This window comes from Erpetoichthys calabaricus, chromosome 13, assembly GCF_900747795.2.
Source record: "Erpetoichthys calabaricus chromosome 13, fErpCal1.3, whole genome shotgun sequence".
Lineage (NCBI taxonomy): Eukaryota > Metazoa > Chordata > Cladistia > Polypteriformes > Polypteridae > Erpetoichthys > Erpetoichthys calabaricus.
The window spans coordinates 90,408,477-90,552,655 of record NC_041406.2 but is presented as its reverse complement, the minus strand read 5'-3'; the positions used below and the strand labels follow the sequence as shown (position 1 = coordinate 90,552,655).

The following is a 144,179-nucleotide window of genomic DNA, read 5'->3' as shown; positions in this document are numbered from 1 at the left end:
CTGTGGAGTCACACAATCCCGTGGCATTCGAGTGGACAGAGTCAAGTACTTCTTGGTAAACAATGTTCTGTGTGAAGTATTTATTAGTATCTTGTAATAATTTCCCTTGACTTTTGCAAGGCAATATTTTGACTTTCACTTTTGGAAAACGTTTTCCTCTGGAGAAGGTGACATAGAGCTGGCCATGTGTGAAGACAGGCTCCGGTAGGAATATACCTACAAGATGTAGTGTTTGACCCTGCGCCTTATTTATTGTAATAGCGTATGCCAATCGGAATGGGAATTGCCTTCTGTGCATGTCAAAAGGCAGGTCAGAGTCATCCATAGAATCGAGACCTATCGTGGGGATGAAGACGTGTTGACCACAGTGTTTACCAGTGATTATGTTTGCTTCAAGTAAGTGGTCATGCGTAATGTGTCCTCTCTCTCTCTGTAGGAGTTTGTCTATTACGGTTGTTTTGCAATCGTAAGGACCTCTCGTCGGGTGTCTCATTGGCACGCTTTTGCCTCTTTCTTTCGCGATCACGGCGTAATCTGTCTTCTGTCTCTGTAGGGGTTTCAGTTGCCTTTTTTGTGCAGCAGAGACGCGTCGTTGAGCTAATCTGTGTGAATGCTGACTGTCCGTTTCTTGCGAGCGACTGGCACGCCTTTGCCTCTTTGCTTCGTGATGACGCTGTAATGTGTCCTCTCTCGCAGCAGCAGGTTCAGTTGCCTTTCGTTTCGGCATTGTTCCGTAAGGTCTCCTCCGTACAAGTGCACATGGGTATCTGAAGACGGAAAGGCATAGTGGGCCGGAAAGGAGAAAATAGAAAATCGCGGCTTGAAACACACGAATTGGTGACCAGGGGAACCATCCGACTCCGACGCGGGGCTCGAAATACTCACGTGCACAAAGGGGAAAGAACGGAGGGGGGTAAGCAGGAATTCTGAGAGGGGAAGGACTGGGGCTTTTCTACGGGGGCGGCTATACAGCCAAAAGGAACCCGGACGCCGCGCTGGGCTTTTATTATATAGATAAGCTTGATGGTATCAAAAACATGAAAATTTCTTGGCGTGTCCAGACTTTTGAACAGTACTGTAAGCATTTTGGATGGAAGATGCAACTCATTCCGTGAACTTGTATTGGGATAAGCAGGTTTAAAAAATTAACAGATAGTAACCATTCAATTCCAAGCAACTGATACAAACCTTTTTATCGTAATGGCCATTGGGGCCCTGGTACGTGATGCAGTAAACTGAATGTGAAGAAGAGTTAGGTTTCTTTTCAAAAGGAAGCGGACTGAATCCGCACATGAGAATTGTTCCATATAAATAGTGTATATTTTGAAGAATCTGACAGTCTTTTTAAAAAATAGATTAAGATGAAATTAGCCTTTCAATTGCTCTATCTCTTCTGTCTCTTTTCTGTCAAAATGCCTTGCAGATGTCCTTCACCACAACCGTATGGATGTCCAGATAAATGTCACCAGTGCTCCCTCCAACGAGCTAGAGGAATCGTCATCGCAGCTGAACATTAAGGGTGTCTTCCTCCATCTCCTTGCGGATGCCTTGAGCTCTTGCGTTGTTGTGGTAAACGCTCTGATCTTCTATTTTGTGTGGAACCCTTGTCCTGACGATGAACCTTGTATCAATCCTTGCGTGAACAGCCCATGCAGTGCCCAAGTCAATCTCACCCACATTGTGTCCACAGCTGGGCCCTGTTGGGTCCTCTACTTGGACCCAAGTCTCACTGTCATCGTGGTGAGTATCTTGCTGTACACTACGTCTCCTCTGTTGATAGAGTCTGCACTCATCTTGTTGCAGACTGTGCCAATGAAGATAGACATGCATCAGATAAATGAAAAGCTGCGTACTTTGGATGGGGTTTTGGCAGTTCATGAACTTCATGTCTGGCAGCTTGCTGGAAGTCGCATCATCGCCACTGCTCATATCAAATGCCGTGATCCCTCTTCCTACATGAATGTAGCAAAGCAAATAAAAAAACTCTTCCATGATGCAGGCATCCATGCGACCACAATCCAGCCTGAATTTGCCAGCATTCACTCCGAGTCCGGCTTTAACCTTTGTGAGCTCCCCTGCCAGACTCTGTGTGCCCCCAAACTTTGCTGCAGCAATGGAAAAAACATGAACGTGGAGAGAAACAGCATGGAGGACAGTGAAATCTAAAGGTGAAGATCAGGTCTACACTTGGAAACCTAAGCGGTTATGAACCTCAAAAATGAGATGTTATGCTGACCCATTCCTTTTGTTCTACTGGTACTTAATTTTATTCAGCTATATGATACTACACAAACATTTTAGACATTGATATATGGATCTTGTGTTGTTTTCATGGAATGTATGGTTTTCCTTTAAGGCAAGATACACAGTGTAATGACTGAAATAATTTAATTTTCCAGGTGGCTTACTAAGCATAAACAACTAACACAGGCACAATATTCTGCAAGTGACAAACGCAGCTGTCAAATGAGGACAAGAAGCATGGAACTAAAAGGAAACACGATCTAAAATGGCACAAGAGCAAGAGGGTGGTTCAGGAACTGTAAATGTGTCAATATTTACAAACAATATTTACAAATATTTACAAAATTTATTTATAAACAGTGGTGCTGTACGAATTATGTTTCTGGACTTTTCTAGCGCCTTCAACACCATCCAACCTCTGCTCCTTAGGGACAAGCTGACAGAGATGGGAGTAGATTCATACCTGGTGACATGGATTGTGGACTATCTTACAAACAGACCTCAGTATGTGCGTCTTGGGAACTGCACATCTGACATTGTGGTCAGCAACACAGGAGCGCCGCAGGGGACTGTACTTTCTCCGGTCCTGTTCAGCCTATATACATCAGACTTCCAACACAACTCGGAGTCCTGCCACGTGCAAAAGTTCACTGACGACACTGCTATCGTGTGCTGCATCAGGAGTGGGCAGGAGGAGGAGTATAGGAACCTCATCAATGACTTTGTTAAATGGTGCGACTCAAACCACCTACACCTGAACACCAGCAAAACCAAAGAGCTGGTGGTGGATTTTAGGAGGCCCAGACCCCTCATGGACCCTGTGATCATCAGACATGACTGTGTACAGAGGGTGCAGACCTATAAATACCTGGGAGTGCAGCTGGATGATAAATTGGACTAGACTGCCAATACTGATGCGCTGTGTAAGAGAGGACAGAGCCGACTATACTTCCTTAGAAGACTGGTGTCCTTCAACATCTACAATAAGATGCTGCAGATGTTCTATCAGACGGTTGTAGCGAGCGCCCTCTTCTACGTGGTGGTGTGCTGGGGAGGCAGCATTAAGAGGAAAGACGCCTCACGCCTGGACAAACTGGTGAGGAAGGCAGGCTCTATTGTAGGTATGGAGCTGGACAGTTTGACATCTGTGGCAGAGCGACGGGCGCTGAGCAGACTCCTATCAATCATGGAGAATCCACCACATCCACTAAACAGGATCATCTCCAGACAGAAGAGCAGCTTCAGCGACAGACTGCTGTCACCATCCTGCTCCACTGACAGACTGAGGAGATCGTTCCTCCCCCACACTATGCGACTCATCTATTCCACCCGGGGGGGTAAACGTTAACATTATACAAAGTTATTGTCTGTTATACCTGCATTGTTATCAATCTTTAATTTAATATTGTCTTTATCAGTATGCTGCTGCTGAAGAATGAGAATTTCCCCATGGGATTAATAAAGTATTTATCTATCTATCTATCTATCTATCTATCTATCTATCTATCTATCTATCTATCTATCTAGCATAAGAACAAAAGAGGTTTGACAGACGAGAGGAGACCATTTAGTCTGTGAGATCCATATGCTCATTAAAAATTGTCGAGGATTTGGCTTCAACTGCCATAACTCCATAGCTTGCTCCACATTCTTACAATTCTTTATTTGAAGAAGAAAAAAAAAGAAAAAACGCTAATGGTGTCTTTGTGGATGTGATTTTTATAACACCAAGGCCAGTGATAGAATCTGAGACTTGAAGTGTTGTAAACACAATAAAGTGCACAAGGCAACACAGAAATCTGAGTGGAGCCACTGGTTAAAAGCTCCGTTTTTTTTTTTGTTTTTTGGACTTGTTCAAAATGTCTTTTCTTGAATGATCAAAGAATGAAATCTCGGCGCAGCTGTCCTCGACACTGAAAGTGGTGCCTGGAGTTTTACTTCACAATACTACTGCACATCGATAGGTGACGTCAAAAAGCTAACTAAAGGTTATGGACTGCAACAATGTTCAAGCTTCCTTACACTCCAGATCCTCCACTTTGTCTCTGGTCACTCTTCACCCCAGCAGTTTGCTGTTAGCACCATAACTCCATGCTCAATGTTCATAGCAGAAGATGTCCATTTATAATACCAGTAAAAAGTCTGGATAATCCCAGAAATGTTCAAACTTGATGCATTTTTTTTATCAAGATATAGTTAAATTGATGTAAAAATGCAAACAAGATAGTACTAGTGTAGCTAATGGCTATTACTGCTTGCTTTTTAATTTAATACTCACATGACTGCAATGCCTCATTTTCTGTAACCACTCTTTCAGTGATCTAATGCTCACATGCCTCGATTTACCCTTAATTAGACACTTTAAATGGTAATTGGTTATTAGAGAAACCTTTGTATTTGCATTAGCACCACTGAAGGGCTGCGTGCTTAGTCCACTGCTGACTCACGACTGAACAGCCACGCACAACACCAACCACATCATCAGGTTTGCGGATGATATGATGGTGCTGGGACTGATCAGCAGGGATGATGAAACAGCATACAGAGATGAGGTGGAATGGCCGTCTGCATGGTGTGAAGACAACAATCTATCTCTCAATGTCAACAAAAGAGATAACTGTGGACTTCAGAAAATCACGTCCTGCCCACATCCCACTCAGCATCAACGGTTTAGATGTGGAGACTGTTAGGAGTACCAAGTTCCTCGGTGTGCACATAACTGAGGAACTTACGTGGACACATAACACCTCATCACTAAACAAGAAAGCCCAGCAGAGACTACACTTCCTGAGGTGACTGAAGCGAGCAAGTCTTCCCCCTTCCATCCTCACCATGTTCTACAGAGGCACCATTGAGAGTGTTCTGTCCAGCTGCATCACTGTCTGGTATGGCAACTGCAACATATCCAAAGGATAGTGAAGACAGCAGAGAACATTATTAGGGTGCCTCTCCCTTCACTGCTGGACATATTTTACAAACCCAGTGTCCTCAAGGTCTGCAGCATTGTGCAGGACCCCTTACACCCCTCACATGGACTTTTCACACTTCTGCCATCCAAGAGAAGATACTGCAGCATCAGAGCCTATTCTGCCAGGCTGCAGGAGAGTTTTTATCCCCAAGCTGTTAAGACTCCTTAACAGCAGGCTGCCCCCTGAGACCTTCCACACGTCCTCAACCTCCTCTAAAAGCAGAACTTTTATACATGTGAGCCGCTGTCCTGCAAAGACGAGTGTGCAGGTAGAGAAGAACTGAAAAAAATCTCCTACTGACCTTTAAGTATTTTGACACTCTTGTCATCCTTCTGCTGTGAAACATTCTGACCTGTCATTGTTTACACGTCTTAAACAACTATTAGCATACACTGATAATTTCTGTATTATCTATATCTATTATTTATTTATTACATATCTTACACATCAATATTGCTGCTACTTCTTTGTCTTGTCTTTGCACAATGTCTCGTCTTGTTTGTGTTTTAATTTAAATTTTAATTCTATTTTTAAATTATTATTTGCACGTCATGTTGTTACATTGTGGACCCTGAGCTTCACAATTTCGTCTATCTGTATACTTGTACTGCGGTGGGTTGGCACCCTGCCCGGGATTGGTTCCTGCCTTGTGCCCTGTGTTGGCTGGGATTGGCTCCAGCAGACCCCCGTGACCCTGTGTTCGGATTCAGTGGGTTGGAAAATGGATGGATGGATGTATACTTGTATATGGTTGAGGTGACAATAAAGTTCACTTTGACTTTGAAATCTGTTATTCTGTTCTCTTGGGTTGTTCATGTTTGGGTTCAAAAATGGCCAAAATTAAACAGCATTCTCAAGAAACATGTCTTTTTTTTTGTTTTGCAAAATGATGGTTATGCAATTTTACAGATTGCCAAGAAACTCAAGATTTCACACAAAGGTGCGAAAAGAAGAGAGAAAAGGACAAACTGGATCTTGAATCGAAACACAATACACTCAAGAGCGGTCGATAAGTGAAATGCAATATGTTTGCTTTTAGTTACCACATGCAATCTATGGACATGAATTAAAATACAAACCGCTCTTGTATTGCATTTTAAACTGACATGAGAATTGTGGTTGATATGTTTTTAATTATGACACAATAAAAATGTGCCAAAATCATATGCAGCAAATGCATATGTATTTGCAGTGCAATATAGACAACATGTTGGATTGCATTTAAATAATCTATACATTTCAAATTGTTCAAAAGGGAATACAGTAAAAAGGAAATTTAAACAGTGGCTTGGGGTAAGTTTGATCAAAGTAGGTAAGACCCATTAATGCAAGGACTGAGTACACCAATTGTGAATTTCCCCTTGGGATTAATAAAGTATCTATCTATATATCTATCTATCTATCTACCAGCTTTTAGTTTATACCTATGTGTACTCATCTACCATGAAACCAAACTTTTAAGAAGTGACTTGTGTAACACAGGGCTACACTTACAAATATTTATCACTCTGTTGTGATGGGAGATTTTGCATACAAGTTGATAAATATTTTGCATGTCTTTATTTGTAACTTAGGCAAAGCAATGTAATATTAGTGTTACATTATGTGAGAAGCAATTATGTTTACAACAAACGGGTCTCTTTGAATTCAACAGAATTGGGGGGGGGGGGGGAATTGGACGGGGGAGTGCCTTAAACCAGTTTGGCGAGTGTTTCTGCGCTAAAGTCTTTCAGCCCCCGCAAGAAAGCCAGGCTGCCTAACTGCCAAGCCTTACCTTAACATATGGTCTTGGGGGTGGGGGGCCTTGGTGGGGGTGGCAGGTGTTAAGATGTTCTATTCCCCCATTGGTCTGAAGTATGGCTGTTTGGAATTGGCTTGGATCAAAAGCTTTTAAGTACCATGACATCCTATTGTACTGTATTTGTGAATTTCCCCTTGGGATTAATAAAGTATCTATCTATCGGCTCTAGGGGTTGGACAGAGAACCTATACATTTACTTGCTTAACCTCACACTCTCTCTCTTACTAACATCTGATGAAGGAGCATCTCTCGCATACCAAACCGATGAACTGAAAGGACGACACAATGGAGAACACAACTCGGTAGCCATATTGAGACAGGCATGCAGCCTGTTCTGAAGAAAGCTGAGCACCAATGATGCTTTAACTAAAGACATTTTAATTAACTAACAAGTCTGTGTGCCGCCTGAAACTACACATCACCATTTAATCAGGTTGTGTGGTTGCCAATATTCAAATGTACTTTGCATAGTTATTATTTATGAATATTACCAATAATACATTGTTTAAATTGTAATTTAACTCCTGCTTGCCTTTTACTACACCTAATTGCCTGAGGTTATAGATATAGAAGGGAAGGTGGGAAGAAGCTATATACTATAATACCTTATAAACAGTGGTAAGTCTGTGGGATTTGAGGCGTTCTGACAGAGGCTACATCTTAATAATACAAAGGGGAAAGTAGAGCAGCATATTAGTCTACCAAGACAAAACACACTCTAAGGGTAATCCACATGAGGAAAGAATATTTAATACCCAAGTGCAAGATTCATTTATGATCCAGGAATCAAAACACACAATATCCATCCATCCATCCATTTTCTAACCCGCTGAATCCGAATACAGGGTCACGGGGGTCGGCTGGAGCCAATCCCAGCCAACACAGGGCACAAGGCAGGAAACAATCCTGGGCAGGGTGCCAACCCATCGCAGGACACACACAAACACACCCACACACCAAGCACACACTAGGGCCAATTTAGAATCGCCAATCCACCTAACCTGCATGTCTTTGGACTGTGGGAGGAAACCGGAGCGCCTGGAGGAAACCCACGCAGACACGGGGAGAACATGCAAACTCCATGCAGGGAGGACCCATGAAGCGAACCCGGGTCTCCTAACTGCGAGGCAGTAGCGCTACCACTGCGCCACCGTGCCGCCCAAACACACAATATACTTCCCTTAAATCGCTACCTGAAATGCCAACACCATTGCCCTTTTATTAAGTCAGAAGAATACAGGGGTTTTGAATGCAACCACATTAAGTATAGATTAACATTACTCTTTAATAAGAAAATTTAAGTTACTTAAAAAATGTGAAAAGCATGGGGTCCTGGACACTTCTAGTCAGAGAAGCACAACCCTGTCACAGCACCACTAGAAATGGAAAAGGAGAGGGAAAACTTAAGAGATCAAGGGCTTTAATTTTAGATGCAATGTTTTGAATACTCCTGTAATTTTATTTTAAACTGAGTAAAAGAGAGACTAGCGTACTGCTCTGCACACCAACAATCTACCTGTATGCATATAAAAGCATCCTTCACAGCAAGCCAAGCGAGCAATGAGTACAAGTGTTGAATCAGCAAGAGCTCAGAAGTTGACAGCTGCTATGAGTATCTTGTATGTAAACGTCTACGTGTGGAAGTGTGTGTGTGTCTGTCTGTCTGGCCCGGAACTGCGAGGTTACAGCATGAAGCTCAAAGAAAGCGACTCAGTCACCAAAGTGAAACTGCAGAGAAAAAAGAAACTCACTTAGCCGCTAATACACAAGCAAGGCGAGCACATCTGCAAAACGAAACCTCCAAAGAGAGAAACTTGTTTAGCCGCTGATAAGACAACGGAGGTGAGCACGTCCACAAAACGAAACCACTGATGAAAAAGAACCTCGCTTAACCTCTAATGCACAACCGATGCGATCGATTGATTGAAGTGCCAGAATCCACGGTATCTAGAAGCAGCACGGGCTTACATAGCTAATAGGATTATAAACATTGTTTTTTTGTACTTGCAGTATTGTGTTCTGAATCCAGGAAACTTAAGACACTGTTTTTAGTCTGTGCAGTATCTCAATCTCAAGCTTTCTCCCGTTTGCTCTCCGCCGGATTATAACCTCACCGTTCCTTCCATGCTTGCATCACAAAATAAGTGTGGAAACACTGGATTTAGAAGTTCTCCTTGTGTGTGTCATCAGACCATACAAAATGTACGAGGACTGACTAGAAAGGGTTCCACATCCCAGTTTATTTACCTGGTCTGTTAGAGGTGGTGTAGCTTTTTACAGCGGGGGAAATAAGTATGGAACATATCAATATTTTTTTTCAATAATTATACAGTAATCCCTCGCTATATCGCGCTTCAACTGTCGTGGCTTCACTCTATCGCAGATTTTATATGTAAGCATATCTAAATATATAACGCAAATTTTTCGCTGCTTCGCGGGTTTCTGCGGACAATGGGTCTTTTTACTTCTGATACTTGCTTCCTCAGTTGGTTTGCCCAGTTGATTTCATACAAGAGATGCTATTGGCGGATGGCTGAGAAGCTACCCAATCAGAGCACGCAGTTAAGTTCCTGTGTGCTGCTGATTGGCTCAGCAACGGAGTGCTGCATTAACCAGGAAGTCTCATCTCAATCATTCAGCATTAACGTGCTACTGCTTCAGGGGCCGTGTCCAAGCGCCAACAGAAGATGCTGATTGCAGAAAAGGTAAAAGTTTTAGATATGTTGAAGGAAGGGAACAGCTACACCACTGCAGGACACCATTACAGCATCAATGAGTCCATGATTCTTTTTATTTAAAAAGGAGGAAAAGCATATAAGATCTACGGCTGCAGTGTCCTTTAACCAGGGCGCAAAACAAGTTGCAAGTGGACGTGATGAGGCAGTAGTCTGGATGGAATCTGCTTTAGGGATTTGGACTGAAGAGTGATGGAAGAAGAACAACGGCGGTGCTAAACAGTCGCCTGAAGAGGCTCCTTTAGAAGAGCTGTAACGCTATCCTTTGTTGTGCAGTAAAATTAAACTCATCGTTATCGGACAAGTCGTCGTGAAATTGTTGGTGAGTAACGATAATTAATTATCTACGTACAGTACTTATTACATGTACATAGTTTAGTGTCACTGTACACACATTTTACTGTATACAATTTTTCTTGCATTGTACGTATTTATTGCTGGTGGCCTGCCTGTCGTAATGGCTGTAACATATGTGATATCGGAGACGCTTGATATCTTTAAAATAATATTTAGGTTTTACTGTATATAAACTGTGTTTACATACATAATTTCAACGAATCTTACCTAATATCTAAGAGAATACAAAGGGTTTATGCTGTATAATTGTGCGTGAAATGTTTATAATAGTGTGGGAGAGTTTATAAGGGCTTAAAATATATAAAAATAACCATATGAACATATGGTTTCTACTTCGCAGATTTTTACCTTTCGCTGGGGGTTCTGGAACGCAACCCCCGCGATGGAGGAGGGATTACTGTATTACCAATGAGACTATTCGTGTGAAATTCTCACCAGACATTGGTATTAACCCAAGAAATCCACAAATATAAAAAATTCACAACATTAAAGGCCATAAATATGTGTAATAAAGAGGAATGACACAGGGAAAAAGTATTGAACACACTTCAGAAAAAAAGCAGTATACCAAAAAACCTTGATGCGTTCAATACTTATTTCTCCCACTGTGTAATACATGACTTCATTCAGGTGTGCAAACGTGACTAACAGTATTGCTATACACTTTGAAAAGCATGCTATGTTAAAACTTTTTTCTCTCTAAAGAGCATTACAATGGTGAGAAGGGAGAGACTGTGGCTGAAGTGCTACCAGTTCTGTAATTTCCTACATCATCTTCAACTCAGCTGAAAGTTTAAAGAGTTTTATTAACATCTCTAACATTCATCTGGAGTGTCACTCGGTGAAGCATCTCACAGACTGCTATTTCTGAAGAAAGCTAACCAAGAACGAGGGAGGCTGGCATTTTACCCAAACTCTGGCTACTTGTGTTGTTTCCTACCACATCACATATCAACAGAAAGACTCACAGAGCTATATAAACAGGATTAACACCTTAATTACACTCTGTGGATAAAAATGTTTGCACAATGAACTAGAGGAATGGATTACTCACAAGAAAACTGCAGTCTTAGTCAATAAAAGAGCAGAAGGCAAATAAAGATTACAAATACAGCGTAATTGTGCAGTTTACAATGACAATCAGTATTTCTGACATCTCTAAAAGTAAGTACTTTAATCTTGAGAACAACAAACCATTACCCACCCCTTTGGCAATCAAATATAACATGATCACTTCCTAAAAAAAAAAACAGATCATGCTAGAAGGTGTTTTTTTTTTTTTTACAAAAATGGAACAAGAAAAAATGGACTACTATTTAATTAAGCACATGTGATTTAGGGAATTTAAGCAGTAAGTCTAAGGTCACATTTATAAACTAATTACAAGCCTGTATACAATTAACACCTATCTTTGCATGAGCCCAAACTTCAAAGACTGACATTGCTGGCTGAAGCATGTTGAATTCACAGTGCATAATTTATATGTTACAGTAAAATGTTTTACAACCTTTAATATGTTTATTTATAATATACCCATTGAATCACTCAGCATTGTAGTTTGTACCCAAGATGGATTTTTCCACTTTCTTAAACTTCTGTAACTCAACCTGTAGTTCCCAATATTTCAAGTACAGCCACATTAGTCTTCCATTTTTGCGTTTGTCAGTGTTTAAGATGTCAGCACAATGGTTATCATGCTTAAAAATTGTTTTCAGATCAGATTCCATGTTCAAATCAACAGCAACTGGCTCTGTAGCAGCTTTCACAAGTAAACTTTTTTCGATTTCATATCTTTTATCTCGATGAAGGAGAAAACTGCAAAATGCATTCTGTCTTTCAACCAGGACCTTTTCAAACTCTTTTATCACTAACATGGCTTTACTTTGCCAATTGGTTTCCCTTTCCACGAGGTTGTTGTAAAGTGCCGCTGCTGCCCCTGAACGTAGCAGCTGTTGTTTCTCTCTATCAATACTCTCACGATCCTCCTGCAACCGCTTCCGTTCTTCAATTAGCTGGCGGCTCTGAGACACGAGAGCATCACGATATCCTTTAACACGGCTCCGCTCCTTCTCTAGTTCAAGCTCCAAGTGGGCAACAGTCCGCCGGGTCTCTGTGACAGTGCTCAAGTACTTCATTTCAAGTTCCTTTTTTATTAATTTTGCATCTTCCTCATACTTAATTTTTGCTGCCAGCACCTCTTTCTGGGATTCTCTACTCCATATCCATCCTGCAAAAAAAAAGTATTTTAAAAATATCACTTAACTAAAAACTTGTGTTCGTGCCAAAGGAAGTTTCTGTCATAGGTTAATTTTCAGCGCATATAAGCCTATAGAAGTTGAACAGGTATGAAAATGAGTGTTTGACTGTTGTGCTATTTAAAAAAATAAAGAAATAAAAAAAGGCCTCCTTTGAAGCCACCTGCCTGACCTGCAGTTGTATTTAAACAGTTTGGCAAGAAATATAAAAATGGTCATTTGAAACACAATCATTTTTGTACAAACAATAGTGGCATCTATATTGTATGTAACCATGTTTTGTTTGACTTGCTATGATGTAGAAATTATGGTTTTAGGCCTTCTTTTATATTTTCCTTATAGTAGTATAATTTTACAAATATTTCTTGAGTCACTTTTATTTGCAATACCTAAAACAGTTTTACCACTAGATGCCTAAAGCTTTTTCTTTACCACAACACTTTCCTGAAAACAGGAAAAGCCATTAAAATCAACAACGAGTGACTAATAAGTATTCTGAATTACCAATTATTTTAAAATACAACTATGCCAAAAAGATACAACATTCGGCATCTCTGTTTACCATTACAACTGTGAAACATAGAACTTAATGTCATACAGGGCTAAAAAGCCTCAAATTAATTTAGAGAATTTAACCAGTAAGTTAGTAAGACATGAACTAAAAACTAAAGATGTATCCTATATCAGGAATTCTTGGTTTTGCCAACAAAAAAAAAAAACTGCCTTTTAGGCTCAGAAACAAATCAAAATTGCTTTGCATTTAAAGCACTTTACACATGCTGGTTGGACATACAAATGTGACAATGCTACTATTAATATTACCAGTCTTATTTATTGCACCAATGAAACAGAACTTTCAGTTTAGTACACAGACCGTGAGCATATGGTAGTAAGGCTGATTCAAACACTGTGCTATTCACTTTTCTTTTACAGAATGATGCACATTAGGCTATCAAGAAAGTAAAAAAAAAATACTTACTAAAAGCAGCCAGTCCTAACATCGGAACCAAGAAAGCATAATTCCATTTGTTGCCACCACCATCATCTCCCTGTTGATCAGGCTGAATATTCCATCTTGGAGGATCGTTAAGATTGTTCATGAGGCCACACTACTTAATAATGCAGAAAAATGTAAATAAATTAGTAATTTAATAAGTTTAAACTACACCAAATGTGAATTAAAAAAATGAATTCAACAATTTTTAAACCAATCAATTATTTAAAAAATTTCTTTCATTTAAATATATTGAGATTTGATTCCAGGTTTTCCTAGAAGATAAAATAAAAAAATGACAGGAAAAAATATTTCCATTCATTCATCATAAACGTGAACCTCTGCTAAACTGAAGGCAGGATTTGAAATAGTTTATAACAACATATCATATTTGTGATCACTAATCTCAAAATCGCATAAAATGACATTCCACATGCCTATATTACCAATCAACATTTTCTATAATTGTTGTGAAAAGAAGTAACTTTGACCCCCTCGTATCCCATTCGGGGGTGATCTCCTGGGGTCAGCTGATGTGGTATGATCAACTTCAAGTCCTTCTGAACATTTTTGGATGAAGACACCTATTGGTTTACTCTTTATCATAAGGGTTTCATTTGCAAGCACAAAATATGGCCCACAAATGGCCTAAAAATGAGGGGTTTTAATATCGCCAGAGATAGCACCAAAAATAGGGGGAAACCCCTAAAAGCTTGACATCTTGCATTACTAGACTTCAAGATGAGTTAAATGGTATATCATGCAAGGGTTTTCTCATACTGGTTAGTCAGGAGGATACAGAGAAAAAAAATGAACTAATTTCAGAGGTTTCATACGTAATGATTAAGATGTAATTAAGTTGTAAAATTAAATTAAATTGTAAAATTAAATTGTAATTAAGATGATTAAACATTAAGATGTAATGAATCACTATGAATGTCAATAACATTGATACATTATACTCAACATACAATTAAGTACTAAGCAAATATTCTTAGCTTTACAAAACTCAATGTGCATGTTTAATCGATTGGAGAAGACTGTACATTTACATTTACTTATTTGGCTGACACCTTTATCCAAGGCATCTTACAATATTTATGATACAACTGGTTACATTTCTTTTGGTTTTCCAATTGGAGCCCAGGCAGGTCAAGTGACTTGCTCCTGGTCACACAGTGTCAGTAGTGGAATTTTAATCCACAAGCTCAGGGCTTGAAGCCTTACCAAGTACACCAAGCTGCCTTTAACATTGCAGTGTTCAAGTATGACAGCTCTCAAATATAAAGTTCACATTTACAGCCTACTCTAAAATGTGATTGTAAGTTGCATGTCTACAACACAGTAGTGACAGCAGTATGGCAGTAACTAAAACTGTTAGATAACATACCCGCCAAAACTTAAAAGATCAGATAGAATTAAAGTCGGTTAAAGGAAGCTGAATGATTATGTTAATGATCGACTGTTTAGTACTTCATTACCTTGGCTAATGCCTGAACGAGGGCGTGAGAATGTGGACTGTGCTGGACGTCCTTCTAAAACTAAATATGCATTCCAGTAGTACTGTATTCTGAGCAGACCTCGCCACTCCCTGAAGAACTCTGCAGCTATGAGCTGAACAGGTGTGGCACCAGAACGCTAAACTGCCAGCAAGGGTGGAGTCCATCTTGCCCCGTTGGACTTGTTGAGTTAGCACAGATGAAGATACCCGGGTGATCCTAAATTGTCTCAGGACATCGTAAAACAATAAAAAGGCATTATAGAAAATGACGCATTGGTTAATATTAAGGTAAGAGTTAAGTTCTAGCAGGAACTGCACACTCGACTTGGCCGCCAGTCCATCGCGAGGTACATTCGATCCTACAAATCGCTGGCTTGAAGTCATCAGAGTATATGGCAACTCCAAGTTACAACATAGTTATAATATTCATGACATTTATCGAAAATGCAGTGCAGAATAAGGAAACGGTGTCTAATAACCCTTCGTACCGGGCTGAATACTTGTACTACGTTTATTTACATAAAGGTAACGAATAAGTTTGAATAGTCGGATTTCTTACAGAAAACGTTTGATTTAATTCTACAATATACAGTTAGTAACAATTATATCCGAGAGTCAACACAAATTTCGTTTGTAAACTGAATGCCAACCTCTCACCTTTAATAAGCCCTTACCTCGGCTTGATTCCAGTCTTTTCACTTTCAACTGAAAAAATTAAACAAACTCGCTTCGCCATGAAAGATGTGCCAATACTCCAGGGGGGATTCATTATTATTTGTACTATTTTAAGTGTTACTCTTAGCGCTACCTAATCGTTTTAGTAAAATAAACTAATCTTAAAATAAGTACTACATGTTATAACGTTAATTTATTTCCTGTTCGAAAATATATTATTTTGTTACAGGTAATTGTTAACACAGCCACTCTAAGTCACAGTATGGTACATTCCAGACAGAACAGTGAATTCATGCTCTTTGCTACACATGCGCAACACTCAACTTGGGAATCATGGCGGCCGTCTGCAGAGCGTCTCGGATCTTTACGAAGAGACTGTTGTCGACCAAAACTGTTAGTATTGCTCATTTTGCGGCTGTTGAATGGCTTTGATGACATAAGTGGTGATGTTGAAGTTAAAACGGATTGTAGATCTACGTTAAAGTACTTTTTATGTTACATGATAGTATTTCAATGTTTCCATAGGCCTAATTTAATAAAAACATTATATACATTTATATTTGCAGATTTGTCTGGACAAATACCGGATGGTTTTTAATAATTCTCAGCTTGCGTCTACGGAATAGGCTTGGTGACATCAGTTATGATGTTGCAGTTAAAACTGATTCTAGGCACAAGTTTAAAGTACGTACTATGTTGCATAACAATATGCTCAATATTTTCATAGGCCTAATTTAATAAGATTTTATTAAATGCGTGCAGTTATATTAACTGACCTGTCTGAACAAATAGATGATAGTCCGTGAGGTAAATAATAAAACTTACCAGATTACTGGAAAGAAAGTTTTTAGTTGTTCAAATAACGAACTTGACTAATGAAGGTCATGATGGTTGGTGTATGAATGGCGAGTTCCTGTTATGATACGGCTGCACAGCCGCCGCAGGTAATTGGGCGCTTATTGGCATTTGACGAATAGAATGCTAGATCGGCGCGGATGCGACAGTCTCAGAGACCACGCCTAGGCCTCTTTGAGAGCAATACGAAGTGCGCATCGTCGTGGAGGCATATTTGAAAATTGTTAAACATTAAGTAATGCGTCGTCATTCAACTTATGTTGGCGGTGCTTTGCTTACTGCAAATATATTAATTGTATTCTGTAATGTTGTTGCGCTTTAATCTCATCTGGCAAAGACGGGGCTGATTCTAATCTATACATGTTACAACTGAACGCGCTAAATGTGTGAAGTTTTTGCACAGTTTGATTCTGTAAATCTAATATATGACGCTATGAAATGAATGAATTGATTTGTCACACTGTACCATTTATTTTAACCGTGAGATAAGCAAACTCGATTTTCAGGGTTTTGTTTTAAGTTGTACTACACAATTTACTTCTAGTGGTAACTAACAAATGAGAGAATTGAAAAATTATGTCTCTAGTTCAGGTAACTTTAAAAAATCTTAATTTTTATTTCACCAAAAATTATTTAAATCTAATAATGTAAACATCCTAAAAGATGTTTAGCAAAATAATGAAAATGGTTGTCATACCTTTTGAAGGGAGCAATGGATGTGATCTTCTGTTGTCAGACTAATGCAGGAGAAGCATCAGGCAAATTGATAAAAGCTGCATTAGATAGATAGATAGATCATTATGAATGTGTATCTGGAAAAAGCAACTGACAGGGTGCCACAAGAGGTGATGAGGTGGGCATTAAGAAAGTTGTATATCAACTGATGATTAGTGCCTGTGGTCATGACAATATATGAGGAAGGGTGCATGGTAGGACAGCAGGAAGGGATGGTGAAAGTTTTGACGTAAAGGTACCTATGTGTGAAAGATCTTTCCTGAATCTATTGTTTGTTTGATTTTTAATAGAGATGGTGAGAAGTGCATGAAGGATTACCATGGGAGTTTTTGTCTTTATCACAAACAAGCTCTAAATGATGTGTTCTTTCTATATTGGTTATGTTTCATTATTATCCACTGTGCAAATGCCTAATTTTGTCATCTTATTTGATATTCACCTATGCAGAGAGCCTCAATTTTTCATCATTCCAGTGCTTTTGACCTTCATATGCAATCTTCTTCACATGTAACATTTCTATAGAAAAAAAGTGCCTGTCTCACAAAAGAAAACATTAACAAAGAAAAGATAGTGTGGCCAGAATGGTAGAACAGTGGTTAGTGCTAATGTATCACAGAGTCGGCACCTTGGTTTGAACCCTGAACACATTTACCTTTGTCAAGTTTCTGCATTTCCCCCATTGTCCATGTGGTTTTCCTAGCATACCCCCTAGGACAGTGGATCTCAGCCTTTGGGCTGTCATTGTCAACTGTTGCTATTGTTTATAATGGTAGTGGGTTGCACTTGATTCCAAATCCCACCATTTGATTGTTGCACTCCATTCATCAAGGGGTAATCTGTGCTGCTTCATTCCCCAAGTGGGACCCTCACTCTATCACACTTAATTCACAAACGAGGGTGAACGCTGACGATTGCATTCGATTCAGCAAGGGGAAACACTTACTCAAAGACTGGTGTAATGGGGAAGAGGGCGGGGGGGATGTTGGGGTTGTAGTTATTGCTTCAAGTTCAACATGAGTGTGACCTCACACCTATCAAGAGGGATGCAGTACATAGTGTGGTGCAGTGGTGTGACACTCTGAGGAGGCAGGAGGAGTTACACGGGATGAGTTTCATTACACTGGTGCTGAGGTCTGAAAGCTGGTATCAACACCAAACTCAAAATTTTAGTAATGATCCCACACTACCTAAGGTATGAAAACGGCCTCAAACTGATACTGTAACAAATAAATTGTCAAAACTTCATGTCTGTAATTGTTAATCTGAAATGGCCACGGCCATCCATTTTACCCAAGGTAGCATTGGTCCACAGTCCTCACAGGTAGCACAGTGGTAGTGCTGCTGCTTTGCAGTAAGGAGACTGTGGAAGATTGTGGGTTCGCTTCCCGGTTCCTCCCTGTGTGGATAGCGCTTTGAGTACTGAGAAAAGCGCTATATAAATGTAATGAATTATTATTATTATTATTACCTCGGATTATTGGGGTTCTACTGTATATGTAAGGTCTACTGTCTAGCTTAACACTTAAGGCTGTTGTCTACAAAAATTGAGGTCCGGGGGGCTGACACCATTGCTACCCATTGACAGAAGATGCCTAGAGTGTATTGTTTGATTTTGTCCACCAGAAGGTAGCATGGACCATGAGATGGCCTGAGTTTAAACACTTCACGCCTCCATTTTTTGTTATCATACAGCATCAAACACCAAACATTCCTACTATTACTAGAAATAGTCAGAAAAGAGATCATTGTTGGTAGCAGAGATGCAGCATAATAAACACCCATAGTGTATGATTTCATGCCATGAGGCATACATAACCACTTGTACTGACATCCATTGTTGTTTTATCTTGGGCTAATGACAAATACAGTCATATGAAAAAGTTTGGAACCCCTCTCAGCCTGCATAATAATTGACTCTACTTTGAACAAAAAAGATACCAGTGGTATGTCTTTCATTTCCTGGGAACATCTGAGTACTGCGGTGTTTTCCAAACAAAGATTTTTAGTGAAGCAGTATTTAATTGTATGAAATTAAATCAAATGTGAAAAACTGGCTGTGTAAAAATCTGGGTCCCCTTGTAATTTTTCTGATTTGAATGCCTGTCACTGTCTCAATGCTGATTACTAGCAACACCAAATTGGTTGGATGAGCTCGTTAAGCCTTGAACTTCATAAACAGGTGTGTCCAATCATGAGATATAAAGGTATTTAAGGTGGTCAATCGCAAGTTATGCTTCCTTCCCTTTGACTTTCCTCTGAAGAGTGACAGCATGGGATCCTCAAAGCAACTCTCAAAAGATCTGAAAACAAAGATAGTTGAGTCTCCTGGTTTAGAGGAAGGCTACTAAAAGCTATCTCAGAGGTTTAAACTGTCGGTTTCAACTGTAAGGAATGGAATCAGGAAATGGAAGGCTACAGGCACAGTTGCTGTTACACCCAGCATGTCTGGCAGGCCAAGAAAAATACAGGAGCGGCATATGTGCAGGATCGTGAGAATGGTTACAGACCACCCACAGATCACCTCCAAAGACCTGCAAGAACATCTTACTGCAGATGGTGTATCTGTACATCGTTCTACAATTCAGCGCAATTTACGCAAAGAACATCTGTATGGCAGGGTGATGAGAAAGAAGCCCTTTCTGCACTCACACCACAAACACAGTCGCTTGTTGTATGCAAATGCTCATTTAGACAAGCCAGATTCAATTTGGAACAAAGTGTTTTGGACTGATGAGACAAAAATTGAGTTATTTGGTGAGAACAAAAAGCTCTTTGCATGGCGGAAGAAGAACACCGCATTCCAAGAAAAACACCTGCTACCTACTGTCAAATTTGGTGGAGGTTCCATCATGCTGTGTGGCTAGTTCAGGGACTAAGACCCTTGTTAAAGTCGAGGGTCTGATGAATTCAACCCAATATCAACATATTCTTCAGGATAATGTTCAAGCATCAGTCACAAAGTTGTAGTTACGCAGGGGTTGGACATTCCAACAAGATAATGACCCAAAACATAGTTGGAAATCTGCAAAGGCATTCATGCAGAGGGAGAAGTACAACGTTCTGCAATGGCCGTCACAGTCCCCTGACTTGAATATCATCGAAAATCTAGGGGATGATTTGAAGCAGGCTGTCCATGCTCGGCAGACATCAAATTTAACTGAACTGGAGAGATGTTTTATGGAAGAATGGTCAGAAATACCTCCATCCAGAATCCAGACACTCATCAAAGGCTATAGGAGGACAGCGTCTAGAGGCTGTTAGATTTACAAAAGGAGGCTCAGCTAAGTATTAATGTCATATCTCTGTTGGGGTGCCCAAATGTATGCACCTGTCTAATTTTGTTATGATGCATATTGCATATTTTCTGTTGATCCAATAAACTTAATGTCACTGCTGACATACTACTGTCTCCATAAGGCATGTCAGATATTAAAAGGAAGTTACTACTTTGAAAGCTCAGCCAATAATAAACAAAAATCCAAAGAATTAAGAGGGGTTCCCAAACTTTTTCACATGACTGTATTGCATTTGTCATTTGGTTTGCAGTGAGTTATTGCTTTTGTGTCACTTGTTTAGTAAGTAGGTTTTGATGTAAGTGGGACCACTGCTTCTGATTGCAAGTATATTTTTTACAGAATGAATTGTCTTTAAATGACACATTTTTTAATTCAAAAATAATCTGTCCTGGTTAAAATGGAGTTCATTCGGATTCATGTAACAACCAACTATATTTAAAGGAGTTGAGTTGTAGAATATTTTTGTTCAAGATCTTTAATATGCACCCAGAAGCATTCCAAAAATTATTTGATATTCTGTCAGATCGGAGTTTTAAAAAAATATAATTTGCTAGCCCCCTGCAACAGTTAGAAACTTAGCTTTGGTAAAAGACGGTCAAAACATCAATAATTTTGGTGCAAATCAGTTATTAAAAGGTTTTTAAATTTTTTTTTTTGCTTGTCCTTTAATTCTCATATAACACTAAAAACAATTTTTTGTTCTAGTATTACATTTTTTCCTTCTATTTATTCTCACAGATTCCGGCAGCCTGCCAAGGAGGCTCTCGACAGCTTCACTTTACTATTAGTGGAAAGAAGGAGAAGTCAGCCAGTGTATCAAATTCAGTAAGTGAATCAGTTGTAAGCAAAATTTGAATGTGAATTATTTAAGGAGCAAATAGGAAAAAAGACTGTGCATAATAGAAGCCTGCTGAATTGTGTTTTATTATAAGTATATATACTGTTTGAGGTTCTGTATTTGATTACATATTATTTTGTAAATGGGTTAACTGAACATTCTATAGGTTCCTAGAGTATGTAACCTAATGGTAGGTTAAAATTTTACAGCACGATTCTCTATTTCTAAAACTCCTGACAGCAATGTATATGGTGTTGACACTTTCTGAAATTTTCCCTGAACACTCCAGTTGTCTCAGCTTTACATTTGATCATTCATATATATTTAGACAGCAATTGTAAATGTAAATAACCTTCTCTTTTGAAGTGTGATACATAATACAAGAAGACGCCTCAAAACGTCCAATGAAAAGCTTAGGTTAAGCTTTTATTTACTGGCATTAGTCTAATAAACTTACCAAGATACATGCATAAACAACAATGTGTTAGTGTAATAAGATTACCAAGATACATGCATAAACAACAATGTGTTAGTCTAATAAGATTACCAAAATACATGCATAAACAACAACTACAATAATGCAGGTGGTCTCGTGCTAATGTGTGTAGAATTTCTATCTGAAACATTGTGTTATATCTCAAAGCTATTTTTCATTTACTTTTATTGTTATATTGATTGTCTTTTGCAGATTTCTACCCAGTACCCAGTCGTTGACCATGAGTTTGATGCAATTGTTGTGGGGGCTGGTGGTGCCGGCTTAAGAGCAGCCTTTGGCTTGTCCGAGGCCGGTTTCAACACAGCATGTATCACAAAACTGTTTCCCACCAGGTCCCACACAGTGGCTGCACAGGTAAGGCAAAGAAAGGTGGAGAAAAACTTTACCTGAACACAGTTTGAATCACAGTGCTTACATTGTTCTTTTTATTCTTTTAAAGCATTACCAGTCTCACACAGCGTATGGGTCCAAATGTTTGATAACCTGCATTCCTACAATGTACCTTACTCACTGTATATGTGAATGAATGGCCTCCTTCAGTTGAATCACATAATATTCTTTGTGTATTTAGTTATGTTAGTCCAAGACTCTAATAAAATTTAAACTAGGCTTAGCTGCGCCTGTCTTGCCCCTTGTATTGGACAGTTTGTTTTTTTTTTTGACCCTGAATGGTATACAGCTGAGCTATAGCTTTAAGGTTTATGGGGTCATTATTGTCACATGTACAGAGTGGCATTAGAATCCTTATTTATATCCTTCTGTGAATTTCAGTAAGTTTCATTCCCTCTTCTCAAAGAAATCTCACCATGGTGCATTGTTCAACAGTGGTGCAATCCTGCAGCAGCATAGTATCCATCTTCAGTCGACGTTGGCTTCAACTAGATGAATAGCAGAGTGTTGCGCTTTGTGTGTTTGAACTACCCATAAGCCATTGTGAATGTTTTGTACAACTTGTATCTGTTACAGTTACCGCGTCATTTTCAAATTGTCTTTACTTTTTGATTCACCTTCCTATTATGCAGGTAGCTCTGTGCTTTCTACACATTCTTTTTGTGAATTTGTAGTAGCGCAATATATTAATGTTTCTCTGTTATCCATTAACTTCAAATACCCAGTTGATCAATCTGCTTTATTTGCTGCAGGACAGAATGGAACTACATCCTGTTTTGGCAACAACTGATGCGGTTCATTACCAGTACTACGCAAGATTATAAGAAAACAAGTCACTTATGCTACAACTATATTAATTTGTAACCTAACTCCATTCCTTTGAGCTTTGAAAAGAAAAAGATTTCCAGAGGAAATGTATGAAAACCTAGGGAGAGATTGCATAATAGACCCAAAAAGCTTCTCAGTGTGACGATGCGGGTTTGCTCCACACTCCCATCTTCCTTCTGCGAGCTCTTGAACCTGACACCGTCGGTAATGTCACTGATGAGCCTAGGCAGTGAGGCACAACAATGAAGCAAAGGGATGGTGCAAAAAGTGCTAAGTGCTTTTATTAAAAACAGCAAACAAAACAAAGTTTCCAAATTAAATAAAGTGCAGTGTATCAAACGTCTTCATTAAATAAATAATCCATTCAAACGAGTGAAAGGTGGAGGTTAAAATCCAATAGACAAAAATCTTTTAAAAACAACAAGGTTAAAACAATGGCTGGAAGCTGTTCTATTAAAATCAGCCTGGTGCCTTTCTACTGGTGACTCCCCTGCTTCTCCTGTCCAGGCTATGCACCAGGGGAGCCACCCTACCTGCAGCTGACCTTCATACTACCTTCTGATCTGGAGGCTTCCCGATCCCTGACTTCGGTTTGGCTCTCTCCAGACTGAGACTTGGCTTCCCCCAACAGCCAGGACGCTCACGCTGGGGAATCCACCTCCCAAGCCTCCCGACTCCTGCTGTCTTCAGCGGCAAGCCATCGTTCTTCCAGTCATTCCCGCTCCTCACAATGCTCAGCGGGAGCGACCACTACCAACTGCCCTAGATGTCGGTCAAACACCCCGCTAGGGCTCACTGTCCAGCTCGCTCTCTTGCACCGGCTATCCTCTTCCTGCCTTCTTCTCCTACAATATTCGTTTGTCTTTTCTTTCTCTCATTCATCTTCCCTGCTAGCCACCTCGTGCTTCTATTTATCATGGGGACGTGGATCAGCTGTGGCAATCAGAAGCTCCTGGGAATGATTACGGATGGTGATGACTCCTCACCTGTGCACTTAAGTGAGGATCGCCCGCATCATGAATTCCCTCGGGAACCGCTCGGCCACACACACACACTCCGCCCCCTCACTAAGCCGCGATTATTTTAAAAAGTGGCCTTTTTGACGTGAGCTGTGGACCCGCTACACCACACTCAGCAATTAATTATATCAGAGTCCAAGCACCATGAGTCATGTTCAACTACATTTTGCACCACAGGGCTGCATGAAAACACATTTCTTTTTAATGCAATTGTTCTGTGCCTTTAAACATACTATACACAGAACTTGTAAAAAAAAAAAAAAAAAACAAAAGTCTAAGTAATTTTGAATATAAAATTGAGCAGTTATTATTTATTACATGATTTCAAACATTGAAATTAACACCACAAATACAAAGATAAAATAGGAATGGAGAGTGATGTGAGGTGAGGTGTGTCAGTGTTTTCAAAGTCTTATATTATATTTATGTATAATATACAACAACAACATTTATTTATATAGCACATTTTCATACAAAAAGTAGCTCAAAGTGCTTTACATAATGAAGAAAAGAAGAATAAAAGACAAATAAGAAATTAAAATAAGACAACCTTAGTTAACATAAAAAGGAGTAAGGTCCGATGGCCAGGGTGGACAGAAAAAACAAAAAAAAACTCCAGAAGGCTGGAGAAAAAAATAAAATCTGTAGGGGTTCCAGGCCACGAGACCGCCCAGTCCCCTTTGGGCATTCTACCTAACATAAATGAAATAGTCCTCTTTGTAGTTAGGGTTCTCACGGAGTCACTTGATGCTGATGGTTATACAGACTTCTGGCTTTTAATCCATCCATCATTGTGCATTGTATAACTGCATTGTTATCACTCTTTAACTTAATATTGTTCTTTATCAGTATGCTGCTGCTGGAGTATGTGAATTTCCCCTTGGGATTAATAAAGTATCTATCTATCTGTCATATGGTGCCTATCTATCTGTCTATCTGTCTATCTACTGTATATTGACATATGCATTCAGTTACTAATTTCTTCTTGATGAATCAATTTGGCTATAACAGAGTTTTATTACATTTCCTTATACAGGGTGGAATAAATGCTGCTTTGGGAAATATGGAGAATGATGATTGGAGGTGGCACTTTTATGACACAGTTAAAGGTTCAGATTGGTTAGGAGATCAAGATGCAATCCACTACATGACTGAGCAGGCACCTGCTGCTGTTATTGAGGTGAGAAGAAAAAAAAATCTTTCTTTTATAGCGCCTTAGTTTTGGTGGGTTCAATGCAGGCCAAACCCAAAAAAGAGTATCCTGTGTTAGCTCAACCCGGCCGGGATGCTCAAAGAATGAAAGGATAGAGGAAGGCAGTTACTTTGGGCCAGTTATAAGTTATTGCCACACATCAGTGAACAACTATTTTCAAGCCAATGATTCTTGCTAGTTTTTCTCTGCAAACTTATTTGCAATAGCTATTAAAACCACCTGTATGTATGCTGTTTTTATTTCATTTCAGTTAGAGAATTATGGGATGCCCTTTAGCAGAACAGAAGATGGTAAAATCTATCAACGTGCTTTTGGTGGACAGTCTCTCAAGTTTGGAAAAGGAGGTCAGGCACACAGATGCTGCTGCGTGGCTGATCGAACAGGACATTCCTTACTGCACACTCTGTACGGCCGTGTAAGAAACAGTTACCTTTTTTTGTTTATTTATATTTACGTGTTTGTGTGTGTGTGTGTGTTTGGTTTGTATATATATCTTCATAGTATTATCAAAAGGTGTCTGGTATAAGTATTCCAGGTAATGTGTGACATTTGAGGCACTACTGGTTAATGTAAACAGATTTTTACTGGCGTCTTAATATTTTAATAGTGGGATCCATTAACATTTTTAGTTTGTGTAATTTTAATCCATTTGTTTGCTGACAGTCTGCTGTCTTGTATACTTTAAAATAATTATTGTTAAAGAATAGCACTTCACAAAAGCAGACAGTAAAATAGGTATATCTTTAAAAGGAGTCACACATTCATTGTGATTTGCAATTGAGTATTTATCCTCATTTGGAAGCTTAAAATTGTGTATCTGAAACAAGTAAGAATAAAAGAAAGCACTTGAGTCAATCAAGTCTATTCCTAGTGTCCCAGACGGCTGGGGACCCTACCCAGCTGGGACGCCTGGACGGTCCTCGAGATGGACGATACCTCCCCTGGGCCACGAGAGGGCAGCCGCCCGGGTCTGCTTGTGGACCACTGGAACGGAGCTGGGTCGCTCACCCTTACAGGAGGACATGGCCTCCGCCAGGGGGCGCCCGGACGGTTATGAAATCCTGGATGGCAGCACTTCCGCCACACCAGGAAGTGCTGCCAGAAGAAATCCCAGGGTCACCTGGAGTGCTTCCAGGTGCTCCCCTGACACTTCCGTCACACCAGGAAGTGTCGTCAGGTGGAGCACCTGGAGCTCATCCGGGTCATTATAAAAGGGGCCGCCTCCCTCCAGTAGAGGAGCTGGAGTTGGGAGGAAGGAGACGGAGCTTGTGAGGAGGGGAGTGGAGGTCAGAAGAAGAGAAAGAGAGAAAGGAAGAGAATTGTTGGAGGAAGGCATTGTGGTGCTGTACAGAAATAAAGAAGTGTGTTTTGGACATTCTGGTGTCTGTCCGTGTCCGGGGGTATGCATGCCACACTGTTTTTAAAACATACAGATCTTCTTTAATAACTTCAGATGAACACTGGACTTTTGGATTTCTTTTGAAAATGGAGAAAACCCAATGATTTTTAGTCTGGCAGAAGACAGGTGTAGCCATATATTTGTGTGTGTGTTGGGGGGGGGGGGGGGGAAATGGTTTTGGGTGAGCACACTAGTAGGTGCTATATCAGGCAAGATTGACACTTCACTTAGTGTAGAGCAAAGAAATTACAACAAGCTTCTCTTCCTCCCTCTCAGTCTTTAAGGTATGATACCAGCTACTTTGTTGAATATTTTGCTCTGGATCTTCTAATGGAAAATGGTGAATGTAAAGGAGTTATTGCACTTTGCATGGAAGATGGATCCATCCACCGTTTTAGAGCCAAAAGCACTGTTATTGCCACAGGGTAAGCATGTTTTATAAATTATTTTGTCAGGTAGTTATTCAGAATTAATCGATAAGATATTGTGAATAATTTTTGTAACTTGGCTTCATATTGATATTAACAATTTTAGAATTAACAGTACTGTAATTACATTGTAAACATGGTAAAAAAAAAATTACACTTTCCAGGATTACTTTCAGATATTGGGTATAAATTAGCACAGTAGGAGATTCTGCTCTTTAATTATTGTGTGCTTTTTGTTTATTGGAAATACATTTTCAGGAACATGCTTAAAAATTAATGAAATACAAGTCAATACAATCATTCTAATCATTCTCTACATGCTGGCCTACGCATGCATATGTCAATAAAAGTTTAGATTGCTAGACAGCAGTGTTACCAGTCATCACATCATAATGTATTCAATTGTTGCAATCTATTTCCTTGCAGTGGCTATGGTCGCACATACTTCAGCTGTACATCAGCCCACACCATAACTGGGGATGGTGCAGCAATGGTTACAAGAGCTGGCCTACCCCTTCAAGATCTGGAGTTTATACAGTTCCATCCCACAGGTGCTAAGACATTGAGAACATTATTTTTCACCTGCTTTACTACTAACTATTGTCTTCCAAGATTTCTGTCCACGAGTTACAAATTATGCAGTATAGATGTGAATTGCTTCAGTTAATTCAGTTTTAAGTTACAGCAATGCTTTAGTGCTTAGATGTGTTTATCAAAGCACATTTTTATATTGTTCACCAGAAAATGTGCACTACCTTAAAGTGCTTTGCAGCACAATGTTAGAAGTACTAGGATGTTGTACCGTGTTGGCCATTATGAATGTAGTGAGAAGTCAAGGAAAATGACACCTTTCATTGGCTAACTAAAAAGATTACAATATGCAAGCTTCCAAGGCAACTCAAGCCCATCTTACCTGAAGAAAGGGGCCTGAGTTGCCTCAAAAGCCTGCATATTGTAATCTCTTTAGTTAGCCAACAAAAGGTGTCATTTTCCTTGACTTCTCACTACAGCACAATGCATGTAAACAATGACAATGTTTGACCTGTGACTTTCTAGATGGGGTCTTTTTTGTTTGGTTAAATGTTGAGTGGCAATATTAATAGGTTTGGAACACTCCTTACAGTAATGTTTATCTTTAGCTGTTGCTAACATAAAGATGGAGTGCTTGGGTAATTCCAGGCAACATTTAAGGAAAACAACAAGAATGACAATAAATATTTCATAATTAAAAAATGCACCTCATTTAATTAAATTAACTTTTTAGTATTACACCTCAGCTATGAGCTGTAAAATATTTTGAATCATTTATTTTTAAGATCTTAGATTTTGTAGTTTGATGAAATTATGCTCCTTGGAAATCTGTAAGTTGAGTTCACATAGTTAATGTGGCCCACTGCATTGCATGTAAAATATTTTTTGTGCCTTGCCAGCTTGGACATGCACAGAGTTACTATTTATTTTTTTTAAAAGGTATACACTTTACTATTGTGGTGAGTCTCCTTTACCCATCAGAACGGAATTAATTTGTCTGGACATGAATTCTACATGATACTGGATGTGTTGTTTAGGAATGCTCTCACATGCACAAATGATTCTGTTGGGCATGTGTGGCAAATTAGACAGCTTCACAGTCTTGCTCTCATCTTCTGTGGAAGAAAATTATGAATACAGACACACACACACCCCCAACAAGCCCCCCCCCCCCCATTTGAATGCCCCGATTTAAGCAATAAAACACAGGCAAGAGAAAGTGTCAATCGTTATTCTTTATCTAATACTTGTAGGAAGAGGCAAAAAGCATCCTATCAGTGTTTTTGCAAAGGAAAAAGTATCCTCTGCGCTATATTTATACAATCCATTGATTAGTTCACCATTCGTTAAAAGGAATTCATTACTAATTCGGAAAACTTTTAACATGATTGGTTATACCTAATTGCTAACAGGACATGGCAGATTTTGATACCTTAGATCAGTGGTTCCCAAAGTAGGGGTCGTGAGACATTGGGGGGGGGGGGGGGGGGTCGCGAGATGATTTCCAAGAAATCAAATACTTTTTTAAAACTTTTTAGAAATTAATTAATTTAATTTTTTAGAAATAACATTTTATCCATAACTAACAAAAGATAAAAACTAGTAGTTAATAGTTACATTTAAAAAAAACATGCAAATTAAAAAGCCATCAGCCTTTCAAATTTCTTTCCGTTCGATCGCGACCCCTGAGGTGATTACGACAGTTTAACGACACATCAATGGCGTCAGTTGCAGCAGATCAATTTACAGCACCATGTTAAACATTCCGACATGTGCACGTAACGTGTAGGTAATTTTCATCGCTTTATGCTTAGGATATTATTTTTGTTGAAATGAAACGTTGGTTAATATCGACCAATGACAACGCAGATAGGCCAGCGGAGGAAAGCGGAGAAGCACCACCGTCAGAAAGCCCATCGTCCTCAGGTACGGAAAGACACCGGAGTGTGCATAAAGAGGACATCCATAAACAGTCGGCTCAGCCTTACTCCAAGAGTCGAAATTATCGAGAGGAATTTATCCAGTATGGATTCACATGCATCATCGTCAATAACGTACAGCAAAAATAAATACAGGTCACGACTGAACTTGGAGGATGATCTCCGAGTCGCGGTCTCCAAAATTAACCCAAGAATGGACTTGCTATGCTCCAAGCATTGTGCCCACCCATCTCATTAGGTGAGGTGTTTTGTTGAAATTAAACGAATGAGTAAATAACAATTTTTTAAAAAGTTATATGGTTGTTAGAGCGTTATGTTCTTTTTTTGTTGTCTTGCTCTTGTTTGGATAGGATATTTTGTTGAAATTAAACAAATGAGTAAATTACTATTAAAAAAAATTATATGGTTGTTAGACCATTGTGTTCTTTCGTGTTGTCATGCTCATGTTTGGATAGGCCTATTGGCGCATGTGCACCGTTGCGCGCAACATTTGTATATTTTAACCACTTCCGAGGATAGTGGGGGTCACGAGTCACTGGCACGGTTATTTTGGGGGTCGTGAGCTGAAAAGTTTGGGAACCCCTGCCTTAGATGACCACAATTTGATTGATAGTCCTGTTTGTTTAGGATGTACATGACTTTTTGAATGTATATTTTTCATTTTTATTTTGAGGAGCTGTGTGAATTTCAAGAAGAGAAAAGAACAATGGCCTAGATATATTATGATCCAGCTGGGTACAAAACAGGAAAAAGTATTATAGAAGAAATTTAGCACTTCTCTTAAGGGGTTATATAAAAAACAAGAAATATATTTTATCATAGTGAATAATAAAATAACAGCGTCAGCTTTTAAGCATATGCTCAGAAGGATATGAGACTCGGACACATGCCAGGTGCACATTGGACCAGGGCTCAAATTTAACTCTTACAGTTCTCTGCACCATTTGGTAACAATGCATGTTTTGTGGTATGCATTATCACACTGGAAATGTCCAAATTAAATAAACTGTAACCATGATGAGATAAACTTGATCAGCAGCAATGTTCTGGTATGCCTTTTTTTGTTCATAAGTTTTTAGGGGGTATCTGGCACTGTAATATACACCTGGAAAACACTCCCCACACTGTCCCATTGCCGCCATCAGTCTATGCAAATACAGACACCAAACAGGATGGCTTATTAAATTCATGCTGCTTGTGCCAAATTCTTATCCTTCCATCAGTGTAATGGAAAAGGAATCTTGATTTGTCCAACTAAGCAACATTTTTCCAGTCCTCGGTGGTCCAGTTTCAATGCATCTGTGCCCACGGAAGTAGTGGTTCCTTGTTTTCACTCCATAGATGTCTGCATTAAACATGGTCTTAAGCTGTTGTAGGCCATTCAAGACAAATGCAATAAGCAGTGTGTTCTGAGATGACATTTTGCACAACAGTATGGAACCCAGGTGTGATTTGCCGAGTTGAGGCCTTTGTTGGTTTATACAATTCTCAGTGTCCTCCTTTGACCTCACTTATCTGCAAATTGTTTTCATCCACAAGATTGCCTACCACTGGAAGTTTCTTAACTTTTAGACCATTCTCTGTAGACCTTTGAAGTGGTCGTTAGTGAAAAGTTTACAATCTCAGCTGTTGGGAGTTTCTAAACGGAAACATCCAGCACCTACGTTCATGCCATGTTCAAAGTCATTAAGATCAGCAATTTTGCCCTTTCCAGTGTTGAAATTATGGTCTGCTTGAGTAAACCACACACCACTTATCATGTTTTGTATGATGTGCTGAAATGTAGAATTTATGTGAAGGGATGGTGTATCTAATAAGCTGGCACTTCATTCTATGCCTTTTAAAATTCAGTTTATTTTATTCTCTCAAATGGGTTGCTGTGCACATTTGCAAAGATGTTTGAAAGAACATAATAAACATTATATTTATACAGGTATACACAACTTGAGACTGTTAACCATTTAATTACCATATTTATATATTAATGTTTAAATTGCGAACAGTGTACTTTTACATTGTAAAGAATTGTATTTGCTTTTTTAAAGGTACTTCTCAACTAATGCAAACTAATTCTTGCCATATAGTATGGTTTTAAATCATTTGCTTAGCAGAAGGTGTAGCATGTAATAATATAAGTTAAATGCTAGTTTTGTAATAAATGTTCTAGAGAAATCCTACTTTCACTGTTTTAATTTTTTAAAGTATTCTTTCTTTAAAATGCATTTCAGGGATCTATGGTGCAGGCTGTTTAATTACAGAAGGCTGCCGTGGTGAAGGAGGCATTCTTATTAACAGTGAAGGAGAGCGATTTATGGAGCGATATGCACCAGTGGCAAAAGATTTAGCCTCCAGAGATATTGTATCTCGTTCAATGACTATTGAGCTTCGAGAAGGAAGGTGTTTCTATTTTTCATTTTTTTAACCTTGCCCAATATTTAATATTTTAGTTGTTTTCCTTTAACCACATGGCTAATTAATTCTAATGTTAAACTCTGTGCTGTGTGACACACTTTTTGCACAGTGCCTTATGAAAGATGCACTTCATTGTACTTATTCTGTCAGATTTTTGAGGGCTTAAATTAAATTCGTAATAGTCTATTTCAATTCTCCCCATAACATTTTTCACACTTTAAACTTAAAATGTAATTCATTTCAGCAGTGTTGGGCACTAAACACTCTCTGGCAGCAGCGACAAACCCTGACTGGTGCAGCATTCCATGTTGGATCACTGTACAGGGCATGCCTTACAAAACTGAGTTCTTTATGAAAATATTTTTTTAGAAAGAATGCTTTTTTTGTATCTGTGTATTCTAGACTCTCTTTGCTAATTACAGAGGCTGTGGACCTGAAAAGGATCATGTACATCTGCAGTTACATCACCTCCCACCACAACAGCTTGCAACACAACTACCAGGCATCTCTGAGACAGCCATGATATTTGCTGGTGTTGATGTGACAAAGGAACCCATCCCTGTGCTCCCAACAGTTCATTACAATATGGGTGGCATTCCAACAAATTTTAAAGGACAGGTGGGTTTCTGTTTGCTACATTATGTACTGAAGAAATTTCACCCAGTTTATTTATGCTTCTTTGATATTACAAATCTGTTTGCAAATCTAGGCAATCACTCATGTAAATGGTCAAGACAAAGTTGTCCCTGGTCTTTATTCTTGTGGTGAAGCAGCCTGTGCTTCTGTTCATGGAGCCAACCGCCTTGGTGCAAACTCGCTTCTTGATCTGGTTGTGTTTGGTCGTGCTTGTGCACTCACAATTGCTGAAACCTGCAAACCTGGTAAGAAGCTTTTAACAGACCTTTTAGCTAATGTAATTAAACAATTGTTAGACTAACTAAAAAGATTACAATATGCAAGCTTTCGAGGTTTGCATATTGTAATCTTTTTAGTTAGCCAATAAAAGGTGTCATTTTGCTTGGCTTTTCTCTACATTCATAATGGCTAACACGGTACAACACCCTAGTACTACAATTGTTGGAGAAATTTAAAGAGTGATTGTAATATTCTGTGTTTTCCACAAAAATCCGATATAGCAGCAAGGGCATGATTCTTACTGTTTTTCATCTTGGGTCTCTGGCCTCTTCCTATTCTACTAGGATTGCTGTTTCTTAATTATGTGTGTGTGTGTGTGTGTGTGTGGACACGCATGTGCGTACCCCCCTTGCTTTACCCTCCTATTCAATTTAAAGTAGGCTTCTGCCTTGTGCTCATTGCTACTTGACATACGAGCAAAATACGTGGCTGAGACAGCATAGTTAATGGAATATGTGGTATTAAAATTCTGAAAGTCTCCCATTTTGTTTGGACATTTGAATGTGTTTTATATGTTCACACGCATTCTGTTTCTTGTTTATATATTTGCATTTAAATAAAAAATGCCACCTGGTTAGGTAAAGTTGCTCTCTGTTTCTCACATAGCATATTGCTTTCTTTTGTTTTCAGTTCTGTTTTTACTGAGTAGCTTTCAGCTGTTAATAAACTGGCAAAGCCATTTTAAATACTACACCTGAACAACCGCACCAGTGAACTAGTGTCAAGTGTCTTAAGGATACAGCACATCTTTTCCTTTTCTGTGCCTTAAAAATCTTTTTGCTGTTACTTCTTTTTTCACATTGTTTCCTGCGTTCTTGACATTGCACTAAAACACCAATAGTTTCATTTTTTTTTTTTTAGAAATAATTATACAACAATATTGTTCTTGTAGGTTTCTGTTTGTATAATTATGAATGAATTTCTTTATCTACCCGTTCAGAACTAAAAATCAGTAGATGTCGAAAATATTGCTCTAATGGATCATGATTGGTATCCATGGGTTTTCTTATTAAGGGTCTGTTTTGCATAAATTGGCAATTTCTAAGACATCTAATAAATAAGCAAGAAAGTTTGTCTGTCCTGATATTCATCACAACGCAATCACCAAGTGAGAGGAAGAGTAAATATTCAAAAGCTACAGTTTTGGTGATTAACAAAAAAAAATTTAAATGTGTGAACATGACTCAAAAAATTAAGGAAAACCCTAAAACAGTAAATTCTAATTTAATTTGGAGAAAAAAAAATAAAATGTCAAGGTAGTGAGAAATGTGGCAACACTGTCACGTCATTCACGCGTGATCAAGGCTACTATTCTAATTGGAATCAAGGGAGAGGATGTTTTCATTCCACGTATACCTATAATTTCCAATGAACTCCCTTTTGAAGTCAAATGACTTGCGTTTCCAGTATGTCTTGTATTTGCAATGTCCATAAATAAATCACAAAGGTAACCACTTAAAGTTACTGGAGTTTACCTCAAAGGACTGTGCTGTTCACAGAGCCAGCATTATGGCACCTATTCTAAAGTAGGATCAGGAAACAATTTATATGTTCTTGCTCTTAATGGCGAATACAAAAAACCTGCATCATAAACCACTCTTAATCCATTATTCATCAATAATGACAGTTTGACTTTTTTGAACAATTTTCAAATAATAAATTAATTGCCAGATAATAGATGGAAACTGTTTTCACTTCTTTCCACCTCAAGCAACAGCCGGGCATCCTTTGCTAGTGTTTAAATAGATGGCTGCTGTTATCATTGCATCAAGCAAGTTGAAGAGCAAAATTTCGAACAATCCAAACTTGTAACTAATACATTAGAATACCAGGCCTACTTATCTAATTATCCATATTACTAACCGAGAATGCTAAACCGGATGATGGACGCAGGCACATCCGGCAATGGGCCGTAGCTGCAAAAAGACGTACTGCGCAGGCGCAAAAAGAGTCCGCGAGGGTCGGCTGAGGAGCCGAGAAAGGCGGATAGAAGAGGGCGAGAGAGGCGGATGAGGGGCCGCGAGAGGCGGACAAGACCACAGAAAAAAGGAGTGAGCACAGAAAAAATTGAGAAATGAGGCGCAAACAGCACCGAAAAAAGGAAACGGCACATAAAAAAGTATTCAAACGCAAGCAAAGCACGAAACACATTGCACACGAAACTAGACCCAAAAAAAAAAGAGGCTCGCGCACAACAGCAAGGCACCCCCCCCCTACAGGCACCGGACGGGACACACACCAAGAGGGGGATTCAACAAGCCCATGGAACACAAAAAAAAGAACACAAAACCACCCCACAGACCCTACAAGCAAGGGACGGGACACACACAAAGAGGGGGATTCAACAAGACACAGGAACACAAAAAGAAAGAAGACGCTCGCGCGACAACAATCCTCAACACCCCCCCACCCCCCCACACACACACATCCATAAGAAGTGACACCCAAAGCCACATATTCTAAAGTGAACATCAACACCTTCACACTAGACAGCATAGGTGTCAGCATTGGTGGATCTCCTTACAATAAAGCACTATTAACCGTTCAACTGCAGAAAAAGAAACATATTAACAGTGACTGCGATCCTTCTTATTACTTATCCATATTTCGCATGCTGAGAAAGAAACAAGTCATGAATACACGGTCACGGGTACAAAACGAAAAGGAAAGGATAACAGGAACAAACACACGAAAACGAAAGAAACAACAAAATAGACGGCTATGCAGCATAGGTGGATCTCATTACAATAAGGCACTATTAACCGTTCAACCGCAGAAAAGGCTCCGTATTAACAGTGAGTGCAATTCTCCTTATTACTTATCCATATTTCTAAAAGAAAAAATGTCTCGACTCCAAAAACGCAAAGCTCAACTAAAGCTTCTAACTAACGATGTACCTAAAAGTAAAAACTTTATGAACTGCGTTAGATCCTACAATAGTTCATTTGCTTTTAGTAAATATCAGGCCACCAAAAGGCAATGGCCCATACTGCTTTCGCATATGTGCACAAATACTGCATCGCATTGGAACAGTGCACCCTGAAACAAATCAACAACGCAAATATGCACAAATCTACATCCTAGATCCACATGACGCAAACTATCAATCAAAGTGCTGCATCGCAACAGGCACGGATTCAAAACGAAACACCTCCCGTCTCAGACATACGTTAATGGCAGCGAAGGCTACAACAGGCTTCTCACACAGCACAGGCAAATCGATTACAGCTCCAAAACAACACGTCCCAAATACTACACATGCAACAACGCGCCTCTCAAACGGCACAAGAAAAACATACACCAGTAAAATTCATTCGGATTAATGAATGTCATTTGCAATCATTGTCATTCAGTTCACTTCCCTGAAGAAACAACTGGAAATACAAGTTATACATTTACACGTTGTTGTCAAAAGGGTCAAATTAGACTGCCTCCTTTACATTCATATACTGAATATCTACAAAAGCTTCTAACTAACGATGTACCTGAAAGTTAAATCTTTATCAACTGCATTAGATCCTACAAATCGGTATCCACTATGAACATTAACGGTGGCACTGCACGTGACATCCGTCTTGAAAAAATGTTGTTTATTGATGAATGTTCAATGGCATGAAGTCACTTACTCAACACCATTCATAAACTTCTACAAACGTTTATGAATAATAATATTCGATTTGAAGGAAAGGTACTTTTATGAGGAGGAGATTTTAGACAGTGCTTAGCTATTCTTCCAGATGCCATGCACTCAGCTATTGTTCAGTGCACCTTAAAATACGCAGACAATTGGCATTGCTTTCAAAAGATACAGTTAGTAAAAAAGATACGATGTCCAGAACCAGATCATAACAATTGCTTATTACAACTGAGAGATGGTGCACTCACCAATACAGATGGACTTCAGCCACAGATTATTACAATTCCTCAAGCCTTTATCTGCGACGACTTAGTTACAGAGACATTTCGAACAGCAATCTCATTAGACCAAATGCCCCTTTTAACACAACGCACTATATTATGTCCAAAAAATATTAATATGGAAAACATTAATACCCAAGTCATTCCATTACTTCCTGGAGAGACACAACTCTTTCTAAGCTCTGACAGACTTGACTCTGATCACAACAATAACCATCTTAAATGACCTTACAAGTTCTGAGCTGGAATTACCTTTTACACTTAAACGGCGTGTACAAAGAAATTTTCAAATAAACCTTTACACTGTGCCACACACTTTATTGTTTGCTTTCTATTTGCATCATCTACACCGTCACACTATTCTATATCTCATTCATAAATCACGCTCTTTGTCATTCCCAACACCAGGGGTTGGCGAGCGAAGCGAGCAGGGGGCGGAGCCCCCTAGTTATGACAGAAGTTAAAAGGTGATATTTTGTTAATTTGTTTCTGAATATTTAAGTTGTATTTCTTAACCTTGTGTGGCTCTATAAACTACATACTCATTTCTTTGTAATTCTAAACTTTTTTTTTTCTGCAGGTGAGCCCGTTCCTTCTATTAAATCTAATGCTGGGGAGGAATCAGTGGCAAACTTGGATAAATTGAGGTTTGCCAATGGCAGCACAAGAACATCAGAAATTAGACTTCAGATGCAAAAGGTGAGCTAGTGAAGAATGTTGGCTTACTGATTTGGTTGTTCTTCATTTTTCTGACTTGCATTCTCATTGCAGAATCATTTCAGACCAACATACATAACAAAAAATGTAAGGGTAATCATTAAACTATGCCACAGCAGCACATTGTAGAACTTTAGCGGTTAATTGCTTTACCTGATTTTTCACAATACATGATATGATTTATTGGTGTTGATCATTTAAATTATTACACTGGCCCTTTCAGCATTTACTCAGATTTCATTAATGTCTGAATTATTTCTGACAGTGGTCATTTTTTAATGGGAGACATTTTATAGCGTTTCCAGATTTCTGAAGAGAGAGAACAGTGTATACACTGGTCAACTTTTTTGGTAACTACAGTGTTTCCCCGAAAATAAGACCTACACCAAAAATAAGCCCTAGCATGATTTTTCAGGATGCTCGTAATATAAGCCCTACTCCGAAAATAAATATGTACGATCATGGAGGGTGGGAGCGTCCTGGGAAAGTTTTCATTTAATGAAAGAAATATATTTGTAGTACAGCGGTTTCGTTTTGGAGCCATGACTCGTTTGGTTCTGGTGTTTCAGAAGCGCGTTGTAGGCGCCTTCGTTCATTGTTTTTATCCATGCAGTGTCTTTTTTGTTTTTCTATGGGTGTGTTGTTAGCTAGACGTCGTTTGCTGTTAGGAATTATAATTGAACTGCTGACCGCAGGCACTGTGGAGTAGCTGACTGCTGGCACTGTCAGTAGTCACCACTACCTCAAGTTTAAATACATACACATATACAGATAAACGCCGCATTCACTGTGTTTCCTAGTAGACACGATACGTCAGCCCGCCTATAAGATACCTGAGCTGTTTCTTTTTGGAGCCGTGCCTCCTTTGCTTCTGGTGTTTCAGAAGCGCGTTGTAGGCGCCTTCGTTCATGATTTCTGTTAGTTGAGGTCTTTCTTTTTGGAGCCGTGACTGAGCCTTTGTTTATTGTTTTTATCATTGTGGGCTCGTTTTTGTATTTCCAATCGTTGGGCTCAAGGAGCATTTGTTTATTGTTTTTATCCATCTGGTCTCGTTTTTGTGTTTTCTGTGGCTGTACTGTTAATACTGAATTACTGTAATGTGATTCGAATATGCTGTAGTATATTGTACTCTGGATTGGCAGACCGGGGTGGTGGTCCCCCTCTTTAAGAAGGGGGATCGGAGGGTGTGTTCCAACTACAGAGGGATCACACTCCTCAGCCTCCCTGGAAAAGTCTATTCAGGGGTTCTGGAGAGGAGGGTCCGTCGGATAGTCGAGCCTCGGATTCAGGAGGAACAGTGTGGTTTTCGTCCTGGTCGCGGAACAGTGGACCAGCTCTATACCCTTAGCAGGGTCCTGGAGGGTGCATGGGAGTTTGCCCAACCAGTCTACATGTGTTTTGTGGACTTGGAAAAGGCATTCGACCGTGTCCCTCTGGGAATCCTGTGGGGGGTACTCCGAGAGTATGGGGTACCGAACCCCCTGATAAGGGCTGTTCGGTCCCTGTACGATCGGTGCCAGAGCTTGGTCCGCATTGCCGGCAGTAAATCGAACCCGTTTCCAGTGAGAGTTGGACTCCGCCAGGGCTGCCCTTTGTCACCGATTCTGTTCATAACTTTTATGGACAGAATTTCTAGGTGCAGCCAGGGCGTTGAGGGGGTCCGGTTTGGTGGGCTCAGGATTGGGTCACTGCTTTTTGCAGATGATGTTGTCCTGTTTGCTTCATCAGGCCGTGATCTTCAGCTCTCTCTGGATCAGTTCGCAGCCGAGTGTGAAGCGGCTGGGATGAGAATTAGCACCTCCAAATCCGAGACCATGGTCCTCAGCCGGAAAAAGGTGGAGTGCCCTCTCAGGGTTGGTAGCGAGATCCTGCCCCAAGTGGAGGAGTTCAAGTATCTCGGGGTCTTGTTCACGAGTGAGGGAAGAATGGAGCGTGAGATCGACAGGCGGATCGGTGCGGCATCCGCAGTAATGCGGGCGCTGCATCGGTCTGTCGTGGTGAAAAAGGAGCTGAGCCACAAGGCAAAGCTCTCAATTTACCAGTCGATCTATGTTCCTACCCTCACCTATGGTCATGAGCTATGGGTAGTGACTGAAAGAACGAGATCGCGAATACAAGCGGCTGAAATGAGTTTCCTCCGCAGGGTGTCTGGGCTCTCCCTTAAAGATAGGGTGAGAAGCTCAGTCATCCGGGAGGGGCTCAGAGTAGAGCCGCTGCTCCTCCGCATCAAGAGGAGTCAGATGAGGTGGCTCGGGCATCTGATCAGGATGCCTCCTGGACGCCTCCCTGGTGAGGTGTTCCGGGCACGTCTAACCGGGAGGAGGCCCCGGGGAAGACCCAGGACACGCTGGAGGGACTATGTATCTCGACTGGCCTGGGAACGCCTTGGGATTCTCCCGGAAGAGCTAGAAGAAGTGGCCGGGGAGAGGGAAGTCTGGGCATCTCTGCTCAAGCTGCTGCCCCCGCGACCCGACCTCGGATAAGCAGGAGACAATGGATGGATGGATATTGTAGTCTGGACCTTTGGGGATTCCGTAGTAATACGGAATTATGGGTATTGGGGAGCTGTGTAACGTGTACTCTGGAAAATGATCTTAGTAAAGGACCTGTTAAAGTTTATTACTTATAGCCTGTCTCGTCTTCCTCTCGGGCAGCGGTTGTATTGTGACGTAACTTGGGGAGCTGTGTAACGTGTACTCTGGAAGATGATCTTAGTAAAGGTGTATTGTGACGTAACGTTTAGTTTACAGGTTGTGTTGTGTTGCTTGGGCGCTACCTACTGAACTCTGGGGCGCTGAGTCGCAGTGTGTGTGTGCGCTTCGATGCTGGGTTTGACTCTGGGGCGCTGAGTCGCAGTGCGCGTGCGCTTCGATGCGTCCGTGACCGTGTGCCCGTAGTCCGTACATCCGGTTTACAACCTTCGGTTAGTAATATGGATCCTGCGGCTGTGTGTCTTGCTCTCTTTACTTTTAAGTATTACAGTGATCCCTCGCTATATCGCGCTTCGCCTTTCGCGGCTTCACTCCATCGCGGATTTTATATGTAAGCATATTTAAATATATATCGCGGATTTTTTGCTGGTTCACGGATTTCTGCGGACAATGGGTCTTTTAATTTCTGGTACATGCTTCCTCAGTTGGTTTACCCAGTTGATTTCATACAAGGGACGCTATTGGCAGATGGCTGAGAAGCTACCCAGCTTACTTTTCTCTCTCTCTCTCTCTCTCTCTCTCTCTCTCTCTCGCGCTGACTTTTTCTGATCCTGACGTAGGGGGATTGAGCAGGGGGGCTGTTCGCACACCTAGACGATACGGACGCTCGTCTAAAAATGCTGAAAGATTATCTTCACGTTGGCTACCTTCTGTGCAGCTGCTTCGTGAAGCGACATGCAGCACGGTGCTTCACATACTTAAAAGCACGAAGGGCACGTATTGATTTTTTTTATCTGTCTCTCTCTCTGCTCCTGATGGAGGGGGTGTGAGCTGCTGCCTTCAACAGCTTTGTGCCGCGGTGCTTCGCATACTTAAAAGCAAACAGCCCTATTGATTTGTTTGCTCCTTTGAAGAGGAAGATATGTTTGCATTCTTTTAATTGTGAGACTGAACTGTCATCTCTGTCTTGTCATGGAGCACAGTTTAAACTTTTGAAAAAGAGACAAATGTTTGTTTGCAGTGTTTGAATAACGTTCCTGTCTCTCTACAATCTCCTGTGTTTCTGCGCAAATCTGTGACCCAAGCATGACAATATAAAAATAACCATATAAACATATGGTTTCTACTTCGCGGATTTTCTTATTTCGCGGGTGGCTCTGGAACGCAACCCCCGCGATGGAGGAGGGATTACTGTATTAGTATACTATATCACTTATCTGCTGTATTTATATTTAAAACAAAAAGTACACGTATACTGGAGCTGCTCCACTGTTTAGTACGGTGATTATTTTTTACATGTTCCATAACCTCAATGTTCTCCATTTTTTCCCACAACACAGACCATGCAGAGCAATGCTGCTGTTTTCCGAACAGGGTCAGTACTGAAAGAAGGGTGTGACAAGATCAGTGCAATATACAATTCAATGGATGATATAAAGACATTTGACAGAGGTAAGCTACTGCTTAATCATGCCAACCATTACATTTGCACATACATTTTTTTTTTTCCCAAAAATATTGATTTTATTTAAATTTGTAGTGGCATTAGATCTAATTCTAAGATTAGATTACCTTAGAAATTACATGATTGTGTTCATCAGGAATGATAGTCCTGTTACTTTTTAGGAAATTGGTTGGTGTGATTGTTTTAAATAATACTTTATCAAATTATAATTTAAATAAAATTATGATTGACACTTTTTGTCCCTCTTTTAATAAATTAATAATTACTTAAATAAACTACTGCAGCAGCATTTTACAGTTCCTCAGTTTTGAGGCAGTGACTGTGAACCATGTATTTAATTGGTGAATATTACTTTTTGGTTATCTCATTACAACATCCTGTTGTCATAATTATTATGGTTATTTGTACAGTATTTAACGTGCTGTACTTGGACCGACTTGTCTTTCCTTCTATTTTCTAATATGCCTTTTATATGTTTAAATGAACACATTAAATAGAAATACATCTGTAAAATATGTTTGCACATTTACAAAATAATAAAGAATGAGACAGTGACAAATACAGTATGTTATACTGAACATCAGTCTGTAGGTTTTGTTCATGTATTGTACTAAGATTTTTGGGCTCCAATAAGTCGAGGGATATCAAATAATAATGTGCATGCCATTATTTTGCTGGAAAGCTTGATAATAGGGATATACCGCCTTATAGCTATTGCAGTCTGGTTTGATTCTTGGATAGATACTTTATCAATCCCAAGGGGAAATTCACATACTCCAGCAGCAGCATACTGATAAAAAACAATAAGTTAAAGAGTGATAAAATTGCAGGTATAACAGACAATAACTTTGTATAATGTTAATGTTTACCCCCCAGGTGGAATTGAAGAGTCGCATAGTGTGGGGGAGGAACGATCTCCTCAGTCTGTCAGTGGAGCAGGGCAGTGACAGCAGTCTTTACTGAGGTGCTGCCTTTATAGAGTTAAACATATAATTACATGCTTATTTGAGTTTACTGTCCAGTTCAGAAGCCTTGCTAGAAGTTTGATTTCCAGCTTTGAATTGGCCTATTTTAGGACACGTATGAATGTGTGTCTACCTTCCACAGTGTTGCAGTTAAAATACTGTAAGCAATGTAGGAGGCCTATGGCTGGTTTTGTGCTACTGTCTCCTCCCTAGAAATAAACTAATCCAGTATAGACTGATTGACTCTAGTGTAATTCAGTTCTTTTGATGAAGACTGTTTGCAACATATCATGTGTAATGACTTTGTTTTCTTATAACTTTGCTTCAGGCATTGTGTGGAACACTGACCTTATTGAAACACTTGAACTGCAGAATTTGATGCTGTGTGCATTGCAAACAATCTATGGTGCTGAAGCCCGAAAGGAGAGCCGTGGAGCACACGCAAGGGAAGACTTTAAAGTAGGTTTGGATTCTACTGGCTAACGCTAGATATTTTTTTTATTTGCAGCATTAACAGTTTTTTCAGTATTCATTCCATCAAGTATATTTAAGAGATTGCATCTGTTTTTCTCATGTACCAGAACATTGCCAAAATCTGATACTGTCTTCTTGTTCAGAGGTGGACATTTTCAGTTTAACAGATACATAGCACACACTTTTTTTTTTTCTTCATCCTCATTCATCAGCTTCTAAGTATGTTTAAATAACCAAATGCTTATCACTATAGATAGGACTCTGACTGTAGAACACTACTGAACATGACCTACACAAAGCATATACATTACCATAGCATTATCAAACCTGACAATCCAGTTTAGGGTCATGGTGGACAGAGCAGATTCTGACAATATTGAGTGCACAATAGAAACTAGTGTTGGACAGGGCACCTTTCCATCACAGGGAAATAGGCAATTTTTTTTTTTCTGCATTGCATCTCAACAGCGATATTAGCACATTTATTTACTAGTGCTGCAATTTGCTGACTGAAAAACTTAACTGCTTCCCAAAGCAACTTGCACAGATATGGAAAAAGAACAAAGGAGACAATCACTAGAAATTTCTTTATCCAGAGCCTTTTTTCTATCAAATGTTTTATTATTATTATTGATTTATACACTGCCTGGCCAAAAAAAAAGTCGCCACCAAAAAAAAAAGGTCACACAAGGTCAATATTTCGTTTGACCACCTTTAGCTTTGATTACGGCACGCATTCACTGTGGCATTGTTTCAATAAGCTTCTGCAATGTCACAAGATTTAGTTCCATCCAGTGTTGTATTAATTTTTCACCAAGATCACAGTCTACAGTAGGCACTAGGCATGATGGGTGCATCACTTCATCTGCCTCTATTCTTACCCTGATGCGCCCATCACTCTGGAACAGGGTAAATCTGGACTCATCAGACCACATGACCTTCTTCCATTGCTCCAGAGTCTAATCTTTATGCTCCCTAGCAAATTGAGGCCTTTTTTTGCGGTTTGCCTCACTGATTAGTGGTTTTCTTACGGCTACACAGCTGTTCGGTCCCAATCCCTTGAGTTCCCTTCGCATTGTGCGTGTGGAAATGCTCTTACTTTCACTATTAAACATAGACCTGAGTTCTACTGTTGTTTTTCTTTGATTTGATTTCACCAAACGTTTAAGTGATCGCCAATCACGATCATTCAGGATTTTTTTCCGGCCACATTTCTTCCTCGAAGACGATGGGTCCCCACTATCCTTCCAGTTTTTAATAATGCGTTGGACAGTTCTTAAGCCAATTTTAGTAGTTTCTGCAATCTCCTTAGATGTTTTCTCTGCTTGATGCATGCCAATGATTTGACCCTTCTCAAACAGACTACAGTAATCCCTCCTCCATCGCGGGGGTTGCGTTCCAGAGCCACCCGCGAAATAAGAAAATCCGCGAAGTAGAAACCATATGTTTATATGGTTATTTTAAGCCCTTATAAACTCTCCCACACTATTATAAACATTTCAGGCACAATTACACAGCATAAACCCTTTGTATTCTCTTAGATATTAGGTAAGATTCGTTGAAATTATGTATGTAAACACAGTTTACATACAGTAAAACCTAAATATTATTTTAAAGATATCGAGCATCTCCGATAACACATATGTTACAGCCATTACGACAGACAGGCCACCAGCAATAAATACGTACAATGCAAGAAAAATTGTATACAGTAAAATGTGTGTACAGTGACACTAAACTATGTACATGTAATAAGTACTGTACGTAAATAATTAACTATGGTTACTCACCAACAATGACACAACGACTTGTCCGATAACGATGAGTTTAATTTTACTGCACAACAAAGGCTTCTAAAGGAGCCTCTTCAGGCGACTGTTTAGTACCGCCGTTGTTCTTCTTCCATCACTCTTCAATCCAAATCCCTAAAGAAGATTCCATCCAGACAACTGCCTTATCACGTCCACTTGCAACTCGTTTTGCGCCCTGGTTAAAGGACACTGCGGCCGTAGATCTTATATGCTTTTCCTCCTTTTTAAATAAAAAGAATCATGGACTCATTGATGCTGTAATGGTGTCCTGCAGCGGTGTAGCTGTTTCCTTCCTTCAACATATCCAAAGCTTTTACCTTTTCTGCAATCATTTGCATCTTCTGTTGGCGCTTGGACACGGCTCCTGAAGCAGTAGCAGGGGCACTCATTGAGTGAGATTAGACTTCCTGGTTAATGCAGCACTCCGTCGCTGAGCCAATCAGCAGCACACAGGAAGTTAACCGCGTGCTCTGATTGGGTAGCTTCTCAGCCATCCGCCAATAGCGTCCCTTGTTTGAATTCAAATGCGTCCCTTGTTTGAATTCAAATGGGCAAATCAACTGAGGAAGCACACGTACTGTAGACCGCAGACATCCGCGAAGCAGTGAAAAATCTGCGATATATATTCAGATATGCTTACATTTAAAATCCGCGATGGAGTGAAGCCGCGAAAGACGAAGCGCGATATAGCGAGGGATCACTGTAACATCTTTTCCACGACCACGAGATGTGTCTTTCGACATGGTTGTTTAAGAAATGAGAAGCAACTCATTGCACCAGTTGGGGTTAAATAATTTGTTGCCAGTTGAAAGATAATCGCCCATGCAGTAATTATCCAATAGAAGGCTCGTACCTTTTTGCTTAGTTAAATCCAGGTGGCGACTTTTTTTTTGGCCAGGCAGTGTATTTTTAACTTTGATAACAGAAGCAATTTTGTTAGCAACTCGGAGAGTATAAAAGAAGACTTAGATATAAAGATAAATATATATGAACAACAGCAATAGAGTTGACTGTTAGCTACCTCTTTTTACTACAAGAAAATTATGATTTTAAGAAGAAGAAAAAAAAAAAGCTAGGTGTATTAGATTGGATTGTACAAAAACTGCTGGGCGTTAATAGTGAATTAATCTGAGTGGTTTTACTTGATTCTCTCGCTAGAGATTCAATGAGCTGAAAACGACTCTAAGACAAATTTTAAATTTGCCAGAGTATTAGTTTAGGCAGTTATTGGGCACATTAATGGGTTGTTTGGTTTATTCCTTACAGTCTAAAGACAGGCAGGTTAGGTGGGCTGGCAACACTAAATTGGAACTAGTGGGCGTGTGGTATGCTTGTGTGTGTGTGAGTGTGTTCTCCTGTGATGGACTGGCCCCCTGTCCAGGGGTTTGTTCCTGCCTTGTGGCCTATACCTACTGAGACAGGCTCTAGCCGCCCTGTGACCCTGCTCAGGATTAAGTGGGCTTAGGAAATGGTACGGTAAATTGCCCATATAAGTGAAAAGGTATCTCTGTATTATATGTTGACACACTAATTCACTGCTAGATACCTTGTTTAGTTTGAATCTGAGCATCTTGTATCCTTCTGTTCATTTTCAAAGCCCCTTAATCCACTTCAGGCTTGCAAAGGGTGTGATCCTATCCCAGCAGCACAGGGTGCATACAGTCCTAGAAAACATGCCAGTACACTTATTGACCTGACATACACAGTGTTGGCATGTTGGGAGACACTAACCAGAGAAAACTCCACACAGACATAAGATGAAAATGCAACCTTGACATAAATAATGACTTGGCCAAGATTCAGATACAGTTTGTGGGAGCTATGGGGTAGGAATGCTTTCCGCTGTGCTTTAATGCCACCAAAATTGCAGTTTTGATCAAATAAAATATTTCATTCTGTATTTCATACTACAGTTTTTTTACATTTTAAGTAGCAGAATTTTAGTTTGTAAAGGAATTTGTAATTTGTAATCTGTATTAGGTGTTATTAGGTGAATTAGGTGTGATTATGATTTGAGTTTTGCAAAATATGTACTCATGCATAGTTTTAAAAATGGGAATTGAACCCTTTAATAACTACTGATGTAATGTACACAACATCCTAAAATTGTTTTTTAGGTAAGAACAGATGAATATGATTATTCGAAACCCCTCCAAGGACAGCAAAAACGACCATTTAATGAACACTGGAGAAAGCATACGCTCTCTTATGTGGATTCCAAAGGCAAGGTAAGAAACCTTAGTAATGGTTGCTGTAACAAGACGAGCATTTGTGAATTATTAAGATAGCATAATTATGTGTGTGTGTGGTGTGGCGCCTTTTTTTTAATTTTCTTTATGAATCCTGGGGGGAAAAAATAAAGTCAAGTTTTCATATCGTGTGTGTACAGTACAATAAGATTTATCTTTCATACTTTGTACAGACTAGTAATAGTTGCATAATACAAAAGACGATAATATTGTCTGCCTTTCTGCAGCAGCACATGTTATGCATTTCACAAACCAGACTAGCAGACAAAAGGACCACAGCGTAAAATGACTTATCTGGGCAACACTCGGTGCTGCCGCTAGTTTTTAATAAAATAAAGAAGTGAGTACCCTTACCTCAAGCCATAACTGAGAATTCTCATGTGAGAACCAATCTGACTTTGAATCAGGAAGCTATTTGGTTCTGATTTGGTGTTCAACACTAGTAGCATTATTTAACTGAAGATTGTATTGACACCAGAAGTAGCTTTAATTGTGTATTTTGGTTTTTTTTTTTTTGTATTTTTTTCCTGGCATAAGCTGGACTGCTTAAAAGCCAAAAATACAAGTTTCATGTAATAGCTCTGCACATTTAATTTCCATTTTAACACATGTCCCTATCTCAGTCCTAGTTAGAAACTGGGTCTTCTTATGTTTTTGTATCAATCAGTTCCTACTATTAAGATAGTTCAAGTTCTTACTGTGGCATGGAAAAGTTTGGGTACCCTTTTTAAAGTGTCTGTTACTGTGAATAGTTGATTGAGCAGAAAATGAACTGATCGCCAAAAAGCATAAAGTTAAAGATGACACATTTGTTTTCAGCTTTTTATTCAAGATTAGTACAGTGGAACCTCGAGATACGAACAGCTCTGTATACGAGAAATTCAAGATACGAGGAAAGTATGAGCGAAAAATTCAGATCTAAATACGAGCATTGGCTCGCGTAACGAGCCAGGCTGTGGGTATAGCTCGCGGCTTAGCGAGGGGGCGTGGTAGCTGTAGCGAGCCGCAGGGAGATCTGCAGTGTGGGCGTTTCTCACCTAAGTGCACAGGTGGGAAACTGCCCACATCCATGATTGTTCCTGTGGCTGATGGGCTGCAGCTGCCATGTCCTCCCCGCATATATAGAGAAGCGTGAGCCGGTTAAGGGGGAGAAGAAGTAAAAGAAAAGAGAGGAGAGAGAACGGAGGTTGCAGGAGGAGGAGGAGGAGGAGGCAGGCAGGAAGCAGCAGCAGCAGTAGTAGGAGAAAGTCGGTGCAGGAGAGCGAGCGAGTGCAGGCTCGCGTGTAGCTGAACAGGCGAGCCAAACAGCTGAAGCAGGACGGTGTAGAGAAGGTCAGCTGCATTAAGAGTGTCTCGCCTGTTGCAGAGCCCGCATGGGAGAAGCAGGTGAGACGCTGACGCTAACAAAGAAGAAGCACCAGGGATTGTCGTCCGTTTTTTAAAGACTGCTTCCTGTTGACGTTTTAACCTCGTGTTAAAGGATTGTTATTCTTGTGTATTTTAAACCTCCACTTCACAACTGTTTTAAGGATTATTTATTTAAAGATTTATTGAATGCTCTACTGCACTTTGGACACCTGTTTTGATTCTTTTAATAATCAGTTAAAATTATTTACCAGTGTTATTTATTAAAGGTAGACTACAGTATATATTATTTATCAGTGTTATTTGTTAGGAAAATTGATTTTTATGTTAATATTTTTGGGGTGCGGAACGGATTAACTGGATTTCCATTATTTTCAATGGGGAAGTTTGTTCTAGATACGAGAAATTCGCTATACGAGCTCAGTGCTGGAATGAATTAAACTCGTATCTCGAGGTTCCACTGTATATTGTTTTTGTTTTGTACAATTGTACAGTGAACAAAGGAATGGAGCACCATGCAAACATTTGGGCACCCCAAGATATATGAGGTCTCAAATTAACTTTTCCTAAGGTCTCATCCCTTAATTGGCTTCTTAGGGCTCTGGCTTGGTCACAGTCATCGTTAGGAAAGCCCAGGTGATGCAAATTGCAAAGCTCTATAAATTCCCTGACCATTCAGACCTTGACTGAACAATCAGCAGCCATGGGCTCCTCTAAATAACAGCCTAGCCATTAAAAAAATAAAATAACTGATGCTCACAGAGTAGGAGAAGGCTACAAGAAGATAGCAAAGCGTTTTCAGGTATCGTATATACTCGCGTTTAAGTTCTCCCACGGATAAGTCGGGACTTGATTTTACCATATAATTTCCGGTATTCTATAATGTCGGTCGTATAAAGTCGAATGTGGAAAACTCAAGCTATTGGTCCAAGAGATTTTGATATGCTAACGCCCACCTGAGAGAGTAGCCATGGAGCATACGGCCTTTTTTTTTTTTCTTAAGTATTGTGCCTACGTGACCACACGGTAATACCCAAACTATTCCGAAGTGACGTTTGCGCTGTTTTGTGTTTTTTTTTTTTTTTTTTTTTTTGTATCTCACCCCCTCATACACCTTTATCGTGAGAACATCCCTTATCTACGATGGAGTGTTCGATCAGAAGAAAATATGAAGCTGGTTTTAAATGAAAAGTCATTGATGTGGCCAAAGAAATTGGTAACTGCGCTGCTGCAACAAAATTGGATGTGTCTGAGAAACTGGTGCGAGATTGGAGGAGGAAGGAAGATGTAAAAGAAAAAAAAAATTAAATATCGTATTTTTGAACGGGCATATAAGTCGGGGTCTGATTTTATGATCGATTTTTTCAGGTTTCAAGACCCGACTTATATGCGAATATATACGGTAACTGCTTCCTCAGTTTGTAATGTTATTAAGAAATGGCGGTTAACAGGAACGGTGGAGGTCAGCTTGTGGGCTGGAAGACCAAGAAAACTATCTGAAAGAACTGCTGATTGGATTGCTAAAAATGCAAATTAAAAAAAAAAAAAAAAAAAACCACAAAGCCCTGTTTGACTACAAAAGACCTTCAGGAAGGTCTGGAGTGGTGGCGCACTATTTTACTATGCAGCAACACCGGAACAAATATGACCTTCATGGTTCGGTCAGCAGAAGAAAACCATTCCTACATCCTTGCCACAAAATTTAGCACTTGAAGTTTGCAAATGAATATCTAAACAAGCTTGATGTATTTTCAAAACAAGTTGCGTGGATTGATGAAGTCAAAATAGATTTTGTGTGGCCACAATGTGCACATTGTGTATGTTTGGAGAGAAAAGAGTGCCAAGTTCCAGGAACAGAACATGTCTCCCAGCTGTTAAGCACGGGGGGGGGGGGGGGGGTAGGGGAATCGAACAAGCTTTAGGCTTGTGTTGCAGCAAGTGGCACAGGGAACATGTCATTGGTAGAGTGGAAGAATACATAACAGCAAATTCTGGAAGCAAACATCACTCCAGCTGTAAAAATGTTGGTTTAAAAGAGTATGGGTCCTACAGCAAGATAATGATGCGAATCACACGTTAAAATCTACAATGGAATACCTTAACTCTTTGAGGGCTGAAAAGCACCCAAAGCAAGGGGCTCACACACAAATCAACCTAAAAGATCAGTGGCTGGATGTGCTGTGACCACCAGTTCAGTCTCTTGTGGCTCGAGATGTTCACAGGCGGCATGACGGCTGGCAGGAATGGCTGGGGGGCAGCGAGGATGGTCACAGTGCGACGCCCTCTGCCCAAATGTCTTCAGCACCACGATTGGCTGGAGATCGATCAGCTGATGCCGGTACCGCACTTTCGTTTTCGATCTCGCTCTCCAGATCACTTGTATCAGAATTGGAGTCGGACAGGTCAGCAGTCCAATTCAGTGATAAAATGCAAAACGTCATCCACGGAGTAGTTTGCTTTGCGCATTCTCTTCGATCCCTCGCCAGATGTCAATGCCGTTTTTGTCGTTTGCTCTTCACTACTCCCGCAAGCGCAGGGAATCTCAGTCAAACCAACAAAACTAACTTTCCTCCTGGCAAAGAGAGTTGAACTAAAACGTAATGGCGGGTTTTGTCACCGTTTGCAGTTGCTTACTGCTCTCAACCCCTCCTGCTGACAAAACGTCGACATCCGCCCTGAAAGGGTTAAGAGGTGCAGGATGACTGTTTTGCCATGGCCCTCACAGTCCCCCAACCTAAACATCATTGAAAATCTGTGGACAGATCTCAAAAGAGCCATGCAGGCAAGATGGCCCAGGAATCTTGCAGAATCTATATATATAAAATCCCTGTGTGCGTCCAGGTGTCCGTGTGTGGGTGTCTTCTGGTGAAGTGCGCATGCGCGGGGCACGGTGCGACTCGCGATATTACTGTCAGAGAAAGTTAGAGGCGTTTTACGGAAATACAAACCAGTATTACTGCGAGAGGAAATTTAAAGGCACACAATACAGTGACGCATATTACAGCCACATACAAGCCAGTATTACTGTCAGAGGAGATTAAAGGCATATTACCGACGCGCACGCCTGTATTACCGCCAGAGAAAATTAAAGGTATATTACGGACGTACAAGCCAGCGGACGTACAAGACGGTATCCTTCAATAAGGGTGCGCACGGGCATCCTTCAATAACGGTGCGCACAAAAAGGCGAGCCTCAAAAGGGCGACCTCAATTGGGCGCAGCAAATAAAGGTGCGCGTAAATAAAGATCTGCTCCTTTGTTGCTCTTCATATATTCCAGAGCCATTTGAACTAAATTATCTACGAACGCCTTTATTCGCCGCGCTCAATTGAGGTCGCCCTTTTGAAGCTCGCCTTTTTGTGTGCGCCCTTATTGAATAGAGCCGTACAAGACAGTATTACTGTCACAGAAAATTGAAGACACACAATACACGGCGGCAGCCCACAAAGAACGGTCAGCTCAGCAAGTAAACATCAACAAAAGAAAGGCAGAAAGAAAGAAAAATACGACCAACAAAAAGAATGAGGTCAAAGTCCCTTGTCATTTAATATAGACTGTTCCTACTAATGTTTATGCACTACTATTCTAGCGCCCGTTATTGTAACGGGCTAAATGACTAGTTAGAATAATAATAATTCTTTGGAGCCTTTTGCAAGGATGAATGTGCGAAACATTACAAGTTGTCATACTTAAAAAAGGGGCTGTTACTAAGTACTGACCATGTCAGGTGCCCCAATGTATTCTTCAGGCCCTTTTCACTTTTGGATGTTTTGTACCTGTGAATGATGGACATAAAAACATAATCTTGCTTAAAATATTAAAGAAATGTTTCATCTTTATCTTTATGCCTTTTGGTGATCAGTTCATCTTCTGCTCATATAACTATTTACTGTGACAGACATTTTAAGCAAGTGGACCCAAACATTTGCATGCCACTGTATTTATTTAGCCACCTGCTTTAATTCTGCAAGGACCTAACTTTAAAATCTGACAGATGCAGATTGGTATGCTGGTGTTTAATCAGCAAGTGTATATTCTGTTGAATACCAGTATGTTAAAAATGACCCAGGATATGTACTTGCAAATTTGGCACAGATGTTTGCTTGTCATTTAAGATTGCGTGTATTTGTGGGTGAGCGCATATATATATATATATATATATATATATATATATATATATATATATATAATATGTGTGTGTGTGGGCAGAAGAAGCTCACTGGACACCTGGAGTCCTTCCGGGCACTCTATAAAGGGAGCCAGTCACCACCACTCAATGGCCGCAGTCCGGTGGAGTAGGACAAAGCCTGAGGGGGAGTGGAGGCCGATAGACTGGCGGCAAGAAGGAACTGTATGGTGATTTGTGCACTGTCTGTGAAACTGTAAATAAACCATGTGCTGGGTGCAAAACACGTCTCTCTGCCTGTCTATGTCGGGGATAGGGCGACTGTTCGCACCCGGGCTTCACATTGGCATCCCAGATGGGATTCTTGGCTGTCTGCTGGCAGAAGCCCCTTTAATTATTGTGGCCCAAATCCGGCACAGCAGTGCAAAGGCGCACAGTGGCACGCGCACACACACAGCTAGAAGCTACGCTCGAAGAAAAGAGAGCCACAAAAGCTCACAGAAGCACTGCTCCCTCCCGATGGGGAAGATGAAGCCCAAGTGAGGGCTGAAAGCAGTGGGCAGTGTGTGTGTGTGTGTGTGTGTGTATATATATATATATATATATATATATATATATATATATATATATATATATACACATACATATTATATATATATATATATATATAATATGTATGTGTATGTGTATGTATATACTATTTCAACCATTCTATGATCTGCTTCTCACAACTGAGGGCATCGTGGCGGATGTTAGCTGACTTGCTGACCGTCCACAAGCGTTACCTGGTAGGTAACCACCCATACAATCAGATTGTGACACAGACTACGAATGCCGTGAATGTGATTACCCTGATCTACATGCTGTCAAATAAACAAACCACACGCCGTGGCGCAACGTTAGGGGCTTCGCCTCTAGCGCTGACGTCCGAGGTTCGATTCCTGTAAGGGAGTGCAGTGAGTGTGTACGCCTGATGAGCCCAGAATGAGGGCAAAAAACGTGTTGCGTACTCTTTGCATTATTTGATAGTAAACTATTTCAACCATATATATATATGTATATAATGTATTTTTGTGCGTTCACACTGTTCTGCAAGAAACTTCATAAAATATTTTAATGGGAACTAAAAGTATGTATATCTAATAAAAAAAATATATATTTTTGCAGGTGACATTAGACTACAGACCTGTGATTGATACCACTCTACAAGAAGAACAATGTGCCGCCATTCCACCTGCCATTCGTTCCTATTAATACTGACATTGGGTATCGTGCAGTGTTTAGCATATTTGCTGTAGTCTACAAATCAAAAAGAGGCGCATTTTGTTTTCTGTGACTTTATTTACAGTGCTTCAGTATTTTATGGTAATCAGCTACTGGATTGCATATTTGAAACATAAAGCTTTTCTCCCTGATGACCAATCTGTGACTTCCGATTACGTTTTTTAATTTTTTTGGGCTCCTTCTTCTGGTATTGTGCTGGTTGGTTCATCTCAAGCCTGCTGTAGTTAGCCAGAATGAAAAAGTCTGAAAAAAATCGTCAAATGCACTGCTAAATTAATTGAACAGTCTTGAAACACACTCCTTTGTAAAAGTAGAAGTACAAATACTATTGATGTATTGATGATGCTTTATTTGAAGTTAATTGTGCACAAACTGTGTACTCTGGGCATTGCTAACAGAACATGAACTGCTAATTTTATCAATTGGGATGTCACTTGTTTCTTATCCTGTATAACTTAATTCATGTGGTGTACAAAATAAACATCTTCTTGGATTCGTGACTTGTCAACTTTTGTGTGCCAAAAGAAAAATATGCAGATGAGGAAAAATTAATTCTTTTGAGTTTTTTTTTTTTCTTTCTTTCTATTTATGCATACAAATTAGCCATGCAGTGTTGTGCTGCCAGTGCACAAGGACGAGTGTTGTATCTCCTGTGGCAGTACCTGTAATATTCATATTAAAGTCTACTAATGTACCAAACAAACAAGTTTTTTTTTCTCTCTTATTATATAAAAAAAAATCCTGCGATGCAACAAGACGAGACTTTGGCCTTGAGATGTTTTTCAAGTCCGCCCTCCTCTCAATCATTTTCAGCAACCCCCCGGTCTTCTCACATCTCATTCGTGTGAATGCATGTGACAGACACAGTTTCTGCTCTCTCGGCTCTTATAAATTTTAATGTTTTCCTCACTTTAAGTTCCCAGTTAAAGAAAACGTATTATATCCAAATCTTATTGAAGAATTTCATCCCAAAGGGTTATCAACAGTAAAAGTGAGTGCACCAGCAATCCTAGCAACGAGAAACGATGAAGTCAAACGAATTAATGTGAAAAATGTCAATCGGTTACACTGCAAAATGGTTAAATGCATAACAATAGACTCCGCTGAAACAGTTGGTGGTGATGTTGCAGAAGGTGAAAACATCAACTTACAATATCACAAAGAATATCTACAACCATTAACACTGTCTGGCCTTCCACCGGACAAATTACTGTAGAAAGAAGGATGTATCCAAAAAAGGTAATGTAGTACATCTTCGGGGGATAACATTAGACAACAAAGGAGATCTTGATATGCCATTTGTATTAAAATGTTAACAGTTTCCCGTTAGAATAGCTTTTGCAAAGACAACTGACAAATCTCAGAGCCAAACATTCGAAAAAGTCATTTTATTTAATCGAAAGAAACGAAATTCAATCACGGGCGGTTATACGTTGCGTTGTCACGATGAAAGTCCAAACACAGAATCAAAATGCAATGTGATATTGACGAAAAGTTAATTCAAAAAATTGTTTTTACTGAAGTTCTACAGTAAAAGTTTCAATTTCAAAGCCAAACAGAACGAAATCGTACAACGCAACGAATACCTCTTAACGCAACATGAAACAATTTACTTTCAGATTATTACGGTTTACTATTTTTAATATAGTTAATTACTCTGTATTGTAAGATAGTTAGTAAATTGTACAACCGCATCCCCATGTGCAAGTGGCAGAACCGCAACGAGGCTGGGGCGTAGCGCAGCCAGCAGGGAGCCCCTAGTTTTAAAAAAAAAAAAAATAAATAATCATGAACAACTGATTGGGTTGTGACACCCTGCATGGCCAAAGGAGCTTGGCAACAATTTTCCAGTACACATACAATGAAAGTTTTGCACATGGCTGCTACATCATGGGGTAAAAATGTTTGTCTAAGCTACAGGACAACTGTGAGGGACAGTTGCACGTTACTGTGCCGATTGTACACTTGCTGGCCTAATTCTTCGGTTAGAAAGAACCGCAACTACACCAGAGAGTAGATAACACCCTTTTCCAGCTCGCTTCAAGTACTTTAATAGATTTGTATACAGTACAGTGCATCCGGAAAGTATTCACAGCGCATCACTTTTTCCACATTTTGTTATGTTACAGCCTTATTCCAAAATGGATTCAATTCATTTTTTTCCTCAGAATTCTACACACAACACCCCATAATGACAACGTGAAAAAAGTTTACTTGAGGTTTTTGCAAATTTATTAAAAATAAACAAACTGAGAAATCCCATGTACATAAGTATTCACAGCCTTTGCTCAATACTTTGTCGATGCACCTTTGGCAGCAATTCCAGCCTCAAGTTTTGTTGAATATGATGCCACAAGCTTGGCACACCTATCCTTGGCCAGTTTCGCCCATTCCTCTTTGCAGCACCTCTCAGGCTCCATCAGGTTGGATGGGAAGCGTCGGTGCACAGCCATTTTAAGATCTCTCCAGAGATGTTCAATCGGATTCAAGTCTGGGCTCTGGCTGGGCCACTCAAGGACATTCACAGAGTTGTCCTGAAGCCACTCCTTTGATATCTTGGCTGTGTGCTTAGGGTCGTTGTCCTGCTGAAAGATGAACCGTCACCCCAGTCTGAGGTCAAGAGTGCTCTGGAGCAGGTTTTCATCCAGGATGTCTCTCTACATTGCTGCAGTCATCTTTCCCTTTATCCTGACTAGTCTCCCAGTCCCTGCTGCTAAAAAACATCCCCACAGCATGATGCTGCCACCACCATGCTTCACTGTAGGGATGGTATTGGCCTGGTGATGAGCGGTGCCTGGTTTCCTCCAAACGTGACGCCTGGCATTCACACCAAAGAGCTCAATCTTTGTCTCATCAGACCAGAGAATTTTCTTTCTCATGGTCTGAGAGTCCTTCATGTGCCTTTTGGCAAACTCCAAGGCGGGCTGCCATGTGCCTTTTACTAAGGAGTGGCTTCCGTCTGGCCACTCTACCATACAGGCCTGATTAGTGGATTGCTGCAGAGATGGCTGTCCTTCTGGAAGGTTCTCCTCTCTCCACAGAGGACCTCTGGAGCTCTGACAGAGTGACCATCAGGTTCTTGGTCACCTCCCTGACTAAGGCCTTTCTCCCCCAATCGCTCAGTTTAGATGGCCGGCCAGCTCTAGGAAGAGTCCTGGTGGTTTCGAACTTCTTCCACTTACGGATGATGGAGGCCACTGTGCTCATTGGGTTCTTCAAAGCAACAGAAATTTTTCTGTAACCTTCCCCAGATTTGTGCCTCGAGACAATCCTGTCTCAGAGGTCTACAGACAATTCCTTTGACTTCATGCTTGGTTTGTGCTGTGACATGAACTGTCAACTGTGGGACCTTATATAGACAGGCGTGTGCCTTTCCAAATCATGTCCAGTCAACTGAATTGACCACAGGTGGACTCCAATGAAGCTGCAGAAACATCTCAAGGATGATCAAGGGAAACAGGATGCACCTGAGCTCAATTTTGAGCTTCATGGCAAAGGCTGTGAATACTTATGTACATGTGATTTCTCAGTTTTTTTATTTTTAATAAATTTGCAAAAACCTCAAGTAAACTTTTTTCACGTTGTCATTATGGGGTGTTGTGTGTAGAATTCTGAGGAAAAATATTGAATTTAATCCATTTTGGAATAAGGTTGTAACACAACAAAATGTTGAAAAAGTGATGCGCTGTGAATACTTTCTGGATGCACTGTACGTAAGTGTATGTGTGGTATTTAAACAAAAATAAATGAATACAATAAGTGCACAAATACAAATGAAATACATATACGCACGTAACTAATTAAATGTCAAAGTTACACAGTACTGTATTCAGAAAGAGCCGTTAAACATCAATTACTCAACATTACGCATTGTTTAATCCAACCAGGAGGTGGCACTATTTACTAGAATAAAAGGTACAGCGAAACGCCGGCCCTAGACCCTTCTCGAAACGCCCAACACGGCATTCTAAACGTCACTCAACGCCACGTATTGTTTAATCCAACCAGTAGGTGGCACTATTTACTAGAATATAAGGTGCAGCGAAACGCCCAAGACGGCATTCGTTTACAAAGAAAACCTTTACGTTTCATACTGCAACAATCAACACATTTTAACGTCCTGGAGCGAAGTAAAGTACAGCGCATCTCTCCCCAAAGGTCAACAGTGCACAGACTTAACAATATGTTCATTTGCAAACAGCAAGCATAGCCATAATAGTGCTTTTGCATACTTGCAATGACCGTCAACATAAGTTGCAACTTTAACTAAGATATTAAGTTACAGTGAACGCTGCAAAAAAGGAAATGACTTACTTTGTCCAACACACAGTTACAAAAAGTAACAGCAAACTGTAACTTGGAAAAACGCAAACAAAGCAGGTAGAGACTGTGCGCACGTTACAATTCAGGAACAAAAACGCTGTGCATGCGCAATAGTCTTGTGGGGCGTGTCTTGCCTAGGTTCAGCATAAAGCTGGGAATTTTGTACAACAACAAGAGTGTTTATTGCAGATGAGGGGGGTATTTTTCGTACGTGGATTACTCCCTTAGCCGGATGTCATTGTTGACGATTTGGCCTGATCCTGGATCTGTCGGTTTTTTGAAACTCTTGTTGGAAGTGTTGTCATAGCAACACATCCAAATCCGCAAACCGTTCTGCGTAAACAAGGATTAGTTTACACACGTGATCAGTGACGGTGCGTGGAAGTCATCCAGTCAGGGCTTCGCCGTTCATGAATGAGCGACCAATTGATATCGGTACGCAAATTATACGAAGAGAATTTCATATAGAGAGGGTTTTGCGCGATCGGCAAGATCCTTTATTGTTCCCGGAGGAAATTCTTTTCGAAAGATACCGCTTTAGCCGAGGGGGAATATTGTACCTCAAAGATTTATTAGCACCTTATATTCGAAGTCAAACTCGGCGAAGTCGGGCTCTCACAAACACACAGACGGTATGCATTGCTTTGAGTTTTTTTTTACAAGCGGCACTTTTTTATATACTGTAGGCGATGCGGAAAATCTATCGAAAAGTGCAGTTTGCCAGGCAATTCATAAAGTCTGTTTGGCTCTGAAACATTTCCTTCGGGTTTTCATTGTGTTTCCTGGACACCTGCGTGTGCAGACAATAAAAGAGGCGTTTCATGCCATTGCAGGTAGGTAATACACAGGCTAAAACACACACAGTTCCATAAAGAATCTCACAATCAGCCTAATATTCTCATTACCAGGATTTCCAAATGTGATTGGGACACATGGGACTGATCAGAGTGGAGTTTGATCAAACATTATTTGCAAAATGTACCTCTCCTCCTGATCAATAATCAGACACCGTCCTTTACCTGAAATGAAGTGACCACTGCATCCTGCCACTGGTTCTGAGGAGGAGCTTCCCCCTGGAATGCCCTCAGAAACAGGGCGATGGGCATTTTGCTGGAGAGCCAACTCTTCTGCAGGGGTTAGGTCTGGACCGCGTGGACCTCCACCTGTTTTTTGCTTGTCTGCCTCCTTATCAGCTTTGAAATTAATGTTTTTTATATTATATATGATTCTTTATGTCAACAATTCTTTAAATAGTTATATACCAATATTTACCAGTTTGAAGTATATTCTTGTACTTCACTTTAACCTGTTCCCGTGTTCTCCTTGTGCTCACGTTTGATCTGGAATTATGACATATTAAATAATAATTAATCTGACACATAGGAAATGAAACGCTGCATTCAGTAAGTACAATGCACACTACTTAGCGTTTAATTTGACGGCCACTTTTTGCCAGCCGTCTTTTCTGGTTTGGGCTGCTTTTGCAGTGTTACCGCTTGTGCATATTAAATCTTGAAATTCTTCATGTCCTTCGAATAAAAGGTCTTGCGCCGTGTGTGTGAAAAAAAAAATGCGCCCGTTCTTTCGTCATTTTGTTACAGCCTATCAAAGACTTGCTGATCATGTTTTCTAGACTCAATATATATGGGCTTTTCACTCAGCGCGGGCGGGCGCATTCATCTCGTATGATTAGATCCAGCTCGACTAATCTAATACACGGCTGCGTTTGAAAAACCGACTTATCTGGATGAGTTTCACTGGCATTAACTCATCCAAGATGAGGCACCTGATGTCGGATGGTTTAAGCGACGTACGAAAAATACCCCCCAGGTCTGAGGATTAGGATGTGCTGCTATGACAACACTTCCAGCAAGAGTTTCGAAAAACCGACAGATCCAGGATCAGGCCAAATCGTCAACAATTACATCCGGCTAAACGACTAATCCATGTACAAAAAATACCCCCGAGGTCTGTCATGTAACGGCCTAAAATCACGCAACACCCACAATGTCAGTCACATAACGCCCGGTTACACTGCGGTTAAGATTGGGTTTGTGGAGGGTTATCTGACTCAGAGGGTGTTTGTGACTGACGTCGTGGGCTGCAGTTAGACCCGTATCAAATACTGTAGTCGGTAAACACAGGATATTCGCTGCAAAAACGGCTTTGGTGAATTTCGCCAATCAGCATTACTTGTAATGTATGCCAGTCTATCAGTGAACACTGTGCCCGTCGATGCATCAGCCTGCACCCCTGCGGAGCCAAAGCCAGTTTAGAGATGCAAGTCAAGCAATCCTAAACACTTTGTGCCAGCAGCATTCATGTGGACAGCGTTAACAGCACCAGACAAATATGTGCACTTGGTAAGTTGGCTTGTGAAACTAAAATTAGTTAGGAAGATTTGTTTGTTTGTTTTGGTCTGTCTTTACATTAACAATATGTGGTGCAGGAATATGACAGTAAAAGTGCGCATCTGCACACAGAATACTGAACTACACACTGTCAGACTTCGCCCATACTATCTACCACGGGAGTTTCATCAATTATTTGTGACAATCGTTTACATGCCGCCGCATGCTGATTTGGGAGCTGCAGCTCAAACGATTCTTGAAACTGCTCATAAACTGGAAACCAAATCACCAGGGGGCTCATGTATAAACGGTGCGTACGCACAGAAATGTTGCATAAGAATGTTTCCACATTCAAATCACGATGTATAAAACCTAAACTTGACGTAAAGCCACGCACATTTCCACAGTACGTCATACCCTGGCGTACGCAATTTCTCCGCTCGGTTTTGCAGACTGGCGGCACCCAGCGTCAACGCAGTGCTACTGTTCCTGTGTGGTTTCCTTTTCTTTTTCAGATCCACGTCCCTATAAATACACTGAAATTAACCGCACATTGTTTATTAGTTCAATGCATCTGATTGTAATTAACCAGTAACAATATAATGGTCCACGGAATGGTCAGACTATTCCAAATGCCATAACTGCTTTAACGTTGTTACTCTCACTGCATCTTCTTCTTCTTCTTTCAGCTGCTCCTGTTAGGGGTTGCCACAGCAGATCATCTTTTTCCATATTACTCTCACTGCACCACTCGGAGCAGCTGATCGGAAAGACAATTATCGGTATACAGCATCAAGCACATGCTGCCTTAGCCATGCTTCCTATTTGAACTGCTTCTCACGCGGCAAACGCTTCAAACCTTTCCTGTATGGACCTCGCGATTCAAAAAGAGTTTCATCCCAAGAGCTCTAAACGCAATCAATCAGTTCATCAGGTGCTCCTTGTAGAACTGTTTGGACTTATTAGTACAATTACCTCACTGTAAACTTGCACTACAGTTATAATATTGCACAACCTGAGCCACTTTATAAAACGCGTATTTACATATGATGACGATATCATTTTTAAGATGAAATGCATGTTTATTATACAGATAAAAGCACTGTATGCTTCACTGGGACAGGCGTGAACGATAGAATAATTAAACATGTACAGTACTACAAAGATATTTCAATGTTCCCTAAAAGTTTTGAAGAATCGGCGTTCTAAGCTTACAGATGGTTTAACGTCTATTACAGAGCTGATTGTGTGGCGATTGGGTATTTGGAGAAAGAAAAGTAAGGACAGGAATTGGAGGTTAGTACGTTTGAAAGAGACAGTACTGCTGTGATAAATTATTTCATCGAAGGTCGCGCATGGTGCAGCAAGCCTCTTGTGTGAGATATGAACAATCACTGCGCCACCGTGTTCCCATGTTTAATAACATGCTTTCATTCCTATCATCATGAAAAAGATATCACGTATACATCTCAGTATTTTAATTATTCAGAGAGCTGTAATATCACGAATGTAATGGATTCTGTGTCCTGTCGGAGAAAGAGAAAGAACGGAAGCACGTAGTGATTCACACACATAGAGCACATAGAAGATCAACTACAGAACAAAGCATTTAACGTCCTACTTTAGTTACGATGGGATTTGAGAAACTAGTAAAATAAACGATTTTAAGATGAAGTTTATGATGTTTTACTTTAATGACAAAATAAACTACGTGATTAAAGTGGAAATTTCCAGATTAAAGTTGACATTTTGTGCTTTTTTCCCCACCGTGTACCTATTTTTTTGTCTGTACCCTAATAAGCTTTCATATGACACTCAGACGGTCCGCTACGAGTCGCCTTTTCACGCTGACTTTGATATGTGACAACTTCTTTTTTATTTCGGGCACTGTGCGACTTTGTGAACTTGAGCTTTCGAGTTTCTCCGACACTCTGTCACTCGATCAACTTTCTTTTGTTGATTATACCACTGTTTACACCAACAAATAGTACGTTTTTCCTTTGCCTCCACTTGGTATTCGCTGAAATTCTTATATTTTCCCCCGTACTTTTCCCATTGTCTTTTCACAGAAGGCTATTTATATTGATTTGCATATTAAAAGAGGCATAATTCTGGGAGGAGTTGGGGCGGGACAGAAGGCGCGTGCACGTGCGTTACTTTTCATGCTGATCGGGATTTATGTAGTGGAAGAACGTGAAAGTTTGCGTACGTACAGATTCCTGCATCTGGATTTTTCTGTGCGTACGCACATTCCCGCTTTTGTGCTTACGCCATGTTATAGTGTGAGTTCTACGCACGGCGTTATACATGAGGCCGCAGGTGTCGTTGAAATAAAAGACAAAGAGTAGAACACAAAGTAAAACGTCATAAAGAGGTTAAAAAACAAGGGGGCCAAACACATGGAGAGCAGGTTATAGAAAATGAAAACAGTGGAATTCAAAAGACTCAAAAAAAAATGTAGGCGCGAAACACATGCAGAGCAAGATACAGAATATGAAAGCAGAAAAAAATGAAAGTGTCAAAACAAAGACAGTAAACATCACATTAGCGCAAACAAAGAGAAATTATTACTCAGAGAAATAACGAAAAGGCGAATAGAGATCGAATATATGGACACAGGTGATATGTCAGAAGTATGTAAATATTTTAAGGCTTTGAAGTTTAAGTCAGAGAATTTCAAAAACGGGTTTACCTCACATGCATTTATTGGTTACTTTGCAAAAAAACAATTAACTGCTGATGACGTCAATCGTTTTGTCTGTGCTGAAATTCCAAACAGAGAAACCTATCCTGAATTATGGAACAAAGTCATTAAACACATGTCTCATGGACCTCATTTAAAAGATTCAACATATTGGGACTCCAAAGATTCCAAATATTGTTTTTACCGAAGTTCTGAAATAAAAGTGAAACTAATGAAATAGCAACAATTCAAAGAAAAAAAAAAAACTTAAAAGTGTCCATCCTCCATCCATCCTCTTCCGCTTATCCGAGGTCGGGTCGCGGGGGCAGCAGCTTGAGCAGAGATGCCCAGACTTCCCTCTCCCCAGCCACTTCTTCTAGCTCTTCCGGGAGAATCCCGAGGCGTTCCCAGGCCAGCCGGGAGACATAGACCCTCCAGCGTGTCCTGGGTCTTCCCCGGGGCCTCCTCCTGGTTGGACGTGCCCAGAACACCTAACCAGGGAGGCGTCCAGGAGGCATCCTGATCAGATGCCCGAGCCACCTCATCTGACTCCTCTCGATGCGGAGGAGCAGCGGCTCTACTCTGAGCCCCTCCCGGATGACTGAGCTTCTCACCCTATCTTTAAGGGAAAGCCCAGACACCCTGCGGAGGAAACTCATTTCAGCTGCTTGTATTCGTGATCTCGTTCTTTCGGTCACTACCCACAGCTCATGACCATAGGTGAGGGTAGGAACATAGATCGACTGGTAAATTGAGAGCTTTGCCTTACGGGTCCTTTTTCACCACGACAGACCGATGCAGAGCCCGCATCACTGCGGACACCGCACCGATCCGCCTGTCGATCTCACGCTCCATTCTTCCCTCACTCGTGAACAAGACCCCGAGATACTTGAACTCCTCCACTTGAGGCAGGATCTCGCTCCCAACCCTGAGAGGGCACTCCACCCTTTTCCGGCTGAGGACCATGGTCTCGGATTTGGAGGTGCTGATTCCCATCCCAGCCGCTTCACACTCAGCTGTGAACCGATTCAGAGAGAGCTGAAGATCACGGCCTGATGAAGCAAACAGGACAACATCATCTGCAAAAAGCAGTGCAACCAGCGCTTATTTCTCCTCCATAAACTCAAACTATTTAAAGTAGTCAAGGACCTAATGTTGTCCTCTTATCGCAGTCCGATCCAGTCTGTCATCACTTTCAGTTTCATTGCCTGGTTTAATAGTCTGACAAACCAAAATGTAAAAAAACTCCAGCAGATTATGAAGTATGCAGCTAAAGTTATTGTGGCTGATGGAGACGATGTGACTCGTGTGAGTGTGTGTGTGTCAGAGGGCAATGTTAGAGAAACTGATGACAGACATCCATTACATGTAGAACTAAACTTCAGTAAATCAGGAAGGAGAGTCGCTTTGAAAACCCACACAAATCGCTCCAGAAACTCCTTCCTTCCTTGTGCCATTCGACTTATAATAAGAAATATGAGATAATGATTAAGGTTTTGATGTATATCCTGTAACCTTTTTTTTAAAATATGCATTATCTAAATGCCTTACCTTAACCTGGCTTGTTTCTATTTGTCTGTTTTATTTTATTCTGTCTGTTATTAGAAGCAACTGAGATAGATAGATAGATAGATAGATAGATAGATAGATAGATAGATAGATAGATAGATAGATAGATAGATAGATAGATAGATACTTTATTAATCCCAAGGGGAAATTCACATACTCCAGCAGCAGCATACTGATAAAAAACAATATTAAATTAAAGAGTGATAACAATAACTTTGTATAATGTTAACGTTTACCCCCCCCCCCCCCCCCCCGGGTGGAATTGAAGAGTCGCATAGTGTGGTGGAAGAACGATCTCCTCAGTCTGTCAGTGGAGCAGGACGGTGACAGCAGTCTGTCGCTGAAGCTGCTCCTCTGTCTGGAGATGACACCGTTCAGTGGATGCAGTGGATTCTCCATGATTGACAGGAGTCTGCTCAGCGCCCGTCGCTCTGCCACAGATGTCAAACTGTCCAGCTCCATACCTACAATAGAGCCTGCCTTCCTCACCAGTTTGTCCAGGTGTGAGGCATCTCTCTTCTTTATGCAAAAAGAAGAGCATCAGTATTGGCAGTCCAGTCCAGTTTATCATCCAGCTGCACTCCCAGGTATTTATAGGTCTGTACCCTCTGCACACAGTCACCTCTGATGATCACGAGGTCCATGAGGGGTCTGGGCCTCCTAAAATCCACCACCAGCTCCTTGATTTTGCTGGTGTTCAGGTGTAGGTGGTTTGAGTCGCACCATTTAACAAAGTCCTTGATTAGGTCCCTATACTCCTCCTCCTGCCCACTCCTGATGCAACCCACAATAGCAGTGTCGTCAACAAACTTTTGCACGTGGCAGGACTCTGAGTTGTATTGGAAGTCCGATGTATATAGGCTGAACAGGACCGGAGAAAGTACAGTCCCCTGCGGCGCTCCTGTGCTGCTGACCACAATGTCAGACCTGTAGTTCTCGAGACGCACGTACGCATGTGTTGTGAACTTCTTGATTATGTTGCGCACAGTGGACAAAGGAACATGAAGATCTCCTGAGATGGACTTGTAGCCTTGAGATTGTTGGTATTTTTCCACAATTTTTGTTCTCAAGTCCTCAGACAATTCTCTGCTCTTCTTTCTGTACTCCGTGCTTAGTGTGGCACATTCAGACACACAACAGAAAGGTTGAGTCAACTTTTCTCCATTTTAACTGGCTTCAGGTGTGATTGCTGTATTGCCAGCACCTGTTTCTTGCCACAGGTGAGTTCAAACGAGCATCACATGCTTGAAATAAAACGATTTACCCACAATTTTGAAAAGGTGCCAAAAATTTTGTCCGACCCATTTTTGGAGTTCTGTGTGACATGACGTCAGATTTGGCTTTTTTTCTCTGTTTTTTTTTGTGGTGTTCCAATGCACATAAAGAAAATAAATATGTGTATACCAAAACATTTGTAATTGCAACAATTTTCTGGGAGAAAAGGTGCATTTTCTGGGAAAATTCCAGCGGTGCCGATAATTTCGGCCATGACTGTAAAATAAATGTGTCCACTGGTCTGTACTATAAATTTGTTTTCTCTGTGATTCCAATAATTTTGATCATTTTAATAGTCAAAATCGCTGGCTCTGTGTATGTCTGGCTCATATCTTTAATGAATGTGTATGACATTTTTAGTCTTGCTGATCGGAAATAAAACTGCAGTGAGAAGGCACAAGGTGAGTGAGGCTGACAGTACCGTGCCGCCCTGAAGGGGGCGCATGTGAGCCCAACAGGTGCTGCCTTTCTTATGCAGAGGCTTCAATAAGTTAGCGATATCAGAAAGTCAAGTCCGCTGCCCTTTATTTTTTATTTTTGGTTTCCACTGACTGCCAAAATGGAAGATCAAGACTTTTAAAACTAAAGGAAAATAAGGAGGACTTTTACATGAAAGTGACGAAGATTTTTGTGGAGAAGGATTGGCACATGGACTCCATTTACAAATAAAGGTAAGACCATAAACGGTTTTCAATTTTATAAAAATTAAAAAGCAATCTTAAACAATCCAATTTTAAAAAACTAAATTTTGACCTTAGATAAAATATTCTTTTGTTTTTCTTGTTATCCTTTTGTTGAACAGTCGGTATTAAAATTGTTTAAAGCGTCAGAATTAAAACCTTTTAAAAACAACTAAATGTTTCAATTAAGGTCAAAATTGAAATCCGTTTTTTTGTACACCACTCAATACTTTCATTTGTATTGAATGAGAATGAATTGTGAAATTGCAATGGCAAATTCAGAACACTTGGAGGGTGCACAGCAAAGGCGCCCTCTCCGCGCTCTCTCTCGCCTTTATAAATGTAACGTTCTTTTTAAATATGAATCTTACCTATGTGTGTGTAAAGAATGCTGATGAGATATGAAACATAACCAGTAGTCAATGTGCAGGCTGCCAGTTGAATAGTGAATAAGCATTCATGTATTTGTAAATCTGACTCTGAAGGAGTCACCAGCCACGAACCTCACCGCACTTTACTGTGCAGGGGCACCCTTAGCTCCTAACCCCCATAGACCCATCGCGAGACACTTGGCACACCGTGTGCAACACTAACCAATTAAATACAACGGGGAGTCGCGAGACTCAAAAGGCGGCTACACGCGACCCGCACTTTGCTTGTAAAGGATTAAACTTTTTATGGTGGTCATTACGATCAGGCCACCCTCATCTTTTTAGTAATATTCTACTTGATAACTAGTTCTTGTCCTTTTCTTTTAAACACGCTATATATTACGTTTTCCCCGTAACGTAACACGGCTTCGTCCTTCCATAAATCAGGCCAGCCTCAGGCGACTCGCAGGGGGGACAACTCTCTCGGCTCAGCGCCGGCCACCTGGCAGGAGTAGACACGCACAATCCCACATACCTTTAGCGTTTCTTTTTACCTTCTGAATCCAGTTTTAAATAAGAAAAGGGAGAATACCACGCGACCTTGCCAATGGTAAGTGGGCCTATCTCGGCGTTCTTTAATCGTACCTGACATTTCAATCGTGTTTTGTGCGCTTGTTTTCAGATGTTTTATTTTCTTTTTTTTATCCGTCGAAGCAAAGTTGTTCCTTAACACTTGCTCAGAGGAGAGATATCAGCCGGATTAAAACGAGTGCAAAATGACAGCAAATAAGTTTTGGGGATCATACGAATGTTAAACATTTGCTTTTGTTTTATTTTTTTTACATTGTGCGCGGTGAGCTTTTCATATAGCGATTACGAGAGCGCGTATCCTCCTTCCATGTGTGCGCGCGCGACCTTGAGATTTTAAATATATGCGGGCGCGCTGCCTCCTGGAACCCGCGTCCTCCAGTCCCAGCCACTCTGTGTGCAGTGCGCATGTTCTCTCGGTGTTATCGCGCGTTTTTCCTCCCAGACCTCAACAGTGCGTGTTTGTGTCCAGTTAACTGGCAGCAGTCAGTTGACTTCAACTGCTTGTGAGTGCGTGCGCTATTGCAATCTGCGGTGGACACATGCAAAGGGGGGTTCGCCATTCATGCTTGATGCTGCCAACGCTCGTATAAGTGCTTATTATAATATGAGGAGGTTAGGAGCATGCACTGAATAATATATAAGAGAAAATTAAAAAATGGCTATTGCTATTAAACGGTACGTGATAGAAAACTGTTTTATATCACCAAGCCAAAATCCGTAAAATATTTCCAACAGTTTTTAGGAACCAAAATCATCCATTGATCAAGTAACCCAGATTTAGAGACCTGCTGCCAGAATGGCCACACATCTCCAGCGTGAGCAGAAGACTCGCAACTCGCATTTCTAGTATGTGACATGAAGATTACAAGTTAAAAAATTGCAATGGCATAATAGAGTCTGACACTTCAGAAAAGTTACATGGAAGAGCTGATCACGAATAAGAAATGGGCGTGTGCCGTCTTGTTGAAGCCGAGATTACAAATTTCTACCTGTCAGACTTACTTACATTATGTCAACTTTGCAAAAGCAATTAACCAGTAAACCGCCCTTCTCTTAACCCTTCAAACTCAGCCTCTCTCGTTTTTTTTTGTCCGTTTCTGCTACTCTGATTTAACTGGCTATAACATTATCCTACTTCACTCCATATTCATGTTCTACCCCTCAAAATAAAGATCTGCCGTTTCTCTTTCAGAATTTTTAGTTCTGTTGTAAATGTATGGGGCAGCACGGTGGCACAGTGGGTATCGCTGTCTCCTGCGTGGAGTTTGCATGTTCTCCCCGTGTTTGCATGGGTTTCCTCCGGGTTCTCCGGTTTCCTCCCACAGTGCAAAGACATGCTTAGGTGCATTGGCGATCCTAAATTGTCCCTAGTGTGTGCTTGGTGTGTGGGTGTATGTGTGTGTGTCCTACGGTGGGCTGGCGCCCTGCCCTGGTTTGTTCCTGCCTTGCACCCTGTGTTGGCTGGGATTGGCTCCAGTTGATCCCCGTGACTGGCTGACTGTAAATGTAGGTTGCATGTTTTATAATGGTTTTTACCAAAAAATGGCACTTTGAATTTTGTTTTTATTTCCATAGGTGTTGAGATACCAACAATACCAAAAAAAAATTTCCAAACGCTATAAAAGTCGCACTGAATGTTCCAGGAACACCCAGAAAAAATTATGAAATATCTACAAGTAATATGTCCAGTTTTACTGTTCTAAAGTCATAAGAAAAACAAAAGGATTCTTTTTCTCCGCCTTTACTGTTTTCACATAAGTATCCATAGGCTACATACGGTATGCGTTATTGAAGACCCCTGGCCTATGTATCATTTTGAAGGGCAGATCTTCAGTTGGTAAAAAAAATTATATTGTGTATACAACACCAATAACTGAATGTTTCAAAACAAAAAACATTCTGAAATATAAAAACTGGAATGCAGTGTCATTTGAAAGTTCAAACACCGCTCTCATTTAGCAGATGATGGTCCGTCGGTCAAACTGCACGCCATTGAATCAGGATGTTCAAGCAAGCCATGGGCGCAGATGTCGCTTTGAAACAGCAATTCAGCCATCTTTGAGGAAAGGATTGCAAAATAGTATTGGGGTTGTGACCTCTAGGAGGCACCACTGAGCCCCCAAACCCTACACACAACCACACTAAGACATTCCTGGGTGCAAATAAACATTTTTGTATTCACAGTATAGCTCTTTCACAGTCCATTCTTCTCCTTCTGCTTCTGGTTCTCCTTCTCCTCCATCTTCTTCTTCTCCTGCTCTGACTCAGCTGGAGGAGGCTAAACCAGCTTCCTTTTATGTCGGACCCAGGAGTACTTCCCATGCCAGGGCATAGTCCGATGGAAGCACTTCAGGGTCAAGCAGAACCCAAAAAAAACAGAGAGCCCTTCTCACTGCAGCGTCCTCTGGCAGCACCCAAGGAGCTCATCAAGGTTGTCCCTCATGGGAGCTCTTCTGGACTTGAGTCTTTGTCGCAAGTGAGATGCCACGTTTTGGGGTCATCTCTTTTTTTTATGGTGTCCTGATTTGGGGGGGGGGGGGGGTTTCTCAGAGCATCAGGGGTGTAGCTGAGTTCCCTCATTGGGTGTCTTTTCAGGGCTGTTGGGTAAAGAGGACATACTGTTAGTGACAGCGCCCCCTCTGGCCCAGGAGAGGTATTACTTACTTCAGTACAGCATTGAAGAGGCCCCCCGGTCACACATGTTGGCAGTAAAATCTCTGTGCCTTGGCAGAAATCAAGACTCAACAGACTAAGCCACGCTTTTCAAGTCGCCGACTGTCCTTTAAGGTGGTTTTGTGCCCACTGCAGCCTCAGGTTTCTGTTCTTGAGGAACAGGAGCAGCAGAATCTGAAGTGGTCTTCTGCTGTTCTATGCCTTGTGTCAGGGGTCCATGCTGGTGGTGGTGGCAGTGTAATTATATCAGGTATGTTTTCTTGGCACACTTCTGCCCATTAATGCCAATCAATCATCTCTTGAATGCCACAGCCTATCCGAGTATTGTTGCTGACTATGTGCATCCCCCTCATGACCACAGTTTACCCATCTTCTAATGGCTACTTCCAGCATGATAATGCACCATGTCATAAAGCAAAGGGCATCTCCAGCTGGTTTCACAAACAGTTCAGTGATCTTCAGTAGCCCACCCACCTCAAGGTATGACGAGTTGTGCGTTCTGCCGCAGTTGTTCAGAGTGGTTATCTCAGTTATTGTAGCCTTTCTGTCAGCTCGAGCCTGTCTGGCCATCTCTTCTAACCCTTTCATCAACAAGGCATTTGTCTCTTCAGGACTGCCGTTCAGTGGATGTTTTTGTTTTTCACTCCATTCTGTGTAATCTTGAGGGACAGTTGTGTGTGAAAATCCCAGGAGATCAGCAGTTATAGGAACACTCAGACCAGCCTGTTTGGCATCAACAATCATGCCATAGTTCAAATCACGTTTTTTTTCTCCATTCTGGAGTTTGATGTGACCGTTAACTGAAGCTCCTGACCTGTACCTGCATGATTTTTTGCACTGCACTGCTGTGATGTGATTGGCTGATTAGATGGCTACCTGGATAAGCAGGTGTACAGACAGGCGTTCCTCATCATGTTCAGTGAGTGTACATGTCCACAGTTTCCAAACTGCATTTAGTGCTCCACGTATCTGCACCACTGAGTAAGAAAACTGATTTCTGATAACCTACAGCAGAAATGACAAAAAGGAACAGAGAAGCGTTTATGAAAGGAAAAAACTCTCTTAACTGTTTACTGTCAAACGTTTAATCTCTTGCAGAAATCACCTTGACTCTGTTGAATCCAACAGAATACCCAGGATGAACTCTGTGCTAACGATAATCGTCTTGCTGTGCTTGCCAGTGCAGATCTCAGCACAAAAAGTGACCAGTGCAGGACAACTTGGTAAGACACCATTTCCAGTGCTAAGCCAACTAGCACTTTTTAAATGTAAATCCAAATGTTCAAACATGTTTGGAATAATAAATAATAACTAATCATTTTTAGAAGAAAATTAACAGTTGTGCTAAGACACAGTAAGTACATAATCAACATTTGCAGTGCACCATAAACACAGCCATGCATTGCATTTGTCATTCCAACAGATGGTGCATCACAAACATTGACATTGCTTTTACGAATCCCATGCCAAATTACATATAACAAAGACATATGCCTTGCATTTGTCGTTCCAACAGGTGGCACATCACAAATGTATTTTATTACTACAAATGTTTGTGAGGCACCATCTGTTGGAATGCATTACAAAATATATTCCAGTAGATGGTGCACTGCAAATGTTTCAAGCCATCTTAGGCAGGTTGCACAGCCATTTTGTAGTAATAAAATGCATTTCTGCAAATATCTGTGAGGCACCATCTGTTGGAATGACAAATGCACTTTTGTGATGCATCATCTGTTAGAATGCCTTTCTTGTTAATTTATCTAAATTTTTAATCTTGCCTACTACACTATCTATCTATCTATCTATCTATCTATCTATCTATCTATCTATCTATCTATCTATCTATCTATCTATCTATCTATCTATCTACATAGTGCACAGGTGTCAAACTCCAGGCCTGGAGGGCCGCAGTGACTGCAGGTTTTCATTCTAACCCTTTTCCTAATCAGTGACCAGTTTTCACTGCTAATTCACTTTTTTCCCTTTTTATTTTAACAGCCATGTTAGAAGGATTCAGTCCTCTGAATTGATTTGTTTCCTCATTAAATGACAGCCAAACAGATATGAGATGTGAAAGAGCCAGCAGATGACCAGCTTAAACTGGGGCTTCAAACTCCAACCAGTTTCTTTAATGAGAAGCCAATGCTTGCTTGCTGTTAATTAAATCCGTTGTTTAATTCCACGGCTTGTTGCTGCTCTCGTTCTGCAACAGCAGACATTTCCAAAACTGTTGATTTTCTGTTTTTTATAAGAACATCATCAAAGTGTTTTGAGATATTAACCTTACTGAGACCATCACCTTTCTTTATTTTCAAATATTGTGTGATGTGGCCGCTTGTTTTGTTTCATTATTGTTTGGCTGGCAATTAAGGAAAAAAACTAAAGGGCCTAAGTCAAGTTAATTAAAAGAAGTAATTAGCAGCAAAAATTGGTCACTAATTAAGAAGATGGTTAGAATGAAAACCTGCAGCCACTGCGGCCCTTCAGGACTGGAGTTCGACACCCATGATATAGTGCCTTTCTATCTATCTATTATATAGTGCCTTTCTATCTATCTATCTATCTATCTATCTATCTATCTATCTATCTATCTATCTATCTATCTATCTATCTATCTATCTATCTATCATATAGTGCCTTTCTATCTATCTATCTATCTATCTATCTATCTATCTATCTATCTATCTATCTATCTATCTATTATATAGTGCATTTCTATCTATCTATTATATAGTGCCTTTCTATCTATCTATCTATCTATCTATCTATCTATCTATCTATCTATCTATCTATCTATCTATCTATCTATCTATCTATCTATCTATCTATCTATCTATCTATTAGAGTTTATGAAAATAAATTCTTGTTTTTGCATTTGTCTTTAGGACAAACTGACTGCTCCGTCACACTCTACTTTGTAGTGGATACGTCCGAGAGTGTTGCCCTTTATGAATTTCCTTCAGGATTTCTTGTGGAGGAACTTAAAACTTTCCTAAAGCTACTGATCCAGCAACTGCAAAGCACAGTCGTCCAGGCCAGAAGAATCAAATGGTCGTATGGTGGGGCCCATTTTTCCGACAGAGTTGAACCTTTCAGTTCGGTCACCAGAGATGCGATGCAGTTCCTTCAGAGTGTAAACTCCATCAGTTATATTGGCCGGGGGACTTTCCTCGACTGCGCTTTGAGGAACATGACAGAGCAGGTGAAGATGGCAGCCTCTGATCGCCCTCTGCTGCAGTTTGCCGTGGTTGTAACAGACGGCCACATTACTGGAAGTCCATGTGGGGGAGTGCAGCAGGCGGCGGAAAATGCGAAAGCCGCTGGAATAAAAGTGTTTTCCGTAGCCACAGGGTTTGAAAACATGGAGGAGGAACTGCTGCAGGTGGCGAGCACTCCTGTTGAACTCTATCGCAAGAATTACACCGCACACCCAAACGGAAACAGACAATTTACCATCAACAGGATCACTGACATTATTGTAAGTGTTTTTGTTTTTTTCTTATCTTGTTAAGCTCAGATTTGGAGGTCCAATACCCCAAAAACTGGAACGTTAGATCGATTAGTAGCTTAAATTGTCTTGGTGTCACTGAGAGTCAGCTTGCGCCTGAGTGGACCCTGACACGATGTCCAGAGATGGTTCCTGCCCTACAAGTGATGCTGCTAGGAAAGGTCCCTGCTCCCCAAGACTCCAAACTGAATTAAACAGGATTATAATGGATGGACGAATGACTGAATTCACAGAGTGAAAGTTGTGCATAAAATGTAACATGAAGAGAGCACACCTAAGGCAGCTCAGTGGCACAGTGCTTAGTTAGCACTGCCGTCTCATGGCTCCAGCATTCTAGGTGTGAATCCTGGGCTTTTGTCCCACATGTCCAATGGTGGAAAGTTTAGGCTGTGAGTTGGAGACTTCTAGATTGACCGTGTGTGTGTGTTGTGTGTGTGTGTGTCCTTGGCTGAGCCTTGTTGCTGGACTGGCGTTCAGCCTAGCGTGCCATGATTCAGCCACAGCCCTGAACTGCATTAAGCCAATCTAATCATGGTAAGTGTTACTCTGCACAACACATATTGTAAGAGAGTTAGGCAGAGAACTTGTGGTACAGGATGTCTTCTGGTGTCACCTGTCCCAGCTGAGGAGGTTTGTATTGCATTTGTCATTCCAACAGATGGCACATTACAAACATGTGTAGTAATAAAGTGCATTGAATTTGTCATTCCAATAGATGGCACATCACAAAACATTAACACTGCTGTTACGAATCCCAAACCAAATGGCATATAAGAAATACATATGCCTTGCATTTGTATTTCCAACAGATGATGCATTACAAATGTTAACACTGCTTTTATAAATCCCATACCAAATGACATATTAACAGAGACATTTGCATTGCATTTGTCATTCCAACAAATGACACATTACAAACATTTGTAGTAATAAAGTGCATTGCATTTGTCATTCTAACAGATGGTGCATCACAAAACATTAACACTGCTTTTACAAATCCCAAACCAAATGGCATATAACAAATATATATGCCTCGTATTTGTATTTCTAACAGATGGTGCATTACAAACATTAACACTGCTTTTACGAATCCCAAACCAAATGAAATATAACAGAAACATTTGCATTGCATTTGTCATTACAACAGATGGCAACATTACCATTACCGGGGGTGTAAACGTTAACATTTAACATTATACAAAGTTATCATTATTGTCTGTTTTTCACCTGCATTATTATCCATCCATCCATCCATCCATTTTCCAACCCGCTGAATCCGAACACAGGGTCACGGGGGTCTGCTGGAGCCAATCCCAGCCAACACAGGGCACAAGGCAGGGAACCAATCCAGGGCAGGGTGCCAACCCACCGCAGGACACACACAAACACACCCACACACCAAGCACACACTAGGGACAATTTAGAATCGCCAATCCACCTAACCTGCATGTCTTTGGACTGTGGGAGGAAACCGGAGCGCCCGGAGGAAACCCACGCAGACACGGGGAGAACATGCAAACTCCACACAGGGAGGACCCGGGAAGCGAACCCGGGTCCCCAGGTCTCCCAACTGCGAGGCAGCAGCGCTACCCACTGCGCCACCGTGCTGCCCTGCATTATTATCATTCTTTAATTTAATATTATTTATTGTATCATTATGCTGCTGCTGGAGAATGTGAATTTCCCATTGGGATTAATAAAGTATCTATCTATCTATCTATCTATCTATCTATCTATCTATCTATCTATCTATCTATCTATCTATCTATCTATCTATCTATCTATCTAATAACATGCATTGCATTTGTCATTCTAACAGATGGTTAGTCATAAACGTTAACACTGCTATTACGAATCCCATACACAAATGACATATAACAGAGACATATGCCTTGCATTTATAGTTCCAACAGATGGCACATCACAAATGCATTTTATTACCACACGTTTGTTGGACATCATCTGTTGGAATGACAAATGCAGTCCATTTTATTACTTCACACATTACGAAATGCATTCCAGCAGATGGTGCACTGCAAGCGTTTAATGCTGAGGTCTATGTTGATTACTTAGATTTCAAGCCATCTCAGGCAGGATGCACAGCTATTTTGTGGTAGTAAATTGCATTACTACATATGAGAGTGAGGTGCCATCTGTTGGAATGACAAATGCAATTTTGTGATGCATCATCTGTTGGAATAATTGAGACATGGCAACTGGACAGACATACAAACACATAGACAGACAGACACTTGTCCTTTTATTAAGGTGATTCATTATATTTGTTTGATATAGCATTTTTTTCTAAATAGTTCTTGTTAACGTCAGATGCCGATGTAATTAACTCCTTTTTTTTTTTGAGTGTACATTCAGAAAGAATGTTTGCTTTGTTTTCTTTTACAGTAATGATTTTTTGTGTTTTAAAAATGTCAGTCCAGTCTATGTGGGTTTTCTCCTAAATTGGTTTGGTGGTGTGTGCCAGTTCAGGCCTTGAACCCGCAGCTGCTGGTGTAACCACCACTTTGCCATCCCCCTGATGGAGCGTAGCATCTTGTCTTGTCCTCTTCCCACGTCTGCTATGTCATAGTCTTGTGTGCATTATTATTTAATAATATATTAGGTTTTTCTGTTTTCTTCTAAAGAATCATACTGTAAAGCTCTAGGTGGGGAAAAAACATCTTGTTGAGAAATATTGTATCGCTATCACATATGAAAAATAATGGTAGTCCGGGAGGAGCATATGTTTTTATTAATACATTGTATCAAACTCTTATTTTATTTCCATTTCAGAACAAAGACGTGGAGCATGAGGTAAGAAGGTTTATTTGGACTCTTTCTAACTGCTGCATGTTAATAGAAACAAGCTGAGCTAAATCTGTTCAGTGTGTCCGCACACTTGTCATGGTTGATGAGCGGTCACCTCTGGCTTTCCTTGCTCAGTGTAGCCTCTCCGATCATGCCAGCTTGTGCAGTGCTAACCCTCACCCGGTGATTAACACGCATCTCGGGGGCGATGGCATGCTGACTGTCTGGGATTACGGGTGCTGGTGGAGTGTATGGACCTGCGGGTAGAGAGCGGTGGTGGAATGGGTCTTGGTTGTCCGTTCTGCGTAAATGTAAAAGAAGGGGCTGCTCAAGTTCAGTCCTGGTGGGCTGCAAGTTTTTGTTGAGAATTTTAGAACTTGTTATTCAATGTAATGGTAATGGTGTTATGACTGGGAGTCCCAAAGTACCCACATCCCAAACTGCATTTCCTGAAATGCCCACTAGAGGGCTCTGGAGGGGCACAAAAAGGGCCTTGCAGAATCCCAATAAAATAAAAAGGTTTATTCTTAAAGAAAATGCTTTGACATAACATAAGCACAAAGACTTAAAAGAGTTGCCCAAACAGAAAGGCAGTCCAAAGTGAACAGCGCCCCAAATACACCATCTAAGTCAAAAAAAACCAAATCACAATAAGCACAGAAATCACAGTAACTCACCACACGCAAGCACCATGGAAATGAACCGCCAGGAACGGTGGGAGACCCTCTGGATTTATAGGGCCAAAAGGTCAGTACCTGGTGGTGATTGGCAGGCGGGCCTGCCCCTTTGGGTAGACCACCCACAAAGCACAAGGCATAGTGAACAAAGCACATAATCAATGACAGTGGCATTAATATAAAACAGCCCAGGGGAGCAACACAGGCTAAAATCTACAGCTCAGAAAAAATGAAGGGAACACTTAAATCAGGGTGGCATGGTGGCGCAGTGGGTAGCGCTGCTGCCGAAGCAGTTAGGAGACCTGGGTTTGTTTCCTGGGTCCTCCCTGCGTGGAGTTTGCATGTTCTCCCCGTGTCTGTGTGGGTTTCCTCCCACAGTCCAAAGACATGCAGGTTAGGTGCATTGGTGATTCTAAATTGTCCCTAGTGTGTGCTTGGTGTGTGAGTGTGTGTGGGCTGGCGCCCTGCCCGGGGTTTGTTTCCTGCCTTGTGCCTTGTGTTGGCTGGGATTGGCTCCAGCAGACCCCCATAACCCTGTAGTTAGGATAAAGCGGGTTGGATAATGGATGGATGGATGGACACCTCAGATCTCGGTGAGTGAAATATTCAAGTGTCTGAGTAATCCTGAGAACAAAATGATGTAACAACGGTCAGTGGAAACCAAAATCACCAACCCATTGAGAGCCAATTCAACGTCAAAACGAAAATCAAAATCAGAATCTGAAATCCCAGGCTGATCCAACTTGTGTGAATTTCATCATGCCAACTCCTAATGTGACTCAGTGTTGTGTATGGCCCCCCTCCCCCTCGTGCCTGTATGTACTACCGACAATATCTGGGCATCCCCTTCATGAGATGGCAGATAGTGTTCTGGGGGATCAGGGCATCAGTGAGCTCCTCAGCAGTGTGTGGCATCGGATACACCGATACAAAACGTCCCAGAGGTTCTTAATTGGATTCGGGTCTGGGAACATGCGGGGCAGTCAATGGCATCGATGCCTTTATCATCCACTTCAGCCACTTGAGGCCGGGCATTGTCCTGCACCAGGAGGAACAGCCGAAGGTCTGACAATAGCCCTGAGGTGTTCATCTTGGTACCTAACAGCAGTCAGCGGTACCCTGTGTGACCCTCCAAGCATATGCCTCCCCAGAACCACCACTGACCCACCGTCAAACCGGTCAGGCTGCATAACGTTCACCACGCCGTCTCCAGACTCTTTCACGTCTGTCCCATTTGCTCTCATCTGTGAAGAGAATGGGGCACCGATGGCGGAGCTGCCAATTGTGGTATTCTCTGCCAATCAAGCTGCACGGTGATGGGCTGTGAGCACCCACTAGAGGGTGTTGGGCCCTCATGCCACCCTCATGGAGTCGGTTTGTGACAGTTTGGTCCAAAACGTGCACACCAGTAGCCAGCTGGAGCTCTGGCACAAAGGAGCGGATACCAGTCCTGCTGCTGGATTGATGCGCTTCTACGGCCCTGCCCAGCTCTCCCCGTGTAACGGCCCATATCTCCTGCTCTCTCCTCCATCATGCTCTTGAGACTGTGCTGGCAAAATGTTTGTGATGCCCTACCTATTGCAATGACAGAGACACAGCAACCGGACGGACACACAGACACTCGTCCTTCTAGTAAGGTGGATGTTAGAACGTAATCATTGCTAGACGTACTCGTCCGTTTGTGGCACGGACTCTTCCATTTGTCTCTGTTTCTCTACTTGCACAGTGTGCTGAACCAGAGTGTCTGCAAACGAAAGGCTTACCAGGACCCAAAGGATTTAAAGGCGTGAAGGTAACAGTCATTCTTGTTTTAATTTTTTTATTCTTGTAATGTTTGTTGCAGCTTTCAGGTAATTAATATTCATGTGTTTTAATATTTTTAGGGTTCTAAGGGTAATGTTGGTCAGATGGGTGAGCCCGGAAGTCCAGGACCGAGGGTAAGTTGTCAGCTTTCATAGACTGAGCATGTGGCTGGCATTATTTAGTCTTAAAATTGAAAACATGTGGCACAGCAAAACCACCACTTTAATACTTACACTGTATGCAGTTTTGGAAAACAATCTTACTATCAACATTTATAAGGATTTTTGTCAGGGAAGGAGCCTTGGTGGGCTGCAGATTCATCTTTTATATCTCATTTCTGATTCTTTACTGAATGTTGCTTATGTGCATTATTCTTTCTTTTGGATTTTGTTTATGTGTGTTATGTTCCATGTGTTTTGTGGGTGGTCCCCCCCAAGATTGGTCACCTGCCAAGCACCACCAGGAATGGCCCAGTAAATCCAAAAGGCTCTTCCATAGTTCCAGGTGGTTCATTTCAAATGCTCAGAGGAGTGGGGAGTCCTTGTGCTTTTGGGAGTTTTATAAGGTCGGTCTGTGATTCTTTGGACTTGTAACCTTCTGTGACGATGTGGGCTCCACTTCACACTCCCATCTCCTGTTTAGGAGCTCTTGAACCTGACACCGTCGGTAATGTAACCAGATGAGCTGGACAGTGAAGACATCACGAAGCAAGGGGATGGTGCAAAAAGGTGCAAAGTGTTTTTATTAAAACAATCCAACAAAACGGTGCCCAAATGAATAGTGCAGTGCAATCAAAAGGTTATTAAATAAATACAGTCATATGAAAAAGTGTGTGAACCCCTCTCAGCCTGCATAATAATTGACTCTCCTTTCAACAAAAAAGATAACAGTGATATTTCTTTCATTTCCTAGGAACATCTGAGTACTGCGGTGTTTTCTGAACAAAGATTTTTAGTGAAGCAGTATTTAGTTGTATGAAATTAAATCAAATGTGAAAAACTGGCTGTGCACAAATGTGGGTCCCCTTGTCATTTTGCTGATTTGAATGCCTGTCACTGCTCAATGCTGATTACTTGTAACACCAAATTGGTGTGATGAGCTCGTTAAGCCTTGAACTTCATAGACAGGTGTGTCCAATCAGGAGATATAAAGGTATTTAAGGTGGTCAATCGCAAGTTGTGCTTCCCTTTGACTCTCCTCTGAAGAGTGACAGCATGGGATCCTCAAAGCAACTCTCCAAAGATCTGAAAACAAAGATTGTTGAGTCTCATGGTTTAGGGGAAGGCTACAAAAAGCCATCTCAGAGGTTTAAACTGTCAGTTTCAACTGTAAGGAATGGAATCAGCAAATGGAAGGCCACAGGCACAGTTGCTGTTAAACCCAGCAGGTCTGGCTGGCCAAGAAAAATACAGGAGCGGCATATGAGCAATTTTAACAAAGAACATCAATATGGCAGGGTGATGAGAAAGAAGCCCTTTCTGCACTCACGCCACAAACAGTCGCTTGTTGTATGCCAATGCTCATTTAGACAAGCCAGATTCATTTTGGAACAAAGTGCTTTGGACTGATGAGACAAAAATGGAGTTATTTGGTCAGAACAAAAAGCACTTTGCATGGTGGAAGAAGAACACCGCATTCCAAGAAAAACACCTGCTACCTACCGTCAAATTTGGTGGAGGTTCCATCATGCTGTGGGGCTGTGTGGCTAGTTCAGGGACTGGGGCCCTTGTTAAAGTCGAGGGTCTGATGAATTCAACCCAATATCAACAAATTCTTCAGGATAATGTTCAAGCATCAGTTACAAAGTTGAAGTTACACAGGGGTTGGATATTCCAACAAGACAATGATCCAAAACACAGTTCGAAATCTACAAAGGCATCCATGCAGAGGGAGAAGTACAATGTTCTGGAATGGCCATCACAGTCCCCTGACTTGAATATCATCGAAAATCTATGGGATGATTTGAAGCAGGCTGTCCATGCTCGGCAGCCATCAAATTGGACTGAACTGGAGAGATTTTGTATGAAGAATAGTCAGAAATACCTCCATCCAGAATCCAGACACTCATCAAAGGCTATAGGAGGACAGTGTCTAGAGGCTGTTGGATTTACAAAAGGAGGCTCAACTAAGTATTGATGTCATATCTCTGTTGGGGTGCCCACATTTATGCACCTGTCTAATTTAGTTATGATGCATATTGCATATTTTCTGTTAGTCCAATAAACTTAATGTCACTACTGAAATACTACTGTCTCCATAAGGCATGTCATATACTAAAAGGAAGTTGCTACTTTGAAAGCTCAGCCAATGAGAAACAAAAATCCAAAGAATTAAGAGGGGTTCTCAAACTTTTTCATATGACTGTAAATTATCCAATAAAAAGGTAAGAATCCCAGGCATTAAAACAAGGCTAAAATGAGACAAATCCTGCAGCAGCATTGGGGTCACACCAGCCAAGCTCTGTTCCTTCCCAGTCTCTCCAGCTGTTTCAGGTTATGCTCAGCGGGCGAGACTTCAGCCACCGCAGTTCTCACGTTACTGAGACCCCCACGTTACTGGCTGGCGTCTTCCCGACCGCTCGGGGTCGGTTGTCCTCCCGTCTTCCTTCTCGCACTCGAAGTCGTCCCTCGGATCCCTAGGGCGGACTTGTTCCCGATCGTACCCACTCTTCTGTTAACTCAGTGGGCACAATCCTGTCCCATATGCTCCATCTGGGACCCCTGACTGCACTGACCTTTCTCTTTCTCAGCTGGCTGGGTCATCCACTCTCTCCCCTCCCGCCCAATGCTGCTCTCTCGCTCTCTGCCTCTTCCTATCTTTTACTGTTCCCCCTCTCCACCTCGCACTTCTCCTATTTATCCTGGGGACGTGGCTCAGGTGTGGCGATTAGCAGCCCCCAGCTTCAATTACGGATGCGGACGATTCCTCAACTGTGCACATAAACGAGGAAATATCCGCCTCATGTAGCATCTGAGAACCTCTCCGGCCTCACTACCACGGCCCCTCTTTAAGCCACCAGTGCGGCGATTATCCATCCATCCATCCATTTTCCAACCCGCTGAATCCGAACACAGGGTCACGGGGGTCTGCTGGAGCCAATCCCAGCCAACACAGGGCACAAGGCAGGAAACAATCCTGGGCAGGGTGCCAACCCACTGCAGGACACACACAAACACACACACACACCAAGCACACACTAGGGCCAATTTAGAATCACCAATCCACCTAACCTGCAGGTCTTTGGACTGTGGGAGAAAACCGAAGCGCCCGGAGGAAACCCACGCAGACATGGGGAGGACATGCAAACTCCACGCAGGGAGGACCCGGGAAGCGAACCCAGGTCCCCAGGTCTCCCAACTGCGAGGCAGCAGCGCTACCCACTGCACTACCGTGCCCCCCAGTGCGGCGATTATTTATTTCAAAAGTGGGCTTTTATTCTGAGCCATGGACCCGCTATATCACTCCTTCACTCTGGTTTTTTTTGGCTATTCTTTAAATTTCTGTACTGGGACCAGTTTGCGCTGGATTGCCTTATTGCTTCTGACAAATCCTGTGCCTTTCGTACTCTACGGAGCTTGCTTTTGTTTCAGCACATTTTTGTAAAAATGGTGACGCAGTGGTTGCACTGCTGCCTCACAGTAAGGAGACCCGTATATGCATTCCTGGGACATCCCTGTGTTGAATTTCCATGTTCTCCCTGTGTCTGCATGGGTTTCCTTCAGGTGGTCTGGTTTCCTCCCACCATCCAAAGACATGCAGGTTCAGTGGATTGGAGATTCTAAACTGTCCCGTGTGTGTGTGTGTGTGTGTGTGTGTGTGTGCTTGCCCTGTGATAGACTGGCGTCCTGTCCATGGTGTGTTCCTGCTTTGCGCCCTGTGCTAGCTGGTATAGGCTTCAGCAGACCCTCAAGACCCTGTTCAGGACTAAATGGTTTACAAAATGACTGACTTTGCATTCACTGCTAGCTGGGATTTGATGGTATATCCCCCTATAGTGGGCATTTTTGGAATTGAACTATATGGAGGAAGGAAGAAGTGTAGGTGTACCACCCCAGTAATAACTCAGTTTAATTGTAACTAAAAATAACAGCAAAATTGCTGTATAACTCTCAACTGAAAAGATGCCAACACAAATATCAGCCAGCTGCGCCCTCAATGATTTCTTCTTTCTTAGTTTTGTAGCTTTAATGGACTCGGGTCCTGGTTGGCTACCAGACACCACATTCAAGGGCCGCCAACTTTATATGGCAGAATGACCAGAAGGGGTGGGGCTTGCTGGGTGGATGTGCCCTCTCTAGGCTGTGGAGAAAGGAAAGAATACTCTCCCTGGGGTGGTATTGCTCACCTCAGTCAAACCTGAAAGAGGATCCCAAGTCACACAGAAGCGACAGCATTTTTAAACTTGGTGGATCTGTTTGATTCCAGGGACGAAGCCTGTCCATGTAGCATCTGGCACAAAGCTCGAACCAGTCCTAGAGAGGGCTGCTGTTGGCACTAAAATCTGACTTTACCATCCGTGTGCCTCGGCAGAAATCAAGACTCGACAGACCAAGCCATCAGCTGTCCTTTATGGTGATCCTGTGCCCACTGCAGCCTCTGCTTTCTGTTCTTGAGGGGCAGTCCTGGGCCAGTTGACAGATTCATGATGCTGCCTGGCACTAAAATCCAACTTTACCATCTGTGTGTGCCTCAGCAGTAATTGAGACTTATCAGACTCAGGCGGAGTGGTGGCTCTGAGGCTAGGGATCTGCACTGGCAATCGGAAGGTTGCCGGTTCGAATCCCATAATTTGCCAATAGGGACTCTGCTCTGTTGGGCCCTTGAGCAAGGCCCTTAACCTGCAATTGCTGAGCGCTTTGAGTAGTGAGAAAAGCGCTATATAAATGCAAAGAATTATTATTATTATCAGACCAGGCTACATTTTTCTAGTCTTCAACTGACCATTTTTGGTGAGCCCATGCGTGATAATATATACACTAAGGAATAACAAGAATTACATAAAGCAAACAAAATCTTTCAGATGTTTCCCTTTGAAATAAACTGAAAAGTAGAGTGGAACTGCCAACTTAGACATACTAGGACATACCAATGTTTCTGTGGATGTGGATCATACCTATGTAGGATGGGGGGGATTATAAGATCCAATCCACGTCCAAATTCTGTAACCTTTTGAGGACACTTTCAAGTGTCATAACAAAAGAGTTGGGAGCACGTCACCTGTGGATTGGAGCAGTGCAGGGGACACTGATTGAGAGTTTGCACCTTGATAAGGGTGTCTTCATTATGAACATCAATGTGTTAAGGGGGTGATAAGCAGACATACATGTCAATGAAGGTCTACATTCGCGTCTTCAGGTGGGACGTGGTAACGTGGGAGGAGCAGCTCCAGCGCGGGGTGTGGGAGTGGACTGCCCTGCACATCGTGCACCCATGCTGATCGCCCTCAACCCTAATTAGCGCTGGAGCTAAAAGGGAAGCGTGAGTGCAGGAGCGGAGAAGGAGAGCAGATCGGAAGGAACAGACTGGGTCAAAGAACAGGAGAGATAGAAGACGAAGGTTAAAGAAGATTGGGAAAAGCGAAATTAAAGATAGGGTAGAGAGCAGGAGCAGCTGGTGTAAGAGAGGGGGAGAGCAGCAGGCAGACGGGTGTGTGAGCCCCCAGGTGAAGGAGTGAGATGATCAGCACTTGATGGGTGCCGAGTCACTCCTGTTGAGCAATCTCCGGTAGCAGGAGCGACAATGCAGCTCTCAGTGTGCTTTCGCCAGGAGGAGTCACGAGTCGGCAGAAGTGGGAGGACAGAGCAGCATCCAGAGTGGGCGCCCCATGGTCGAACTCTGGGGACCCGTCTAGCTGCAGGCAGGATGGGGAGGTGGAGTGATGTCTGGATTGGGAGCCCCAAGATGACCCATGGCCAGAGAAGAAGGACATCTCCAGCTGCTGGTGGACTTCTCCTCGGTCTGCAAGGTGCAAATGGTAGTGATGTGGGGTGAAAGAACAAACTTGTTCTTTTGTACTCATCTTGGTCTCTGAGCGAACGTGCTGGTTCAATGACATGGAAGAACAAATCTTTTTGAAGCATGCGCAGTGCGTGCTACGTCTTATATCACATTCCACAACAGTCAGGAGCCATCATCTTAATTTCACTTAAATAGCTGCTATCGTCAGGAAATAGCCAATCAATAAACTGTTTCAGGAAAACGGTCATGACAAGCTAGCCAATGACTGACTTGGTAGATGATGCCAAGTACCGCCCATTGCTCAGTTCACTCTGACTGAGTGACTATGACCGTCTCAGTACAGTCTTATATTAAAAAAGAAACTAATGTGGATGTTATTTTTCAAGACATAGATATTATGTTAAACTACAACCCCACTGTAAACAACGCAAAAATGCCATATGTAATTAATAATAACTATTATATTGGCACGCTATTACATACACAAAAAAAAGTAATTTGAAATTAATCCTACATTTGAACATTTTAAAATGGATGTTGGGGTATGTCTACAAACTATTTCAAATTATAAAAATATGAAAGCAATACGGACTTTATCCCTATTCAAATAATTTAAACTTTTATTCATAATCTGTACCTATTATATTTCTAGTCTGTACCCCTGGCAATATTGTATATGAAGTTGACCTGTGATATGTACTCTTGCTTGTGTTGTATTTGTTATTAATCTCTATTTATATAATATCCAACGCCTGTCTGTCTGTCTGTCTATTTTTCACGAGAGAACTACTTAACGGATTTAGATCGGGTGTTTTTCTATAATTTGCTTGAACATTCCGGTTGATTTTGTGACTTCTCTCATCGTGCTGAGTATCATAGTTTGCTTGCGGTGAATTCGGTTTATTTGTGCGAATCTGAGAGAGACGCAGCGGACTGATGGGAAGGGGAAGGGCCCTCCTCACTCACATGTCTGCCTCGGGGCGTACCTTACATCTGCTTAGCTAGCAAACGAGAGAACTACTTAATGGATTTAGATATCGGGCTTTTTTTCTATAATTTGCTTGAACATTCTGGTTGATTTTGCGATTTCTCTCATTGTGCTAAGTATCACAGTTCGGTTGTGGCACCGATTTATTTGCACGAATCCGAGAGAGACGCAGCAGGCTGAGGGGTGGGGGGCAGGCCCTCCTCATTCACAGGGATGTAAGCCTCGAGATGTACCTTACATCTGCTTAGCTAGCGAACGAGAGAACTACTTAACAGATTTAGATCGGGTGTTTTTCTATAATTTGCTTGAACATTCCGGTTGACTTTGTGACCTCTCTCATCGCGCTAAGTATCATAGTTTGCTTGCGGTGAATTTGGTTTATTTGCTTGAATCTGAGAGAGACGCAGCGGACCGAGGGGAGGGGGAAGGGCCCTCCACACTCACATGTCTACCTCGGGGCGTACCTTACCTCTGTTTAGCTAGCGAACGAGAGAACTACTTAACAGATTTAGATATCGGGCTTTTTTTCTATAATTTGCTTGAACATTCCGGTTGATTTTGCGACTTCTGTCATTGCGCTAAAAGTCATAGTTCACTTGCGGTATCGATTTATTTGCGTGAATCCGAGACAGAGGCTGTGGGCCAAGTAGAGGGGGAAGCGTGACAACAGGAGTGGGGAGCCAGGCAGGGCCCTCCTCACTGTTCTGTTTCACTGCTACATGGGCGGAGCTGCGGGGGGACGGCTAGTGATTAATAAAAACCTTAAAAAAAGAAAAAACTATGACCGTCTCAGTACACTGACTGACTGATTGAATGAATCCAGCATTGCAAGTTCGTTCACAAAGTGCAGACAAGAGACTCGCAGTACATTGAGTCGCAGTCCACTTGACTGATGATATACTGTATGTGTGTCAGATTGCATCAAAAAGGACAGGATAAAAAAGAAGGAAGAGATTCATCCAAAACCGGGAATAATTTTATTTAGTCTTATTTCAGTGTTCTCACAGTTTTATCGTGATGTGTGCACTATTCGAAGGTTCTATTTGTACGTTTTTTTTTGATAAATTTTATTTATTGTCAAAATGCAATAACGAGGATTATTACATGTAAAGTAATTATTTTAATGCTTGTATTGTTTGGTGGTTAAAGTTGTTACACAGTGATGATACTGTTCTAGATTTTAAACTAGAATATAGCTTGTTGCTGTTTTTGAAGTGAACAAATCGGTGATTCAGAGATTCGAGTCATTTTGGTGAACTGAACGAATCGAATCACCAAAAAGAATCGTCTTACACATCACTACCGAATAGGGCAAGCCGAGGAGTCGTCAGATTTTTCAAGCTCAGTGTTTTTTTAAAGACAACATTTTGTGAATATTTATCAATGATGGACTATTTTAACCTCCACAACTCACTTTTTATGGATTATTTATGCATTGAATCTCTGAATGGCACTGTTATACTTTGGACACTTTTGCTTTCATCTTAGTTGCTAATAAAAGCACTTGTCACTTTTGTAAACCCATCCCCTTGTTGACTGTGTAGGCGTCCTCACTTGCCAGGGCCCATCCACAGGTTACGTTGTCGACGGTGGCGGGTTCAAGAAGCTCCTGATCTGAAGTGGGAGTGTGGAGCTACCCCGCACCGTCACACTCAATTGGCAAAAGGAAAGTAGCTATCTATGTCTGAATTTGCCATCTTCCTTGACTTGCTGCATGTGCTTTCATTTTAGGGAGATCCAGGAATTGAAGGACCAATTGGACTACCAGGTGTCAAGGTATAGTGAAGCTTTTCATTTCGTAGCCAGAAAGCAGGGTAAGTATTCAAGTGGGACCGCTCTAAGCTTTTCGTGATCCGTTTTGTCCACTTTGGCTGCTGTTGCTAAGTGTGATCATGACTGATGACCATCCACAAACCCGCCGTGTGCCACACGATCGCAGGCTGTATGTTCACAGCAGAATCACTCAAAGTCGAGGTGACTGTGTACATGTACAGTACATAGTGAGACGAGACAACATATCTCCACGAGCCTCAGTGCAACATACAGCAAAGTGCAAGTTGTGACAGAAGCAATACAATAAATCTCTTGTGGTAGCCAGCCCGGACACAGATAGGACACGTTGACGTCACCCACAACACGTTTATTATACATTTTACAAAGTTAAGTGCACCACAAAATCCCCAAAAATCCCCAAAGTCCTGGCCAGCACAATGCCTTATCTCCTTACTTCAGGCCGCCTCCTTGCCTTCTCCAGAGACCTCGTCCTCTTCCACCCGACTCTAGCCCACGTATGAAGGGAGGCGGCCCATTTTATATTCCCCCGGATGTGCTCCAGGTGTGTTCCGGCAATCTTCCACCGACACGCCCCAGTGTGGCGTAAGTGTTGGCTGCATCCCCGGAAGCACTCCGGGTGTCCTTGCTTCTCTTCCCACCAGGGCTCCCAAGGCATCTGAGAACCCCCTGGCGGTGACCACGGGCCCCTACAGGGATGAGTTTCCATGCTCTGTACCCGTGGCCCCCAATGAAACCAGGGCGGTCGCCCCCACGTGGTCTGAGGAGGGCGTAAGCCCTCTTCCGGTCCTCCTGGGCGTCCCAGCCGGGTCGCCCCCCCCAGCCATCTGCGACACTCTCTATTATAAAAAAAAAATCTTGGGACGAGACGAGACTTTTTTTCCTGCGACGAGACGTGATCTTGTGAAGAGAGACAGAGAGACACTTTCACGTCCCGTGAGACGCCCTCCTTACAACAATTTTCAAACAAGACCACGGTTATCCAAACTCTCAGTTGCTGGAATGCTTTTAGCAGACACACTTCCTGTGCTCTCAGCTCTTAAAAATTTTATACATTCTAGATGACACGTCAACAACTAAGCGAAGAAGAAAGTGCAGCGTGTCGAAAACAGAACCAAAATGCGTTGGAGAGAAAAGAATGTAAGAAAGAACAAAAATAATCAATGTGCAAATTCTGAAAATAAGGAAAGTAATAATCAGCCCGTCCCGCGAGACTAGACTTTGTGCCAAGAGATTTAACCAGGCCCGGGGGCCGGAAAAAGACAAAGTAGAACGTCGTAAAGAAATCAAAAACGTTGGCGCGATACACATGCAGAGCAGGTTAGAGATAATGGAAGTAGGAAAATTCGAAAGTCTCAAAAAAATTATAGTAAAGATCGCATTAACGCAAACAAACGGAAAATATTACTCGGTGAAATAACGGAACAGCGAAAAGAGATTGCATAGTGTTTGAGGATGTCTGGGGGAGAAGAGAGACAAGGCAGTGAGACAAAAGGACAGCTGCTGTACAGGCGCTTAAATGTTCAAAGCGTCATGCGAGATGAAGATCACAAGGCAGCAGCAGCAACAAGCCAGCAGCTGATCGAGCAAAGAGGAGGTAAACAAAATTGTATCACCGTTTAAGAGGGGGGTTCGGAGGAGCGACTGCATCTCCTTGGGGTGCGTTCAGCCCCCCTCTTCACAAAGGCGAGTAGCGCTGGCAAGCAAAGCGCCCTAGTAGACAATAAATATAACAAACATACGATGTAACAATGTAACAGTATAAGTATGAAAGAGAACACCCTGGAAGGACATCTGGTTAGACAGGCCCTTGACATTTTGTGCATTCAGAATTCTGATGGTCCGCGGTATGAAGCTGTTACTCACTCTTGCAGAACTTCCATTTTTTACTTTCAACATAAAGATGAATAAAATCTTTTTTTTTTGTAAATCTTCCTATTTAGGGAAACCCGGGTCCTAAAGGAGAAAAAGTAAGTTATCCTGTAAAATACCGCTTATTTTTTATTAGTAATAATTGTCTTCAAATGTGCTAATGCACTCTTCATTCCTTTATCCAGGGAGATCAAGGTTCCAGTGGTTCAAAGGTACGTATTGATTTTACCGTCCCATAATGCTCCTTGGTTTTGACTATTGCTATTTTTGATGGTGTCATAAAAGACACGGGTGGGCTGACTCCCTGGCTGGGGTGGGTGGTTCCTTATCCGGTCAGGAAGTCGTCGTAATGGAAGGATATGGATGGACGGGCATCCCGACCAGGCTGTTTAGTGGTACCTTTCCCTGTAATGGATGGACAAGGGGAGACTGCCTCCCAGGGTCATGTGCTTGCCCAGTGGGTGGCGACATCCCTCTTGAGTGCTTCCTGTTAGGACACCTGCAGGGATGCATGGGAGCTGTAGTTGGGGTTTTCAAGTGCCACAAGGGGGAGCTGCTGGATGATGACGCTCATGTCACGGGGAGGTTCTGCCTGACCTGGAAGGGATTCCTGGATGCAATGTGATAGCACTGGAAGTACTTCCGGGTCCAGTATAAAGGAAGCTGAAGGAAGGAAGAGTCGGGAGGAGGTGAACAAGGCTTGCCTGGAGGAGAGGAAAGAAAAGGAAAAGGTGATAAAAACCTGCACAAGGAATTTTGTTTAATGCAAATATCCTTTCTTGAACTTGCGGCTGCGTGGTTTGGTTTGCTTGTCTCTGGGTGTTTGGGGTGCAGTCATGCCCCCTATAGATCACAATTGTTACTAGAAAAAACAAAAAACATCCAGAGCTAGGCATGTGTTTCTGAAAAAAAACAATATTATGGACAGATATGTTTGGAACATAAAACTTTTATTTACAGTATGTAAAAAAATAACTTTTTAGTCTATGTATTTTAATACATTCTTGTTAACATGGCATCAGAGAGTGGCAACGTGTTGCACATTGGTCAGACACGGGTGTCAGATGTAAATGCGACAAAATGACTTCTACTAATATTATTGTGTTTACTACTACTTGTCCTGACAGCAAACTGGTAAACCTTTTGAGCAGAACCAGGAGGTACACACCCATAAGCAAAAAGAGTCAAAGCCGTTAGATCAAAAATAGAAACTGAAGCCAAAATTGGAGACAAATTGAGGTTGAAAGGAACAAGCAAGAGTTCAAAACAGAAATCAACATGCAAGAAGACTCGGAACAAAGGTTTTTGATAGAGTTTTGGTAGCTGCAGATCATATAAGGAAAATGAACTCCAAGCCATCTTTTTATCCAGTTGTGTTGATTAATTAATAGGTCACGACCTTTAAGGCCACACCCCTAGAAACTCGGGGAAGTGACCCTAACAACAGAAACTTAATATGGCAGCGCTCAAGGACCTAAAATGGCCTCCAAAATGTTATCAAAACAAAACAATTCACCTTAGCCATAAAGAATTCTGAGTAGTTAGTGACAGAAAACAGAATCCTTGACTTCAAAAATCCCCAAAGTTCAAAATAATAACATTAGAACAATCAGGACGAGAACAGGCCCTCCAGCCCAACAACGCTCGCCAGACCCATCCATTTAATTCTTCTAAAATAACATCATGTTGAGTTTTGAAAGTCCCTAAAGTCCAACTGTCTACCACGCTACTTGCTCACGTATTCCACGTGTCTATCATTCTCCGTATAAAGAAAAACGTCCTAAAGTTTTCGCGAAATTTACCCCTAACGAGTTTCCATTTATGGATGCAGTCAATGCTTGTAGCATGTAGTTCTATAGATAAATAGATAGATCGATAGATGCTTTATTAATCCCAAGGGGAAATTCACATATAGAATCAAATGAGCCAGCAGTAAAATCAAATCATGACATTACTACTACAATATTACTACCACTAGAACTATAATAGTCGTAGAACAATTCACGAGGAATTTACAGCTGCCAAACGTTCAAGCTGGAGGTTTGTTTTGATGCCACGACCACAATACCACTGATTGGAGGAACCCGGGATGATTGCTTGTGGATTAGCAGTTGTTTCAGAGGTTGTGCATAGAGTAAGAAGGTTTATTTACTGCTTATATTCATGATGCTAATATAAATGAGATAGTTTTAATTTAAAACATACAATATTTTGGATCACTTCTAAAAGTTAGTGTTCTCACCTGCTATATCTAACTACACATCATGTTGATTTTTTCACATGACGTGAATAAAATGAAATGAGCTCGGCAATGCTTGTCATTTCTTGTAATTTATTTCAGAAGGGGTGTCTGTATCTTATTGGGAATTTTTAAAAGAACAAAAAGAAAGTTCATGGTAGTGTGACGATGCGGGTTCAGCTCCATGCTCCTCTTCTATTAGGGAGCCCTTGAACCCATCACTGTCGGTAATGTCACCGATGAGCTAGACAGTGAGGCAATAAACAATTGAGCAAGAGGATGGTTAAAAAGTGCAAAGTGCTTTTATTTAAATAAAATCACAAAGTGCAATAGTGCAGTTTTCAAAGTTCAATAAATAAATACAGTAATCCATTAAAGAAACGTGGAGGTTAAAAGACACAAAAACAACAATCCTTTAAAACGAGGTTCAAACATCTACAGGAAGCAATCTTTAAAAACAAATGACAATCCCGGTGCTTTTTAGTTACTCTGGCGGACCCCCTGCTACTCCTGTTTGGGCTGCTCTACAGGCGAGACGCTCTTTCTGCAGCTGGCCTTCTACCTGCTCCTACTGCAACTGTCAGTAGCCTTTCCGATCCTCGGCTCCGGTCGGCTTACCCTGACAGTGACCTGGAAAATCCACCAACGGCCAAGGCTCTCACGTGGTGGACACCACGTTCCCAAGTCCCGATTCCCCGTGGTCTTCCGTGGAGAATCATCCACTTTCTCATCACTCCCGTCCTTCATAAAGCTCTGCGGGAGCGACAACTACGCCTGGAGTGTCGGCCTCACACCCAGGTTGTCTGTTCAGCTGCTGTGAGCTTGTTCACTCACTCGCTCTCTCTCCCTCCCTTCCATTCTTCCTTCCTGCAACCTCCGTTTCTTTCAGTCTCTTTCTTTTACTTCTCTTTCTTTCCTGTTCTTCTCCCCTTAACCGGCTCGCGCTTCACTATATATGCAGGGAGGACATAGCAGCTGCAGCCCATTAGCCACAGGAACAATCATGGATGTGGGCAGTCTCTCACCTGTGCACTAAGGTGAAAAACGCCCACACCACAGATCGCCCTGCGGCTTGCTATAGCCACCACGCCCCCTCGCTAAGCCGCAAGCGCGGCGATTATTTATTTAAAATAAAACAGCCTTTGATGGAAGAGCTGTGGACCCATAACACCACAGGCAGTTATAAGAAATTCTGAATCAAAAATCAGAACCTGGAGACCCCAGTTCTTACATATACAACACGCATTAAGAAGATATGCACTGAGAGACAGAAGAAAAATGTTGTTAGAAAGTATTCTGATTCACTTTTAATGTTTTAAATCACCTTTGTTGATTCTTTGTATTAAAGGGAGAAACAGGCAAACCAGGATATAATGGGCTGGAAGGCCAAAAGGTATGGAAGTAAATATCTGCATATTTTACATTGAATTCAGTGTGATGCAGCGATAAGCATTGCCTTCTGACTAAGCTTCTTGTGTTTCCATGATTTCTGCCATGCAGTCCGAAGACCGGAATTAGTCACTTTAAACCAGCTCGGTCTAAAAAAGTGAGCCTTGTGACAGACTGACGTCCCATCCAGCTTTGTTTCCTGTTTTGTGACTGTTGGTGCTTTGTGACTCTGTATTCAGAAAGTGGATGGTTGGAGGTCTCAATCAAAGCATCTCTTTCTTTTAAAGGGAAAGCGTGGCAGAATTGGTACCCCAGGTTGCAAAGGAGATTCTGGAATTAAGGTAAGTGTGCATACTGTATGTGACCATCATTTTTATCACTTTCTATCTATCTATCTATCTATCTATCTATCTATCTATCTATCTATCTATCTATCTATCTATCTATCTATCTATCTATCTGACTGTCTTATCCTGCCTACTACGCTAAAATATCTGTTTATCTATCTGTCTATCTATGTATATATCTGTCTTATCCTGCCTACTACGCTAAAATATCTGTCTATCTGTGTATTTATCTGTCTTATCCTGCCTACTACGCTAAAATATCTATCTATCTATCTATCTATCTATCTATCTATCTATCTATCTATCTATCTATCTATCTATCTATCCATTCTCTTCCGCTTATCCGAGGTCGAGTCGCTGGGGCAGCAGCTTGAGCAGAGATGCCCAGACTTCCCTCTCCCTGGCCACTTCTTCTAGCTCTTCCGGGGGAATCCCAAGGCTTTCCCAGGCCAGCCGGGAGACATAGTCCCTCCAGCGTATCCTGGGTCTTCCCCGGGGCCTCCTCCCGGTTGGACGTGCCCAGAACACCTCACCAGGGAGGCGTCCTTACGGCTCAGCTCCTTTTTCACCACGACAGACCGATGCAGAGCCCGCATCACTGCGGACGCCGCACCGATCCTGCTACTATCCTGCTATATTATCCTGCCTACTACACTAAAATATCTATCTATCTATCTATCTATCTATCTATCTATCTATCTATCTATCTATCTATCTATCTATCTATCTATCTATCTATCTATCTATCTATCTATCTATCTATCCTGCCAACTATACTAATGCCTTGGATGTCCATTTTTAACATAATTTGTGATTCTGAATTGGCTTGACATGAGTAGTGCTAGTTGTGTGAATAAGTGTACACTGTGATGAACTGCTGGCCCATCTAGAGTGGCTGCTTGCCTTTTTTCCTATTTAAGTCTTCAGAACCCCAAAAGATCAGTGCCAATCCTGCCACCAACCCCCAAGTTCACCCTGCAAGCTGGAGGACCTACTCGCAGAGCTGGGTGCAGATTAACGTCATACCCAGGATGAATTAATTGCAGGTTAAGGGCCTTGCTCCCTGTAATTGCCCTGTCCTGGGTATGACGTTAATCTGCACCCAGCCCTGCAAGCAGGTCCTCCAATTTACAGGGAAAACTTCAGAGTTGGTGGCAGAATTGGCACTCCAGTCACTGTAAAAACCTCACACTGGTCCAGTGTGGTGCTGAGGTGTCCCAGTCCAGGGGGTTCATCATTTGGTGGGTGAGGCAATGCGCTATCAGTGCATGCTACCAACCATAAATAAAATGTATTATTATCATTATTAATATTATTATTATTACACTATGATGGTGTTTTATTATTTACCTTATTAAAGATTTATTTGTAATCTTTGTTTAGACTATTCTGCGGTGGGTTGGCACCCTGCCCAGGATTGTTTCCTGCCTTGTGCCCTGTGTTGGCTGGGATTGGCTCCAGCAGACCCCCGTGACCCTGTGTTCGGATTCAGCGGGTTAGAAAATGGATGGATGGATGGATGTTTAGACTATTAGATGAGCAAATGTGTGGGGAAAAGCCCATTTTTTCTGGTTAACTCCCTTTTTTAACATATTCCTTTCAATCCCAGGGAGAAAGTGGTCTATCTGGTGATTTTGGATTAAAGGGTATACAAGGAGATCCAGGAGAAAAGGTGAGCTCACTGAAGTATGCTGCTTCCCTCCGTCTTAATCTTGCTTCCCATTAATATGATCAAACTATGACAACGGCCTTAATTTTTCATCTACCGGACCCACTTTTAGGTTCTAGAGACCCATGAAGCTCCCGTAAATGTTCTGCCCCAGGCTAGTATCATAGGCCTCAGTGTTCCCAGGGCTACAGCTCTTTTTTATTCATTGCCCCCACAAGTCCAATAAGCCTTTAGCATTCATGTAATGTTGCTTTTTCTCCGGTTGGATGAAAGTGTGGGATTTACATTCTGTGAATTTGCAACATGAGGCAGAAATGTTTGAACTAATTTATAGCAGCTTGATCTCAGAGTGGTAGCCACCTGATTTGGTTCTGTCTATCACAAATGAGGAAATCCACCTTTGTGTTATTATAAAGTTTTCTTTGCTTGTTTAATCCCCTAACATTCCAGGAAAGCAGTGAGTTCTCCTGTGACGTAATAGCCATGCATTGTATAAATGTCATGGGTTGGGACAACAGCCATTTAGTTAAAATAAAGGATGCTGTAGTACAGTAATTTGTGTGTTTTTCTCCAACTGCACCAGCATGTGGTTGCACAGAATATCAGCAGCTTCGCAGTTCAAGTCGCACAAGTCTAAGTAACCAAACCTTTTCACGGTTTTCTTTAAAATATTGTAGCTCTTCTTTAGACACAACCTCAGATGTTTCTATGCATTTTAAATTTAGGGAGCAGCTGGGGAGATGGGCAGAACAGGTCCTCAAGGAGCAAAAGGAGATGACGGGGAAAAGGTACAGTAAGACTTAGTAACATGTTTCTACTTTGTAAAAGAGAAGTGGAAAGAATAATGATCATTCCAGTTTCTTTATTTTTTTTATTTCCAGGGCATCAGAGGTTATGCTGGAAGCCCAGGAGAGACAGGACAAAAGGGACCCAAGGTATTTTGGTTACGTCACACAATGATTATTTGTTTTTTCTTTGTCATAAACTTTTACGTGATCTGTAATATTTGACTTTTTTTAGGGAATTTCAGGCCCACCTGGAGACTTGGGTGACCAGGTAAAGTTTTAATATTACTAACACCCAATCAAGTAAGACAGCAAGAACAGGTAAAGAACATGGACGGATGCAGAGCAACTCAACTAAAAAACCATAAGGATGCTGCCTTCTCAAGCCATCTGAACACCAGAGGAAGAAAGGAATGGGAACAGATCAACAGAATAGATAGATTAATTTTAGTATAGTTGGCAGGATTAGATAGATAGATAGATAGATAGATAGATAGATAGATAGATAGATAGATAGATAGATAGATAGACAGACAGACAGACAGACAGACAGACAGACAGACAGACAGACAGACAGACAGACAGACAGACAGACAGATAGATAGATAGATAGATAGATAGATAGATAGATAGATAGATAGATAGATAGATAGATAGATAGATACTTTATTAATCCCAAGGGAAAATTCACATACTCCAGCAGCAGCATATTGATAAAAAACAATATTACATTAAAGAGTGATAACAATGCAGGTATAACAGACAATAACTTTGTATAATGTTAATGTTTACCCCCCTGGGTGGAATTGAAGAGTCGCATAGTGTGGGGGAGGAACGATCTCCTCAGTCTGTCAGTGGAGCAGGACGGTGACAACAGTGTGTCGCTGAAGCTGCTCCTCTGTCTGGAGATGATCCTGTTCAGTGGATGCAGTGGATTCTCCATGATTAACAGGAGTCTGCTCAGCGCCCGTCACTCTGCTACGGATGTCACACTGTCCAGCTCCATGCCTACAATAGAGCCTGCCTTCCTCACCAGTTTGTCCAGGCGTGAAGCGTCCCTCTTCTTTATACTGCCTCCTCAGCACACCACCATGTAGAAGAAGGCCTTTGCCACAACCGTCTGATAGAACATCTGCAGCATCTTATTGCACATGTTGAAGATACGCCAGCCTTCTAAGGAAGTATAGTTGGCTCTGTCCTGTCTTACACAGAGCATCAGTATTGGCAGTCCAGTCCAATTTATCATCCAGCTGCACTCCCAGGTATTTATAGGACTGTACCCTCTGCACACAGTCATCTCTGATGATCACGGGGTCTGTGAGGGGCCTGGGCCTCCTAAAATCCACCACCAGGGATTTTTGGTTTTGCTGGTGCTCAGTTGTAGGTGGTTTGAGTCGCACCATTTAACAAAGTCCTTGTTTAGGTTCCTATACTCCTCCTCCTGCCCACTCCTGATGCAGCCCACGACAGCAGTGTTGTCAGCCAACTTTTGCACGTGGCAGGACTCCAAGTTGTATTGGAAGTCCGATGTATATCGGCTGAACAGGACCGGAGAAAGCACAGTCCCCTGCGGCGCTCCTGTGTTGCTGACCACAATGTCAGATGTGCAGTTCCCAAGACGCACATACTGAGGTCTGTCTGTAAGATAGTCCACGATCCATGCCACCAGGTATGAATCTACTCCCATCTCTGTCAGCTAGTCAGATAGATAGATATGAAAGCCACTATATAATAAATAGATATATTTATGAAAGGCACTACATACGATAGATAGATAGATAGATAGATAGATAGATAGATAGATAGATAGATAGATAGATAGATAGATAGATAGATAGATAGATAGATAGATAGATAGATAGATAGATAGATAGATAGATACTTTATTAATCCCAATGGGAAATTCACATTCTCCAGCAGCAGCATACTAATATAATAAACAATATTAAATTAAAGATTGATAATAATGCAGGTAAAAAACAGACAATAACTTTGTATAATGTTAAATGTTAACGTTTACCCCCCCGGGTGGAATTGAAGATTAGATAGATAGGTTCCTATAACTATCATGAAAATGCATTACTGATAGATACAAATAGAGAGAGGTTGGACATATGCCGTGATACAGCGTGTTGCCACACCCATCACATAATGAACAAATTAGGATCCGAGTGTAGCCTTTCAACGAGTGACACCTCAGCACCACACTAGTTTGAATGGAATGGAACAGTGTGAGGTTTTTTACAGTGGCCGGAGTGCCAATCCTGCCACCGACCCCCAGGTTTTCCCTTTAAGTTGGAGGACCTACTTGCATAGCTGGATGCAGACTAATGTCATACCCAGGACGGAACAATTCCAGGTTAAGGGCCTTGCTCAAGGGTCCAATGGAGTGGAATCACTTTGAGCACTTACGGGATTTGAACTAGCAGCCTTCCAATTACTGACCCACATCCCTAGCCTCCATCCTTACAAATCAAAGTTAAACAAAATACACATGAAAGAGTAGCGTCTCAGACACTAGTGTGGACAGCAGAATACATTATGTGGTATGAGTCCCTAAAAGTTCAATATATAAAGTTCAGTGCAGTTCCTGTGTAAACTATGAGGTGGGCTTCATGCCAGCAATATTGTAAATTCTTTTCTCCTCAACTACAGTAGTAGGTTGTTGTACCATGTTAGCCATTGTGGATGCAACGAAAATTCAAGCAAAATGACACCTTTTATTGGCTAACTTTAAAGATTACAATATGCAAACTTTTGAGGCAACTTGTAATCAATTACAAAGAGGGACCCGCGTTGCCTTGAAAGCTTGCATATTGTAAGCTTTATAGTTAGCCAATAAAAGGTGTCATTTTGCTTGAATTCTTGTTGTTCCTCAGCTCTACATAGGGTGGCAATTGAACCCAACAGTGGACTATTAGTTTTCTACATGTAGCAGTGGTCAGTTAGCCAGTGAATCATTATGGATACCGGTGCCTTTTAAATGCATTCCAGAATTGAAGGATGCAGGGGGATTAGAGCTGTCTTACAGCACTGTACTGAAGTGTGTATAGAAAGTTCTAGTGGCACCTCTGCCTCCAGAAGTTACCCCAGAAGACTCAAAAGAAGTGAATCTCTGGACAGGTTATCATTGCTCATTCCCTGCCAGCCACTGACTTTTAGATCTTGTAATTGACGATGAATTGGGATAAAACCTCACAAACAGGGTAGTATATAGAGATCTATAATATGTAAAAGTCGTTTCATGGAGTAAGCAGTATGAGAGCTCAGATCAGTCCTGGGCCCATCTTAGATTGTGTGTAGCCCACCCCCCACCCCAGTTGTTTGGGAGGAGAATTAATATATATTTTAATTTAAATAATGGCAAGTTTTGTGGTCTGGCAATTTTCCAACAGCCTCCACAGACCAATGATTTAACAAAAAGTGAGAGACCATTGTGCTTAATAATTTGACTGCAAAGTAATTGCTGTTGCCATGCAATGGCAAACAGTTAGTGTAGAAAAGAGTGCAGCCAGGTAGGATTGACTCATAAGAAACAATTGCACAGGATAAATTACTCTGGTACAAAAATTTAAAAAATAGCTAGTGGAAACAAGTGAAATGTTTACTGAAACTATGAAATGTAATTTGTTTCTTAGGGGATGAGAGGTGAAAGTGGAAAGGTGGGACTGCGTGGCACACCTGGAAGAAAAGGAGAAAAGGTAAAAATAAAAAATGTGGCAGACTCATTATAGATTAGAGGGTGTTCAATAATTCAAAATAAATAAGGATGTGCAAAATGGAAAATTGGTAAGCCTGTGAATTTGACAATAACATTATTATGAAATTAATTTCAGGGATCGAAGGTTAATGAAACCACAATTTGCATTTTCTCTTTATAAAATCATCTCCTTCTTTCAGCTGCTCCCATTTAGGGGGTCACCACATCGGATCATCTGTCTCCATCAATGCCTATCTTTTACACCACATTCATAAACCTCCTCTCTTTGGCCTTCCTCTTTTCTTCTTGGTTGGCAGTTCTTTTCCCGAAGTGCCCCTCATCTCTCCTCTACATGTGCCCAGACTATCTCTCTCTTGGTCACCAAGCTGTCGTACCTGTGTTGTCCCTCTAATAGACTCATTTCTACTCCTGTCTACCCTCGTTACTCCAAGCAAAAATTGTAACATCATCAACTGTGCCATTTCCAGCTGTGCCTCTTGTCTTTTCATCAGTGCTACTGTCTTCAGACCAAACAACACAGCTGGTCTCAGTACCGTCCTGTAGACCTTCCCTTTCACTCTTGCTGATACTCGCCTGTCACAAATTACTCCTGCCACTCTCCTCCACCCAGTCCACCCTGCCTGCACTATCTTCTTCACCTCTCTGCCACATTCTCCATTGCTTTGGACTGTTGAATTCAATAATTTAAATTTGTCTACCTTCACCACCTCTGCTCCTTGCCGTTGCACCCTTCCACCACCTTCCTTCTCATTCATGCACATGTACTCCATCTTACTAATATTGACTCTCATTACCCTTCTCTCCAGTGCATACCTCTGCCTCTCTAGGTTCATCTCAACCTGCTGTCTACTCTCACTACAGATCACAATGTCGTACGCGTACTTCATAGACCATGGAGACTCCTGTCTGACCTTATCTGCCAATATGTCCCTCACCATTGTAAATAGCTGATATTTGATGTAATTCCACTCTCACCATGAACCATACTGTCATTCCTGTCACGCCTCACCACAGTCACACTGTCCTCATACATATCCTGCACCACCCTCACATACTTTTCTGCTACTCCCAACTTCCTCATACAGCGCCATAACTCCTCTCTTGGCTCCGTGTCATGCACTTTCTCTAAGTCCACAAACATGCATTGCAATTCCTTCTGGCCTTCTCTGTATTTCTCTTTATAGAATTATATTACTTCTACACCTTTGTGTTTTTTGCAGCCAAAATGAAGGTGCACCTTTTGTATGAATGTTAAAATGTGTATCTGTCTATCCATTATCTTAACTTGTATAGTCCAATGCAGTATTCTGGGAGGGTTCAAAGTAAGACATTAATCAGCCCTGCATGGAGCATCAGTCCATCACATTGCAACTACCCATTCATACATTCTCTCACACATAGCCAGTTTAAAGTTACTGTTTAGATCAGCTTAAATATCTTTGGGATATGGTGGAAACCAGGCTGTCTATAGAAAAAGGAACGGGCATGGAGAGAAGGTGGAAATTCTATGTAGGCCATGATCGATCCAGGAGTTTAATCTGCTTTGCTGAGGCTTTAGGGCAGCAGCACGTGTCACTTTACCACCTCATGTAAATCCATGTTTCCTTCGGAATCACCAGTGGAATCAGTTTTCCAGATGAAACCATACAATGACACAACCCAGAAGAGTTTTAAAATTCAATATATATTTTGTCTATATTAGGGTGGTGCAGGGACATGGGAAATTTTCAATTGACGTTCAATGCACGAATAAACACATTACAAAATACATCTAATGTGTTGTACAGGATCTGCAATTAATGATGCAGGGACATGGGAAATTTTCAATTGACGTTCAATGCATGAATAAACACATTACAAAATACATCTAATGTGTTGTACAGGATCTGCAATTAATGATGGTAGTCAGTATTCCTTTTATGTTTTGAAGAAAACATCATGAAGGTGCAGTTGTCCATTTCTCCGTACACATTCTGACAGGCTGTTGTTGAAATCCTGCATTGCTCAATGTTACACGTCAAGAGGAATGTCAGCGATTTCCTCTTCAATCCTCCTTTTTAGTTCAGCAATGGTTGCAGGACGTGTGCAGTACACTTGGCTTTTAAGATGTCCCCACAGGAAAAAAATCAGAAACGGTGAGATCTGGCGATCTCAGAGGCCATGGAATGTCACCGTTGCATGAAATGACAAGCCAAACAATTGTCGAGTAGCTGCCATCGATTGTCAGGCAGTGTGCAAAGTGGCTCCACCTGGGGACTTCTCTTTTAAGACTGAACCCGCTTCTTTGAAATTATGCACCCATGTTGTAATCACATGAGCAGGCAGGACACGATCATGACGTCCTAACTGGTAAAGACGCCGAAATTCCCTTTGAGTAGCAGTCACACTATCACCATTCTTTTAAAAGGCTTTCACAGCGAACGCTCATTACGCACCACTCCACTGCTGCTCCATTATATCTAATGACAAGGGGACCAAAATGAGGTCGCATTGGTCCCAAACAACCGCCGAGGCCCCAGGGTCACCAACTCCAAGTTTCAAAATTTCCTGTTTCCTTGCACCACCCTGTATTTAAATACAGTACATAGAAATCATTCTTTTATTTGCCATGACTTATTTTTATTCACTTTGTTAAAAGTTTCATTGTTTAGAAATTTCTCAAGCGACGCAGGTGAACGTTGCTAAAGGAGAAATTCAAAGACACCTACTGTAGCATTTGCACTTCTTAAAAGAGCTATGATTTTGCCTTTAATTCGATTAATTTCAATGAATGTTACGTTGTGCCCTTCACAAGGGGTTTTCCTAAATTGCTGCACTGATTCTTAAAATGTCACACAGCACAAACCCTGTAGATCTGTTAAGCAGTGTAATCCAGCAGCCAAGACACGGCACCTAAAGGCATACTCCACCCATAAATGATATTTTTGTGCATGTTACCTGCCACATTAGTTTATAGTGATGGCCAAGAAATTTTTTTAATCTAATGTTTTCATGGAGAACAAACTGTAAAGGACAGCATGCATGGGCCGGCGTCTGGTCCCAGAGATCGGGGTAGGCTTCATTTCAAATCTATGTCCTCCCCCAGTCCACTAGATGGCAGCATCCATGGCCTTCTAGAAATGTTGGGAACTGTAGTGTAATGCGGCAGCCCTGCTGGGGTCCGTGGGTGCCACTGGAAGGTGCAAGAGGGAGTTATGCTCCCTACTTTATGGGATTTCCGATTGACCATGAAGTGCTTCCATCAGGCTCTGTCCTGCCACTGGAAGTACTCCAGGGTTCAAAATAGAAGGAGGCACTTGATCTCATTCAGACGATTTGGAGTTGGGTATGGAGGACGCACAAAGCTCTCCTAGGACATGTGGAGGTGAAGAGAAAAAAGAGAGAAGAATTGTATTTTGCTTTATGCCAACTTGATTTAAAAAGAATAAACCTTTTATTTATATTAGGACTTGTGTCTGTGAAGTTGTGTCTGGGGTTTAGAGTACTGCAACACCCCATAGTGTTCACAGGACATAAAGATTACGATAAAATGGGACCTAATTGTGACCAATGTTGGAAAACTGCAAACAAAATAAAAAACTCTCCCATTACATGTGTCGCATGATCTTCATGTCAAGTCACCCAGTCATATGCTCATGATATCCACAATGCATGTATTCTTTTGGTAAAAAACCTATCTACTATATAATAAAACAATAAGGTCTGTGTGGGGCGGCACGGTGGCGCAGTGGGTAGCACTGCTGCCTCGCAGTTGGGAGACCTGGGGACCCAGGTTCGCTTCCCGGGTCCTCCCTGTGTGGAGTTTGCATGTTCTCCCCATGTCTGCGTGGGTTTCCTCCGGGCGTTCCGGTTTCCTCCCACAGTCCAAAGACATGCAGGTTAGGTGGATTGGCGATTCTAAATTGGCCCTAGTGTGTGCTTGGTGTGTGGGTGTGTTTGTGTGTGTCCTGCGGTGGGTTGGCACCCTGCCCGGGATTGGTTCCTGCCTTGTGCCCTGTGTTGGCTGGGATTGGCTCCAGCAGACCCCTGTGTTCGGATTCAGCGGGTTGGAAATGGATGGTCTGTCTGTCCAGACCCTCAGAGCAGTCTGATTGGTCAGTTTGTCTTTGGTGAGGAAACAAAAGAGGAAGTGTGAGTGTGAGAAGCAGGAGGAGTAAAGACGCACAAATATAAAACTGGACAGAAGGAGAGAAAAGCACCTCGAAAATAATGACAGAGTCAGAGAAGCAGGCTTTACAGGAACACAATCAAGAAAGGGCAAACTGACGTTTACATGTGCAAATACAGAGGAGAGGCGCTGAAGGTACACGTAGGGCAAAAATATTTAAAAATTATTCTGTTACCTGTCTTCAATCGGAACTGTGGCTAGTTGTTAAATAAGCAACTCCAGAAAATGAAAGAAGTCCAACATGCAGGAAGCTGCTTATCTACATTTACATTATACAGTAGCCTTTTGAATTGAAGACACAACTCTTGACCAATGGGTGATTTGTTTCATGGAAGTTTTTTGGTTTTGTTTGCTGTTATCCAGCATTGATCACCACTGAGTCCAGAAATGTTATGTCCATTCTGCATGGAAACATGAAATTTAGTTTAATTTTAATTTTAGTTTAATTTAATTTGGTTTAATTTTAATTTATTTTCATTTTTATTTTCTTGTTTCTTGTATGTATTCTTTCAGGTTATTTTATTTATATATTTTATATTCTACTTTGTGATTTTATTTATGTATTTCTGCTATGTATGTTGTATTTGTTATTTAATTCTTTTTAAGTGGAAAGCACTTTGGGTCAACTTCTGTTGTCTTTAAATGTGCTATACAAATACTTGACTTAAGATGGCTATCATTACAAACTACACAAGGCAACTAGAGAAATGTAATTACCTGTGTTATTTAGTATAAACTAAACTGCCATTTCTGATCTTATTTATAATTTCCATTGAATTTTTAGGGAGCACTTGGAGCTGAAGGCCCTCGAGGCGCACCAGGCAGCACTGGCGAGAAGGGCGTCAATGTGAGTATGGATTCAGATGCTCTACCGGCTGTGCACTATGAACAAGATATTAGGTCAGGTATTCCTCGCAGAGTTCATAGCAGAAATAGGCGAGGGAGACGCGTCCTGTAAGACCTGTCAGATCGGAGTTTATAAGAAGCAATTCAGGATTAAGCAGGGTGCAGAATTCATAAATGGTTTCCCAAGGTAAATTCCATTTAAATAAAGTATATTAAGAGCTACAGAGTATTCATGGATGTAAAGATCATTTAAAAAAAAGCTAAAGAAAAATATTAATGATTCTACTTTCCCATTGCCATGATATATTTCATTGCAATCTTTTACACTTCATTTTTTGTGAATGTCATTTTAAATGAATGAAAGAGGCAGCAGTCACAAATAAAAACCTGCCTTAATAGAAAAACAAGCTTCTGTGTGTCTGTGTATCTCTGTGTCCATCCAGTTGCTATGTCTGCCATTCCAACAGATGGCGTGTCACAAACATTTGTAGTAACAAAATCTTTGGAGTGGTGTTAAGTGGTGTGGAGTGGTAGTTTCTGTTTTTAAGCAATAATATAGTAGTGTGAACAGAGCCTAAGTTTGTGTTGTTCCCTGACTGATTATGCATATCTTGCCTGTGATAATTCATACATTGCCTGTGGTTTGACACATTTTGTATTTTAGGTGCTTAATTGCTTCTAACAAGCACTTGAAGATGTCTTGTTTAATGAAGGGTGATTTTTTTTTTTACCAGTAGTGTGCTGGTAGGCCATGCAGACAAATAAAAACAAAACTTTGATTTCCTATGTCTCCTCATAATCCATCATAAAAATATACCATTGTTACCATTTTAGGGTGCACCGGGATTCCAAGGTGCTAGGGGTACTCCTGGTGAGACTGGAAATGCTGGAACTTCAGTAGGTATCATCGAAAACAGTTCATTAAACTGCAGAATTCCTACGTGATATACACTGAACTTTATAAATAATTAGGCCCCTGGCTCACTCACTCTATCTATCTATTATATAGTGCCTTACATATCTATCTATCTATCTATCTATCTATCTATCTATCTATCTATCTATCTATCTATCTATCTATCTATCTATCTATCCTGCCAACTATTGTAAAATTAAAGTCTATCTATCTATCTATCTATCTATCTATCTATCTATCTATCTATCTATCTATCTATCTATCTATCTATCTATCTATCTATCTATCTATCTATCTATCTATCTATCTATCCTGCCAACTATTGTAAAATTAAAGTCTATCTATCTATCTATCTATCTATCTATCTATCTATCTATCTATCTATCTATCTATCTATCTATCTATCTATCTATCTATCTATCTATCTATCTATCTATCTATCCTGCCAACTATTCTAAAATTAAAATCTATCTATCTATCTATCTATCTATCTATCTATCTATCTATCTATCTATCTATCTATCTATCTATCCTGCCAACTATTCTAAAATTAAAATCTATCTATCTATCTATCTATCTATCTATCTATCTATCTATCTATCTATCTATCTATCTATCTATCTATCTTATAATATATTGCTTATTTATGCCATATATATTTTACGAGTATGTGCTTCTAAATCTGTAAAATGGTATATAATGTTGTGGTGAATGTATGTACTTTTTAAATTTTTTTGTTCCAGTCAATCCATTTTAATGTTTTTTCTATTCAATTTCTATTTAATGGTTTTAATGTTGTTTTTTCCCCACCTGGGTTTTTCACGTGTAGTTCCATTTCCATTTTTATTTTGTACGTTTTTCAATATTTTGGACTGTACTCAATTTCTTTATCTTGCATTTGTATTTTACCACAACACTTAATTTGGATGCCACTATTTTCTATGGCTTCTGGTTTGATCTTGGTCACCACCTTCATGTGATCGTGATCATCTAGGTTGGTGACATCAGAATCCCTTTAAGTTTAAATATGGAGGCTATCTGCAGATTCTGTATCCCTGGGTGTAAACTTTGTTAAAGTGGCAGTTAGTTTGATTCAAAGAGATTATTGCTAGGTTTCACTTTGGTTCTGAATAATTCTTGGTTTTCAAATTACACTTTTGTTTTACCCTTTAATAAATGTTGCTGTCTCTGTGATTTTGATCCTACCGGTTTCACATCATTTCCCTCTGCCCAGTCTCTCATTCTGCTCTTTGATATTCATCTCCCAGTCATTCTTTGACACTCACAATAATCCTTAAGCTGCTTTAGTGTGCACAAAAACACACACACACACACACATTCGGTTCCCTGAGAGGGGATGCAGTGAGTGTGTATGCCTGATTAGCCCAGAATTAGGGCGAAAAATGTGTTGCATACTCTTTGCATTATTTGACAGTATATAGTATATATAATATATATATATATACTAGGGGGCTCCGCCCCCTGCTCGCTTCGCTCACCAACCCCTGTGTTTGGTTTACCGGATATACAATACAATTTATTTTTTGTATAGCTTAAAATCACACAAGTGCTGCAATGGGCTTTAACAGACCCTCCCTCTTGACAGCCCCCCAGCCTTGACCCTCTAAGAAGACCAGAAAAAACTACCAAAAAAAACCCTTTTAGGGAAAAAATGGAAGGCAGTTCAAAGAGAGACCGCTTTCCAGGTAGGTTGGGCGTGCAGTGGGTGTCAAAAAGAAAAGGGTCAATACAATACATAGAACAGAATAAATCCTGAATACAGTATAAAAATAAAAATTCTAGAAGTACGGAGTAGCATTTCACATTAGATGATATCACATAATATGATTTGGATTTGTTTTAATTCCTGGAGACCTCATTCATCAAGCTGCCTCCCCCATTTTGCCATTCCACATCTGAAATAGCACTAATCCGATGAAAGGACCCCTCATTCCCACATCCCCATTCATCAGGGATGACTTTACCTTAGGCAGGCAATCTATAATTTAAAGAGATTGTTATTTTCTTGTGAATTATTACATATGCATTATTTTCACTTCTACTTTAAAAACTTTTGTAAAAACAATACTTATTTCTTTATTTCCTGCCCTGCGCATGGTTACATCTCTTTCTTCCCAGACGTATAATACTGCTCGTGTTGTGAAGGGTGTTTTGCGGCTGAACGTACGCTAAGGATATGCCTTTGGATCATTTGCTGTCTTTCTGCTGCTTGCTAGCTGCCTCTTCTGTCTGTCACATGTCGTTGTTTTAAGAGCTCTGAGCACCTGATGCTTGCCTGCCAAAAGCAATCCAACAACTGCTAGCTTAGAGGTCTGTTGACTTGTTTTAAATGATGGCTCACTGCCTGGTCTCGCGTGACGTTGTAAAAGCAATACCTGTCTTTTATTTCTGGCCCCGGGCGTAGTTGAATTCTTTCTTGCAGGATGTATAACGCTGCTCACGTTCGGTTGGGGTAGCTGCTGTCGCACTGCCCTTCGATCTTTTTAAAGCCTGTACAGCCGCTGTCCTTTTTGCTACGGCCCTGGGACAATCTCTTGCCACCAAGTCTCATGCTTATGGTCCCTGCGAGACGCACCATGGCAATTCTCCTTGGTCTCGCAGGTCTTTAAAATGTCTTTCGAGATTATCACGTATTGTAGCCTTGCATTTGCTTTCCATTCCGGGATTTTCTTTTATAAATATACTGTATAAAGAACACTAGGTGTCTATAATTATGTATTACGTGGGAGAGGAGGAGAAGACAATGCGCCCCTTCTCACCCTGGTGGGCTGTCACATACCTCGATGAAGCCTGTGAAGAGATCCACTGATGCACACGCGTGACACCATCTATTTATTTTTTTAACAGCCGTTTTCCAACACAGGGTGACAAAAAATTAGCATTGGACTCAAAGTAGGAACCAACTCAAAACAAACCGCCATCTTATTGCAGGGCTGCCTCAGACTAAGTCATGATAGTCCAGTTTTTGGACTGTCAATTTACCCAATATGCAAGTCTTCATGATTTGAGAATATATTAGAAAACTGAAAGACGTTTTTAGGCAGACACAGGGAGAACATGAAAATTCCACATCTGCAGTGGCTGAGTCAGGAATCAAACTGCATCTCTGAAGCAGTAAAACAACAACAGTAAACAATCCAACCATGCCATCAATAGACTGGCATTCAGAAGTACAACTGTGCAGTTTACATATAAATCCGATTTCAAGTGAACGCAACATTTTTAATAATTCGTAAACAGCAGAATGAGTACAGATTTATATATTTCTCAACATTTGTAAACCCTAATAAGACTGATATCTATTTTTGCATTCCTGACCTTCTAGGGCTCACCAGGAGATACAGGAAATGCGGGACCTCGAGGTGATATTGGCCCACAAGGAGCTAAGGTGCAGGTTTTAAGTTTCTCCTTTTTACTTCAGACATATTGTACTCTGTGTTTTGGCATGCAGTCTTTTAACATGCAAAAGTGGTGAATACAGAGTTTCTGGGCTGCATCACCATCTTAGTTAACGTTTTATGTTGGAAAATGAGTGTGTATTTTGCAATTTATTAAATGAATCAATGAATTTCCCCTTGGGATTAATACATTTTATCTAATCTAATCAATCCATTTAAAATAGTTTCTATATAATGCTGTCTGTAATATAAGCTTCTTTAAGAATATATTATTATTATTATTATTGTTATTCTTTGGTGATGGACAGGTTGACAGATGAGATTAGACAGGAGTCCCCGTGGACTGTGATGTTTGCTGATGACATTGTGATCTGTAGAGAGAGTAGGGAGCATGTTGAGGAGATCCCGGAGAGGTGGAGATATGAGAGGAGAGGAATGAAGGTCAGTAGGACCACCAAGACATAATACCAGTCTGTAAATGAGAGGGAGGTCAGAGGAATGGTGAGGATGCAGGGAGTAGAGTTGGCGAAGGTGGATGAGTTTAAATACTTGGGATCAACAGTACAGAGTAATGGGGATTGTGGAAGAGAGGTGAAGAAGAGAGTGCAGGAAGGGTGGAGTGGGTGGAGAAGAGTCTCAGGAGTGATTTGTGACAGACGGGTATCAGCAAGAGTGAAAGGGAAGGTCTACAGGACGGTAGTGAGACCAGCTATGTTATATGGGTTGGAGACGGTGGCACTGACCAGAAAGCAGGAGACAGAGCTAGAGGTAGCAGAGTTAAAGATGCTAAGATTTGCGTTTGGTGTGACGAGGATGGACAGGATTAGAAATGAGGACATTAGAGGGTCAGCTCAGGTGGAATGGTTGTTAGACAAAGTCAGAGAGGCGAGATTGCGTTGGTTTGGACATGTGCAGAGGAGAGATGCTGAGTATATTGGGTGAAGTTTTCTAAGGATAGAGCTGCCAGGGAAGAGGAAAAGAGGAAGGCCTAAAAGAAGGTTCATGGATGTGGTGAGAGAGGACATGCAGGTGATGGGTGTTAAAGAACAGGATGACGAGGACAGGAAGATATGGAAGAAGATGATCCACTGTGGCAACCCCTAACAGGAGCAGCCAAAAGAAGAAGAAGATTATTATTTTTATTATTATTATTACCAGTAATGGCGCACTGCATGATAAGGTACAGTGAATACACTTGACTTGAGCATTCCTAGTTTTCGTACTCTTTCTCTGTACGTTTACCATTCGTTTGCTCAGAGGTTGATGCACTTGCTGCTTCCTGAGCAGCTCTTCTTTTCTCCACCCTAGCGGGCCGCTTCTTCTCTTCTGTCGTCGGCATCTTTTCTGCGTTAAAACTGATTAAGTCAGTGTCTGTGTTGCAATAACTTAGTACATTTTCCTTAATTTTTCACTTAAGCTGGCACTTAAGTCTTCAATCTTCCTCAAGAATGATTTAAGATATGCAGAGGTAGGGGAAGTGACGGCAAAGGGATAAGAACGGCGCCCGTACAAATGCGCCACATGGCCGCCCTGCTGGCCACTGCCGAGAGTTGATTCTACAATAAAATAAAAAGAGGAATAACCTTGGAGGTTAATCATCACCCTGAAAGCGGATAGTAGGCGCCACGTAGTGTATGTGTACCAAATTTCAGGTCGATAGTTCAAACGGTTTGCAAGCTACTGGTGATTTAAAATCTTGGACAGACAAACAGACAGTCACGGTAGAGTATTATTTAAGATTATTATACCCACTCCGTGCCATTTGTACAGTGCGGCTGCAGAGAGCTCAAACAACTTGGCACATCTACATAAAAACGACAAGGGTGAGCTTTCGTGAAGACTTTTACTGGACATACCTCATTGTAAACTGAAATATTTACAAATGAAACATAAAGATATTTACAGGTGTACAATCAAAGACAATAAATAAGAAGTAATGGTTTACAAAGCAGTACATAGCAGACAGTGTACATTAAACAATAAAGCTTTAAGATATAAGACACTTACAAGGTGAGTGATTTCCAGGGTCGGATTGTGACAAGAGATGTGCGTAGGCAGAGATTCAGATTGCTGTGTACCACAACTAACCAGACTCAGGGGTTTATGTGCCTTAAAGATATTCTTTGGACGTGACTAAAACAAGAGATAAAGGGGTGCCTACATGAAGCACGAGGGGTGCATTGTATTTAAATGTTCATTATGGGGCCTACGTGTTTTACATGAGCTTCATGGACATTTATAACACCACTGTGAGTGTGGGATGCGACTGATAGGGGTGTTAATAAATGACGAGACAAAGGGGGAGCACAGCTCAACAAATAACAGTAACAGTTAACAGCATGTGGGGCAGAACAATTATTATGATTTTATTGCTTTGCGCCCTCCCCCACCATAACCTATCGTCTAGGAGGAGGAGCGAAAGCTTTAGATTCGTCAAAAATTTCGATCTCCAGTTTTCGACAGATCTCGATGTTTTAGGGTCCTCCGATACTGAAAATATCGATATATCGATGATGTGTGCGTGTCTGTCTGTGTGTCACAGTTACTAGAGCTAAAACAGCTGGATGGAAAAATACCAAACTGGAAACTTGAGTCTGTTATGGGATGACGATATGCTGATTAGTTTTTGAGACAAATAGTGCAAGAGAAAGAGGCACTTCTAGGGGAACCCTCAAATACCGTAATTCTGCAATTAATTATGAATTTTTCTCATCAATTACTATTGTATTTTATGATCAGAGAGATCAGCATCAGAGCAGTAAATAATTATTGAAATGTTAGAGAATAGTTCGGGTAACTTGGTTCCTAGGGTGCAAAGCCTACTGATGCTCACATCTGAATTTTAATTATTATTATTATTATTATTATTATTATACATTTTCTTTATATAGCACCTTTCCCATGCTCAAGGTGCTTATTGACTTAATACTCTGATTTTTAAAGAGAGAAGCATAAAATTTAAAAGATCAGTAATATCATCACTTACCTTTTTATTTAATTAACAAAACTTTTTTGGATAGCTTATTATATAAATATAAAAATTGTGTAAAGAATTTTTTTTAATTCATTAATTTTACCTGTAGTGAATTAAGGCAAATCGAAGAACTACTCAGTTTTTGACTTCTCAGGTCTATGTTATGAACACTTCTCCTCACTTAACTTTCTTTGTAAAGGGTGATAAAGGCAAAGATGGCTACAGCTACGCAGGTACAAGAGGAATACAGGTAAGGGAGTCAAACTGTGCTACTGCCATTTGTAATCAGTAGTTGTATAAGCAGAAACAAAGAACGCTTTATAAAAATATTAATTCAGATCTGCTCTGGTTTGAATAGGATGCAGTTCTGCATGCCTTGCTGATTTGGGATTGTTAAAATCAAAATATATTAAATCTTAAGATGTTACTGTAGACCTTTCCGGTAGAAGTATATTTATAATGTGCATTTTTAATATACCAGGGAGATCGAGGAGATCCTGGATTTCAAGGACTGCAGGTACTTTAATAATTTTGTTGTTTTTGTTCCTAGACTTACAAAGTCCATATGATGATGTAGCCAAGCTTGTTAATGGCAGCTGTAGTCACCTTTATATCTGGTAATCACTGAAAGCATCTTATGGCACAAGGAGACTAAGAATACAACATGCAGGGCGTTCACACTCATTCACACTGCCGTATTAACGTCTACTGGGCCAGTTGAAGGTCACAAATTGCCATGTTATAACATAAGAACATTTACCGTACATACTCACGTTTAAGTTCCCTGTGTATAATTTACCGTATAATTTCCGGTATTTTATAATGTCGGTCGTATAAACCTCACGCTTTTGGTCCAAGAGACTATGATATGCTAACACCCACCAGAGAGAGTAACCACGGAGCACACAGCCTTTATTTTCTATGTATTGTGCCTATGTGACCACACAGTAATACCCGAACTATTCCGAAGCGACGCTTGCACTGATTTGTGTTTTTTGTATCTAACACCCTCATACACCTTTATCGTAGCAGCATAAGAGAAGATATGAAGCTGGTTTTAAATTAAAAGTCATTGAAAGGAGAATTGGTAACTGCACTGCTGCAACAAAATTTGATGTGTCTGAGAAACTAGTGCGAGATTGGAGGAGGCAAGAAGATGTAAAACAAAAAAATAATAAGGGTCGTATTTTTGAAAGGGCGTACAAGTCAGGGTCTGATTTTATGAACGATTTTTCAGGTTTCAAGACCCAACTCATACGCAAGTATATATGGTAAAAAACATGAGAGGAGATCATTCAGTCCATCAAAACATGCAAGTCTTTTGGATGTAAGAATAAAATAGATATCTAGGAAAGAGCCCATGTGGACACACGGAGAACATGCAAATACCACCTAACACCATTGAGCTGGTGTTTGAAAGAAAAGAAATAAATCTAAGGCAACCTATGTTGATTAAAATGTCATTAATATTTACATTTTTTGCAGGGTCCCAGGGGTCATTTTGGAGAGAAAGGAACACCAGGACCCAAAGGGAGCAAAGGAGAAGCGGTCAGTGGAAGGGGGGATCTGTAGGGTGCATAACAGCATTTGAGGTGAATAAAAATAATTACAGTAATCCAAACTCTAGAGCACTACTAGAGACTCCGAGTGTTACTGGCTTGTAGAAGTAAAGACATGTCATCTTACACCCTTATTCACCATTACGTTATGATTGGACCCACAGCTGGAGGTTGACATTTGAAGACATCATGGCTGAAATAAAAGTCCTCCGTAGCTTTACAGCAGAGTTACAGGAAAAACTGAGCAGCCATCACCGAAAGAAAAAAGCCTCAGGAACTAATAATATAACTGTAATGAAAAGAGGCATCATCATCAACATCACCAATAATGAGCAAAAAAAAGGGGGAAATATAATGGAATCATCCGTCTTTATCTTAGACGTCCACAGTAGACTACAGCAGGTCATCCATTAAGAGTTCCCCATGAGTCATGAGCAGCTAATGTGGAAGAACCAGTCAATAAGTGGCTTCACAAGCCTGGATATTATTGGGCAAAAAATCTCACATAGTGACTAACCTCCTCTGTGGATTGATGAAAGAAGCAACAAGAACACATCTTTAAAAACTGAAGGAACCCGAATCCATTCACAATCCAATCCACAATCATTATCATACCTCCTGGAATCAAGTTAGGGTTCAGCATAAATCTGAAAGTCATCGTCTGTCAAAATACTGCACTGGAAAATGAAGACTTTGCTTCCTGAACACTTTTGTGTTTATCTTAAGGATTTTGGCCTGTGTGGTCGAGTGCAAGGACTCCAAGACCCAAGTATAAATATTTGGGAGCCAACCGGTCATCTCCGTTTAATCCAACAATGGAAAATAAAGGAAAAATGTCCACTAAGGGAGTAAAGATAACAGAAAAGTCCAAGATGAAAAGAAATATCATCAGGCTAGGTATTTTGCTTTCTTTGCTCCTACAGATAAGGAGCTCCATCCCGTGGTATGTTCTGTTCAAAAAGAAATACCTCCTTGTGGTGGCTGCTGGATTTATAGGTGTGGGACTGGAAGGGGCAGAGTCAATTGTCCTCACTGGGAGTGCTGCAGAGGAAACAGAAGAGGAGAAGGTTGATGCCAGCACCCCCTCTCAACCTGGGGTGGTAGTACACACCTCAGATAAGCCTGGAGGGTAATCGTGACACCTGCTAATCAAAAAATCCACCTTTAAATTTCACAATCATCTACCATTTTATTTCCATCATCGCCTATTTTTGTGATTTCCTCTCATGTAATAAGTATACATATACAGTACAACAACTACAACTGGGTCATCAGTGGTGACCTAAGAGTAGTGGCACTGCTACCAGGAATGAAGCTCAGATTTATCAAGTCCTAGTGTTTTATTTAGCCATGCTAAAGACTCTCATTACATTAAAAAGAACTGGTCAGCCCATAAGCATTGGGTTTCAGGCACCAGATGTCGTGATTCGGGAGTCCCAAAAGCACTTCAAAGGTTGCCCTCTGGGGGGGGGGGGGGGAGGGCAAATACCATCAAAACCTGACTAGGCGCAAAGGGGCTTGAAAATCTTTATAAAAGTAAAAAGTTTGTTTTATCAAAGTGCTGAGCAATACATGAAGCTCCTATGAGCACAGTCAGTCAGTCAGTCATTGTCCAACACGCTATGTCCTAACAAAGGGTCACGGGGGTCTGCTGGAGCCAATTCCAGCCAACACAGGAGGCAAGGCAGGAACAAACTCCGGGCAGGGCGCCAGCCCACCACAGCCTGACAAAGTCCCAATACAGAATCCAAAGGTGATTTTCCCCTTGGGATTAATAGAGTATCTATCTATCTATCTATCAAAAAACAGAGCACAAGTTCAAAAAATCCAGAAAACACAAAAAAGCGATAGCACAAAGCCCAGAAAATGTGAGACACTCCACTCCTTAGTGTCTTCGAGATGAACTGCCAGGATTAATGGAAGGCCCGCCCATAAACCATTCCTGTGTGTGACTTGCAGGTGGCCCCACCCCTTAGGGAACCACCCACAAAACACATGGGACATATTCAGGGTCTTTTTCTGTTACAAATAGACACATAGAAAAATGTACATCTGTACTAATAAAAGGCAAAGCCCTCACTGACTGACTCATCACTAATTCTCCAACTTCCCATGTAGGTAGAAGGCTGGATGGCAGGCTCATTCCTTACAGCTTACTTACATAAGTTAAGCAGGTTTCATTTTGAAATTCTACACATAACGGTCATAGCGGTTGACAACGTCCGCCATGTTAAACTTTCCTATTCATGGCCCCATCTTCACGAAATTTGGTCGGCAGCTTGCCTGCTCTAACCGAAACCGAAGTACATACTTATTTCGGTGATGTGACGCCACTGTTGGCCGCCATATTGAACTTTCCAATGGTCTTTGTTAATTATGGGCCCATCTTCAAGAAATTTGGTACGCAGGTTCCCAACGCTAACTGAATCCTACTTACATACATATATACGTCCATAGCCTGCAGCTCGGTCGCCGTGTGAGGTGGCGTCATGCCTCCCATCCCCACGCCTCCCACGTAGTTGGCTGCCTGCCTCTATAAGGCCATCCGTCTCTCCGGTCTCTTCATTCCCTTCCTTGCTTCGCCACAGTATTCACGTCTCCCTGCTGATAACTGCAGCGGCTTCTCTGCTGTTTTGTTGTTCGTTTATTATGATTATAGTTATTGTGTAGGTATTTTAGACTTAGTTTACATTGTTCAGGTACCCATTTCCTTTATCGTTCCAACCGTACACCCATTAACATGTCTATCGAGGTGATCACCATCGATCAAAGAACTGTCACTTACTGAGTGGTTTCCATGCCCGGAGATGGCGCCTGCCTTTTCCTTTCTTTTTTTTACATATTGCACGGCCATATCAGGCTCACTCTTGATATCCGGAGGAACATTGTGTCTTATGTATTGAATGACTGGGACAGGTTCAAGGTGTGGACAGATGACAGTACAGGAGATAATTATACTACACAGGAGCACTAGAAGAGTGAAATGCTTAGGCCCTTCACCTATGGTTCTGCATGTGAGTTGATGGCTGCCGCTGAATTGTTCGGTTGTCGCTTTCAAGTGTACCGAAATGGCCAAATATTTTACACCTTTGGACAACCGCCAATGCCTCTTAAACATCTTAGATTCACAGGTGACGATTTGAGTAGTGGACACTTTGATGTTTATGAATGTTTAAACTCTCAAAAGCTGGATGCGAAGTTATCGATAAAACCCATTTCAATTCAAACGCCTCCAATTTCCAGTAAGGCTCTGCTTCGCAATGACAATTAATAAGTCTCAGGGACAGACCCTACAAAAGGTTGGCATTGATTTGAGGCAAGATTGCTTTTCACATGGCCAACTATACCTTGCATGCTCAACAGTAAGCTCAGCGCACAGCTTGGTCATATTACAACCGGAGGGCCGAACTGACAATGTGGTATACAATGAGATCCTTAACAAATAATTATTGGTATATTTTCCCTCAGTTTAAAAAGGTTTACTTTTCTTCCTAATAAAAATTTTAAAGCAGTACTTCGCCGCTGTGAAGTGCGGGTATTTTGGTAGTAATAAATAAAAGAAACATAAATACAAATAAATGGCCTAAAATGAGACAATACAAACAAAAAGTACCACTTTGAACCCCAGCCTGAAACATGACAGCAGAAAAGTGGGGCACATGGACTAAAGAAGAGAGTTTCATGAAAGCAATGAACAAGGAATGTGAAGGATTTTGATATTTAGGACAGATGTTTCCACAGTTAACTGAGGCAAAGATTAAGAAAGGCATTTTTGATGGCTGATAAATCACACAAGTCATAAATGACAAGCGTTTTCAAGATCTGCAACTGGGAAAGCACATGGAAGGCATTTAAGGATGTTGTTGAATAAACTATGTTCAGCTGGTTATCTTCATATGTAGCCTTGTGACCACCAGAAATGAGAAGAGCAAAAATCTTTGGTGTAATCTGAAAGAAATAAAATGACAATGTGAAATAGGCAGAATAAGCTTTAATCTATTTTAAGTTAAAAAAAATTGATGTTAACATTAAAAAATGTTTCATTGTTTTGTTGTAAACATCTAGGGACATCCGGGCCCAGAAGGTGTTCCAGGAGAGAGGGGACCAAGAGGCAGTCCAGGCATACGGGTAGGCCTCATTGACCCCTTAGGTCTAAGATGGCACTTCATAGTTTCAGAATGGTAATACTGTGACTTTAGAAGATGCGGCATATAAAGAGTGATTAGCATTTATAAGCTGGAGAGCTAAACCTCCAAGATGATCCCACATCCTAATATATTTTATGATATTAGTAGCTGTGCTACCCGTCTAAGATGGATTAAAATCTATTCTAAGTAATCAATGTAAGCCTCAGCATATTCAGCATTAATGTTTCCAGAAAGTATTTTATACTGCATGTAGTAATAAAATGCACTTCATTTTTCAATCCAACACATGGTGCATTACTAACATTACCACTGCTTTTATGAATCTTAAACCAAATGGCATATAGCCCAGGATGGACACACAGATACACAGACACACATACAGACAAATGTACTTTTATGAAGGTGGATAATTTAAGTTGTTAATAAATTTAAGAACATTTGGTAATATTTACCAATGGTGGATTTGATTATTTGTGCATGAAAGGGAAGCAATCCGTTCCAAACACTAGTTTTGTGGGATGCAGATCACTTTCTCATTAGCCTCACATTCAAGTAGTAAACTACTAATAAGTTACACCGCAAGGAGCAGATCTTAACTAAGTAGTCATCTCCACATGAGTTTGGTTTTCAAACCATCAGGCCTCTCGAATGCCTGAGTTCCAGGGAACCAGCGAAGTCACTTATCTGAATTTCCAGATGTCACACCTCATAAACCTTACAAGTCAGAGTTTCAGGTTGCAGCCCTCTTAGGCAGTAAACTCACATTCATGTGTGGCCAGCTCAACAACTTGGATTTCCCCTAAGCTGCTACACTACAAGCCTGGATTCTTTAGCTTTGGCCCACTTTCAGGCATAGATTCAAAGTAGTAGCTCTGATAAAATTGGGTTCCCAGTTTGCAACCTGGTTCTCTGGTAGACACCCAATGATAAACCAGAATTCACTGGTAATTGTTCACTCTTAAGTCTGGTAGAAGGTCACCACGATCAATGACTTCCAGTGTGGTAGCTCACCTACTAACTGTTATTCATAGTTAGCAGGCCTCATGCATCCAAGTTCCAGAGCAGTAAATTACTAACAAGCCCTCTCTTGGCCCACTCATAATCTTTGGGCCGTGTATAGCAGTTCTGTCACAAGCGTGGACCCTTTGGTACAAACTCCCTCTCGCGCCTCTTTTACAAGCAGCAGCACTCTTAACTCTGCGTTCCCATATGGCAGTCCACATACAAGTCGCGTTCACGATCAAAGACCCTTCATAAACATGGACTCACATAGATCTGCTCGCTGGTACTTTAGCTGGCAGGCACCTCTGTAATACATGAATTCTTTGGAAGTTTGAAATCTGAAAGCTCGGATTTCTGGGATTAGAGCCCACTCACAAACTGGGATTCACAGGTGGTGGCCCACATGAATCTGGGATCCTGAGCTACAGTCCAATCATAAATCCAACCAATCACAAAGCAGGACTGACTTTTATGTTTATGTGAAACTTTTAGTGTTTTCTTACATTTTTGAAATACAATACATAATATATTGTAACAAAGATAAAAACGCTCTGCTATCTCTTATAGGGCCCTCCTGGAATTCGGGGTGCTCCGGGTATAACTGTAAGTTACTTTAACTGCTTGGCAAATATCTTAAATGATGAGGTGGCGGATTCACTGCTTTACCGGCTAATGTCTTTGCTCTTTGTTTCCAGGACTGCGACATCATGAGTTACGTGAGAGAGACGTGCGGCTGCTGTGGTAAGATAATGTCAGGAAGTTAACTAACTAACGTCTTTCTTTCTGAACATTGATTAATTATATTGTGAAAACTGGCTCCTTTTTCAACTCTGACAGCAAATCTTTGTTTAATGTAACCAGTTGGCGTGTCACTGAGCCCCAAACAACATACCCAATAAAGTCATGGGTACACATAATGGATTCTTTAATTAGCAAAATAATAAAATACCACCCAAAAACTGTACAAACAAGTACAGGTCTTCCTCCTTCCTCCTCCAGTTGAGTGTCACCCACTACCTCCTGACTCTGACTTTCTGAGGTAAGACAGCAGGCTCCCTTTATACTGGACATGGAACAGCTTCTGTTGACCCAGCATGACCTGTGGGGAGCCTCTATGCCTGGTCACTATTCAGGGAGTCAATGTAGAGGTGGTCTACTCCTACAAGTATTTGGGGGTCGACATCAATGACAGCTTGGACTGGTCTTGTAACACTTTCCTATAGAAGAAAGGTCTGAGTAGAATCTTCTTCCTCAGGAGACTGCACTCCTTTAATGTGGGCAGTGACCTCTTTAACATCTTCCATAACTCTGTGATGGCCAGTGTGGTGTGATGGGCTGGTAACATCACTCCAAGAGTGGACCACTGAATCAACAAGCCAATTAAAAGGGCAGACCAGTTATGGGATGAACTCTGGACCCCCACATGGTAGTGGCAAAGGAGAGAACTAAAACTAAACTGAGTGCCATTATGAACAAAGCTGCCATCCTCTCAATGACACACCAACTCTGAGGACTTTCAGACAAGAAATCATTCAGCAAAAGCGAATCAAGAAACGAGCCAACAACAGTGAGACGCCTGTGTGGCTCTGCGTTGTGACTGGGACTGCCAAGTCAGAAGTTTTCTTTCTTTTTATTTTTTAATTTTTAGTCATTCTGGTGTGTGTATATATATATTTTTTTATCTATCTATTAAATAGTGCCTTTCTATCTATCTTTCTATCTATTGTAACAAAAGGCGCCTGACCCGACACGGAGGCACGTATAAAATAAAAAGACTTTTATTTTTCTTCAGCTGGAAGGCACGTCTTTCCCATGTCCCCCAGCCACAACACAGTCCCAAAACACACCACACACTTTCTTCTCCTACACCACCACTCCTCCCAGGCAACCTCGTCCTCCTCCACCCAACTCTGGCCGCTGAGTGGTGGTTGCTGGCCCCTTTTATTGGGCACCCAGAAGTGCTCCAGGCGTTTGATTGCTGACATCTGGCTGCACTTCCAGGTGTGTGTGAAACTAGTGCCCAGAAGGGTCCAGCAACTCCTGCTGCAGCATCCCCTGGCGGCGCCTGCAGAACCCAACAGGGCTGCACACATGAAGTCCTGGGGGAGTCCTGAGGCACCGCTGCAACTCAGGGAGGCTGCCATCTTGCATCCAGGGGGAGATGTTGTGTTTCCCATGCTTGCTCCCCTGGTACATATGCTGCTGGAGTGTCCCGGCCGGGCATGGACCCCGGCCATCCGTCACACTATCTATCTATCTATCTATCTATCTATCTATCTATCTATCTATCTATCTATCTATCTATCTATCTATCTATCTGTCATATAGTATCTATCTATCTATCTATTTATCTATCTATCATATAGTGCCTATCTATCTATCCATCATATAGTGCCTATCTATCTATCTATCTATCTATCTATCTATCTATCTATCTATCTATCTGTCATATAGTATCTATGTATCTATTTATCTATCTATCATATAGTGCCTTTCTATCTATCTATCTATTGTGGGAGATGACCGGCTGTTCATCCCGGCCAATACCCCCAGGCCGCTAGATGGAGCCCTCCCTGTAGCATGGAAGTGCCCCGAAGACCAGCAGGGAATTATGGACAATGGAGTTTTTATTCCCAACCCTGCTGGACACCGTGGGACCCACCAGAGGACGCTGCAGGGAGGCTCAAGGACTTATATGTACCCTATAACCTGGAAGTACGTCATGATCACATGACCAGAAGGAACGACGTGCTTCCAGGTTGAAGAAAAGGACTTTTTATCTGACCCGGAAGTGATAAGGAATCATGGACTGTAGGATGGGAAACACTTCCGGGTCAGGGAATATAAAAGGACTGTGGGAAAGCCCACACGCTGAGCTGAGCTGGGAGGAAGGGTGGCGAAGTGTCTGGGAGAGGAGGAGTGATTATAGTGTATTTGTATGTGTAGTGTGGAGTGGAGGTTGCTTTGTGCACAATATTATTATAAAATAAATAATAATTATAGTTTTACCTGGTGTTTGGAATGGTATCTGAGGGTTCAAGGGAGCTCTAGCACCCCCTACTGCTACACTATCTATCTATCTATCTATCTATCTATCTATCTATCTATCTATCTATCTATCTATCTATCTATCTATCTACTATATAGAGCCTTTCGTGTCTATCTATGTCTACATAGGATTTTAATGCTAAATGATATTATAACAGATAAAGATGAGCACATTGCCTGTTAGTAATATGAACGGTAACACTTTGACAGTTTTGGTTAAACACAGTGGGTAACTTGTATCTTCTTTTTTCCCAGAATGCCAGAGGGAGTGCCCACCTTTAGATGTTGTGTTTGTGATTGACAGCTCCGAGAGCGTCGGAAGGACCAACTTCACGCTTGCTAAATACTTTGTCATAAATATTGCAAGCAGATTAGGAAAGATGGCCAGAAACACATCAGATCCATGTGGTAAGGTTTATTTTGGTTTCATTTAGGAAAAATGGAAAAGCTTGACTTTTAATTGTACATGAAATTCTTCAGTTATAAAAAGGAATTTATTTATTTTCTAAATGATGATGTCATTGATGAAAAGTGATATATTAAGATGTGTTTCTGAAAGGAAGGCTGCAGAAGTTACAATAAAGTACTCCCCAGAGCCAATTTGCCCTCACACTTAACACTCCATCCTGACTTGTAGCCCACCTTTTTCAAGCTGGGCAGGTTGTCAGTTTCGCACTAAATTTATATCAAAGTGAATTAGCTTCACTGCAAAGATAATACAAACAGAAGGCTTACAAAAACTGGCAATCTTGAAAGATATGCACAAGCCACACTTACTGTATAACCGATTTTCAAGCGTGTACTTATTGACAGTGGTCATTAGTTGCTTTCCTACCTCAGGAACTTTTTTCAGGAACCTGGAGCTTTTTAGAAAGTCAGAAACTCTGGTAGCATTCCCACCGCAGGCCAACTCTCAGCCGTTTGTAGTTTCCTACTTACCTGTATGGTGCCTTGAAATGGGGGGGGACTACGTAGACAAAGTGTTGTTATTTCTACATGGTGAGACTGTAATGTATGTAAAACCCTTTAAATGAAAGTCTACACGGTGTCTCAATTGTTTGATTTGTAATTGTAAACTGTGGAGCAGAGAGGTAATTCAAGTAAAAACGTGTCTTTGTCCCAAACATTATGGAGGGCGCTATAAATCAATGGCTACACTCCCTGGCCCTGCATGACCAGGTGCTCTGTATGTCACAAGGAGATGTCTGCCTTTCTTATTAGACCAGAAAAGCTGATGAAGATAAGGAAATGCTGCTTGATATTGAAATCCCCTTTCATCAGATAAAGAACCAGTGAGTTTTTCCTTTTTTTATTATTATTATTTTCATTTTGCCTCAAGGTTCCCGGCTTGGAGTCGTTCAGTACAGCCATGAAGGAGCCGTTCAGTCAGTCCGATTTGACGATAGCGAAATTACCTCTGTGTCCTCCTTTGTGGCAAAAGTGAAAGGCTTACAGTGGATAGCAGGAGGAACATGGACACCATCAGCCTTGAGATACACATATGAAGAGCTCATCCTCCCCAGCAGACGAGCCAGCACTAAAGTGTTAGCCATCGTCATAACAGATGGCCGCTATGATCCAAAAGACCCCAGCAACCTAGAAGCCTTGTGCCAAAACGTGGAGGTTTACGCGATTGGGATAGGGGACGACTTGCACCATGAAGCAGAGCATGCATCTTTGAGAAGAATTGCATGCAACCGTGAAGACAGATTTGAGGTGCTCAGTGTTTACGCCCAGCTGGCCGCCGAGGAGTTTCAGGAGACAATCGAAAAGATTGTCTGTCCAGGTCAGCTCTGCTAAATGACGATCCGTGGCAATTTTAAAGTTTGTCGTGGAAACCTGGCTCTGATTATTCATACGTAATGTCACTTTTGTTTTTGTGTTTTCAGAGCCAACAGTCACCTGCCCGGAGCTAAAGTGTGCACCAGGTAAGAAGGCCAGAGGAGGTAAATGTGTACACAAAACTCTTCGTTTTTTCAGGTACAACCCCAAATCAGAAAAAGTTGGGACGGTATGGAAAATGCAATGAATTCGTAAATTTGACTCTTATTTCATTGCAGACAGTATATGAACCCCAGATATTTCATGTTTTGCCTGGTCAACTTCATTTCATTTGTTAATAGACATTGTTAAGGGTGTCCTCGGCCTTTACCCGGCCGAGACATCAGCTGGATGGAAGGACTGGGGGGAGAGAGCATCTCTGAGGCGCTACCTACCTCCCCTGGGCCGCTAGAGGGCAGCCCTCCCGGGCGGCTATGGCACCACGGATTTCTGCAGGGCATGCTGGGACTTGGAGTTTGGCACAGCCCTGTTGGGTTCCGTGAGGGCCACAGAGCCCTACATTGGACTTCCACCACACTTGGGAGTGATTCCAGGCAATACTGATGAGCAAACCTGGAGCACTCCCAGGACCAACATAAAAATGGGAGCCAGAGTCGGGAGGAAGTGGAAGCAGAGAGAAGGAAAAGACTGTGCTTTGTCTTGTGGACATTATGCTCTTGTGTGGAGCCAAGAAAGCTGTAAGTAAACGTATGTGTTGGACTGGAACTCGTGTCCTGCCTGCCTGTGTCAGGGTTAGGGTGGCTGTACGCGCCCCGGTGGTCTACAACATCCATTCCTGTGTTTCTGGCCTGTAACACATTCCAAACAAAGCTGGGCCAGTAAAGCATTCACCACTCTATAGTGTCGCCATTCCTTCTCACAACACTTAAAAAACGTTTTGGCGCTGAGGATACCAAGCGATGAAACATTTCTGGTGTTATTTTGTCCCATTCTTCCTGCAAACACGTCTTAAGGTGTGCAACAGGACAGGGTCGTCATTGCCACATTTTTCATTTCACACATTCTCTATTGGTGACAGGTGAGGACTGCAGACAGGTCAGTCTAGTAGTTCTGCAGCTATGTCTTTGTAATGTGTGAAGAATGTGGTTTTGCATTGTCTTGTTGAAAAATGCACTAACATCCCTGAAAAAGATGGCAGCATATGTTGCTCTAAAATCTCAATGTACTTTTCTTCATATTCTTCTTATATAATACGCTACCGTGGCTGTCCGTTTGTCTGTCCAGGATTTTAAATCACCTGTAGCTCACAAACCGTTTCACCTATTGACCTGAAATTTAGTACATATATACTACATGATGTCTACTGTCCGCTTTCGGGGTGATGATTGACCTCCAAGGTTATTCCTCTTTTTATTTTATTTTATTGTAGAATCAACTCTCAGCAGCGACCAGCAGGGCAGCCATGTGGTGCATGTGTATGGGCACCATTCTCATTCCTACCACCTTCACCGTCACTTCCCCTACCGCTTCATATCTTAAATCATTCTTGAGGCAGATTGAAGACTTAAGTGCCAGCTTAAGTGAGAAATTAAGGAAAGTGTACTAAATAATTGTAACACAAACACTGACTTAATCAGTTTTAACGCAAAAAGATGCCGACGAAAGAAGAGAAGAAGTGGGCCGCTATGGTGGAGAAAAGAAGATCTGCTCAGGAAGCAGCAAGAGCATCAACCTCTGAGCAAACAAATGATAAACGTACAGAGAAAGAGTCTGAAATCTAGGAATGCTCAAGTCAAGTGTACTCACTGCATGTTATCATGTGTGCAGTGCGCCGTTACTGGTATATGTATAAATGACCTTTGTCCAGGGCATTGACACAACCCCATACCATGACAGGCCCTGCAGGCTTTTGGACTTGTTGCTGATAACAGTCTGGAGGGTCCTTTTCTTCTTTGGTTCGGAGCACACGGCATCCGATTCTTCCAAAAAAGATCTGGAATATTGATTCATCTGAGCACCATTCACATCTCCAGTGTTCGATGGTCCATCCAAGATGCGTCTGAGCCCAGAGAAGCTGATGCCGCTTTTGGATGTGGTAACACAGTAAAGTCAGAAGTGGCATTTATGAATGTCACTCTGCACTGTAGTGCTTGACGAAGGTTTGCCAAAGTCGCCCCTCAGCCACGTGGTGCAGTGCCGTCTGAGGGATCAGAGACCACGGCTGTTCAGCTTGGACTTGCGCCCTCAACCTTTACATACTGAAATTCCTCCAGATGCCTTGAATCGTTTAGTGATATTATGTATTGTAGAGGGAGAAACAATGCAAATCCCTGCCAATGTTTCCTTGAGGAACATTATTTTGAAACATTTCCAGAATTTTCTCACGCATTTGTTGACAAACCTAAGATCCTCCGCCCATCTTTTGCTCCTCAAAGACTCAGCCATTTGTGGATACCAAATCAGGATTACAGTCACCTGTTTGAAGTCACGTCGTTATTTCATTATTTGACCTCATTACCGTCCCTAATTTGTCCCCCTGTCCCAATTTTGTTTGGAATGTGTTGCAGGCCTGAAACGCAGGAATGGATGTCTATTAACAAATGAAATGAAGTTGAAAGGACAAATCATGAAATATCTTGGGTTCATACTGTCTGCAATGAAATAAAACTCAAATTCAATTTAAGAATCACTGTGTTTTTGATAGATAGATAGATAGATAGATAGATAGATAGATAGATAGATAGATAGATAGATAGATAGATAGATAGATAGATAGATAGATAGACACTTTATTAATCCCAGGGGGAAATTCACATACTCCAGCAGCAGCATACTGATAAAGAAAATATTTAATTAAAGAGTGATAACAATGCAGGTATAACAGACAATAACTTTGTATAATGTTAACGTTTACCCCCCCAGGTGGAATTAAAGAGTCGCATACTGTGGGGGATGAACGATCTCCTCAGTCTGTCAGTGGAGCAGGACGGTGACAGCAGTCTGTCTCTGAAGCTGCTCCTCTGTCTGGAGATGATCCTGTTCAGTGGATGCGGTGGATTCTCCATGATTGACAGGAGTCTGCTCAGCGCCCGTTGCTCTGCCACAGATGTCAAACTGTCCAGCTCCGTGCCTACAATAGAGCCTGCCTTCCTCACCAGTTTGTCCAGGCGTAAGGCGTCCCTCTTCTTTATGCTGCCTCCTCAGCACACAACCGCGTAGAAGAGGGCGCTCGCCACAACCGTCTGATAGAACATCTGCAGCATCTTATTGCAGATGTTGAAGGACGCCAGCCTTCTAAGGAAGTATAGCCGGCTCTGTCCTCTCTTGCCCAGAGCATCAGTATTGGCAGTCCAGTCCAATTTATCATCTAACTGCACTCCCAGGTATTTATAGGTCTGCACCCTCTGCACACAGTCACCTCTGATGATCACGGGGTCCATGAGGGGTCTGGGCCTCCTAAAATCCACCACCAGCTCCTTGGTTTTGCTGGTGTTCAGTTGTAGGTGGTTTGAGTCGCACCATTTAACAAAGTCCTTGATTAGGTCCCTATACTCCTCCTCCTGCCCACTCCTGATGCAGCCTATGATAGCAGTGTCGTCAGCGAACTTTTGCACATGGCAGGACTCCGAGTTGTATTGGAAGTCAGATCTATATCAGCTGAACAGGACCGGAGAAAGTACAGTCCCCTGTGGCGCTCCTGTGCTGCTGACCACAATGTCAGACCTGCAGTTCCAGAGACGCACATACTGAGGTCTGTCTGTAAGATAGTCCATGATCCATGCCACCAGGTATGAATCTACTCCCATCTCTGTCATCTTGTCCCTAAGGAGCAGAGGTTGGATTGGTGTTTTTGTTTATTATTTACATTTTCCAAACTGTCCTAACCTTTTCCGATTTGCAGTTGTAGAATCAGCACTTGAGCATTTCTTCCATCTCAGATTAGTGGTACACGACAAGCAAGTGCAGCTCCCTGTTAACATCAGTAAGGTCTTGGTCATTTATACCATAGCTAGCTGTGTAAGCCAGTGCTGTAAAAATTCCGGGATTGTAGAAACTATTAAAATCGTCAGAAATAAAATTGAAATGTAGAGATGTCAGGTAATTGAAAGGAACCTCTCTGGGAGTCTCTCTCCTAGGAGGATTCCTTTTGCCGACGTGCTCACATCGCTTGTGCATTAGCTGCGGGAGGAAAAGTAAAAGGGATACCGTTTTGCCGATATTAGTAGCTAAGCGACTTTGTCTTTCTTTTGAGGTTTCGTTTTGCTGACGTACTGGCCTCGCTTGTGTTATTAGTGACTAAGCGAGTTTTCTGTTTCCTCGAAAGTGGAGCCCTTACCCCGACTCCACCTCTCACTTCCAGGCCGACAGACAGACAGACACACACACTTCCACGCGTAGACTTTTATATATAAGATTGCTGAAAACATGTTAACTGAAAAAAGTCACCGGCAACGTCCTTTTGACAAAATTGCACAAGTTTTACATCTTCCACATTACTCGTGCAACTTTCTGAACTCTTTAATTCCACTTCAGAAACGCAGAGAGCATCAGTTCACCACACACAACACCTACACATATGGGACCACTCTGCAGTCATCTGTTGACCTGTTGTGCTTCTCCCAGAACCCTAAATGTTAGTCAGTCAGTCAGTCACTGCAGGGTCACGGGGGTCTGCTGGAGCCAATTCCAGCCATCACAGGGCGCAAGGCAGGAACAAACCCCGGGCAGGGCGCCAGCCCACCAAACCCTAAATGAGTTTATACAATGCCTTATAAAAGCATTCCTTGACTGGATGTTTTCACAGTTTTATTATTTCATAACATTGAGTCCCAGTAGATTTAGTTTGGCTTTTTTGACACTGACCAACAGAAAAAGACCTTTTAATTTCAATGTGAGAACAGATCTCTGCAACGTGATCCAAATTAATTACAAATATAAAACACACCATTACTGGTCAGTGACAGCATTTGTGACTCTCTTTGCCACTGCAGCTTGTAACTCCTTCAAAGTTATCACAGATTGGTGCTTTATATTTGTAATTAACTTAGACCACTTTACAGAGATCAGTTTTCACTTTGACATTAGAAAGTCTTTTTCTGTTGATCAGTGTCAAAAAGCCAAATTCAATCCACTGGTGATTCGATGTCGTATAACTATACGATGTGAAGACTTCCCAGTGGGCTGAATACATTTTATCAGCATTGTATTTATCCTCTGCCACCCACTCAACTACAAAATCTCCTGATTCCAATATCTGCTAACTTTGCATATCATGGTGGCTTTTCTTCTAAATAAATATATACTTTTAACAACATGCATCTTAGACATGATGCCATTATGAGCCTGAAATTGTTAAATTCTTTTCAGCCCAGAGATGAATGGGTAATTAACAGTGGACTGTACCTAAGGTAATATAATAAAGCAGCTGTATTAACACAAGAGCGAGAAAATGAATTATTAAATGCTCCACTATCCTTCTTCAGGCACCATGTAATCACAATAGCAGAATTGTTGAACTCTTTTGTTTTGCATCTTGTAACTATTTGTTTTATTGGTTTTATTTATTTATATAGCACGTTTAAAATAACTAGAAGTTGACCAAAGTGCTCTACATTGAATAAAAGGTAATAGTATGTAATTGAAGCCAGATAAATAATTATTAAAAAGAAAAACAAAAAGAAAACATTCATGAACACACATACAGGTGCTGGTCATAAAATTAGAATATCATGACAAAGTTGATTTATTTCAGTAATTCCATTCAAAAAGTGAAACTTGTATATTAGATTCATTCATTACACACAGACTGATGTATTTCAAATGTTTATTTCTTTTAATGTTGATGATTATAACTGACAACTAATGAAAGTCACAAATTCAGTATCTCGGAAAATTAGAATATTGTGAAAAGGTTCAATATTGAAGACACCTGGTGCCACACTCTAATCAGCTCATTAACTCAAAAGCCTTTAAATGGTCTCTCAGTCTAGTTCTGTAGGCTACACAATCATGGGGAAGACTGCTGACTTGACAGTTGTCCAAAAGACGACCATTGACACCTTGAACAAGGAGGGCAAGACACAAAAGGTCATTGCTAAAGAGGCTGGCTGTTCACAGAGCTCTGTGTCCAAGCACATTAATAGAGAGGCGAAGGGAAGGACAAGATGTGGTAGAAAAAAGTGTACAAGCAATAGGGATAACCGCACCCTGGAGAGGATTGTGAACCAAAACCCATTCAAAAATGTGGGGGAGATTCACAAAGAGTGGACTGCAGCTGGAGTCAGTGCTTCAAGAACCACCACGCACAGACGTACGCAAGACATGGGTTTCAGCTGTCACATTCCTTGTGTCAAGCCACTCTTTAACAAGAGACAGCGTCAGAAGTGTCTCGCATTTGGACTGCTGCTGAGTGGTCCAAAGATATGTTCTCTGATGAAAGTAAATTTTGCATTTCCTTTGGAAATCAAGGTCCCAGAGTCTGGAGGAAGAGAGGAGAGGCACAGAATCCATGTTGTGTGAGGTCCAGTGTAAAGTTTCCACAGTCAGTGATGGTTTGGGGTGCCATGTCATCTGCTGGTGTTGGTCCATTGTGTTTTCTCAGGTCCAAGGTCAACACAGCCGTCTACCAGGAAGTTTTAGAGTGCTTCATGCTTCCTGCTGCTGACGAACTTTATGGAGATGCAGATTTCATTTTCCAACAGGACCTGGCACCTGCACACAGTGCCAAAGCTATCAGTACCTGGTTTAAGGATCATGGTATCCCTGTTCTTGATTGGCCAGCAAACTCGCCTGACCTTAACCCCAAAGAAAATCTATGGGGTATTGTGAAGAGGAAGATGCAATACGCCAGACCCAACAATTCAGAAGAGCTGAAGGCCACTATCAGAGCAACATGGGCTCTCATAACACCTGAGCAGTGCCACAGACTGATTGACTCCATGCCACGCCGCATTGCTGCAGTAATCCAGGCCAAAGGAGCCCCAACTAAATATTGAGTGCTGTACATGCTCATACTTTTCATGTTCATACCTTTCAGTTGGCCAACATTTCAAAAAATCCTTTTTTTGCATTGGTCTTAATTGATATTCTAATTTTCCGAGATACTGAATTTGGGACTTTCATTAGTTGTCAGTTATAATCATCAACATTAAAAGAAATAAACATTTGAAATACATCAGTCTGTGTGTAATGAATGAATCTAATATACAAATTTCACTTTTTGAATGGAATTACTGAAATAAATCAACTTTGTCATGATATTCTAATTTTATGACCAGCACCTGTATACCAACACATAGCCTTAAATCGCTTATATTAAATTATGTAAAATAAAAATGCATACATAAGATGAACACAGTATAAACAATATTAATAGAAGGCTATAACCACTCAAACTAATAAGCTAAAAAGCAAGTGAAGAAAAGTGCTTTTTTAGCAGAAACTTAAAACTATGAAGTGTGGGAACTAGAGACAATTGTTTTACAGTCAAGTTTTATGCGAAAATAAAATCCCAAGAAGATGAGGTAAAGAGTGAGAGAGAAAACCGCATTACGATCTCGCAAAAATCGTGCGAAGTAATTACGACATGGCACTACATTTGTTCTTAACCCCATTTTTCTACCATAGATGTTCAGGTTGCTCCGCTTGTGCTGCGACCCGTGGACCTTCTCTTCTTTGTGGATGGCTCAGAGCGCACCGGAGAGGAAAACTTTTCCACGTTTCTCCGTTTCATCCACCGGCTCTCTCAAGAAATATGCCTGGCGCAAAAAGATGATGATGACCAAGGAGCGCGAATTGCCATCCTGCAGTTCGGAGGTGAAACTGAGCAGGACGTACTTCTTGACCTGTCATACAATGTCAGTCGCATAGAATCTTTAATATCCAAGGCTGTATATCGTGACTCTTCCTCCCACCTGGGGAGTGCAATATTTTACGCCACTGACAAGATGATAAGAAATCGCAACGGGAAATTAAAAGGGCTACGGAAAAATGCTGAAATATCTTTTGTCTTTTTGACGGATGGTGTAACCAATTTTAAAAATTTCCAGGAGGCTGTCAACTCAATGAGAAATGCAAATGTTGTTCCCCTTGCAATCTCTGTCGGTTCAAATATCGATAAGGAGGTGTTATTGCACCTCGTCCTTAACGAACGCTCATCACTGTTTCATTTAAAGGACTATAAGGATTTGGTTTCTGGAAAATTTATTAGGAGTATTGCTGCTTACTTGGGCTGAGTTTTTGCTTATCTTGTATTCAGTTTCCTGTATGTGCTGCGAGATGTAAAAGGTGTATTAGGCATTGAGTTGTGCTCCTAATCTAATTTCATTTTTTTTATAGTAGTTGCAATTCTTGTGTGATTTTGTAAAAACGTAATCAACCTCCAACAACCTGTGCATCTGTCGAACTCCAGTTTTTATAAATGCTTTATCTTTCATTTTGATAGAGTGGCTGTAATTCATGTCAGCAAGTGAATGTTGTACCAATAGTATTAGTTAGATATTTCAATATGTGAAAGTTTCGGTATTAATTACAATATGATACACACCTATCAGTTTACAAATGTAATTATTTCAGCAATTGACATATCTTTCGCTGTGATCTACAATCTTCTATTGAGTAAATGGACCACTAATATCATGCAATATCCAGATGAATATGTAGAACATTCCCTTCAGCAAATGTGATTTTGAGCTACACATACACAGCATCCCGGTGAAGTGACAAATCAGCTGCTCCTCTGCAGTTTCTATTGGTCCAAGTCTGCGCTCCTCCCAGGGGTGCCGCACAGAACTCTGGGCCCCATACATAAGCAGTTTCTGCGCTCCCCTGCCTCTCGAAAATAAACGTTTCATTCCTGGTTTCGTGTCCCCCACTATGACACTCGTGCTCCTCCAGCTGCTAACTACACTTTCTGTATTTATGCTGACACTTGTCACACACACGTCAGAAAACGGACTAATTTATTCTAACACAATTTTAATTGGCCTGCATTCTATGTATTATAGCATGTACAAATAATGTCATCAAGAAAAACTTTCTAAAATCTTTTACCACAATAAAAATGTCATTGGAAAATGTTATTTACACTTCGCCTCTTCCATATACAAGATAAGCCAGTCTTCCTAAAACAGAAGGTTAGCCGTTTATACAAATCACTGATTGGACACCATTTGCTTTAAGAGCACACTGCCTCTGCCATCTCATGGATTACAATTGGATAATTTTTCTCAAAAGTGCTTCTGAAAACCTTTGGCGATTGTGATAGACAAGCTGAATACGGATATAATTTCAGATCGACTGTATCAAGTATAGCTTTTATTAAATTTACTATGCTTTACCACCCAAGGATGTAGACGCATTGCATTAGTTCAACTGAGCTAAAAATGTTTTGCTGCTGATTTTGGTTTGTACTCAGCATCTGATGCTTCTTGTTCCAGTGTCCAACTTGGCCAGCAATGATGAATTCCACTTGCCATGTAACGGCTTTTCCATCACTGCAATGTCCTGATGAAATCTTTCACCATTGTTCTTCATCCCTGAAAATCTTGGTGCAGTCAGTGAAGTCTGTGACCACCAGTGGGCACACCAGCTCCCCAAAGCTGACACATACAGGCATGGATACAAGTTCAGCACAACACAAAAAGCCTTTTTTCAGTTGGAAACGCTTCCCAAATGGTTTCCCACAAGTGCAGCACCAAGCACAGTACTATATACATAATAAGCACACTTTTCTTCTTTCTCTCTTTGTCTCCTTCCACCTCCACTCCTCCTTCAGTAGGTTTTGCTCTCCACCTCCTAACATTGGCTCCCAGAATGAAAGCAGCAGGGTCCTTTTATGCACGGTGGTCCATTAGCATGGCCTGGAAGCACTTCTGGGTGAGGAGGAAGCTCAACATGGTAAGGCTCTCCAGACTCCAAAGCACACCCTGGTGGCACCCACAGAACCCAACAGGGCTAAGCCAACAAACTTCAACTCCCGTGATGCCCTTCAGGAATCCATGATGCTGCTGCAACCCTGGGGGGCTGCCATCTATTGATGGCCCTGTACATGCCTTCTCCCCCTGTCCTTGCCACCTGAAGGTGTCCTGGCCAGGCCAGACTTCCGACCATCCCTCACAAGTCTTGAGTGTGAATGCAGAAAATTCATCTTTAGCGACATGTTGCACTTCATGGTTTTGTGTGCTTGAAGCTTGTTGTCAAGCAGCTAAATGTACTTTGGTACCCTGTAGTTGCCATGCGCTTACCTCTGGCCCCAATGGCAGTTTATCAGACTGCTTGTCTTTGAGGATTTACCCGAGTTGTGAACCAAAAAAGGCTTTCCTTAATGTTGACATTTGTTATTTGTGGAAACGTCTACCGCAAATATTGAAGTCCATCACCTTCCTTGTTCATTGCTTTCATGAAATTTTTCACCGGGCCAAGTTTTATACGGAGAGGATGCAAAAATATCCTTGTTGGATCAATGAGTGGTTTTTGTTCCACAAGTTTGCTTTGTACCCTCCCCCACAATAACCTATCATTTATTGGGGAGGAGCAAATGCTTTAGATTCGTCAAAAATTTCGATGTCTGTTTTTTTGACAGATCTCGATGTTTTAGGGTCCCCCCGATATCGAAAACATCGATATCTTGATGATGAGTGTGTGCTTGTCTGGGTGTCACAGTTTCTTGAGGACAGTCTAGAGCTAAAACAGCTGGATGGAAAAATACCAAACTTGAAACTTAAGCCTGTTATGAGATATTGATGTGCTGATTAGTTTTTGAGTCAAATTGTGGAAGAGAAAGAGGCACCCTAGAGGAACACTCAAGCACCATAATTCTTCAATAAATTATGAATTCTTTTCATCAATTGCTATCATAGTAATCTATTTTATGATCAGAAAGATCAGCACCAGAGTGGTAAATAATTACTGAAATGTTATACAGTAGAAGATTTCGGGTATCTTGGTCCATAGGGCACAAAGCCTACTGACGCTCACGTCCAAATTTTTTTGCCCTGGGACCAAATGCTTATGGAATGGCAAGATGTTTATAAAGTAATGAGATCTTTAGGACAGCAGTCCCTTTCACAGATGAAACAACAGGATTTGGTATATCCAAGCTGTATCCCTAGTAGCAGTGCTACTACTGTCAGATCACCACAGATGTAATAAGTACAACAACTACAACGGGGACAATTGTATAGTTGTGACAGGAAAGGAAATTACAAAGATAGGCAACTGCAATAAAATGGAATGTGACAGAAAAATTTAAAGGCAATTTTTTGTGTGTGTTTAGCAGGCCAAAATGTATACAGTACACACCTAAGTGTTCAGGAAGCAAAATCTTTGTTGTAAAATGTTATCACTTAAAATGTAACCGGATGACTTTTATAGTATTAGCTACCGCACCTTGAAAGAGAGGTGTTAAAACTTATTAAACTGCAAGAAAGACTTCACTGATTCCTTTATACCAGTGATAACTAACACAATTCCACTGAAACAACCAACTTGCCGCGCACACTCCGTTTTTTTATTCTTCACTCATAATTCATTAACTGCTTAATGTCACCAGGAAGCGCAACACCTGCAGCTATTGTAAATCCAGAAGTAATTTAACTTTTTTTAAAAGTTTTTCTAGCAAAGAATTGGACATCCTAGGGACATTTTCAAGCATTCAGAATGTAGTAGCATGTTGTATTCAAGCCTAGGAAGTAACATTATAATTTAACAAATTATTTTTAATTCTGTGTGATGCCATCTTTGTCTTGCACATACACTGTCAGGCTGCAGCTTCATTACTACAAGCAGCCCCCAGGTTGCTAGGGGCGTGGATCTGAAAGTTGTGATCATTGCCATCTTCTCCACTATGCTATAAATAATCAACCTTTTGTATGTGATGTTGTCCGACTTTGTGGATAAACAAAAAAATGTCTAGCGTGTTTCTTTGTTCAAAAAGTCTGTTATGCGTTTCTTGACTTTGAGTTGCATTCTCTCTTGAACTTTGTTAGCTAGTTAAGGGTATACCACTGGGCACTTCCTAGCCCCTTTTTCCTTTCTGCTCCTGCTTACCAGTGCCATAGCAACTTAGAGGTTATTCTTGCACAGTAAAGAATGAAAAATTCTGTCTTGCTCAAAACATTAAGTTGAGGCTTCTGAATGACTCTGTAAACTTATTGCCATGAGTTTGTGTCTTGTCGTGGGCAACTATCTCAATGCCAGTGTCCATGTTGGAATGGGTTGTTGTGCGTCTCAGCCACTCCACAAAACACTTGGCGTAGCCGGCAGGATTTGCACTGGAGCAGGTGGAATGTAGTAAGAGAAATTAAAATAAATGCCTCAAAGGATGTAAAGTTGCCTACATTTTTAGACGTGATTTGCATTTTGTTACAGTGAATTATTCCAAGTCCTCCTCCTCGACCAGAATCTCTAGACTTATGAAGGAACAAGTATCGATCTGGTGACTCCTCAGCTAGGGGAACAGTTTCACATTTACTAAGCCAGGTTTCAGTGAGAAGACACAGATCAGATTTTGTACTTAATATAATATCATTTACCAGAACAGCTTTACTGCCAAGAGAGTGAATGTTTTAATAAGCAACATTTAAAACTGCATGCTTCTTTCTGAACTGGCGATATATTTTTTGTTTTAATTTGAAGTAAATTTCTATTACAGATGCCCCTGGTGGAGGGTCTGGTTTTATCCCTTGGTCTAATTATACACCTTATTTTTGGTTATCATTTAATTTAAGGTTTGTATCAAGACTAAATTTACTGGATGCCCCACAACCTAAGTGCTCTAAGTGAGTCCACCTAGAACTGCTTCCCAATAGTTATGTCATCATGTAAAAGGGAAGCTGCTCTGCACTTAGCAAATTTGTTAAGTTAAGGTCACAGATTTTTACCTACCAAGACCAAAGCAATTATCATTTTTAAAGGTCTTTTGACTTCTATTAATATAGAAAACACACTAAATTTCTAATGACAGTCTCAAGAATACCGATTTGCTACAGATTAGGATTTCTTTTTAGTGACGTTAAAAATACCTGTGCCTGACATGAAGTTTTGCTTGCATCACTGCATTAATATGTATGGAATATGAGTAATTCCTTTTTATATGAAGAGGAATCCTGTTTAAGGGAAAAGCATACACAAACAAAACGTTCATCTTCAACATCTTTGATTATTATTATGGATATTATTAAAAGTCTACTGCATATTTGAAAAGTATGTACAAGCATTTACAAAACATTAATCAACGGATTGAGCAGGGGAGTCCCAGCAGATACAGGTATCCAGCTTCTTCGGATACCCTCTAGTGAGTGGGCAAAAAACAACCCTACTCCATATATACGGACTCTGATCACCTCACACACTTGAAAGATAAGACACATATAGTGCATCACTTCACATATTTTCTTCTTTTTTAACCAAGCATGAGATGATAATTTAACAAAATGCTAACTGCAAATTACAGCTTTCCATTTGCAAATCTATTTTACGTTTAGGAACAGGTAGTCTAATCAATACTTTATGGGTGATAAGATAAAGACTACAACATAAAATATTCTTAATTTGCTTAAAAAAAAATTTATTGAAATGATTTGCATTCAGTATCGTGAAAACCAGTTAGGGCGCTTTCGACTTCTCTCTACAATCCTCTTATTTTTGTCATCCTCTTCTGGATTCTCACCTTCATATAAGACCACTGTTTCTACACTGGGGCTGTTTAAGGGCTTCTCTTCAAGTGCCTGTATCTGTCGTCGGATAACAGCCGTCTCATGTTTAACTTTTTCATAACAGTAACCACAAAGGACATGTTTTTGCTTTAGATTTCCACAGGCTGGGCAAAGCTCAATGTTGGTCTGAAATAAAATAAACAAATCATTTGTTCAACAAAAAACCATGACTGACAGCTCTGAACTTTTAAGTTCTTAAACAGTACTATATGGTTGAACAGCAAAAATTCCATCATGACGAAGTTTCAATTAACTTATTTTTACGTATGATTCAGTCATCGAATTTACATTCATTCTGACACTTATTTGTTCCACAAATTTGTGCATTATAGAAAATGTCATATGACAATCAAATGTAAGTTTCAGTACAACAAATCAAGATTTAAAGAAGTCACACACATTTGGTTTGACTACGACAATTACAAACGAGATTACATTTAAATTCTTGATTAGAAAATTACAAATTAAAGGAAAAACTTAAATAACTGCTTGCAAAGTTGCAAGTGGTCAATCTTTTTTTTAATCATAAATATGTACTCATTTCATTCTTGTGACCATAAACACTTTAGATTTACTTTCTTTCAAGGTTAATAGAAATAATTTATTCAGAATCAAGATATAAACATACAAAAACTAATTATGCATTTTGCATACATTAGAAAAAGGTTACGTGTATTTATTTACCAGACACAGAGCTAATTTAGAGTGGCTCTCCATGCCTTTTCTAAATTGTTTAAAAGAAAATAGATGTATGGCTCCAACTGTGGACGTTAAAAAAGATCTTAATGTGCATGCAAGGCATAATTAGTGGAAAGGTATATTAAATATGAACATGAAGCAGTTGCTCTGAAATACCCAGTCTTTAACATTTAAGCTGCTTTAAAACATTAAATCTACATTTAAGGTAATGGATTTAAAGGAATATTCGAATCCCTTGGCAATGTTTCCCATTTATGTTGTGCTCCGATTTTTCCAGAAGGAACCATTAATAATATTTTAGCAAAAAAATGCTGTATGGGTTCTACACATTTTGAGTATATGACTTAATAATGGACATGTGGATTATGCATCATGAGTAATATGAAATTTTTTTTCTTTTATCCATGGATGTTCTTCACATGGGCAGCACGGTGGCGCAGTGATAGCGTTGCTGCCTCGCAGTTAGGAGACCCGCGTTCGCTTCCCCGGGTCCTCCCTGCGTGGAGTTTGCATGTTCTCCCCGTGTCTGCGTGGGTTTCCTCCCACAGTCCAAAGACATGCAGGTTAGGTGGATTGCGGATTCTAAATTGGCCCTAGTGTGTGCTTGGTGTGTAGGGTGGGTTTGTGTGTGTCCTGCGGTGGGTTGGCACCCTGCCCAGGATTGGTTCCTGCCTTGTGCCCTGTGTTGGCTGGGATTGGCTCCAGCAGACCCCCGTGACCCTGTGTTCGGATTCAGCGGGTTGGAAAATGGATGGATGGATGGATGTTCTTCACATTGGTGCCATTTTACAGCGCTGGTCACCATTGGGTTGTATTATATCATAAACGTTTTTTCGCTTGCTCTGCATAAAAACATTAGATTACATTCCCCCAAGTAAACCCAAATCCCCCCCGTCCCCCCCCCCCCCCCCCCCCCCGCCGCCACCATCATTACAAACTACACTGGGTAAGTATGTATACAGGCATATATAAGTAAGTACTTTTGAGTGGAACATTCCTTTAACTCTTTGAGGGATGAATATTTTTTCCAAAAAACAGTTTCTGAAAAGCAATGGTTTCACACAGAAATCAACATAAAACATCTGTTGCTGCCAGTTTGCCAAGAATATGCGTCAGGCTTGCTGCCAGGCTGTCTTTGCGTAGCTGGGTCAAAGTCACAGTGCATTGCAATCTGGTTTCTACCTCTTATCATTGTTAAGTGGCAGTCCTCCCTGGCGAACATTGTCGGTACAATGATTAGCTGGGGACCAATCAGCTGAAGCTGGAACCTCATAATCATTTTTCAATCACTTATATCAAAATCTGAGTTTGACAAGTCATAGTCCAGTTCAGAGAGAAGAGGCAAAACCTCATCCACAGAGTGTTTTGCTTTACGCATTCACTTTGTTCTCTCGCCAAATGTCAGTGCCATTTTTGCCGTTGTTTGCGCCTTACTACTCACACGAGTGCAGGAAACCTTGGTCAAACTAATGATTCTAACTTTCCTTCTAGCAACGAGAGTCCAACTAAAACATAACGGTTGGTTTTGTCACTGTTTACCATCGTCAACTCCTCCTTTTGACAAAATTCGACATCAGCCCTGAAAGAGTTAATATATTGTTTCTGTGTCAAGTACTGGAATATTTCTCAAAATCTCTCAGAGACAACACTACAGTGAAAATTATTACATGGTGGCCCTTCCACCACTCACATGAGGTCCATCAGTACATTGGCTAATGCTCCTTGGATGTTCAGTCAGACTTATTAAGTTTATAACATACCTCACATATTATGTTATGAATTTTAATCATACATTTTAACAATTTGCTGCCTGCAGTTAGACGTTTTGATAATTTTACTTTACTCTGTACTCTACATTTAATGATGAATTTTATTTTATTCTTTACTCTATATTTAAAGATGTTTAAACAATTGTTTCCTATAGAGTTGGATAATGGTTTGCTGCAGTTTCTCAAAGCTGACATCTAAAGTAAAATGCGCAATTAAAGTAAGCTGTCAATTTATTATGCTAGTTGTACTTTTAATAAAAGCTGAAATCTAAGCTAAAATGTGCTGTTTGACAAACACTGTCATTTTTGCCGAGCTTTTCATTATGTGGACTACTCTAAAGTTCTTTTTAGAAAAATATAAAGCTTGCTATCCCTTTAAATTATCAACAGAAATCATACCTCTACTTTGATTAATTTTTGAGGATTGCGTCTTCTGCAGCGATTTATCTCAATGGTGCGCCTCTTTTTTGGGGCAGCCATCCAAAAGATGCTATCAAGAAAGTTGGGCTCCTCTGAATTTTCACCAAGAGGGCCATTTGATTTAGGAAGCACTGTTGGACCCTGAATCACCAACCCTGGCGCTAAACCTAAAAAAAAAACCAAATAAATATCAAACACAAGATTAGTGCAATGGTTCAACAGAAACAGAGTTAAGGTGCACAGAGAGGTTTACTTTGTTTCTGCCTGCTTTATCCATCAGTTTTAAGGATTATGTTACGTTACCGCTGTCAGACTGAGTCACTGACTCTTTCTTGAATGCATTTAGAACTTAAAGCTACGAATGGTTGTTTTTTAACCATAACACAGAACAGATATACACAAACCATTTCATAGTTTGACACTTAAGTTATGTTACAACTAACACAACTATTGGCATTTTATTTACATATCAACAACAAAAATCCTCACAGGTGGCGCAGTGGTAGTGCTGCTGCTTTGCAGTAAGGAGACTGTGGAAAATTGTGGGTTCCTTTCCCGGTTCCTCCCTAGCGCTTTGAGTACTAAGAAAAGCGCTATATAAATGTAATGAATCATTATTATTATTAAAAAATTACAATACAAACATGACTATATAACTCAGGCTGAATTCAAACAAAAACAGTTCCAAGAGTACATGCTATTTAAATCGTTTACATTTGTTCTCATAAATTTTACTTTTATATGAATAAAGTCCTCATTGCTTCCATATTTTTACATACCGAAATTACGTAGATACACTTTTCTATCCATTTTAAAATGTTAAAACACGTTTTTTTCTGACTACCACAGGATGTGATGATTGGCCTACTCTGCACTGTTATAATTAAACGGCATTTGCTGTCTATCCAAATTGATTAATATTACAACCTGTACTTCTATAACAAATGCATTCTGAAAATGATCCACACAACACAAAATTATTTTAACCATGTGTAAAGAAATTATTAAAATATTTTTAAAAAATCTATGATCCACACTTCACAAAGTTATTTAATCATTTGTAAAGAAATTATTACAAATTTTAAAAATCTTTAAAGAAAAATTGTAGTCGCCAGATAACAGTTGCACCACCAGTTGGCACTTCAGTATTTTTGCTAATATTTATTTACATATCTTTCTATGTGTATCGATAATTTTCGTCGGTAAATCCATACTTTCACTGTAATTTATATTATTCTGTTCAAAGTGAATTTGACCTTGGATGAAATTATAAACAGATGAATTAGCTTACGAATAATCAAAAAGCTTTGCAGGTAACAGGATTCGTTCGCCCTTAACACACATTCTCAGTAATAACCTACAAAGAAAGTACCTGTTAATCTGCTGAATCCCATCATATCCAGGATCTTTACTTCCATATTTAAAAGGGAATGTCTAAATAAAGAAAAGACACGCTCCAAATTCATGTCTACAGCTATGACCCCGTCAACTGCTAGCCACACGATTCTGAATCGCAGGTCACGTCGCTCCAATTACGACAGCGCAAGCCCATTGGAGCATGGGAAAGGAACCCGATGCCTCATGGGAGTTGTAGTGCTCCAATTCCGATGTGACGCGAATATTTCTCAGCTGTACAGTTTAGGTGAACTGGGTGATCAAAGAAATTAAAAGCTGGACATTCAAAAGACTGAAAACAATTAAGAAAGAGTCTTGAAATTAATCGGAAACAAAAAAAATTATAATCAATCAAAGGGATCATCGCGTGCACTTCACACAGAAACGTGAAGTTAACCAAAAACTTAGGAAACGTAAAATGAGTAAAGGAAAAATATTAAGTGAAGGAAATAACGCCGTGATCTTGTAACAATGTCTATCAATGTCTCTGGCTACTTTTCTGTGCATGTAGCATCTTCTGTCTACGGAAGAGTATTAGGGAATCACGAAATAGATTTTTTTGTCTCACTGTGTCTCTGATTTTTTTTTCTTCTTATTCTACAGAAGTGAGAAAGCGACCTCGTTGTATTTCACAAATGATTAAGTAAATTTTGTCATGATGTTGATTTTATAGCTGTGTCCACTCAAGAGTTTTTTAGTCAGAGGTTTGTGCTCTATTATTTGTATGTTTTTCATAAACTTGTATATAATTTCTGAAAGTATGATTTTTAGTTTGCATACTCAAATAAGTTAGATTGATTTTGATAACTCCTTAAAAATGGTCTCATGGAGAATGTCATATTCATAAAGCCAGAGCCGCTCAAAACATAATTCATGTTGTGGAATCCCTTTTTGTGTTAATAAAAATAATTGAATTTAGTAAACAGTAAATCTCCTAAAATATATTCCTTATTAAAAATCATTGTTGTTCTTCTTCTTCTTTTGGCTGCTCTCGTTAGGGGTTGCCACAGTGGATCATCTTCTTCCATATCTTTCTGTCCTCGTCATCTTGTTCTGTTACACCCATCACCTGCATGTCCTCTCTCACCACATCCATAAACCTTCTCTTAGGCCTTCCTCTTTTCCTCTTCCCTGGCAGCTCTATCCTTAGCATCCTTCTCCCAATATACCCCTCATCTCTCCTCTGCACATGTCCAAACCAACGCAATCTCACCTCTCTGACTTTGTCTCCAAACCGTCCAACTTGAGCTGACCCTCTAATGTCCTCATTTCTAATCCTATCCATCCTTGTCACACCCAATGCAAATCTTAGCATCTTTAACTCTTGCCACCTCCAGCTCTGTCTCCTGCTTTCTGGTCAGTGCCACTGTCTCCAACCCATATAACATAGCTGGTCTCACTACCGTCCTGTAGACCTTCCCTTTCACTCTTGCTGATACCCGTCTGTCACAAATCACTCCTGACACTCTTCTCCACCCATTCCACCCTGCCTGCACTCTCTTTTTCACCTCTCTTCCACAATCCCCATTACTCTGTACTGTTGATCGCAAGTATTTAAACTCATCCACCTTCGCCAACTCTACTCCCTCATCCTCACCATTCCACTGATCTCCCTCTCATTTACATCATGTATTCTGTCTTGTTCTTACTGACCTTCATTCCTCTCCTCTCTAGAGCATATCTCCACCTCTCCAGGGTCTCCTTAACGTGATCTCTAGTATCGCTACAGATCACAATGTCATCAGCAAACATCATAGTCCATGGGGACTACTGCCTAATCTCGTCTGTCAACCTGTCCATCACCATTGCAAATAAGAAAGGGCTCAGAGCCGATCCCTGATGTAATCCCACCTCTGTCACTCCTACCACAGACCTCACCACTGTCACACTTTCCTCGTACATATCCTGTACCACTTTTACGTACTTCTCTGCCACTCCCGACTTCCTCATACAATACCACAGCTCCTCTCAAGGCACCCTGTCATATGCTTTCTCCAGCTCCACAAAGACGCAATGCAACTCCTTCTGGCCTTCTCTAAACTTCTCCATCAATATCCTCAGGGCAAACATTGAACCTGTAGTGCTCTTTCTTGGCATGAAACCACACTGCTGCTCACTAATCACCACCTCACTTCTTAACTGAGCTTCCACTACTCTTTCCCACAGCTTCATGCTGTGGGTCATCAATTTTATCCCCCTGTAGTTACTGCAGTTCTGCACATCCCCCTTATTCTTAAATATCGGCACCAGTACACTTCTCCACTCCTCAGGCATCCACTCACTTTCCAAGATTCCATTAAACAATCTGGTTAAAAACTCCACTGCCATTGTTAATGATCTATTTATTTACATTGGAATAGGCATTTTATTGTACACATCTTCTTCTTTGGTTAATGG

At 41.1% G+C, this 144,179-nt stretch overlaps 5 protein-coding genes across 10 annotated transcripts in view; 3 read left to right on the top strand and 2 right to left on the bottom strand.

Moving 5' to 3' along the window:
- The window catches only part of LOC114663479 (zinc transporter 1-like), an 8,964-nt gene extending 6,413 nt beyond the window's left edge, over positions 1–2,551 (top strand). The window contains exon 2 of the mRNA XM_051935559.1: positions 1,424–2,551. Coding sequence (XP_051791519.1) covers positions 1,424–2,166 — 743 coding nt within the window. The 3' untranslated portion in view covers positions 2,167–2,551. The remainder of the gene's footprint in view (positions 1–1,423) is intronic.
- An 8,865-nt stretch (positions 2,552–11,416) lies between these two features.
- LOC114663478 (coiled-coil domain-containing protein 127-like) lies at positions 11,417–16,470 on the bottom strand. Of its 6 annotated transcripts, none has more exons than XM_028817228.2 (3): positions 16,357–16,470; positions 13,341–13,473; positions 11,417–12,333 (listed from the first exon to the last, which is right to left on the bottom strand). In XM_028817228.2, exons 2-3 carry the CDS (start codon positions 13,459–13,461, stop codon positions 11,648–11,650), a joined length of 807 nt encoding a protein of 268 aa, XP_028673061.1. In that variant the 5' UTR covers positions 13,462–13,473; positions 16,357–16,470; the 3' UTR covers positions 11,417–11,647. The 6 variants fall into 6 exon arrangements, with proteins under 6 accessions (XP_028673061.1, XP_028673066.1, XP_028673064.1 ...); XM_028817233.2 differs by having other exon boundaries at positions 13,341–13,470; XM_028817231.2 differs by lacking the exon at positions 16,357–16,470 and adding an exon at positions 15,531–15,630.
- sdha (succinate dehydrogenase complex, subunit A, flavoprotein (Fp)) lies at positions 15,822–54,351 on the top strand. Its single transcript, XM_028817227.2, has 15 exons — positions 15,822–15,924; positions 21,156–21,242; positions 21,944–22,105; positions 25,025–25,168; positions 25,452–25,616; positions 26,877–27,025; positions 27,455–27,579; positions 31,728–31,896; positions 32,334–32,529; positions 32,621–32,792; positions 37,325–37,443; positions 41,453–41,564; positions 42,871–43,001; positions 46,945–47,055; positions 53,735–54,351. Exons 1-15 carry the CDS (start codon positions 15,865–15,867, stop codon positions 53,819–53,821), a joined length of 1,989 nt encoding a protein of 662 aa, XP_028673060.1. The 5' UTR covers positions 15,822–15,864; the 3' UTR covers positions 53,822–54,351.
- A 13,076-nt stretch (positions 54,352–67,427) lies between these two features.
- Positions 67,428–132,165, top strand: LOC114663476 (collagen alpha-2(VI) chain-like). Its single transcript, XM_028817225.2, has 29 exons — positions 67,428–67,713; positions 71,466–71,590; positions 73,256–73,848; positions 76,669–76,689; positions 79,087–79,152; positions 79,244–79,297; positions 87,841–87,885; positions 89,844–89,870; positions 89,958–89,984; positions 93,360–93,404; positions 93,688–93,741; positions 95,357–95,419; positions 96,142–96,204; positions 96,298–96,351; positions 96,437–96,472; positions 99,840–99,902; positions 104,875–104,937; positions 105,771–105,833; positions 109,199–109,261; positions 112,445–112,495; positions 112,727–112,762; positions 113,731–113,793; positions 117,870–117,932; positions 119,522–119,557; positions 119,650–119,695; positions 122,258–122,410; positions 123,342–123,788; positions 123,892–123,930; positions 131,411–132,165. The coding sequence occupies exons 2-29, from the start codon at positions 71,506–71,508 to the stop codon at positions 132,016–132,018; spliced, it is 3,027 nt and encodes a 1,008-aa protein (XP_028673058.1). The 5' UTR covers positions 67,428–67,713; positions 71,466–71,505; the 3' UTR covers positions 132,019–132,165.
- A 5,177-nt stretch (positions 132,166–137,342) lies between these two features.
- Positions 137,343–141,923, bottom strand: mrpl32 (mitochondrial ribosomal protein L32). The gene is made up of 3 exons (XM_028817224.2): positions 141,760–141,923; positions 140,367–140,554; positions 137,343–137,625 (listed from the first exon to the last, which is right to left on the bottom strand). Exons 1-3 carry the CDS (start codon positions 141,851–141,853, stop codon positions 137,371–137,373), a joined length of 537 nt encoding a protein of 178 aa, XP_028673057.1. The 5' UTR covers positions 141,854–141,923; the 3' UTR covers positions 137,343–137,370.
- Positions 141,924–144,179: the final 2,256 nt, after the last annotated feature.

Excerpts from the sequence above, each read along its gene's own strand:
- LOC114663478 (XM_028817228.2), bottom strand. The coding sequence starts at position 13,461 with ATGAACAATCTTAACGATCCTCCAAGATGGAATATTCAGCCTGATCAA. Across the intron at positions 12,334-13,340 it reads GTTAGGACTGGCTGCTTTTA|GATGGATATGGAGTAGAGAA; the intron begins GTAAGTATTTTT and ends TTTTTTTTGCAG.
- sdha (XM_028817227.2), top strand. The coding sequence starts at position 15,865 with ATGGCGGCCGTCTGCAGAGCGTCTCGGATCTTTACGAAGAGACTGTTG. Across the intron at positions 27,026-27,454 it reads AGCACTGTTATTGCCACAGG|TGGCTATGGTCGCACATACT; the intron begins GTAAGCATGTTT and ends ATTTCCTTGCAG. Across the intron at positions 32,530-32,620 it reads CAACAAATTTTAAAGGACAG|GCAATCACTCATGTAAATGG; the intron begins GTGGGTTTCTGT and ends TTGCAAATCTAG.
- LOC114663476 (XM_028817225.2), top strand. The coding sequence starts at position 71,506 with ATGAACTCTGTGCTAACGATAATCGTCTTGCTGTGCTTGCCAGTGCAG. Across the intron at positions 73,849-76,668 it reads ACAGGATCACTGACATTATT|AACAAAGACGTGGAGCATGA; the intron begins GTAAGTGTTTTT and ends TTTCCATTTCAG. Across the intron at positions 113,794-117,869 it reads AAGGGAGCAAAGGAGAAGCG|GGACATCCGGGCCCAGAAGG; the intron begins GTCAGTGGAAGG and ends GTAAACATCTAG.
- mrpl32 (XM_028817224.2), bottom strand. The coding sequence starts at position 141,853 with ATGAATTTGGAGCGTGTCTTTTCTTTATTTAGACATTCCCTTTTAAAT. Across the intron at positions 140,555-141,759 it reads GGGATTCAGCAGATTAACAG|GTTTAGCGCCAGGGTTGGTG; the intron begins GTACTTTCTTTG and ends TTTTTTTTTTAG. Across the intron at positions 137,626-140,366 it reads AAAAATTAATCAAAGTAGAG|ACCAACATTGAGCTTTGCCC; the intron begins GTATGATTTCTG and ends ATTTTATTTCAG.